We start from the raw sequence: 108,838 nt of genomic DNA, 5'->3' as shown, positions 1-108,838 counted from the left end.
AATATATATAATAGTATATATATATATTAAATAATATATATAATATTATATATATATATAATATATTATATATATATTATATATTATATATATAATATTATATAAATATAATATATATATTATATATATTATATTATATATATAATATATATATTATATACGAGAATCACTGTTCATGCTGTAGTAAATTACTGTAGCATTATATAAACTAGTATTCATCCCGTGCTAAGCACGGCATCTTTATAGATTATTTTTGTGCGTAATTTTTCCCCACGTACATCATTTTTACAGTTTGTCATGTAAAATTTATCTTAAAATTATCTTATACTTTATAAACATGGTTTCAATGCTAATAATTAATAATTAACGGTCAATGATTTGCTCTATGAAATATTCATTTGCTTGTCGAAGTGGTTCACTAAACCACATTAGCATGATAATAATCCTTCAACTTTGGTTGTTAAAAGAAATTTAAATCACCAATCTAATTTGTATTAAATCATATAAAATTTGTATTATAACCTACAAAGGGCTTCATATTTTCAGTAAACCACATAAAATTTATATTGCTCAATTCAGGTACCTAAATGCAATTCCACAATCTAATCAAAAAACAATGAACCCAAAAGCTATATTTAATAAAATTAAACTATAAATATGTAGTCATTTAAGAATTAGTTAAGGGAGAAGTAATCATAATATACTGGTAAGTTTATAAACCAAGAAATAGCTAGAAAAAAGTATAAAGATAAAAAGGCCTAATACAAAAAGATTTTTCCTAAATGACAACACATGTTGCAGCCAACAACCTGAAGAAATAGTCAAGATGCCCTTCATCAAGATCATGAGATATCCACCCCTCCTCCCCCCCCCCCGCCGCTCGTCTCAAACGAAGCAATCATAACCACGACGGAGCTCAAATAACCACCGAGGGCGAGCGTGAGCAATGACATCGACGTCGAAAAGCTCTTCATCAAACCAGGACCTTGGTCATAGAAGAACTCTAGCTGCCCAACATAATACAATCCCTCAGAAGCAGCAACCATGAAATACTGAGGAGTTTGCCATAATCCGCACATATTGTGACTTTTCAGTCTCTTTGATTCTATAATTGCAGCTATCACCATTGTTGATATCATGAAGAGATAACTGATGCCCATTCTTAAAAGAGAGCTTTTTTAGTGCAAGGGGGATAACTGCATCATAGAGGCAAGCCCAAAACACGAAGCTTACGATTTCAAATGTTGCGAAAGACGCAGGAGGGATGGGAAAGATTTGATTCTTGTGTGCATTGACTCCCCTTGCTCGTTGAAGGTTGTTTCGACCTGTGCATACGAAACTGAGTAGAAAATGCTTGTTACCCAAATTAGAACTATAATCTTATAAAGTCCTTGATGTACGTATCTATGGTGCCCGTTCGTTCAGTTGTAGGACTTTTAAGACCCTTGTGTCTGAGATGAATGCATCTGCATCTTTGTCAATCAATCTGCTGGACACAAAACACAGGGGATAAATAACACTAAATATTAATGAAATGATCAAGTGACAACTCTGTCCAGTGTGAAGGGCTCCTTTTGAAATCCTCTGCAGTCTGGCTCTTCAAGATTAATTACAGCAACGTATGGCATGTTTTCGACATGTGATGCCATGATAATAAGCATAGCAAAGGCATGTATATCCAATAGAAGAACCTAGCGTGGTGTTGGTTGTGATACCAAGTTCTTGAATCCTCGAATTTGAGGCATTTTAAATCACATATTCAAATACATATCAATCTTTGTATCATGGCCAACACAAAAATAGATTTTTCGCCTACCTGGAATTATTAGTATCCTGAAGAGATAAAGGGCTACCCCTCGGTTCCTGCATTTGGAAATTTTGGTGTTCCATACAAAAAAGCTCGCTATGGCCAGAGCCAAACGAAGCGTCGCAACACTATATCCAATCGACCAGCTGATATTCTCTTGTAACCACACGATGAGAGTCCCCAAAAAAATCCCCACAACATTAGTATAAAAATTAAACCAATTGATGAAAGTACCTCTTTTCTCTAATTGTACCGGGTACCTATCATCAAACTTAAAATTAGAATTGCAATTAAAAACGTGAGCAAAATTATAATTATAAGAGGTGATAAGATTAAGGGCTTCACAGAGGAGATAGTCATGAATCAGAATATCATGCAATTAAAAACGTACCTTTCATGATAAATTAAAAATCATCACAAAAAATCATGAAGCTTATTCCAAGGAAAATAGAAATTTTGAATCAAAATTCACACAATCAATCACAAATTTTGAATTTTACCTCTTTCACTGAATGAAGAGAAGCGGCGCAAGCAAGAATTTCTAGCATCACTTCTTCCAATCAACAGGGACTTTGAGGATTGGGAAAGAGAATTTATTAGCAAAGAGGAAAATTTTGTAAGGGGGAGCCTCTACATCCTTTCGACAAGGGACAATAAAGTTGCTGCTCGTCTTCTCGCTCTTCATTCTTCAAACTCTGCGCCTGGAATCTTGGCATGCGTCTAGAATCGAGACGGTGAGTATGTTCCTCATCCACTCCGAGTTGTCGACGCAGATCATCGTAGCCTGGGGGAGTTTCACTCTTCGATCGTTTGTAAAAAACCCTAAAGAGTTAAAAAGATAAGATGATGAATTGATTGCAGACCTCGAGAACCATGGCGATTAGAGGAGAGAGGAGCGAGTAGCATCGGGAGGAGCGAGTGATCGTGAACTCGTCGGCATCGCCACCGTCGGCGCTCCCGGGATCGATGGGTTTGGGATCGATGAATGGATGTTAGCGATTTTAGAGGGATTTTAGGGTTAGGGTTGTGGGGGAAGTTGAAGAAACCACAAAACGTGGCTGAAGATGGGGAAGTTGGGAGAAGAAAAGAAACTGTTAAAGAGAAATTGATATAATACGTGGATATTGAGAAATGTTACTGTTCACATTTGGGTTTTCCTTTAGTTATAAAGGAAAGTAGATAAATATATATATATATATATATATATATATACTACATATAGCTTTTGAGATTTTTAGGGGGCTATTTATAATATTCAAAACTTTGAGGATATTATTTGTAATTTATAAAATTTATAGGGGTTTATGTGGCAAAAAGGAGGGAGAAAAGACAGTTCACCCAGCTGCCACAACAGCAATACACAACGCAAACCCTCAAAAAAGACCTAATTTGATGATGGAGAAAACTTTACAGTGTGCTTGAGAGATGACTTAGGCCTTAGAGAAGGGTAGGAAGGGGAAGGAAGGAGAATTTTTCCCTTCATTTTCTTTCCCTTCATTACACCCCAATTTTTTGTTTAAGATTTTGGTTCAAATTTTCCCTAATTCTCTCCCCCCCCTCCCCCCCTCTAAATGGAACTCCCAAACAACGTTAAAATTAAATTTCTCTTCCCTCCCCTCTCTATCCTCCATCCAAACAGGATCTCTATTGAAGACTTTCAAACATTAAGAACTCAAATGAAATTTGGCTAATAATATATAAGAAATCTATAATCAAGTTTTGTCTTCTGAAAATGTGTGCAAATGATAAGAGAAAATAGGCTAAGGGGGTGTTTGTTTTGCATCCCAAAATTTATGGATATGGATTTCACCATAGAATTTGAAATCCATAAATTTTTTTACATGTTTTGGGATCTCTAAAATTTTGTTTGTTTCATCAATATTTTGGGATTTGGAATACCAAAATTTATAATATTTTGTTTGTTTCATCAATATTTTGGGATTTGGAATACCAAAATTTGTAATATTTTGTTTGTTTCATCAATATTTTAGAATTTAGAATACTATAAATTATATATTATAATATTATATAATATTTTAATAACATATATTATTATAATATTATATAATATTTTGGGATTTGGAATACTACAGCATGAACAGTGATTATTGGGTCCTCCTATATATATTATATATTATATATATAATATTATATATATATATATTATATATTATAGATATAATTTATATAATATATAATATAATATATATAATATATTATATATATTATATTATATATTATATAAATTATATCTATAATATAATATATATATATATAATATTATATATATAATATATAATATATATAGGAGGACCCAATAATCACTGTTCATGCTGTAGTATTCCAAATCCCAAAATATTATATAATATTATAATAATATATGTTATTAAAATATTATATAATATTATAATATATATTTTGTACTATTATATAATATAGTATGTGATATTGCATAATAATATATAATAAATATTATAAAATAAATTATACTTATAAATTACAAATTACAGTATTCCAAATCCCAAAATATTGATGAAACAAACAAAATATTACAAGTTATAGTATTCTAAATCCCAAAATATTGATGAAACAAACAAAATATTACAAATTATAGTATTCAAAATCCTAAAATATTTATGAAACAAACAAAATTTTAGAGATCTCAAAACCCACAAAAAAATTTATGGATTTTAAATTCTATGGTGAAATTTATAAATCCATAAATTTTGGAATTTGAAACAAACATCCCCAAGATGTAAATACTGAATTTACCAGTCACCGAGGTGTTGCACAGAGTAGGAGACAGGTCATGCACCGAGACACGTCACTGTCGGGCCCACCTAACAAGCCTAACTAGAGGAAATATTTTTGAATTCTTGCACCAACTAACAATGATCCTTTTCACTGATACATGGGACCCACCCGAGGGACAAACCGAGTTCAAATTTCAAAAAGCAAGGCGGGGTTGGTTGGTGGCAGCTCACGGAATTAGTAATAACAGCCTGGCCTTTTGACCCCTTCGGCGTTGGGATTAGTTGGGGTCAAGAAGGGATGTGAAACGAAAAGCATGTACTAATAATTTAAAAAAGAAAAATTCTTTAAGGACCCAAAATATGGGACCAAAAAAAAGCTAAATATCATAAAAACCCGATTAACTTTGGACGATTATCAGAAATCAGCCCTTAACTTTCAAAATATCAGAAAACCTCCTTGACTTTAGGGACTTTCTGATAAAATTTAAAAGTTAAAGGGGAGTTTTGCTATAACCCCTTTAGTTAAAGGGTTTTTTTCTAATATTTTAAAAGTTAAGCGTGTTTTCCGATAATCCCTCTCTATCTCTCTCCTAATAAAAACATGGGTTTTTCTATAGAGTGCCCATGGGCGCTCTATAGAAGAGGAGAGAAATAGATAGAGATGATTGAGGAGGGGGCCCACCTGATTTGCATTGGGATCCCCTCCCCAATCATCTCTCTCTATCTCTCTCCTCTCTTATAGAGTGCCCATGTACACTCTATAGAAAAACCCTAAAACCATAGGGCTTGTTTGGATTGAGGGGAATGAGGGTGAAGGAAAGTTAGGGGAACCATTCACTTCTATTCATCCTGTTTGGGAACACTTAGGAGGTGAAGTTAATTCACCCTAGTTCCCCTTGGTTCACCCCCTAATAGTATAAAATTTGTTACCCCCTAAATTGGGTGTAACCAAGGGGAAGAGAACTCCCTAGTCCCTTCCCTTCCCTTCCCTTCCCTTCTCTCAGTTTTCCTTAACTTCCCTTCACCCCCTACAAATCCAAACAGGCCCATAGGTAAGTGATCGATTAAAGAGGCTAAGCCGGCTACTTTGTTTTTAATAAGGACAATATTAGGGATGTGACCGGGGCGTGGGCATCGGAGATTGGAGCTAGTTTCTTCTTGGTCAATACGCTTTTTGGGAGGAATGCGTTTCAATGCGATGTCACGTGAGGTAAAGCTTCTTTGTTTAAGAAAAGGTTGCTTTAAGAACTATCAACTATATAAAGGGCGTTAGGGTTATGTAATTGGACCAACTTGACAAGAAAGTCTTCATAAGAGTTGATAGGAGGCTAGTAGATATCATAGAATCCATCTTAACTTTGAACGATTATTAAATAAGCTCCTAACTTTTAAAATATCAAAAATCTCATTTAAGTTAGGAAAAACCCCCTACAGCTTTAAGATTTTATAAAAAAAATGCTCTTAAAAGTGTGGTTCATAGTTTTTACTGGTAAAAAAAAAAAAAAAAATCCTCTTGCATAATTTTACCCATCAATGTAAATGTTGCGGTTAATGTTTTTAAAGAGATACCCTAATAAAATCTTAAAGCTTAAGTTTTTTCCTTTTTGGGATAATTCCTAACTTAAAGGGTGTTTTTTGATATTTTGAAAGTTACGAGAGTTTTTCAAATAATGGCCCATAGTTCAAAATTATTTTTTTTTGTTACTATAAAAGTTCTATCAGAACACCGCCTACTTACACCCCCATCATTTTGATCCTTTTATCCTATAAGATAAGATTAAAAATCGATTCAAGCTTAAAAAGGAAGAACAAGAAAGGGGGAAAACACGATTCCAACTTTGAATAGACGCGGATACAGAGGTTATCCTCTTAAATAGACTATCCAATGCCATGGGCTGAATTCGGCGGGCCAGTGACAATATTAGATTAAATAGTGGGCTTATTTGGTGGGCCTTGACATTGTCGAACTCACTTTCTTGGAGCCCTGATAGGATTGGGAGACGCGTACTAGGATTTAGCATCCTATATAAGCCTCACCACTTTCCCTCTCCGCGCTCCAAAATCCTCCTCTTCGCTGATGCTCTTCGAGGATTCATCTCGGTCAAATTTTTGGGGAGGTAATACTTTAATCGTTTATACGTTTTTGATGTCTTTGGCTACTACTATGCTTCTTAATCAGACTATGCTAGTATGATCGAATTTGAGGATTTTGTTTCTATGAACCTATAATTTTTCTAAGAAAGTTTTAGGGTGTGTTTGGATTTCAAGGGGGTTAAGGGAAGTTAAGGAAAACTAGATGAGAGAATGGAAGGGAGGGGAAAGGAGTTCCCTTCCCCTTGGTTACACCCAAATTTGAGGGGTAACAAATTTTATACTATTATTGGGTGAACCAAGGAGAACTAGAGTGAATAATTTCATCTCCTAAATGTTCCCAAACAAGGTGAATGGTTCCCCTAACTTCCCTTCACCCTTATTCCCCTCAATCCAAACAAGCCCTTAAGATTTTAAGGGGATACATATATATATATTTTTTTTTGAGAAAAAGGATGGATTACCAACATAGTAATCCAGCCAGCTAAATTAAACAAAATTGGTTGTTACAAAAAAAGTATTCATCCCCAACCAAGAATGAATACCCTGAAATATCAGAGTTCTACAATAAACTTCACCTAATCTCTTCTCCCCCTAGCAATTGATAACAAAATATCAAAAACTGTATCAAAAGACCAACCCATATACAATTTTTCATATTTAGACCACAAAAACAGACTTCTTTCTTGAGCTTAGTCTTCATTCCAGCAGATCAATCACCCTCCCAGTTGTGCAAACAGAAGAGTTTCCAGCAACTGAAGCAGCTTTTTTCCTCCTCCTCTCTTGTAGTCTAGCTGCACAATCAGATATCTGAGAACCTATCCAAAATTTTGCAAAAGTCAAAATTTTGTTCAAAAGTTCTAATGATCTCCTATTCTTATTTGAAAAAATTCTATCATTTCTTTCCTGCCAAATACACCATATAAGAGAACAAAGAATCACATCTCTCTCTATGTTCCCACTATCATACCTCTCATCACTCCATTTCTTCCAAATATCTTTTAAAGAAGATAAATTGAAATCTTTCTTGATATTCAATTTAAATTGGACATATCTCCAAATTGAGTATACAAACTCACATTTAACAAAAAGATGAAGATGATTTTCCTCCTCCTTGGAACAAAAACAACACAACACATCCATATGAACTCCTTTCTTTGCTAAATTCTTTTTCGTGTTTAAACCACTTCTTAAAGCCAACCAAACCAGAAATTTCACTTTTAGAGGAACAGAAAGCTTCCAAAGATTTAAGCAGTCATACCTTAAGCCTCCATCAATAAGAAAATGATAATATGATTTAACAGTAAACTTGTCTTTTGTTTCCCAAATCCACTTTCTCTTATCCTCCCTGTGAACAAAATTAATAAGCATAATATTGTTCAACATATCAAAATATTGAAATACCAGATTTCCTGTCAACTGTTTTTGAAATTTAATATCCCAAATCCATTCATTATTTAATTTTTTCCTCAAACTGGTAATAGTAGCAAAAGGGGATGATGCAATGTTATAAAGAGAAGGAAACATAGAAGCCAGTGTATTTACACCTGTCCATTTATCAAGCCAATAAATAGTTTTATTTCCATTCCCCACTTCTACACAAGTACTGCATAAAAAGCTATCAACATTAATAAAAATATTCCTCCAGAAATGAGATAGGGATCTTTTGTCAGAACAAAAATAATCTGACCAGTTTTTATTCTCAAAATACTTGTAGAAACTTATTTGTTCCCATAGATCCATCTTATCATCAAACCATTTCCAAATCCATTTTCCCAACAAAGGTTTATTCATAGTTCTCAAATTTATAATACCCAAGCCACCTAACTTTTTGGGTCTGCATATCTCTTCCCATTTAACCAAGTTAGAAGAATTCTTGTGTTCCAAAGAGCCAGTCCATAAAAATCTTCTCCTTATCATATCAATTTTATCAATAAGCCACCCTGGGAATAAGAAAAAAGACATCCAAAAAATTGGCATAGAGGAAAGAACTGTATTAACAAGCACTAATCTTTCTCCCATTGATAAAGATTTTCCTTTCCATAAAGTTAATCTTCTTTCAAACTTATCAATTACAGGAGACCAATCATCTTTTTTTAATTTTCCAGGCCTCAAAGGAACTCCAAGATAAGTGATAGGAAAACTTCCACTTTTACAATTTAACATGCCAGCCCCAGGCCTCAAAGGAACTCCAAGATAAGTGATAGGAAAACTTCCACTTTTACAATTTAACATGCCAGCCAGATTATGCTGCAAGATCTCATTATCTTCAAGAGCAATAAGCAAACTCTTGTTGAAATTTATTTTTAATCCAGATGCTAATTCAAAACAGTATAAGATCAATTTCAGGACTGTAAGCTGCTCTCTTTTGTTTTTACAGAAAACTAGAGTATCATAAGCATATTGAAGGCAACAAACCTTCTGGGTCTTATTAATAGGACCCAATCCTTCTATAAGAGATGCTTCAGCTGCTAAATTCAACATACTGGTAAAAGCATCAGCTGCCAAAACAAACAAAAGAGGAGATAGAGGATCACATTGTCGAACTCCTCTTTTAGATATAATCCAACTACCAATTTTTCCATTTGTGTTAATGGTAGACATACCTCCTTTTAGGCATACATTCACCCAATTTAACCATTTACTTCCAAATTCTTTTGCCTTCAAAACTTCCAAAAGAAAATTCCAATCTAGCATATCATAAGCTTTCACAAAATCTAACTTTAAAAGCATTCCTCCTTTTCTATTATTTTGAAAACAATCATTAATAATTTCCTGAGCAGCAGCTATCCCATCAATCAGAAATCTGTTTTTTATAAAACCTGACTGAACAAGATCAATAAGAAGTTCCAGCTTGGGATTCAATCTGTTAGTCAACACTTTTGTAATTATTTTGTAGACCACATTAAGTAAACTGATGGGTCTGTAATCATTAACTGTTGTAGCTTCATTCTTTTTTGAAATAAGAACAATATGAGCATAGTTGAGTCTATTTATTTCCAATCTTCCTTCATAAAGTTCTTCAAACAATCTCATAATATCAACCTTCACAGTCTCCCAAAATTCCTGAAAGAAAATAGCCGAAAAACCAGCAGGACCAGGAGATTTATCATCTTTCATATCAAAGATAGCTTTATGCACCTCATCCTCAGTAAAAGGATTTTCTAAATCTCTAGAGTCCCAATCCACTGAAGGAAAGATTTTATTCCAATCAAGTTGACATCTATAAGGCTCCTTTTGACCAAAAATCCAATCCACTGAAGGAAAGATTTTATTCCAATCAAGTTGACATCTATAAGGCTCCTTTTGACCAAAAATTTGTCTATAATGAGTATAAAAAGCTTGAGCTATACCTTCTTCAGAGCTAACTGTTTTCAACAAAAGTTGAATTTGTTGTCGAATTCATTATATCTTCGGTTGATTACAATAAATTCAAAGAAAACAGCCTTTTTATAAGACTCTTTTACACAACAAAAAGAAAACTACAACTCTTGAGAAAATAAACACAGGATCGTTATTTGGATCACTGCTTTCGTGGGTTCTTTGCTTGTGCCGGGAGTGCGTTAGCTCGTGGACCACCGAATCACAAATCGTGAAGAGGGGTTTACTGATTCTTCCTTCGTTATCGAAGTTAGAAATTGAAACGATATCTTATCGAAGTAAGATAGTCGTTCTTCTTGAAATCAAGTCAAAGCCTGAATGTCAAGGGATTGCTCCAAGAACTTAGATCTCTGCTCTCTCTGCTCTGGAATGCTCTAACAAATGCCCGATCCTCGTCAGAAACGACCCTAGGGGGGTATTTATAGCCTCAGGGGTCTGTAACTGCAAAAACTCAACAACTGCAGAAATTAGTACGGCGAGACAGTGTTTACTGTCTCGCTGGGCGAGACAGTGTTTGCTGTCTCGACCCACGTTTCAAACTCCGTTATTTTGGCAGTTATCCACGTGATTTTCGCCACGATGTTTCCCACGTCCCTTGGTAGTTAATGGACACGTGTAGGGCAGTTAAAAAGTTGGTTTTGACCATTTCAACACTGTCTCGCTGGCGAGACAGCAAACACTGTCTAGCTGGCGAGACAGCAAACACTATCTCGCTGGCGAGACAGCAAAGCCTGTCTCGCTGGCGAGACAGTTCATACCTGCTTTGATTTTCTTAAAGCAGTATGAGGTCCCTTTGAGTGATTTTCTCTATGTCTGGGATATCTATTAGCATTTTTTGACGCCTACAGATACCCCCTCCAAAGTATTCCAGACTCATTCTTTTATAGAGGAGTTCTGGGATACTTTGGATAAGATAGGTCTTACTTACGATCCCTTTAATGCTTGGCTGAGTAGATCGTGTGGAAGGACTTGTACATGGCTTCAATGCTTGATCTCTTCTGCTTTTAGTCTATTCAGTTCTTCGTAGAATAGCTAAAATTCTCCCGGCGTCGCGTTTATCGCTTGACCGTTGTCAAGATCTTGAATTGAAGTTGGTATTTGCTCTTGTAGATTCAACTTTTACCACTGAGTTAGTATATCCATTGAGAGTTCCTCAGGTTATCCTTAAGAATATTCAGATTAATATTCTCTAGGAACTTCCTATTGAGGGTGGGAATACAGTTTAGACTCTTGTACCCGTTGGAGTATTCATTTGCATCATATTTGGCTTTTGACTAAGAGAATATCTGCCGTCTCATCTGCGAGACAGTGTTCATTGTCTCATTGTGGGAAACAGTGCTTGCTGTCTCGCGACGCGAGACGGCTCTCCAGTATTTGCTGTCTCGCACGGCGAGACAGTATGTGCTGTCTCGCTGGGCGAGACAGTGTTTGCTGTCTCGCTCAGCGAGACAGTATTTGCTGTCTCGCTGGGCGAGACAGTATTTACTGTCTCGCTCATCGAGACAGGGGGTATAAAACTGCGGACTTAGGGTTTTTAGGGCTTTTTCACGTTACTTTCTGGGCGATTTTCCGGCGATTTCTTGGGCAATTTTCGACCAGTTTTTCTCTATTTCTTCTCCTCTTTGTGGCCGATTTGGGTGGTGCTTCGGTTTGAGGAGATTGCATTCGGATTTCCAAGGTCTGTTTCCCCTCTTTTCTTCAAAAAACCTGATTTTTTCCAACTGTGACAGTGCATGCATTGTTCTGACCATGTTTTGTGATGTTTTGGTCGATTTCTTGCTCAAAACCATGACCATTTTCGTTGGATTTCCTTGTAGATCATCTACTCATCATGTCGCCGCGTAGAGCTCGAGGAACCCGAAGCCGTCCGACTGTTCAGAGCTCTGAGGAGGCTGCCCCTACTGTGATCTCGTGTGGAGGTATATCTCTTTCACTCTTTTTCGAATTTAAATACTGTACTCCATCAATTTCATATATATGCACCTATATTTGTATGCAGATCCTCGTTTGTATCCTTTGAGATACCCTCGAGAAGAGCCGGCATCCTCCTTTGAGGGGATCGACGCTTAAAAGTGTTTGTTTTGCTTGGACAAAATGCACTTCAGAACACACAGGGGCGATTTTATATCATCCCACATGTGTTGAAAGGTTTTGGTATGCCGTTATAATGCCCGTGCATAGTAACGCATATTTCCTTTTACACATGTGGTATATATAAAAAAAAATCATCACACCTGTTACGAGATAGTGATTATATCTTATAGAGTAAGGTATATCGCTTTCTCTAAAATTTTGGAACCATCCTTACACGATTTATGTGTATTTCTTTTATCAGTTCAATTTCCTTCCACTGCCTTTCCTGCTGGTACGGTTACGGGTCAGAGTAACATTACCCATTCTTATTATGAGGGGCTTCCGTTAATTGAATCCTCTCCCCAGTTCCAATCTGACTATGGTGAAGAGGCTAAAGAGTTGATCCGGCGGGGTAGTTGTCGTGTTCTACGACGGTTAATCACGGATGCAACCTTGATTTCAGAACAAGACTCAAATCAATGTATAAGGAAGCCGGATTTCTTATTTGGCGACTCCGTAAAGGATCCGAAGATTGTATTCTGCAAGTCTGCACAGTGGTTGCATGAGAGCGGCTCGTCATTTCTATATTTGCCTTGGATTCCTCGAGAACACTCGCTCTTACAGTTCATGAATTTATCCGTTAACTGCGAAATGTTCTGGAGATTAACTGAGAATCACGAGCGCATCCACTGTGGTTTCATTAGGAAGGAGGCCACTCCAGGTTCCAGTGAAAGAGCTTCGATACGAGGGCTTCATCCAGGTGTCTTAGGTCAAGACAATATTCCTCAAAATGAGACAACAGCGCAGGCCAACACCGTGAAGAACCGGTTAGCGGCAGCGGGAAAAGTATTACCCAGAGAGACTTTTAGATATTATGGATGAGTACATTATTTTGGAGACAAGTGGTGGTGGACCAGAATGACCCAATATGTGCTGAACCATTTTGGGCGAGAATTAGCAGAATTAGGGTTAAACGTCCCGATTCGTGCCAGCATGCATGGCCTGCAGATTAGTGTAGGTCATTTCCTCTGTTTGTTCGAGATCTACAATCCGGACACTAATACATTCTTTACCAAGAACGGGGAGCTCGGACTACCACTGCATGAAATGATGCAGGTGTCTGCTTTACCTATGGGCGATGTTCCATATCAAGAGTTCTTTCCGACCACCAACCAGCTGAACAAGATGAAGAATCGATCAACGGCGACTCATGACATTTTATGGGAATTGACCTGCCACTATCACATAGCCATGGCTGAGATGGAGATCAAATCTAAAAAGAAATCTCCCCAAATTAGCTTAAAACAGTTCGCCGATTATCTGTTTAAAAACTTGGACAATCGCTCAGCAGATGTATGCGGATTATCTCCTTTGAACTCGGGTGAAATCAACCGGCTGTTGGAGAAAACAAATGCACAGACTTACACTTCCCATTCAGAAGACGGATTTCCGTATGGTACTAAATTCCATTCTTATCTGTGGCAAGCCGGTGTTCCGATTAGCCCTACTGCTCTGTTGGCTGGTTTCCTGGCTATATGGCTAAAAAGGTGCGTAGTTCCCTACCAGTCCTCTGATGCGATGCCAATGGAAGTATTATATCCAGCCGTTCAGATAGCTACAGGTCGCAAATTATCCTTGCTTCCCGCTATGGTGGCTGCTATTCACAGTGGATTACGGCAATTAATCTCTGTGTTTACCCAGGAGAAAAAGAAACCCTCCGCCAGCTTATCAGTTCCGAAACTGGAGCTGCCATATACTTATCTAATGGCTTGGTTAGTACTTCACCGGCCAGATTTAATGGAAGCTCCTAGGGTGATAGATCCCAACCTTCCTCTGTTGCAGAATTTTGAAGCTTGCAAATGGATCAAACATCGAGAGCCGGACCTATCGAGGCAATTCAAGATTCACAAGTGTTGGGAATTCTTCCCCTGCTTCCCTCGGTTCTCCGGTACCTATAACACTACTTTATTTGATGCCGAAGATCCAAGGCAGAATCGCACCATCTTGGATGTCGGGTGCTTCAGATGGTTGATAAACATTCGACCTGGCTATTTGTTATTTAGGGTAAAAGACGTTTGTCATATTGAACCCTATCTTCCATGTCGATTTGCTCGTCAATAGATCCCAACCTTCCTCTGTTGCAGAATTTTGAAGCTTGCAAATGGATCAAACATCGAGAGCCGGACCTAACGAGGCAATTCAAGATTCACAAGTGTTGGGAATTCTTCCCCTGCTTCCCTCGGTTCTCCGGTACCTATAACACTACTTTATTTGATGCCGAAGATCCAAGGCAGAATCGCACCATCTTGGATGTCGGGTGCTTCAGATGGTTGATAAACATTCGACCTGGCTATTTGTTATTTAGGGTAAAAGACGTTTGTCATATTGAACCCTATCTTCCATGTCGATTTGCTCGTCAATTCGGCTATGATCAAATTTATGTCGGCAACCCGAATCGTCATCTTAGCTTTCGCGGGGGACTTATCGACGGAGCGAGAGCTTGGTTCTGGAGTATTGCTGGCTGCACAGGTGCTGAGTTCGATCTCCCTCTGGAAACACCACCTCTGCGGACGACTTTTCTATTTTGCAAGTGGTTGCTCGCTGCCAACATCGTCACCCAGTACGGGGGAAGATCAGAACCAGAAGAAGAGATAGCCCCGCGGCGCTCAAGTAGAGCGGCACGTGAAGTTATGACTTCACCCCAAAAGAAAGATGCTGCTGAATCATCGAGGAAGGGAAAAGAACCGGCTCGCTCATGGAGAGGAAGAATTTTATATTCTATCTCCTGTTCTCTTGTTTGTTGGTAGAGATAAACCCAAAATTGGAGAGGAAGAATTTTATATTCTATCTCCTAGTTCAAAAGAAACTCGAAGTGGAATCTTCTCTTAGAGAATCTGGATTGGTTTGAATAACCCTAACTGTCATAAGGTTTGATTACTCAATTCAAAGGTGAACCTTTCGTTCGCAAAAAATGAATCGAAAGGAGATTTTGTGATCACATTACAGGGTTTTGTGAGGAAAGATTAATTGTCATTAAATCTAATCTCAACAAAGGTAGTAAGAGGTTCTTAATTATTTTTATAACAATTAAGAACAGACTATTCACATAATCAGTTTTCATTGAGAATAATCAACTGATATCGGGTTATTCTGAAATATCCGATATAGGATTTTCTAGGAATTTCCCGTTTTACATAGGTTATCCTGAACGTATTACGGATAATACTTTTTCAGGAACTTCCCATTTATTGGCATCATCAATTTGTTGCCATCCTGAGTAATCAGGCGATATGCACCGTTTGAGTAGACTGTTTCTATCACGAACGGTCCTTCCCATTTAGGTTCAAATTTGCCTTTCTTCTTGGAAGTGAGAATCATAGGTCTTCGAACAGCAAGGACTAGATCTCCTTCTTTAAAGCTTCGTCGTCGGACCTTTTTATCGAAAGCCCGAGAAATTCTAGCTTGATAAACTCGATTTGTTGTTGAGCTTCCAAGCGTTTCTCATCCAACATCTCTAATTCCTCGAGACGTTTCTGATGATGTTCTTCCGTCGTCATTCCCGTTACGAGAGCGATACGGAGAGAAGGAATCTGTATTTCCGATGGAAGGACGGCTTCACACCCATATGTTAAAGTATACGGGGTAGTTCCGGTAGGCGTGCGGACGGTCGTACGATAAGCCCAGAGAGCTTCGCCGAGTTTGTCGTCCCAATCTCGTTTATTGGTTTTCACCAATTTTGCCAGAATTTTGATGATAGTCTTGTTAAAAGCTTCGGCCAATCCGTTGGCTGTAGGATTATAAGCAGTCGACGAAACGTCCTTAATCCCGAATTTATCGCAGAATTTGATAAATGCGTTGCTCACGAACTGAGGACCGTTGTCATGCACTATTCGCTTTGACACACCATACCGATATATGATGTGGTGTTTAATAAATTTGATAACATCAGCCGTCTTTACTTCTCTAAGTGGAACTGCTTCTGCTCATTTCGAGAAATAATCGGTGATTGCCAAAATAAAACGGTCCCCTTTAACCGAAGGCGGGAAAATCAAACGGCCACGATGTCGCCGAAGGATGCAGATATTCAGGGGGTATGTGCATATAATTTGCATGCAATTGACACACTACACATTGTCGTGCGTAATCGACTGCGTCTTTCACCATAGTTGGCCAATAATATCCGATTCTCCTAAGTCGATCACAGAGTTTAGGACCGGGCTGATGTGCACCGCATATCCCATCATGCGCCTCTTTGAGCGCTTGTTCTGCTTCTTTGCCGGATAGACAGCGGAGTAAAAGACCATCATACGATCGTCGATACAACGTTTGCGCTGTGGCATTGTAGTAAAATCTCGGCGCTCTTCGCCGAATCGATTCCCTTTCTCTTACATCTTCAGGTAATATACCATGTAAGACATAGTCGATAATGGGAAAGCGCCAATCTCGAACTTCGAGTTCAACTCCAGTTGAGTATACTTCTTTAGCATTCGAATCGTAGATTGGAACAATAAGCTGATGAGTCCTCACTGTAATTAATTGCTCTGTTTCGGGAGGTTGAGCCAAGGATACTGACAATGCTGCCAATGCGTCTGCGTATGCGTTTTGGAGACGCGGAACGTACTCGATGAAAAATTCTTCAAACGAGCTTGCTATTTCGATGGCCACCTGGTGGTATGGAATCAGGTCTCGATTTCTGACTTCATACTCTCCTCGTATTTGATTAACCACCAGTTGAGAATCTCCAAAAGCTTCAAGGTATTCGACCCCCAGCTCTTTGGCGAAATTAAGTCCGATTATTAATGCATTGTATTCAGCTACGTTATTAGAGCATGGTTCAGTCAGTGAATATGCTCTAGGCAAGACGTGCTTTTCCGGGGAAACTAAAACGACCCCCACTCCTGAGGAGATTTTAGAACATCCGGGTGCACTTGCCACGTTGGTTGATCGGGAAGCCCCATCGAAGTACAATTGCCACACTTGTTGATGTGAGGTGGTATTAACTTCGTGAGTTTCATCTGGCAGGTCGTCGTACAATTCGACTACATCCTTCGTAGGGTTTTCTGCCAGAAGGTCGCAAATAGCTCGTCCTTTAACAGATTTCTGCTGTTTGAAGTACAAGTCATATTGCGATAAGAGTAAAGCCCATCTGGCCAAACGCCAATTCATGGAAGCCGGTTGGGTCATGAACACTCGGACGGGATTTATGTTGGAAATGACATAAATCGTCTGTCCGACTAAATAATGTCGCATTTTCTGAATCGCGAATACCAAAGCGAGGCATTCCTTCTCAATCATCGGATAACGAGACTCAGCTCCTACCAATGTACGACTCAGATAATACACAGCTTGCTCGTGACCGTTATCGTCGTCTTGTGCAAGTAAGGCACTTAACGAATGGCTCGTCGCTTTGACATAAATCAAAAACGGCTTGCCCGATTTCGGTGCAACGAGAATAGGTGGATTCGCTAGATATTTCTTGATATCTTCGAATGCCTTCTGACATGCTTCATCCCAAATGAACGACACGCCTTTCTTTGCGAGTTTGGAAAACGGTTGACATTTTCCGGACAAGTTCGATATAAACCGACGGATATATGCTAATCGACCTTGCAATCCTCTGAGTTCTTTAAGATTTCTTGGAGGCTGCAGTTCGTTTATCGCCTTCACCTTATCAGGATCAATATGAATACCTTTTGTGGTGACGACGAACCCAAGAAATTTACCGCTCGACATTCCAAGGAAGGATTTAGTCGGGTTCATCTTTAACTGATGAGTTCTCATAAGTTCGAACATTGTCTTCAGATCGTTAATGTGGTCGTTTTTATCACGACTCTTAACGACTAGGTCATCAACGTAGCATTCGACTGTCTTCCTAAGGTGTTCTTGAAAGATCTTCGTCATCGCCCGTTGATACGTAGCACCGGCGTTCTTCAAACCGAAAGGCATAACGGTATAACAAAAGACGCCAAGAGGTGTTCTGAAAGCTGTATGCTTTTCATCATCCGGATGCATCTTGATTTGATTATACCCAGAAAATCCATCCATGAACGACATTCTTTCAAACCCGCATGTGTTGTCGATAATGACGTCCGTAATCGGTAGGGGAAAATCATCCTTGGGGCATGCTGTATTCAGATCTCTGAAGTCAATACAGATTCTGATTTTTCCGTTCTTTTTGAGGACTGGAACGATATTGGCCAACCATTCAGGATGTTGTTCCTCTCTGACAAAACCCGAGTCAATTAGCTTCTTAACTTCAGCTTCTATTGCCTCCATAATTTGCGGACGAAACCGTCTTTGTTGTTGCTTGACAGGTTTAGCATCCGATTTTATGTTAAGGGTATGCATTGCTACATTTGGGTCGAGTCCTGGCATATCTTCGTAGTTCCATGCGAAAACGTCGATATACTCTTTAACGAGGGCAATTAATTCCTCTTTTTCGTCTGGCGGGAGATCACCGCTGATAAATATAGGCTTCGGATTATTTTCGTCACCCATATTAACTTGAACCACTTTATCCTCGGTAGGAGGTTCTCTTTGCTCAAATCGATCACCGTATTGGATATTCATGTAATGCATCCATGGATCTTCCCAAACAGGTAACTGATCGTCTTCTTCTGTTGTGGAAGGGTCAACCGTCGCCATGTTCGACATTAGGGATTTGAATCTTTCACCAATGCTCACGTCAGAATCCCAATTTGAAGTATCGGATGAATGTCCACTCCTGTCTATTAATTGGTTAATAATCTGTTGGCCATAATCGTCTTCGGATGAATCATAACCCAGACCTCTATTACGACTGTAGTAATTATCTGGTTTTCCTTTTGGTACATAGGTAGAACGGGGTGGAACCCTAATACCTTGACCAAAATAAAGGCCTTCACCAAGTGAAAGGTCATAGCCTCGACTCATCATATAATCATTCGCTTGAGAACTATACCGAGAGAAGTGTCGCCCGGGTTTTTCTTCATCCGAATTACTATCTAAGAAATGATCTGGAGTGGGGGATGATTCCCCTTTTCCAAAGATTATCTCTTTTTCACCCCCTGCCTTTGCGGGTAGGATCATAGTTGTTCCAGATGAGCTTTGGAGGTGTTTCGTCGCCGTACAAGACGAACGAAGTGGCATATGTAGACTAGAGTCGTCATACAATTTCTGCATTACGTCATCTAGACAATGCGAGTACTCTAAATCATGGTTTATTATTTCATCGGCAAGCTGCCAGTTACAACTTTCGTCCGACGATTCATCACCGTCAAGATCGATTACAAGAGGTTCAATGTCATTTAGTACAAGACCTTCACTATAATCGAGCCCGGCTTCGGTATCAGCTTCTTCTCCGCTGTCCGTGCCATGGGCCGATGGTTCAGTTTCGGACTCAGCACCATAAAGAAGGGAGTCAGTAAAGTAATTTTCTAACCCCTTGAATGGTTGCTTATCCGCGACCACCGTCTTGACCTCCTCATTAGTGTCGACATATTTCAAACACTGATGGAGGGTGGAGGGAACTATAAGATTACCGTGGATCCATGGGCGACCCAACAGTAAGTTATAGGAAGTCTCCGCATCGATCACATAGCAGGTGACTTCAGACTTCAGATCTCCGAGTTGACACTTCACCCGGATTTTTCCCAACGGTCGTGACCCGCTTGTGTTGAAACCATAGATAACCGTTCCAGTGGAGGCTAACTTGCTGGCGGGAATTCCGAGGTGGTACATCAAACGAAGTGGCATGATACTAACAGCGGAACCCGGATCGACTTGGATCCGGTTAACCATGCTCGAACCGATATATCCAGTAAAATATAACGGTCTATCATGCTTTGAATTCCTGACTTGCATGTCTTCTTTTGTGAAAGCAATGCAAGGAAATTTGGTGGCTGCCAGATTGCAATGCTGCACTGACGATTCTGGCTCTTCAGGAGCTGGCTTGACCTGAGTTAAGAATACTTCAGAATCAGCCAAAGCTTCTTGTAAAGCTTCTCTGGTTTCTTTTGAGAGGCGCAGCAACTCGTACAATGTGATTCTTGCTGGGATATTAGCCAGCTGAGCCATAACGTCGAAACGATATGGTGCGTTCGAGCTTTCCGGTTTGTCTCGTCCAATCGGTCGACTAAAACGAGACTGCTTCGGAATTTGAACCTCTCTGTGTTGAGGTTCTTTTTCTTTTTGCTTAACAACTTTCTGAGGTTTTTCAGCTGCTACTGGTGGAGTTATGGCTACCCCCAGCTCCGTAAGAGTTTTGGCATTTGGATCTGAGGTTTCCGGATACCTATAATGGTACTCGTTTCCACTTCTTGTAGCAAAAACTTCCTGTTCTCCATCAGAAAGTGATAAAGCTGCTATATCCTCATCGTTCTTCTCGGGAATCGCCGAGGCTCCATAGCAGGACTTCTCCTTTCCCTTGCCTTTTGACTTCTTCTTTGATGTGGGTGTCGTCCACTGTTCATCTTCAAGCAAATCCGGATGAACCCAAAGGATTTCGCCGTTGGGGGCTGTGTGAGATACGAGCCCCTTCTGGCGCTGTCCATGAGGGTCATCGTTGATGGTTTGCATCTTGACCTTTGATACTGGCTCGGCTTGAAACCAGGACAAAGGAACCGATCCGAAGCTAATAGAGACCGCGTTTGCGCCTACCTTCTTCTCCTTTGGCTTCGGTGTCACAATACCAACATCAATCAATGTTTGAATTTTATCCTTTAAAACATAACATGTCTTAGTAGGATGGTGGACCCTTCTGTGATATGCACAATACTTTGGGTCATTGATCTTCGTTGCTTCTTCTTGGTTTGTGACCGGTGGAAGCTTGATCTTGTTGTTCTCTAACAAGTATTTGAAGATGACCGGAACTTCATCATCTTTGAAAGAGTATTCCTTTGGGAATCTGGGCTCAGAATTCTTAAACTGCTTCGAAGGCTGTTGATTCTGGTTTGGCGCCAACTGGAAGGATGATTGTTGCGGTTGTTGCGGTGGCTGTTGTGACGTCTGATGTGCGTCCACAGCGGCTACAGACCCTCTTCCTCTGCCTCGAGGGTTAAAGTTCTGCTTTTGATTTTGATTCTGATTATTAGCTGGTGGCAAACCTCGCTCCAAATTCTTTCTCTTGAGGAAGCGTTCAGCTTGTTCACCTCTTACTTTCATCTCTTTCCAAGTTTTAGAGGGAACAACCCCCACCACTTCTAATACATCCAAGGACAGATTATTATGACATGTTTGCAGAATAAATTCCTCAGTGAGTGGATCTCTGCAGTTCACCGCTTTGTCCCGGAATCGTTTGACAAAGACATCAACCGATTCCCCATCCTTCTGCTTCTCATCCAACAACGTGCCGATCGAGACTTCCGTGTCGTCGTCGAAGAAATTGGTGAGGAATAACTCTTCCATGTCTGCCCAGCTAGTGATACTCCCAGGCTTAAGGCGTCGGTACCAATCGAAGGCAGGCCCGCGAAGGGTTCCTACGAATGACCGGACCATCAGGGCTTCGTTCCCAGATATTGCGCCGAGATGCGACTTGAAATAGATCAAGTGCTGAGTTGGTGAACCCCTGCCATCAAAAGGAGTAAAGTTAATCAAATTAAATTTCTGGGGATAAGGAATCAGGTCCCACTCCCTCGGGTACGGGTATGGAATGCCCGTTTTCTTCACTTCTTGGGCTGTCATCAGAGCGTTGACTTTGCTCTCGAGATCATGCATCTTCTTGTCTTCTTCCTCGCTCTTCTTCAAGTAGATCTGCGGAGGTTGAGTGGATGACTTGGTCGGACCGCTTCCGGAGTTGTCTTTATCTGGAGGAGGATCTTCAAATATCGTCTCATCCTCTTCATTACGCCGACTGGATTCTGCTCTTTGGCTTGATTCCGGTTGGTGTTGCTGAACCTGCAAATCCCGCATCTGCTGCATGGTCAACTCTATTTCGGTTTTGAATTCAGCTCTAATTTCTTCGCGTTGTTTAGCCAACGCTTCCTGCAGCATGTGAGCCAATTGATCTGGCGTAATTGCAAATGATTCTCTGGCTTGTCCAACACTGGATGTGGGGTCGTCAGAAGTGCATTCTCTTGTAATCTCGACGTAGGTTGGCTCTTCGTTGCAACCGTGACATTCTTTGAGAGAGACCCCGCTCAACTCTCCCTCCCGGAGAGAAATCAGGGTCATGGTTGACTGACGGTTGTTTTCCTTTGTTGGTCATGTTGATAGTGACCTCAGGGAATTCACCTTGTCGGATTACAGGTTTCCTCTTATTGAAACGTCTCATTTTGGGTTTTGACGCTTCATTGGACAATCTTTGAAATACGGAAACTCTTGTTGAATTATTCTTAGAGCATCCGTATTCTGTCAGCACTGCTTTAATGAGTCTCTCGCAAGCGCAATGAGACTCATTTTCTCGGACAGTCCTCTTTCTTGAATTGTTTTTCTGATAGTACAGCTCGTCGTTATTATGACTTGAGCAACCTATCTTTTGTTTCTGAACTTTGTTAACATGCACAGGACGACTGGTCGTCGCCTCTGAACGATCCAAAGTTGAATTTTTGAATCCACCCCCTTGCGGGAGTGGAGTTTTCATAGATCCTAAACGAGAGTGAACTGGTATTCTCTCGTTCTGAACTTGTGAGGTTCTGACAGGTGGGTGTTTACGACCCCCTGCATATGAAACCACAAAGGGTTTGTTTACAGGACTCGGATTTTCTTCAACTGGGGCTTTGCCTCGATCGTTAGCCGAAGGACCGAGGCGATCCGCCATGGTGATCTTGAACTTGGACAAATCTGGGCTAACCCAGGGTTTTACCGGTGACGCAGTAGATGGACCCAGAACGGATTTTTGTGGCGCCTTCGGAATCCAAACCTTGCGGTTCTTCGGTGGATTTTCAGACACCGTCTCCTTCTTGGTTCCTTGTGCTTGTTGACGGAGAGCATGAGCACGGGCGGCCTTCGCTTTACACCTTTGTATCCGTTCCTTGAGGGTTGAACGGGCCCTTTTGACGAGAGTTCACTCCTCCGTCGTAAGTTTTGCAGAAATACAATTATTTTGCCGTTGATACAATTGAACTGCTTTCTGTTTCCTCGACTCTAGGCCCGCATAGTAACGGACCCCGTCGGTTTGTTGCATGACCTTAGCCAATTGTCGAGCACGGCGCTGACGCTGTCTTTGACGAGCCCTCTTTGTCAGCACCGGTGATCTATTCATCATCGACTCCTTAAGGGGTGTGGAGTCGTTTGAAGCAGGGATGTCGCAGGCGGATTCCTTAGCAGCAATCGGGTGGGAACCTTCACCTGCGGCCTTCATAGGCATTGCAGACTTAAACATTTTCTTGGAGGACGAAATCTTCCTATATTTGCGAGACGAGGAAGATTTCGCGGATGAGGACGACAAGTACTCCTCAAACTTCGCCTGATCGAACTCATATTCGATCTCTTCATTAACGATGATCTTGATCGGTTGCGACACCGCGGCCTCGGCAGCGAGGCCGCTGGCTCCCACTGTGGTCGCCAGTTTGTTTTCAGCAAAAGTTGAATTTGTTGTCGAATTCATTATATCTTCGGTTGATTAAAATAAATTCAAAGAAAACAGCCTTTTTATAAGACTCTTTTACACAACAAAAAGAAAACTACAACTCTTGAGAAAATAAACACAGGATCGTTGTTTGGATCACTGCTTTCGTGGGTTCTTTGCCTGTGCCAGGAGCGCGTTAGCTCGTGGACCACCGAATCACAAATCGTGAAGAGGGGTTTACTGATTCTTCCTTCGTTATCGAAGTTAGAAATTGAAACGATATCTTATCGAAGTAAAATAGTCGTTCTTCTTGAAATCAAGTCAAAGCCTGAATGTCAAGGGATTGCTCCAAGAACTTAGATCTCTGCTCTCTCTGCTCTGGAATGCTCTAACAAATGCTCGATCCTCGTCAGAAACGACCCTAGGGGGTATTTATAGCCTCAGGGATATGTAACTGCAAAAACTCAACAACTGCAGAAATTAGTACGGCGAGACAGTGTTTACTGTCTCGAGACAGCGTTTGCTGTCTCGACCCGCGAGACAGTAAATTTGCTGTCTCGCCCAGCGAGACAGTAAATACTGTCTCGGAAAACGACAGTTTCTCGCTGTAACTGTTCTCCCACGTTTCAAACTCCGTTATTTTGGCAGTTATCTACGTGATTTTCGCCCACGATGTTTCCCACGTCCTTTGGCAGTTAATGGACACGTGTAGGGCAGTTAAAAAGTTGGTTTTGACCATTTCAACACTGTCTTGCTGGCGAGACAGCAAACACTGTCTCGCTGGCGAGACAGCAAAGCCTGTCTCGCTGGCGAGACAGTTCATACCTGCTTTGATTTTCTTAAAGCAGTATGAGGTCCCTTTGAGTGATTTTCTCTATGTCTGGGATATCTATTAGCATTTTTTGATGCCTACACTAACCTCCATCTTATTAATGAAAATAGAGGCAATCAAGTTGTTTCTTTTTCTACCATTAGCAATCTTATGGAAATATGCAGTGTTGTTATCACCTTCTTTTAGCCAATGTGCTTTAGATCTTTGTTTCCACATTTGTTCTTCCTGAAATAAAATTTCATTCAGCTGAGAAGAAACATCATTTTTCTTGATCAACTCATCATCTTCTAAATCTCTATTTTCCTCAATGACTTCTCATTCCAGCAAATTATCCAATAATTCTTTTTTCTTCTGTCTGATACTATAAAAATTAGAATGTGTCAATTGATTAATGCACTTTTTCATGAATCTCAATTTCCCAACAATATTCTGAGGAGCACAATTCCACCACAGAGGTATTCCTCTTTTAAAATCTTCAGATTGAAGCCAGATTTTCTCAAATCTGAACTTTTTGACAAACTGTTGATTATCACCACAATCAAAGCTAATGGGAGCACGATCTAATAATTGACTACTAAGCCCTTGTTGCTTTGAAAAATAAAACAAGTCTTCCCACTCAGAGTTAAAAAAAAACTCTATCCGGCCTAGCTAAAGTAGGTGAACTTCTTTTATTTGACCAAGTAAATTTTCTCCCATGTAAAGGACTGTCAATTATTTGACCAAGTAAATTTTCTCCCATGTAAAGGACTGTCAATTAACTCAAGATCATTAATCACTTCACGGAATTCTTCCATCTCCTTTCTATGATTATGTCAATTAACTCAAGATCATTAATCACTTCACGGAATTCTTCCATCTCCTTTCTATGATTATGTTTACTTCTTCTTTCATCAGCATTAAAAGTCACATTAAAATCACCCACAACAACCCAAGGACCTGGAAATCTGTTTTTAACATCTTTAAGTTCCAGCCAAAACAACCTTCTCTCACCATTGCAATGGGGATAAGGGGATACATATTGAAATTTGTTTTCCGGTTCCAAATCTCAAAGATAAAGAAAAATAAATTGCTGTGATTAACTCTTAATCCATTGCCAATTGCAACTATATCTTTTTGTGGATACTCATGATAAAGAGAAACATTAGCAAGATCTGATGTGCGATGATGTGTTGCTCCTGAATCTGGATATCAATTTGGATCGATAGACGGAGTTGTGGCTTATAAAGGCTCCCCCTTTTTGTTGATTGAAAGCATTGTTGCCTAATTTTTGGTCAAAACGACGATGACAAATCAATGCTGCATGACTAAAGAAACCACATATCTGACATTGGTTTGTACGTCGATTGTAAGGGGCTGAGCTTGACAATGAGGTGACGACGGATCGTTGCGATTGGTGAGACCCTTGAGAACAATCATAGCCCCTGCCATCACTTCGACCTGCGTAAGATCCACCACGTCGGCTACTAGAATTTTGGCGAGGTTGTTGTTGATTGGGGACGAGATTTGCTATGTTGGGGGTACTCCATAGATGGACGATTTTTACATTCAAGTCAACGTTCAAAATTAGGAAGCATGATATGAAGATGAGCAAGGATAAGATCATCAAGTTTTGTATGGATCGAAACAACAAATGGGTCATATGTCGATCCAAATCCACTAAGTATGTAATCAATAAGATCAGAATCTGAGATCACATGCCCAACTATTGGGAGAGCATCACCAAGACTGCACACTCACTCCTCGAAAGTGCACCCCCCTGAATGTTGGATAATTCAAATTTGATGTCATGTATACGAGATCGAGATCGAGGCAAGGAAGCAAACAAAGTCTGCAACGTTGACCAAACCTAGTGGGAAGATGTGCAAGAAATCACTTGAGTAAGCATGGATTCATTTAGGGACGAAAAACAATCCATCCCAAAACTTGTTGATCTTGTTCATGCCATGCTAAAAATTCTGGATTAGAGTCGGAGTCGATTAGAAAGAGGTCACAGTGGATGCGGTTATCGGTGGAAAGAAACCCTGGAGGGCAAACCGATGAACTGTCGACGTAGCCAACAGTCTAAGGCCATGAAGAACTGGGATGAATTGAGCACACCATATTAAGTAATTTGATCCGTCGAGCTTGATGGAAATCATGCCAAACAAGTGTTTGGGCTGAAAAGTGCAAGAAGGGGAAACAAGCGATGGAGCCATGAAGGTCGAAGAAGAGGCAGAAGATGAAGCCATTAGAGAAGACGTAAGTCAAAAAAAAAAAAGCTCTGATACCAACTGCAACATTTGATAAGTCGGTATGCAATATCAGAATATGTCGGCTGAGAGATCTTGAAATGATATTTCTATCGTGGGAGTTGTTACAAGGAATGATGTACAAGTTTTCTTTACTAGATTTTTTTCCCAGTGAATTGTTTTCCTGGTAAGGTTTTAACGATGCATATTTTTTGTTGAATGGACATTCAACAGGAACTGTTATGAAATGAATGTCCAGAAACTCATATTGCAACATAGCAATTCGATAGTTGTCACAATATATTGATTGACCCCTTAAATTATTCATGGCATTTTGCACATGCTTTTATCATGAATTGATTCTCTAATTAATGCCTTGATTATTGTCATGTATGGATACTTTATTTAGAGGTTAAAGTTGTGTATAAACAGAGATGCAATTGTACAACAACTTACACACACACACAAAAAGTTCTCTCTCTAATTTTGTCCCTCAATTTTCTTTTCTCTCTTTTATAATTTTATTCTCTTCTTTAGTTACTTTACAAAGTATTCCATTATTTAATTATTCTCCCAAACATGTAACTTATTTAACGAAACCCGTTAAGAAGTAGGACCCAAACCCATTTAAAGAAAGGGTATCCAGGCGCATCTAACTGGAGCATCTTCCCTGATAATGGCTTCTTTTCTCACCCATAGTTCTTATTCAACGGCTCTTTTGTTGGAGTCTAGAAAATATCATTGAAGCACCATTATTCCCCATTTCTCCAACCTAACACCAACTCTATATTTTCCTGAGATCTACACGATGAGAGGGGGGAAACACTTTCTCTCATCTTATTAAGCGGGAAATGATGGAGATAGAGAGAGACGAAGGATTTTAGTGAGAATTAACTTCCATGGGCAAAAAAGTAAATGCACAATCCAAATTCCCCATCACCCAACCCAGTTAAAGCATCTGGACGCTTATGCTACCAAAAAGACTTATTTTACTCGCTATTGCAGGACCTAGTAGCTATTATTGTGATTTGAGGGGGCCTATATCAAAATAGTGAGGAATTGGAAGAATAATATCGAACCCTCATTTGTTCTTCATACTAAAATTCATGTCAACATCGATTCTGTCGAGTTATAGTTTCTATCACGTTTGGCCATCGACTTTAAAACCTTACTCACATGTCATGGATCCTATAAATTAGGATTATCATTGAATAGAATAGTTTCTTCGGTTTACATAATTAATAACAACAAGCCGGGTTCAAGCGGCAACAAACGTAAGAAAAAAGAAAAATGATTTAGTTAGACGCGGGTTTGAGTACTCACATACCCCCAATTATTAGCACCCAATTATAAGCACCTTAAACTAAAATATTTCAGAAAACATGAACAAAATATTTCTGAAGAACATGAACAAAAATCTAAATACACGAACAAAAATATTTCTACGAGACAGCGCTATGAAGCACATGAACACAATATTTCTAAAACTCCCGTGTTTTATGTTTTAAAACTGTAGGTAGCCTACACGAACAAAAATATTTCTACGAGACAGCGCTATGAAGCACATGAACACAATATTTCTAAACTCCCGAATTTTATGTTTTAAAACTGTAGGTAGCCAAGGATGAATAAAAGTCTGATACACGTCATAAAAGTTGCATATGCATTGAAACAAGGAAAAGGAAACAGAGAAAGCTTAACATCATCACTCAAAATGTTAACATCTGCGAAAGAAGGTAGAAGCAATCAGCATCCTATCTTTCATCTTCAATCATCAACCTTCGATTCCTACAAGGAAAATAGAAAAATGAGGATGCAACTTTACCATAGAATCAGGTATAATATGGTTCTGGTTTACAAGAAAATGCAATCCAAACAGGGAGAATGAAGTCCAATTAACCTACAGTGTACTAGAGAATCTAACTTTTATATAGTTTGATCTGGATTTCTGGATTCAGCTTGAGGTATTCAAACCCAAGGAATCCTGTTTAGACTTCGGATAATAAGATACAGACTTTTATCCTGTTTACAACTGAGAGAGGTTATTGTCTATCACATAATTTTCATTTCACTCTGTACACGAGGTGAATGAACTAAAGACATATCACAACAAGTTATTGCATGATGAAATAACAGGCTCATGCTTTTACTTATACTATAAATTAGAAATATGGTAAGGTAGAGAAGCATGTGAATGTTTTCCGTATGTAAGCTTTTAGGATGAAATTTTTAAGTACCAAAGTTTATGTATTTTTCTGAACTCTTTAACTCAGAGAAGCAGTAGCACAAATTTTTTTGAATGATACAAAATGACACACAACATAGTTATAAATACAATGTGAGATCTTCATAGTACCTTACTTTCATTCTCCCTTTTGAAGACTTGCCTTCTCATACCGGCATTTGAACGATACTCTGATGTGATAGCAACTGTTCTTCAGTATTCAGCAGCTGTAAAAGGTCACTAAAGTATTAGAAAAATCTTACAATTACCAAAATTTTGGGTCTCCAGAAAATGCAGAGAAAGACGGAGCACATTTTGCAGAAGCTCAAGTTGCTTTCCTCAGTCTCAAAGGACAAATTGAAATAGTTTTTTGGAGGAAGGTCCTCTGCCTGCTGGACAATGAAATACAATTTTCAGCCACAAATTTGGAAGGGGTTAAGACATAGAGTTCCAATTAATAGAAAGAAAAATTAAAATAATTACAGAATAGACATCAAAGTAATCTATTTACAAATAGGCTAGACAAGTTTCACCTCAAACGCATAGCCTTGGTGCACATAAAATTCCTTCAACTTGTCAAACCAATCGATTTCCTGTGTCCAAAAACAATTGACAATGAGGACTAACTACTAAAAAATGACAATTAAAATAAAGTATGCAGTGAATGCTAGATAATAACAGAAACCTGTTTAACATCATCAGACACTAAAAAATAGAAATATAATGGATTCAACCCTCCATCTCCAGACGTGGCCTGAAAACAAACAGAAAAAATGGTTAGACATCATAACTTTGGATTTTAATAGCTTATATGCTTTGCTTTTCTATGACTGACTGTGTATACCTCTATGATAGGGGGAAAAATTACACCAGTGCATACCTTTCCCCCGAGAAGGAGACCCAGCGGTTGAGCATTAACAGCTATCAGCTCCTCATAACAAAGCTGTATTACCACATCAGCTTCTACATCCGCATTGAAATAATCAATCTGTCAAAAAATAAAAGAATTACAAGTTAATTTATAACTTCTGTATGAGAATGATTAAATAAGTATATGGTTAGAAGATGAACCGCATACCTCAGAGACAAAAATTGTATCTACTTTCTCACCATGTCTGAACTATATGGTTAGAAGATGAACCGCATACCTCAGAGACAAAAATTGTATCTACTTTCTCACCATGTCTGAACTCTCTAAGAATATAAGTCCTCTCCCACCTCAGAGACAAAAATTGTATCTACTTTCTCACCATGTCTGAACTCTCTAAGAATATAAGTCCTCTCCCATTTGCTGGATTACATTTGTTAAAGAAAATATCATGAAACAAAAACTTTTTTTAAAAAAGTTTTTAGTTCTTGATAGTACCTTGTATCCACTATTATCGATGGTTTCTTTAATTTCTTTGAGTATAATGCAAGGACATAAAGTTGATCCGAGCATACCACTATCTTTCTACCTTGTTTCTCGTTATGGTCAACCAAGTACTCACATGCCCTAAGTTTGTTCGGGTTTATTCCAAGCAAAGCCTGATGGCAGAAATTATAACAGGAGTCGGTATAATAACCAAGAGAGCTAGCTTCTACTTACTGAAGAATATGTTTGAAGTTAAATAGAAAACTACAAATTCTTCCAATGATTTTTCTTTAAGTCGGCGAAGCACACTGTAAAACTGAACAAGAAGTGAACATCGGACTTTCTTAAATCTGGCTTCATCAAAAGTCCTCTTTTTCTTAGATTTGAGGCATTTGCCTCATATACATTTGGTCCTATCGATAGGAGATATCTCATTTGTCCGTTTTCACGTGTGTCTCTACCACCAACTGTTCAAATGATTGTCATAAGAAACACGAAAAATGTAAAACAGAAAACATTAGCATATTTTATTTGCAAACGCACCCGCAAGCCCAAGTTTAGAGTAGTGGTTTATATTAGTAATAGCCCGATTGAGCAGGACATCAGAGGTTGCCTCAACCTGCATAGCCAAACACAAAAAACTAATTCTCTATCACTAGCATTGTTACATATGAAAAACATGCCTCAACCTGCATAGCCAAACACAAAAAACTAATTCTCTATCACTAGCATTGTTACATATGAAAAACAATAAGGAAAAAAGATTGTTCTACACAAAAAACTAATTCTCTATCACTAGCATTGTTACATATGAAAAACAATAAGGAAAAAAGATTGTTCTAAGTATAGAAGTTCACCTCATCTAAGATAAGCAGACCTTATTTTCTCTTCAGAATCTCTGCAATAATTTTCTGTGATATCTCTGATCTTGACCCAGATCCTAAAAGCATATTATATGTGGTAATAATCACGCATGCTTTCCCACATGGACTTTCCTTTTTATCCGATGTAAATTGACAAAGGAGTGCCTCATTTATGTTTTATATTTGAGAATCAACATTTTGCTATACATACTTCTTAAGGAAATAATTAGTTACTCATACTATGGAAAAAGAAAAAAGAAGTTAGTTACTCGTACTATATATTATTCACGCATGTTTGCTCTTTGCCAAGTAAGGCATGTCTTTAACGATATATGTAAACCGTATATTTCTTTTGTTTTTGCAGAATATGACAATGTTGAACATTGAAATGAAAAAATACATGGACATCAAAGCATTCGAACGAAAAGCTCTTCGGAAAATCATTACAAATGGTATTTATTAACAACCTACCAGTTCATCAAAGCATTTCTTATTTATTTATTAATCCTCTTTGCAGGAAAAATAATATCTAACATTGCATTCTTACCATTTGGTATCAGAAGGTATTCCTTGGGGATATCTGTTGTTTGTGAGTTGAAAAAAAGTTGCATTATCTTGGCTTTGAATGCTAATGCAACAGAGAAGTGGTCCTCCTACTTCAAGGAGTGCACTCACATAAATGAGGCACTCCTTTGTCAATTTACATCGGATAAAAAAGAAAGTCCACGTGGGAAAGCATGCGTGATTATTACCACATATAATATGCTTTTGGGATCTGGGTCAAGATCAGAGATATCACAGAAAATTATTGCAGGGATTCTGAAGAGAAAATGAGGTCTGCTTATCTTAGATGAGGTGAACTTCTATACTTTGAACAATCTTTTTTCCTTATTGTTTTTCATATGTAACAATGCTAGTGATAGAGAATTAGTTTTTTGTGTTGAACAATCTTTTTTCCTTATTGTTTTTCATATGTAACAATGCTAGTGATAGAGAATTAGTTTTTTGTGTTTGGCTATGCAGGTTGAGGCAGGTTTTTCATATGTAACAATGCTAGTGATAGAGAATTAGTTTTTTGTGTTTGGCTATGCAGGTTGAGGCAGCCCCTGATGTCCTGCTCAATCGGGCTATTACCAATATAAACCAGTAAACCACTACTCTAAACTTGGGCTTGCGGGTGCGTTTGCAAATGAAATATGCTAATGTTTTCTGTTTTACATTTTTTGTGTTTCTTATGACAATCATTTGAACAGTTGGTGGTAGAGACACACGTGAAAACGGACAAATGAAATATCTCCTATTGATAGGACCAAATGTATATGAGGCAAATGCCTCAAATCTAAGAAAAGGAGGACTTTTTGATGAAACCAGATTTAAGAAGTCCGGTGTTCACTTCCTGTTCAGTTTTACAGTGTGCTTCGTCGACTTAAAGAAAAATCGTTGGAAGAATTTGTAGTTTTCTACTTAACTTCAAACATATTCTTCAGTAAGTAGAAGCTAGCTCTCTTGGTTATTATACTGACTCCTGTTATAATTTCTGCCATCAGGCTTTGCTTGGAATAAACCCGAACAAACTTAGGGCATGTGAGTACTTGGTTGACCATCACGAGAAACAAGGTAGAAAGATAGTGGTATTCTCGGATCAACTTTATGTCCTTGCATTATACTCAAAGAAATTAAAGAAACCAGCGATAACAGTGGATACAAGGTACTATCAAGAACTAAAAACTTTTTTTAAAAAAGTTTTTGTTTCATGTTTCATGTGTTGTTCATTTTCGGGTTCGCTGATATTTTCTTTAACAAATATAATCCAGTAAAGGGGAGAGGACTTATATTCTTAGAGAGTTCAGACATGGTGAGAAAGTAGATACAATTTTTGTCTCTGAGGTATGCGGTTCATCTTCTAACCATATATTTATTTAATCATTCTCATACAGAAGTTATAAATTAACTTGCAATTCTTTTATCTTTTGACAGATTGATTATTCCAATGTGGATGTAGAAGCTGATGTGGTAATACAGCTTTGTTATGAGGAGCTGATAGCTGTTAATGCTCAACCGCTGGGTCTCCTTCTCGGGGGAAAGATATGCACTGGTGTAATTTTTTCCCCTATCATAGAGGTATACACAGTCAGTCATAGAGAAGCAAAGCATATAAGCTATTAAAATCCAAAGTTATGATGTCTAACCATTTTTTGTTTGTTTTCAGGCCACGTCTGGAGATGGAGGGTTGAATCCATTATATTTCTATTTTTTAGTGTCTGATGATGTTAAGCATGTTTCTGTTATTATCTAGCATTCATTGCATACTTTATTTTAATTGTCATTTTTTAGTAGTTAGTCCTCATTGTCAATTGTTTTTGGACACAGGAAATCGATTGGTTTGACAAGTGGAAGGAATTTTATGTGCACCAAGGCTATGCGTTAGAGGTGAAACTTGTCTAGCCTATTTGTAAATAGATTACTCTGATGTCTATTCTGTAATTATTTTAATTTTTCTTTCTATTAATTGGAACTCTATGTCTTAACCCCTTCCAAATAGTGAGTAAAATATGTCAGGCCCCTTGTCTTTACAATAATAATAATAATAATTAAGAGAAGCGCAATCAGTTATGCACGCATGCTTCTCCTAAGAGAGGGACTAGAAGCTATTTGTTCCATAGAATATTAAAATAAAATAGAGTATTTCTTTGATGATTTTAGGTCAGCTGCTACATTGATCAGCTATGTCAAGGTCTAGCAGTAGCCCAAGCCCTAACTAAACAGAATCGAACTTAAACAAGCATAATTTCTAACGTTAGCACAAATTTTAACCCAGGAGAAGGATCTGAGGAATTATTAGCAGAGTTTTGCCGTTTTTATACAAATCGTTTTAAATAAAACCCTAGAGAGCAAAGAAGTACCACTAAAACCCTAGGGGCTGGAACCAACGGCAAGGGATTGGGATGATCATCTGTTGAACCGGCGGCTGTGGATGAGAGAACCCCGCCCCCAGAGATCGCCGGATCTCAGTTGGCCGCCATCAGAGGCTGGCGATGTGTAGATCCAGAGGACAGTGGATAGGCCTCGCCATCGGACATCGTCGGATCTCCGTTGCGCCCCCCGTCAGATACGGAGCCCGCTGGCCGACCTTCAGATCGCGAGAACCAGTGGATCTTACGGCGCATGAGAGTGAATGTCGCCACCGGAGATCGACGCGATCATCGTTTGGCCGCCATCCAGAGCGCTGGCGATGCTTACAGCAGTCCAGAAGAGCAGCCGAATTGCGGCGGTGGAACGAGCGGTACCAAAGAATATCGCCAGCGGAGAATATCAGGATTTCGGCCCCCTCCCCGCGGCTACCCGATCCGGATGGGAGGTGGTTCGGCGATGAAGAAGGCTGAGCATTGAATGCGAGAAGACGCCGGATCTAGGCCGCCGTTGACTAGATCCAGCAGCCTCTCGGCAGATAAAAGGCGGAGGAGACTTGGCGGCGAGATGGGGGCGGGCTTGATGGCTTTTATAAGAGTGTGCTCAAGCGTCAACCGGATGAGTATCCCTACCAAGAGTCCAAGAGTGAGTATCCCTATCAAGAGTCCAAGAGTGAATCGAACTTTTTGACAGATTTGCGAGTAGAAAGAGGAGGAAAAAGCAGAAAGAGGAGGAAGAAGAAGAGCAGGAAGAAAGCATGTTTTGGGGATTTATTTAGGGGGTGTTTGTTTTGCTTTTTTTTTGGGATATGATAGTTTTGGGATGTAAAAAGTGTTTTTTTGTGGTTTTAAAAATCCATAACTTTGTTTGTTTCACTTTTTTTTTTGGATATTGAATCCCTAAATTATAAAACAATAATATTTTATTAGGATTTGTGAAATCCTCTCTCTTGTTTCCATCTTTTTTTTGGGATATAAGGTTTTAGAAATCGATAACTTTGTTTGTTTCAAAACCAATTTTGGGATATCAAATCCCAAAATATTAAAAACTATTATATTTAGGCATTTGTGAAATTCTACACTTGAGAGAGGATGTGGGTTGGATATTGATGTATTAATGCTTATAATATAAGATTAATATAAGATTAATATATTATATATAATATTATAATAATATAATATTTAATATAATACATCTATATATATATATAATTTAATATATATATATATAATATAATATATATATATATATATATATATTGTATTATATATATATATATATATAATATAATATATACTGTGTGCAAGAAGAAGACAGGTTGAAGCAAGATAAGACAGAAAGTGCTCATTTGGCCTATGCCTCTAAGGATAAGGGCAAGAAAAGGAAGAATGATAAGGAAGCTGCTAAGGGTCCAGTTGAGAAGAAACAACATAAGGATAATCAGGGTTGTTTCTTCTGTAAGAAGCCTGGACATGTAAAGAAGGACTGTACAAAATATCACGCCTGGCGTGATAATAAGGGTACGTTCCTTGCTTTGGTCTGTTCTGAGGTTAATTTAGCTTCAGTACCTAGAAACACTTGGTGGTTAGACTCTGGTGCTACTACTCACATAAGTGTTTCTATGCAGGGTTGCCTGAGCTACCGAAAGCCAAGTGATGTTGAAAGACACATCTTTGTGGGCGACGGACAATCGGTAGATGTGGAAGCAATTGGGCACTTTAGGTTGTTGTTAGGAACTGGTTATTATTTGGATTTAAAAGATACTTTTGTAGTACCGTCTTTTAGACGGAATTTGGTTTCTGTTTCTGTATTGGACAAATCAGGTTATTCTTGTTCATTTGGAAACAGTCAATTCAGTTTATCTTTTAATTCAAATGTTGTGGGAACCGGTTACTTGAGTATTTATGACAACCTATATTTGCTTGATACAATTGCTTCTTACAATGAATCCTTGCATGTGGAATCACGTGGTACTAAGCGTAAATTAAATAAGGAAAATTCGGCGACATTATGGCATAAGCGCTTAGGTCATATCTCAAAAGGTAGAGTTGAGCGTCTTGTGTCTGATGGCATTTTGGATTCCCTTGATTTTTCGGACTTCGACGTATGTGTTGAATGTATCAAGGGAAAACAGACCAAAGTGAAGAGATTAGGTGCCAACAGATCTTCGGATGTCTTAGAATTGATACATACGGATATTTGTGGGCCATTCCCTACGGAATCCTGGAATGGTCAACAATATTTTATATCATTCATAGACGATTACTCACGTTATGGGCACCTATATCTTATTCATGAAAAATCTGAGTCTCTGGACATGTTCAAAGCCTATAAAGCTGAAGTTGAGAATCAACTCAACAGAAGAATTAAAACCGTCAGATCTGATCGTGGTGGTGAGTACTACGGTAGATATGATGGTTCAGGTGAACAACGTCCAGGACCATTTGCTAGATACCTAGAGGAATGCGGTATCGTCCCACAGTACACTATGCCGGGTTCACCTAGCATGAATGGTGTAGCTGAAAGACGAAACAGGACTCTTAAGGATATGGTAAGAAGTATGATTGCTCATTCTTCTTTACCAGAGTCACTCTGGGGAGAAGCACTTAAGACAGCAGCTTACATTCTGAATAGAGTACCAAGTAAAGCAGTTGCTAAAACACCTTATGAGCTTTGGACTGGTCGAAAGCCCAGTTTAAAGCATTTACATATTTGGGGATGTCCAGCTGAGGCAAGGCCTTATAGGCCAAATGAAAAGAAATTGGACTCCAAAACAGTTAGCAGCTACTTTATTGGGTACCCTGATCGCTCTAGGGGCTATAAGTTTTATGATCCCACTATAAGGAATATTTTTGAGACGGGAACAGCAACATTCTTTGAGGATGTTGAGTTTGGGGGGAGAAATAAGGTTAGAGACATTAGTTTTGAGGAGGAATTGGCTTCAGATCCAATCCATACAGTTACTTTTGACAATATTCAGGTTCCTATACCTGTTGTTGCTCAAGAAGTAAATCCGGAACCTCAAGATGATAATGTTGAACAACTCCCTGTTCCAGAAGAACAAACTCAACAACCTCAAGAACCAGTGCCATTAAGGAGATCCACGAGAGAAAGGAGAAATGCTATTCCGGATGATTATATTGTATTTCTCCAAGAACATGAGGAAAGTAGTGGAATGTTAGAAGATGATCCAATCAACTTCTCTCAGGCCATGAAAAGTTCTAACTCTCAACAGTGGATTGATGCCATGAATGAAGAGTATAAGTCTATGCAAGACAATAAGGTTTGGGAACTTGTCCCATTGCCAGAAGGTGCAAAACCAATTGGTTGTAAATGGATTTTTAAAACCAAGCGGGATGCAAACGGTAATGTGGAGAGGTATAAGGCGCGTCTTGTGGCTAAAGGCTATACTCAAAAGGAAGGCATTGATTATACAGAGACTTTCTCTCCGGTTTCATCGAAAGACTCTTTCAGAATAATCATGGCACTTGTTGCTCATTATGATCTTGAGTTACATCAGATGGATGTTAAGACTGCATTTCTCAATGGAGACATTGATGAGATGATTTATATGGTGCAACCAGAAAACTTTGTGTCAGGAGACCCAAAGAATATGGTTTGCAAATTAAGGAAATCCATCTATGGACTCAAGCAAGCTCCTCGTCAATGGTATCATAAGTTTCAACAAATAGTTATCTCGTTCGGTTTTGAGATGAACATTGTTGATGACTGTGTATATCACAAGTTCAGTGGGAGTAAGTATATTTTTCTGGTTCTGTATGTGGATGACATCTTGCTTGCCACTAATGATATAGGCATGTTGCACGAAACCAAGAGATTTCTATCAAAGAATTTTGAGATGAAAGATCTTGGGGACGCCTCTTTTATATTAGGGATCCAGATACATCGAGATCGCTCTCGGGGTATTCTTGGATTATCACAAAAGAGCTATATCGATAAGGTACTTAAAAGGTTTGGCATGCAAGATTGCAGACCAGGTGACACCCCTGTTGCTAAAGGAGACAAGTTTAGTCTCAATCAGTGCCCTAAAGGTAACCTTGAAATTCAGGAAATGCAGAAGATTCCTTATGCTTCGGCTGTAGGAAGTCTAATGTATGCTCAGGTATGTACGCGTCCGGATATTGCGTACATTGTTGGGATGTTAGGCAGATACTTAAGCAACCCTGGTATGGATCATTGGATAGCAGTCAAAAGGGTTATGAGGTATCTTCAGAAAACAAAAGATTACATGCTCACATACAGAAAATCAGAGAAATTAGAGGTCATTGGGTATTCGGACTCTGATTTTGCTGGATGCCAAGATAGCAGGAAGTCTACATCAGGCTACATTTATATGTTAGCAGGAGGAGCTATATCATGGAAAAGTGTCAAACAAACACTAGTAGCTTCCTCCACTATGGCAGCAGAATTTGTAGCTTGCTATGAGGCATCCAATCAGGGAATATGGCTGCGAAATTTTGTCACGGGACTGCGCATTTTGGAAAATGTTGAAAGACCACTAAGGTTATATTGTGACAATAAATCTGCAGTAATGTATTCCAATAACAACAGGAGCTCAACTAAGTCAAAACATATTGACATTAAGTTCCTGGTTGTGAAAGAAAGGGTACAGAGTGGACAGATATCCATAGAGCACATTGGGACAAACTCCATGATAGCTGATCCTCTTACTAAGGGATTGCCACCTAAGGTCTTTCATGAGCATACTGCTCATATGGGTGTGGTATTATTTGAGGATATTATGTTTTAGTGGGAGTTTGTATTTGTGGTGCTTTATGTTTGTTTGTATTGTCTGATCAGAATAAAGTTTTCAGTTAAGACACTCTGTTACATTATGTTTGGTTTTGACCTCACTAAGGAGGACCAGTTGAAAATAGACATGTACTGATCACATTGCATGTAATTTTCATGCTGCACATCCATGATTGATCTATGTCGTTTGATTGTATTGGTATATGTGACCATTGATGGGTCGAGTCACGATAAATGTGACGAAGGCCGCTTTGATCCTATATTGATATAGTCAATGGACGAGATTGTTCGGAAATACCTTTTCAGTGATAGCAATTTTTGAGCTCATAAGGTTATACACAATTTAAGGAATCATATGGTGCCCAAGTGGGAGATTGTTGGATTTAATCTAATAAATCTATTTGTGGGCACATATGATTAATCAATGTGTATTGCTATCTTTCAGGATAACCCACTAAAGTGATCAATTAAGTTGGGTTAATTTGGTATTTAAATGATCATGGGGTCATATGTGCAGATACCAGGTTGTAATTGTAATTTATTGAGGGGCTAAATTACAAAAGTACAACATCTATAAATAAGGGGTTATGGTCCCTAACCTAGGGTTACATTCTCTAATTCTCTACACCCCCATCTAGCTAGAGAAATTCGGATTTAGAGAAACCCTAAGGTTAGAAGATCCAAAACCCATCTCAAGGTTCATCCATGGATTCAGGTATAAGCTTCCGCTCTTTTGATTTTGTTAATCTCTTTGAATTAATCATGGCTATATGGTTTTAGATCTCAAGTTTTATGATGTAGATCTAACAAGTGGTATCAGAGCCACCTTGATTAATTCTTAGGGATTTAAGTTTTATTGGGTTTTTGATCTTAAATCTCTGGTTAAAGATTCAATTTTTGGGTTCGGATGAACAGTAATGTTCTCGGATGAACAGTAACGAATTTTTTTTTCGGATGAACAGTAAAGTATTTTTTTCGGGTGAACAGTAACTTTTGGGAATTTTTTGGATTTTTCTTTGATTTTTCCTTCAATTTTTTCCAATTCTGGATCTGTTTTGAAAATAAAAATCAAAGGTTTTTTGGGTTTGTCGGCGGCGGTTTCAATTTGAAACCCTAAGGGTTCATGGCGAAAATTAAGGAGGTGGTTACCTCAAACGAACCTCGCGTTCGTTCAATTTTAACCGAGCTTCGCGCTCAACGAACCTCGCGTTCGTTCTAAGGTGAACCTCGCGTTCAACTCAGGTGAGCGTCAAGCTCAATTTTAACGAACCTCGCGTTCGTTCTAAGGTGAACCTCGCGTTCAACTCAGGTGAGCGTCAAGCTCAATTTTTTTAACGAACCTCGCGTTCGTTCTTCAGACGAACCTCGCGTTCGTACTTCAGACGAACCTCGCGTTCGTACTTCAGACGAACCTCGCGTTCGTACTTCAGACGAACCTCGCGTTCGTACTTCAGACGAACCTCGCGTTCGTACTTCAGACGAACCTCGCGTTCGTACTTCAGACGAACCTCGCGTTCGTACTTCAGACGAACCTCGCGTTCGTGCTTCAGTCGAGCCTCGCGTTCGAACTTCAGACGAACCTCGCGTTCGTACTTCAGACGAACCTCGCGTTCGTACTTCAGTCGAACCTCGCGTTCATTTTTTAAACGAACCTCGCGTTCGTTCCCAAGTTGAACCTCGCGTTCTTTTATCAAACGAACCTCGCGTTCGTTCATTTTCAGACGAACCTCGCGTTCGTGCTTAAGTGAGTCTCGTACTCAATACAGTCGAACCTCGCGTTCGAAGTTAAGGGAACTTCGTGTTCATTATGGTTAAGCCTCGGCTTTTCATGGGTCCACTTTGGTATACTTAATTTATTCAATTAAGTTATGGGCCCTAATTAAGCTGTGAGACCCCAATTAAGTTTTTGGAAATTCAGTTGATTTAAATTAAAACTTTTTAATTTAAATCTAATTTGGTTTTTAATCAATTATTTAATTCAAATATTATGACACTAAGGTATTAAGGTTGTCTCTCACTCCAATTGATTAATTGAAACAAGAAGTTGCCAAAGTAACCTCTCTTGTGTAGATTGTTCATGAGGAATGTGAGATGTTTGTGTGTATGCTTTCGTGTAAATATTTAATCGGCCCAAAGGAAGGTTAATATTTATTTAGACTGTATACACATCTGCGATGATAAGCGTGTGACAATTATAAGGTTTACATGTGAATAATGAATCGATCCAAAGATAGTTTCATTATTTGACATGAGTTATTGTCAATGTTTGATCATTGCAACAAGGTATCACTTACAAGTTAATATTACTGTCCAAAGACTTGATATTAATGTTGTGCCGGTATCTTGGATGGGGATTGTCATTATTTGAATTTTATTGATTATGGTTATTGATGTGAGCATTTTTGTTTTATTTCAGCTAATGCATCTGCTGCAACAATTTCTGCTAACATCAACTCAATTCCCATGCTAAATGGGACAAACTTCAAGGTTTGGAAAGAGAACATATTAATTGTTCTTGGCTGCATGGATCTTGACTATGCATTAAGAACTGAACAACCCCAACCTCTCAATGCGGATAGCACTCCTGATGCAAAGAAGGAGCATGAGAAGTGGGAGCGTTCAAATCGCATGAGTCTTATGATCATTAAGCGCGGCGTTCCGGAAGCCTTCAGGGGCATAGAATCCGAAGGGATTACTAAGGCTAAAGATTTCCTTGCCGAAATTGAGAAGCGTTTTGCGAAAAACGATAAGGTAGAAACAAGCACGCTTTTAGCTCGCTTGATTTCAATGAAGTATAAGGGCAAAGGAAATATCAGGGAGTACATTATGGAAATGTCTCATATTGCTTCAAAGCTTAAGGCACTTAAACTCGATCTTTGTGACGAGTTATTAGTGCATCTGGTTTTGTTGTCTCTTCCTGCACAGTTTAACCAATTTAAGGTCAGTTATAACTGTCAAAAGGAGAAATGGACTCTAAATGAGCTCATTTCATACTGTGTGCAAGAAGAAGACAGGTTGAAGCAAGATAAGACAGAAAGTGCTCATTTGGCCTATGCCTCTAAGGATAAGGGCAAGAAAAGGAAGAATGATAAGGAAGCTGCTAAGGGTCCAGTTGAGAAGAAACAACATAAGGATAATCAGGGTTGTTTCTTCTGTAAGAAGCCTGGACATGTAAAGAAGGACTGTACAAAATATCACGCCTGGCGTGATAATAAGGGTACGTTCCTTGCTTTGGTCTGTTCTGAGGTTAATTTAGCTTCAGTACCTAGAAACACTTGGTGGTTAGACTCTGGTGCTACTACTCACATAAGTGTTTCTATGCAGGGTTGCCTGAGCTACCGAAAGCCAAGTGATGTTGAAAGACACATCTTTGTGGGCGACGGACAATCGGTAGATGTGGAAGCAATTGGGCACTTTAGGTTGTTGTTAGGAACTGGTTATTATTTGGATTTAAAAGATACTTTTGTAGTACCGTCTTTTAGACGGAATTTGGTTTCTGTTTCTGTATTGGACAAATCAGGTTATTCTTGTTCATTTGGAAACAGTCAATTCAGTTTATCTTTTAATTCAAATGTTGTGGGAACCGGTTACTTGAGTATTTATGACAACCTATATTTGCTTGATACAATTGCTTCTTACAATGAATCCTTGCATGTGGAATCACGTGGTACTAAGCGTAAATTAAATAAGGAAAATTCGGCGACATTATGGCATAAGCGCTTAGGTCATATCTCAAAAGGTAGAGTTGAGCGTCTTGTGTCTGATGGCATTTTGGATTCCCTTGATTTTTCGGACTTCGACGTATGTGTTGAATGTATCAAGGGAAAACAGACCAAAGTGAAGAGATTAGGTGCCAACAGATCTTCGGATGTCTTAGAATTGATACATACGGATATTTGTGGGCCATTCCCTACGGAATCCTGGAATGGTCAACAATATTTTATATCATTCATAGACGATTACTCACGTTATGGGCACCTATATCTTATTCATGAAAAATCTGAGTCTCTGGACATGTTCAAAGCCTATAAAGCTGAAGTTGAGAATCAACTCAACAGAAGAATTAAAACCGTCAGATCTGATCGTGGTGGTGAGTACTACGGTAGATATGATGGTTCAGGTGAACAACGTCCAGGACCATTTGCTAGATACCTAGAGGAATGCGGTATCGTCCCACAGTACACTATGCCGGGTTCACCTAGCATGAATGGTGTAGCTGAAAGACGAAACAGGACTCTTAAGGATATGGTAAGAAGTATGATTGCTCATTCTTCTTTACCAGAGTCACTCTGGGGAGAAGCACTTAAGACAGCAGCTTACATTCTGAATAGAGTACCAAGTAAAGCAGTTGCTAAAACACCTTATGAGCTTTGGACTGGTCGAAAGCCCAGTTTAAAGCATTTACATATTTGGGGATGTCCAGCTGAGGCAAGGCCTTATAGGCCAAATGAAAAGAAATTGGACTCCAAAACAGTTAGCAGCTACTTTATTGGGTACCCTGATCGCTCTAGGGGCTATAAGTTTTATGATCCCACTATAAGGAATATTTTTGAGACGGGAACAGCAACATTCTTTGAGGATGTTGAGTTTGGGGGGAGAAATAAGGTTAGAGACATTAGTTTTGAGGAGGAATTGGCTTCAGATCCAATCCATACAGTTACTTTTGACAATATTCAGGTTCCTATACCTGTTGTTGCTCAAGAAGTAAATCCGGAACCTCAAGATGATAATGTTGAACAACTCCCTGTTCCAGAAGAACAAACTCAACAACCTCAAGAACCAGTGCCATTAAGGAGATCCACGAGAGAAAGGAGAAATGCTATTCCGGATGATTATATTGTATTTCTCCAAGAACATGAGGAAAGTAGTGGAATGTTAGAAGATGATCCAATCAACTTCTCTCAGGCCATGAAAAGTTCTAACTCTCAACAGTGGATTGATGCCATGAATGAAGAGTATAAGTCTATGCAAGACAATAAGGTTTGGGAACTTGTCCCATTGCCAGAAGGTGCAAAACCAATTGGTTGTAAATGGATTTTTAAAACCAAGCGGGATGCAAACGGTAATGTGGAGAGGTATAAGGCGCGTCTTGTGGCTAAAGGCTATACTCAAAAGGAAGGCATTGATTATACAGAGACTTTCTCTCCGGTTTCATCGAAAGACTCTTTCAGAATAATCATGGCACTTGTTGCTCATTATGATCTTGAGTTACATCAGATGGATGTTAAGACTGCATTTCTCAATGGAGACATTGATGAGATGATTTATATGGTGCAACCAGAAAACTTTGTGTCAGGAGACCCAAAGAATATGGTTTGCAAATTAAGGAAATCCATCTATGGACTCAAGCAAGCTCCTCGTCAATGGTATCATAAGTTTCAACAAATAGTTATCTCGTTCGGTTTTGAGATGAACATTGTTGATGACTGTGTATATCACAAGTTCAGTGGGAGTAAGTATATTTTTCTGGTTCTGTATGTGGATGACATCTTGCTTGCCACTAATGATATAGGCATGTTGCACGAAACCAAGAGATTTCTATCAAAGAATTTTGAGATGAAAGATCTTGGGGACGCCTCTTTTATATTAGGGATCCAGATACATCGAGATCGCTCTCGGGGTATTCTTGGATTATCACAAAAGAGCTATATCGATAAGGTACTTAAAAGGTTTGGCATGCAAGATTGCAGACCAGGTGACACCCCTGTTGCTAAAGGAGACAAGTTTAGTCTCAATCAGTGCCCTAAAGGTAACCTTGAAATTCAGGAAATGCAGAAGATTCCTTATGCTTCGGCTGTAGGAAGTCTAATGTATGCTCAGGTATGTACGCGTCCGGATATTGCGTACATTGTTGGGATGTTAGGCAGATACTTAAGCAACCCTGGTATGGATCATTGGATAGCAGTCAAAAGGGTTATGAGGTATCTTCAGAAAACAAAAGATTACATGCTCACATACAGAAAATCAGAGAAATTAGAGGTCATTGGGTATTCGGACTCTGATTTTGCTGGATGCCAAGATAGCAGGAAGTCTACATCAGGCTACATTTATATGTTAGCAGGAGGAGCTATATCATGGAAAAGTGTCAAACAAACACTAGTAGCTTCCTCCACTATGGCAGCAGAATTTGTAGCTTGCTATGAGGCATCCAATCAGGGAATATGGCTGCGAAATTTTGTCACGGGACTGCGCATTTTGGAAAATGTTGAAAGACCACTAAGGTTATATTGTGACAATAAATCTGCAGTAATGTATTCCAATAACAACAGGAGCTCAACTAAGTCAAAACATATTGACATTAAGTTCCTGGTTGTGAAAGAAAGGGTACAGAGTGGACAGATATCCATAGAGCACATTGGGACAAACTCCATGTTAGCTGATCCTCTTACTAAGGGATTGCCACCTAAGGTCTTTCATGAGCATACTGCTCATATGGGTGTGGTATTATTTGAGGATATTATGTTTTAGTGGGAGTTTGTATTTGTGGTGCTTTATGTTTGGTTGTATTGTCTGATCAGAATAAAGTATTCAGTTAAGACACTCTGTTACATTATGTTTGGTTTTGACCTCACTAAGGAGGACCAGTTGAAAATAGACATGTACTGATCACATTGCATGTAATTTTCATGCTGCACATCCATGATTGATCTATGTCGTTTGATTGTATTGGTATATGTGACCATTGATGGGTCGAGTCACGATAAATGTGACGAAGGCCGCTTTGATCCTATATTGATATAGTCAATGGACGAGATTGTTCGGAAATACCTTTTCAGTGATAGCAATTTTGAGCTCATAAGGTTATACACAATTTAAGGAATCATATGGTGCCCAAGTGGGAGATTGTTGGATTTAATCTAATAAATCTATTTGTGGGCACATATGATTAATCAATGTGTATTGCTATCTTTCAGGATAACCCACTAAAGTGATCAATTAAGTTGGGTTAATTTGGTATTTAAATAAGTCATGGGGTTATATGTGCAGATACCAGGTTGTAATTGTGATTTATTGAGGGGCTAAATTACAAAAGTACAACATCTATAAATAAGGGGTTATGGTCCCTAACCTAGGGTTACATTCTCTAATTCTCTACACCCCCATCTAGCTAGAGAAATTCGGATTTAGAGAAACCCTAAGGTTAGAAGATCATCAAAAACCCAAATCAAGATTTCATCCATGGATTCAGGTATAAGCTTCCGCTCTTTTGATTATTTGTTAATCTCTTTGAATTAATCATGGCTATATGGTTTTAGATCTCAAGTTTTGATTTAGATCTAACACGATCCACACAGACGAACTCATTGTAAGTTACCCCATATTTAACCTAAATGCTGCTCCATATACACATTCTCATATCTTCGACGCTCACTCTGATTTAGCAGAAAAGAACAACAAGAAACTTAGAATTTAAACATGCATATCATGTTAGGATGTAAGTGGCAAGGTTTTAAAAACATGGTTAATCAGATTATGCGACAACTGATCGGATTACGCGAAATTGCACATGTGTGAATTTTTAATATATATATAAATATTCATGAATAATAGTTGACAAAATTCAGACCTCTAGAGGTTTCAATATAAACTCAAACTTGAGTTCCTCTAGGGGGTCTACCCAAACAAACACAATCTGATCGTATACCAACAAAGAATGAATTCAAACCCTAAAAGCGTCTAGGGCGAATCTACAGCTACAAATTGAACCAGGACAGAAGTTAACAAAGAGGGAAGCAGAGTACCTTTTGAGAGAAGCAACGACGGAGATTGGAACAGAGCTCGACGGCGGCGGGGGACTTGGAATCTAGTCGGCAGAGGCGCTGACGGTGGCGTCGGCGGCGGTGCCAAAAGAGGCGGCGGTGCCAAAAGAGGCGGCGGGGGGGGGTTTCTAGGGTTTATGCAAAGTATTTGCTAGTATTGTTGCGATGGTAGTCCCTGTTGACTCCCTCACACCTTTAATATTATTAAATTAGACCCTTGAATCATTGAATTTACAAATTAGGATACTTCGGAGGATGTAGTAGCAATTTAAATGATTTGAGTGACTAATTTCGAATGGCTTAATTGCACTTAAATATCGTCTAGTTTTCTCTATTTTGCACTTATATACCCTCACTTGTTTGTGTCAGCACTTATATACTCTTAATGGAGTTTTCAAAACTTGCACTTATAAACACTCACTCGTTTTAGCGTTGCTTATATATCCTAATTTTTGCTTGTTAGGGTAGATCTAGGTTTGTTGAGAGTTTAGTGTAAGTTATTAGGGTTGAGTATAATTTGTTGTTTTTTAATGCTGAGGATTTTCTGTAAATTTAGACTTAACATAAATCAAATTGGACTTAACTAGAAATTAGACTTAAAATAATGATGGATAATCTAATAATGCATATAGATTTTTGGCAAAACTTTGTTGTAGGCCCCTTATGTGCTAGCCAAAGTATCGTTTCGGATCATTAATATTTAGAAATCATCAACCACACAGTCATTAATATTATCATTGTCATCAATCTATGTTCTTTTTTGCAAACTTCTGTAAAATATTGTTGACGAGATCACGTGGCTGACACGTTAGCAAAAATTAGTTGTAAGTTTCATACAAACGTGTATGTTGAACTTGTGATTTCACTAATTTTTTTGCTAAACATGACAGTGCCAGATCATTGTCACGTCAACAAAATCTGATGACGAATGTAATATTAAGAACAAAAATGCCTCAGGGACCCCAAATAAGGGAAACAGGGGGCAGGTGAGGTGTCCCCCTCTAAATGCATGAACAGTGCATCATGCATTCCGAGGGGGACACCTCACATGTCCCCCCTTGGGTTCCCTATTTGGGGTCCATATAGCAGCACCCTATTAAGAATCACCACAGTTAACTTTTATCAAATATTAAAAACGCTAAGGTACCGTTTGGCAAAGGGTTAAGTGAGGGGTTAAGGAGACTTAACCCCTTCTTAACCCGCCGAACATAAAAAATCTATACAATGGTTAAAGTGAGTTAACCCTCCATAATTTGCCAAACATAAAAAATATAGAAGGGTTAAGCTAACCCCTTTAGATGGATTATAATGAGTTAACCCCTCAAAATGAGGAGTTTACTAATATCCTATTTAGAAGGATTAAGAGTTAACCCTTCTAATTATAAAGAAAATAGTCAAAATCATTGTTATTCCCAAACACTAAAACTGATCACAATGACTAAAATAAAACTTATATAACGGGTTAATAATTTAGTCCTTCGGATTATCGAATTGGCTAACTATGTTAATCCTTTTCCTTAATCCCTTTTCATTAACCATTTGCCAAACGGAGCCTAATAGTATTTGGGTGGTACGTTCGGTTATAAGTGAAAGAAACTTTACTTGTAGTAATAATCAGGTTGTTTTTGGTACGTCAGCTTGCTTACTGCAAAACAAATAGCTCATTTTTCTTTTCTTTTTTTTCTTTTTTTTTCTCTTTTTTTCATTTCTCAAAACTCTTGATACTTATCATAATAATATTTGCATGAGATCCCAAGCTATAGGCACTGTTTCTGAGAAAAGAACAGAATATTAAGCTGATGAAACTTAAGTTAATTCAGGTACTAATGAGCAAAACTTGATATAACAGCTATCACGAAATTCAACAGAACAATAAACTTTTTACTGTCAACAGGTTTTCCCAAATATTTTACCCTTCGAGTTCGAAGCAAACTATACTCTTTTGAGGCACATTAGAGAAAGAACTAGAGTGATTTTTGTTTCTGCATATTTAGATGTTGCTTTTGCATATTTTGATGTAATTAGAGAAGCAACTGTATTTTTCGGATCTGGATTCTCTCTACTTATGTGATAATTAAAGAGGGTCTAATTCTCTCAATTCTTATAGATGAGATCACGGCAGGGAAAATTTACACCGGATATTGATAGTTGTACTAGTAGTTTCAAGACCATACGGATGTTAAAGATTGAGAGAGTAGAACAGGACAACAACTAGCTGCATCTAAATATGTGAAAAACAAGAAATCTATGTTGTGAACAAAAAGAGAACATAACTAAGGCAGAATCGTGCCACCAATACCAGTATATATACCACACACAGGTTTGTTGATATTTACAGATTCAAGTACCCAGATACTTTATTTCAAAAGGAAAGAACACATGAATATTGTTCAAATCGCATAAACAGGAATTACTATTGCAGCCTGCGGAAGGGGTAGCAACCAAAAATCAATATAAATATTAGTGTCGAGGTAAACAAACTTCAAGTATTTCAGATGAAAACAAACTATCAAGGAGACGATTGACAGTAGGGGGGATAAATCCAATAATTAAATCCCCCGACTTACAATATAACAGCCGAAGCATTTTTTGGATTTTCCTTTGATTTTTTCTTCAATTTTTCTTGGATCTGGATCAAGAAATTTTTTCCGATTCTGGATCTGGTTTTGAAAATAAAAATCGAAGAATTTTTTGGGTTTGGCGGCGGCGGTTTCAGTTTGAAACCCTAAGGGTTCATGGCGAAAATTAAGGAGGTGGTTACCTCAAACGAACCTCGCGTTCGTTCAATTTTAACCGAGCTTCGCGCTCAACGAACCTCGCGTTCGTTCTAAGGTGAACCTCGCGTTCAACTCAGGTGAGCGTCAAGCTCAATTTTAACGAACCTCACGTTCGTTCTAAGGTGAACCTCGCGTTCAACTCAGGTGAGCGTCAAGCTCAATTTTTAACGAACCTCGTGTTCATACTTCAGACGAACCTCGCGTTCGTACTTCAGACGAACCTCGCGTTCGAACTTCAGACAAACCTCGCGTTCGTACTTCAGACGGACCTCGCGTTCGAACTTCAGTCGAACCTCGCGTTCGTACTTCAGACGAACCTCGCGGTCGTGCTTCAGTCGAGCCTCGCGTTCGAACTTCAGACGAACCTCGCGTTCGTACTTCAGACGAACCTCGCGGTCGTGCTTCAGTCGAGCCTCGCGTTCGAACTTCAGACGAACCTCGCGTTCGAACTTCAGACGAACCTCGCGTTCGAACTTCAGACGAACCTCGCGTTCGTACTTCAGCCGAACCTCGCGTTCGTACTTCAGACGAACCTCGCGTTCGTACTTCAGACGAACTTCGCGTTCGAACTTCAGACGAACCTCGTGTTCATTTTTAAACAAACCTCGTGTTCATTTTTAAACAAACCTCGCGTTCGTTCCCAAGTTGAACCTCGCGTTCTTTTATCAAACGAACCTCGCGTTCGTTCATTTTCAGACGAACCTCGCGTTCGTGCTTAAGTGAGTCTAGTACTCAATACAGTCGAACCTCGCGTTCGAAGTTTTAGGAACTTCGTGTTCATTATGGTTAAGCCTCGGCTTTTCATGGGTCCACTTTGGTATACTTAATTTATTCAATTAAGTTATGGGCCCTAATTAAGCTGTGAGACCCCAATTAAGTTTTTGAAAATTCAGTTGATTTAAATTAAAAATTTTTAATTTAAATCTAATTTGGTTTTTTAATCAATTATTTAATTCAAATATTATGAACTAAGGAATTAAGGTTGTCTCTCACTCCAATTGATTAATTGAAACAAGAAGTTGCCAAAGTAACCTCTCTTGTGTAGATTGTTCATGAGGAATGTGAGATGTTTGTGTGTATGCTTTCGTGTAAATATTTAATCGGCCCAAAGGAAGGTTAATATTTATTTAGACTGTATACACATCTGCGATGATAAGCGTGTGACAATTATAAGGTTTACATGTGAATAATGAATCGATCCAAAGATAGTTTCATTATTTGACATGAGTTATTGTCAATGTTTGATCATTGCAACAAGGTATCACTTACAAGTTAATATTACTGTCCAAAGACTTGATATTAATGTTGTGCCGGTATCTTGGATGGGGATTGTCATTATTTGAATTTTATTGATTATGGTTATTGATGTGAGCATTCTTTTGTTTTATTTCAGCTAATGCATCTGCTGCAACAATTTCTGCTAACATCAACTCAATTCCCATGCTAAATGGGACAAACTTCAAGGTTTGGAAAGAGAACATATTAATTGTTCTTGGCTGCATGGATCTTGACTATGCATTAAGAACTGAACAACCCCAACCTCTCAATGCGGATAGCACTCCTGATGCAAAGAAGGAGCATGAGAAGTGGGAGCGTTCAAATCGCATGAGTCTTATGATCATTAAGCGCGGCGTTCCGGAAGCCTTCAGGGGCATAGAATCCGAAGGGATTACTAAGGCTAAAGATTTCCTTGCCGAAATTGAGAAGCGTTTTGCGAAAAACGATAAGGTAGAAACAAGCACGCTTTTAGCTCGCTTGATTTCAATGAAGTATAAGGGCAAAGGAAATATCAGGGAGTACATTATGGAAATGTCTCATATTGCTTCAAAGCTTAAGGCACTTAAACTCGATCTTTGTGACGAGTTATTAGTGCATCTGGTTTTGTTGTCTCTTCCTGCACAGTTTAACCAATTTAAGGTCAGTTATAACTGTCAAAAGGAGAAATGGACTCTAAATGAGCTCATTTCATACTGTGTGCAAGAAGAAGACAGGTTGAAGCAAGATAAGACAGAAAGTGCTCATTTGGCCTATGCCTCTAAGGATAAGGGCAAGAAAAGGAAGAATGATAAGGAAGCTGCTAAGGGTCCAGTTGAGAAGAAACAACATAAGGATAATCAGGGTTGTTTCTTCTGTAAGAAGCCTGGACATGTAAAGAAGGACTGTACAAAATATCACGCCTGGCGTGATAATAAGGGTACGTTCCTTGCTTTGGTCTGTTCTGAGGTTAATTTAGCTTCAGTACCTAGAAACACTTGGTGGTTAGACTCTGGTGCTACTACTCACATAAGTGTTTCTATGCAGGGTTGCCTGAGCTACCGAAAGCCAAGTGATGTTGAAAGACACATCTTTGTGGGCGACGGACAATCGGTAGATGTGGAAGCAATTGGGCACTTTAGGTTGTTGTTAGGAACTGGTTATTATTTGGATTTAAAAGATACTTTTGTAGTACCGTCTTTTAGACGGAATTTGGTTTCTGTTTCTGTATTGGACAAATCAGGTTATTCTTGTTCATTTGGAAACAGTCAATTCAGTTTATCTTTTAATTCAAATGTTGTGGGAACCGGTTACTTGAGTATTTATGACAACCTATATTTGCTTGATACAATTGCTTCTTACAATGAATCCTTGCATGTGGAATCACGTGGTACTAAGCGTAAATTAAATAAGGAAAATTCGGCGACATTATGGCATAAGCGCTTAGGTCATATCTCAAAAGGTAGAATTGAGCGTCTTGTGTCTGATGGCATTTTGGATTCCCTTGATTTTTCGGACTTCGACGTATGTGTTGAATGTATCAAGGGAAAACAGACCAAAGTGAAAAGATTAGGTGCCAACAGATCTTCGGATGTCTTAGAATTGATACATACGGATATTTGTGGGCCATTCCCTACGGAATCCTGGAATGGTCAACAATATTTTATATCATTCATAGACGATTACTCACGTTATGGGCACCTATATCTTATTCATGAAAAATCTGAGTCTCTGGACATGTTCAAAGCAAATTAAACGACAATGGATCCACCAACATTTCCATCTGCCCGTCGTTGGCATTTCTCAGACTCAACATTGTAGGCGTCAAAAAATGCTGAAAGATATCCAAATACAGCTCAACCGACGCCACTCCTCTTGGATTCGACCCCGTCTCTCACCACACACTCCTCTCGGTTGTAGGCGTCAAAAAATGCTGAAAGATATCCAAATACAGCTCAAGAGGAAATCATCCAAAAAGACAGAAGAACACAAGTTTGGGATGTCTCGCATGCGAGACAGTCTGTCTCGCCAGGCGAGACAGCATTCTCTGTCTCGTCCGCGAGACAGCATTCTCTGTCTCGCCCGCGAGACAGCATTCTCTGTCTCGCCCATGAGACAGTTTTCAAAGAAGTTAGAAACCACTTTATAACCGCCGACACGTGGCCACCAACTGTTCAAGAACGTGGGGAACGTCGTGGACGAGAATCACGTTGATAACTACCAGAATAACGGAGTTTAAAACGTGGGAAGGCAGTTACAGCGAGAAACTGTCAGACAGTATTTACTGTCTCGCTGGGCGAGACAGCAAATTTACTGTCTCGCTGGGCGAGACAGCAAACACTGTCTCGGCCAGCGAGACAGCAAATGCTGTCTCGCCCGCCGAGACAGCAAACGCTGTCTCGCGAGCACTGTTCATACAGAGGTTATAAATACCCCCGAGGTGATTTCTTTGGGGGGGGTTTTCCAACAGAGATCCAAGGCTGATCAGAGAGATCCGAGGCTGATCCCAGAGCAGACAGAGCAGAGTACTCGAGCGTCAGCAACTCCTTGATATTCAGGCTTTGACTTGATTTCAAGAAGAACGACTATCTTACCTTGATAAGATATCGTTTCAAGTTCTCACTTCGATAAACGAAGTCAGAATCATAAACCCCTCACGATTCAATCAGAATCTGTGATTTGGTGGTCCACGGGCTAACACACCCCCGGCACAGACAAAGATCCCACGCAAGCAGTGATCCAAACAACGATCATGCGTTTGTTTCTCAAAAGTTGTAATTTTTTATTTTGTTGTGTAAAGGAAGTCTTATAAAAAGGCTATCTCTTTTTGAATTTATTGTAATCGACCGAAGATATAATGAATTCCATGACAAAACCAACTTTTGACGCAAACAAGTACAACCAAAGCTCTTTTTTTGTACGGTATATTATTTTGTTCTTCAACGAGTTTGTGAGAGGATAAAATCATAGCCCTGAACCCTCACCGAGAGGAGCGGGTCTTTAATATGATATCAAAGGAATTCAAGTTTAAATTTCATCCCAGTACACGTATAAAGGAGAAGAGCACTGGAAACTAGAGTACAACTAATTTTATACTACCTGCATACAAAAAGTGTGGGTCCTTGACGATTTGTGGAATTTGATAGCATCTCAAAGCGCACCACACACGTTATGATTCTCATAGTTTGGACTTAGTATGAGACTTGTAGTCCAATTAGCATCATTCTTAAGATAAATATCGCTGCTATACCCTGCAGAATCAAGGTAGGGGCCGAACGTTACACAACTTATCTGCAATCTTGTTTCTGAGGACGATCCCTTAAATTTGTAAATGATAAACAAGCAGTTGGGCACTCCTATTTCCTAAGGGCACCATTTACATATCATTATTTACAAACTGAAAGACAAAGAAGCGCAGCAAACTGGAAAGTAATAAAACTTCCATTTCTAGCATCAAGCAGTAGATATAGTACTCTTCGAGCTAAATGAACACTTCCTTCTGAATCTGCATATCTTAAGACACAACCGTCCATTCTTTCGCCCTTCTTGCTGATGGGTGGCGGTGAGCGCTCTCTTTCTCGATATAATTTTCTATGACAATCTGAAGCAAAGAAGAACACGGTGTTAGATGAGAGGGTAGGAATAGATGACATGTAGAATACGTTAATGGTTGCGGTTTGGGATATAAATCAGCAGCAAAGTAGTAGAAATGTAATTCAAAATGATAGAAACAACATGGTTTTAGTTTGAAGCTCTCAGCCCTTGTTTCTCTTGGAGGAAGCCTCTTGTGATCAGTCTGAATGTTGTAGGCGTCTAAAAATGCCTATAGGTGTCCGCACACAGCTCGAGACAGAGAGAAGGCGATGAACATTATTATCCGAAGCAAAGAGGATCATCCGACGTCGACAAGCGCATGAAGCGAATCGGCAAACTGTTGATGACACGACAACGAACCACCACAAGGGCAAACGCTAAGTGGACCGCACGCGTTAATCAACTCAAAGCGTACAAACGCGCCCAACAGTCAGTTAACACGCACGCATCATTCAACTCGTGCATGTTAACCAATTCGTGCGCATCAATCAGTTCGCATGTGTCAATCAACATGCGTGCGTCAATCAACACGCGTTTGACGGTCAATTCTGCAACGAAGCGTACAAGTCAACAAGACGGTCAAACACGCAAAACGGTGAAAAACACAAGCCCTGAAAAGCCGGAAAACACCGAAGAACTCAACAAAGCAAAAAACCCCGCGTCCGCGCGGGTCGGCCTCGTCCGACCCGCGGCCGCGCGGCCTCCATTTTTCAGGGGCGATTGATTATCAAGACGAGGAGGTGCTGCCGGATTGTGGAGTCAAAGGAGCACGAATTTCAGCGAGGGTTGACAGATCTTGGCGAGTTCTTCGGCATAAAGAAGGAGAGTTCGAGAGATCCGACGCCCGTTCCCGTCCGTCCCTTGAGATTAGGCTTGGTCTTAATCTCGAGAAGAGCCCTGATTTCGCTTGGTCGATCTCAGCGCTTCAAATCAAATACTTCCTCGACGAAGGAGAAGTTCTGCCGAATTTTCCATCAACCGGATCCAGATCTAAGGCGGTCCACGGATAAACCCCGGCACAGGCAAAGATCTCACGCAAAGCAGCGGGTGATAAACGTCCTCTGCGTTTGTTTTGACGAGAGTTGTAAACTTTTATTTTCATTGTGTAAAAGTCTAATAAAAAGACATTTTTTTTTTGTTTTCATTGTAACGATCGAAGTTGTAATGAATACCGCAATGAATACAACAATTTTCGACGCAAACACACTGGCGACCATAGTGGGAGCCAACAGCTTCACTTCCGGAGCTGTCGTGTCGCAACCTCGGATCTGCATCCCGGTTGAAGAAGTGGTCGAATACGAGTTCGACCAACTGAAGTTCGAGGAATATCTGTCGTCTTCCTCCTCTAGATCCTCCGCCTCTCGCAAGCGAAGGAAGATCAACGCCCCCGTTATTGCGGTAGCTGAACCTTGCAACGCCCTTCCGGCCTCCAATGAGTCCGAATCTGTAAATCAGAACTCCTCCTCAATCAAGGAGTTGAGTACAGAAGGCGCGCCTATTTTATCAAAGAGAACTCGTCAAAAGCAGCGCCAACGTTGTGCGCGCCAACTCTCTAGAGCCTTGGAGTCAATTGACGGGATCCGTTATGAGGCGGATCTGAAAATTAGGCAACGTCAAGCGCCCCAACAGCGGAAAAATGCCCTCTCCTCCAAATCACCAACAAGTGAATGGGTACAAGTCAAAAGGACCCGTTCAACTCTTGAAGAGCGGATCAAAAAGCGTCGCGTACTGCTTGCGCGCGCGCGAATTCTTGCGCAAGAGGTCAAAAGATTGCAGAGGGAAGAAGTGGAAAAGAAGCCACCAAAACTACACAAAGTTTGGAGGCCAAAGTACAAGACGGCGGCCGAAAAGATCAGGTCGCCCAAATCCGACCCTCTAAATCGTGGGTCACTTGAATCCGACCCGCCAATCTGCAGGTCACCAAAATCCGACCCGCCAATCTGCAGGTCACCCAAATCTGACCCGCCAATCTGCAGGTCGCCCAAATCCGACCCTCTAAATCGTGGGTCACTTGGGTCCGACCCTCCAATCTGCAGGTCACCAAAATCCGACCCGCCAATCTGCAGGTCACCCAAATCTGACCCGCCAATCTGCAGGTCGCCCAAATCCGACCCTCTAAATCGCGGGTCACTTGGGTCCGACCCTCCAATCTGCAGGTCACCAAAATCCGACCCGCCAATCTGCAGGTCGTCCAAATCCGACCCTCCAAATCGTGGGTCACTTGGGTCCGACCCTCCACTTTGCGGGTCACCCAAATCCGACCCTCCACTTTGCGGGTCACTTGAATCCGACCCTCCAACCTGTCGGTCACTTAAATCTGACCCGCGCCAGAGTCAAGGCAGAAGATGTTCTACACCTGTTTCGTCGATCCCTGTGAGTTCCGTACCTCCGGCGGGGCACCGTGACAACGTGGATTTGTCCCGATTCAAAGTGAGGATAGTCGATCGCCTGGGTCCTTTGCACGAGGATCGAGGCAAAGTTCTGATCGAAGAATGCTTGGGTCCGGTGACTGAACCCCGAGCGACTCGTCGAGCTGGAGGTTGCACACGCCCTCGCAACAATTTCAAGCCTTCTCATAAAGGGAAAACTCCAATTTCCGCCCGCCTGGGGGTGTGTATCCAAAACCAAGAGCCTGTTGAGATCATGCGCTCCCAAAAGCGTAGTTCTAAACACGTGACTCTTAAGAATGCTAATAAAGCGGCAAATCCCCTGAAAGAAACGTATTCATCTGACGATGACAACGTTATACCAGGGGAGTCATGTCAACACACGATAGGTTGCTCCGGTCATCTGATCGATGAGTTGTACTATCGGGCTGGGGGTATGAACGAGTCTCGGAAAAGATATGCCCGAGAAACCAAATCTCACTACCCGTGCGCCGAACTAATCAGGGCAGTATTATCAGCGTGCAGTTGTCCCAAGACCGCTCCGCAGAGGGTCTCCGTATCCGAGAGGATCTCCAACGGAATGACTAAGTCCAAACCAAAACGTCTCCGTAAAAAGAGATCGGTTGTTCAAGGTGACGAACTCCCGGAAGTCACAATAAATATGGCTGATAAGGGAAAGTCGATTCGACCTTCTAGCTCTGACCCGCTTATATCTCATCGTCTAACCCGGTTGCGATCAGGGACCACTAGACGCAGGGACTACCAGAGAATGCAGAGAGGGTTATCCTCGGACGATGAAGCATCGGATGCTAACTCTGCAGTCGCTTCTGACAATACGGTATCTAGCCCAGGGCAATCCCGCGAAGTGTTTATGATTAACACCGAAGAAGCAACTAAAATGGTTGAGGATGCTCTAGCGAAGCAGAAGCAAGCATTTAAATTCGAAATAGAAACGGCTATGCAACAGATGAAGGAAGAGCACGACCGACAGATTCAGGCTCTTTCCAATCAAATGGGCGAATCCAGCCGTCGCAACGCTGCTAACCAAGTAGGTAGCGATTCAGATGTGGATGAACGCCTTAATGCTGATAACCCTCTCGTTGACCAAAACGCTGGGGGTGGCCCCACTAAAGACGACAACGCTGGGGGTGGCCCCGTTATTCCTCTTAAGAATCGTCCAAAGCCCGATACGAGCGAGGATGAGAAAATGAAAGATCTCGAGAGTAAAATCAACGCTCTAATGTCTGATCGAGAGGTAAAGAGGACTGGCATTCCATGTCCATACCCAAGAGAGTGGGACACAATAGCATACCCGGCGAAGTTCAACTTGATTAACTTCACGCCGTTTGACGGGAAGAGTTCGCCCACACAACATCTGATCTACTTCAAGTCCCACTTGGGCATGATCTCCGGCAATCTTGGGTATGATCTCCGGCAATGAAGCCTTGATGGTTCGGTCATTCGTTGGCACCCTTCGCGGGCCGGCCTTCGATTGGTACCGCCGTCTCAAGCCCGGAAGTATTAACAACTGGGACGATATGGAGAACTCATTCCTTGGTAACTTCTTTGATGACGACGACGAGGTATCCATCAGGATACTTTTCGATGAGAAACAAGAAGATGACGAGACAGTCGACGACTTCGTCAAGCGCTTCCGGAATAAAGCAATGAACTGCCGAGATCCGATCACGGAGGACTTCATCCTCCAGACATGTCATAACAACCTATCTATTGAGATATTGGAAGTTATGGGAGTCGCACCGTCTAACACTTGGAAAAACTTGAAGGTGCGCGGTGAACAAGCCGAACGCTTCCTCCGAAGGAAGAAGGCCGAGAGGAGCCAACCGACGGCCAATCCTCCGAACTCGAACTTTGCCTCCCGTGGTAAGGGCAAGGCACCTGCAGCTGCTGTTGGTACTAATCAAATGTCACAACAGCAATCCCGAAGGCAGCAAAAGACTTCGGATCCGAGACTCCAAAAAGAGTACTCCTTCAAGGACGAAGATGTTCCAGCTATTTTCGAGTCCCTCTTTGAAAATAACAAGATCAAGCTACCACCTATCCCAGATCAGGAGGAAGCTGATAATACTGCGGATCCGAAGTACTGCGCGTATCACAGGAGGATCCTTCATCCTACCAAGGCTTGTTTCGCTCTTAAGAATAGCATCCAAACCTTGGTTGAAGCCGGCGTTATATCGCTCAATTAAACCGAATGAACACTCCGATAAGTATAAGAGTATAAACTGCTTCTTACTCCTCCAATCGGCTTAATCCTCCGACCAGTGTAAGAGGTTAAACTGCTCCCTGATACTCCAATAGGTATATGAGTCTAAACTGTTTCCTACCGTTGATAGGAAGTTCCTGGAGAATGTTACGCTAATATTCTTAAGGATAACCCGGTCATGTAACGGAGTACAAAGTCAGACCCAGTTCCAAGAAGGAAGCTGGGGGTGGATGATTCATGTAATGGGAAGTTCCCAGAAGAACGCTATATGTAATTTTCTTAGGGATAACCCGATAATTACGAACAAGGTGATAAACACTAAACCCCCACTATGAGTTAGGGCCACCACCAAAGTCCCCTCTCGATTCCTTCCATGAATGAGAGGTCCACTTTCAAATTGAACGATCAAGCCTATAAAAGGTAAGATCGTCTCAAACCCCCCACTTCCACTGCTTCCTTGGTCAAACCTATAAAAGTTAAGACCACAACCAGATTCTCCTCTCGATTTCTTCCATGAACGCGATGTCCTTTTTCAATTCGAGCAATCAAACCTATAAAAGTTAGGATTGTCTCCAACCTCACTTAGTCAAACCTGCAGATAGTTAGGACAAAGATCGAGTCATCCATTTCGATAAACGAAAGACTTTCATCTTTTCTTTTTCAACCAAACCTATAAAAGTTAGGGTCGAAATTGGAATTTCCCCTCAATAAATGAGGAACTCTTTTCTTGGATCAAGCAACCAATCCTATAAGATCCCACCTTCAGTTTCCTTTCCAACTGTAAATAGAATATAAAATTCTTCCTTTTCAGTGCCGGGAGATAGAATATAAAATTCTTCCTCTTCCATTTTCCAGTTCGTCTTTACCCTGAGAAAAGACACAATTCTTAACTTCAAATCTGTACATTCTATGTACGGGGAACTTTATCTCGACTCCTAAATAGAGATAAGCCTACGTCTAATACACGTTGTCGGTTTAGTCTTTCACCGATTGAAAAAGAAACCAGAATCCAGTCTGGGGTATTTTATCCCGAAGCCTAAATAGGGATAAGTCAACGCTTAACCCGCGTTGCTGGGTAGTTCGTTCCCGTAAAAACGACCGAGTCTACGTATTCAGCATCGTAGCAACAAAAATCCATGCCTTTTATGCATGGGGAATTTTATCCCGAATCCTGAGTAGGGATAAGTCAATGCCTAACACACGTTGCCGGTTAGTCTTTTGCCGTGAAAAGGACAAAAAACCCACATATTCGACATTGTGGCAGGCCGTTACTAATAACGCCAAAATCCGCGCCTCACACGCGCAGGGAATTTTATCCCGAATCCTGAGTAAGGATAAGTCAACACCTAACACGCGTTGCCGGTTTAGTCTTTCACCGATTGAAGAAGACACCAGAATTCCAATCTGGGGACTTTTATCCCGAAGCCTAAGTAGGGATAGGCCAGCATCTAACACACGTTGCCGGGTAGCCTATTCCCGTAACAATGGCGAAGTCTACGTATTCAATATCGTAGCATCAAGTCTAAGGGAGTTCATTCCTTTAGCACAACGTCACATGCGAAACGGACTTAAACAATCCGCATGCAAGCCCGATTCAAACGGTAATCGGTAAAGGCACGCCAAATCCGTTGAAGGCTGAGGGTTTGCCAAAAACCTTAAAGTCTACGTCTGATACACGTCGCTGTTTAGTCTTTTCACAGGAGAAAGACGAAGTCTACGTATTCAATATCGTAGCACTAAAAGAGTTAACTCTTTTAGCATAACGTTACATGCGGAACGGACTTAAACAATCCGCATGCTAGCCCGACTCAAACGGTAGTCGGTAAAGGCTTATCAAACCCGTTGATGGCTGAGAATTTACCAAAAATTCTATAAATGCGAGTCATTGACGTATCAGCTTCATTAGTTGGTCTCATGACTTGAACATCCAACAAACTTCAGGATAAGATCCACATGTGCAGATGGATCAGCTTTAATAGTTGATCCTACAGCCCAACATTCGGGACCTTCACGCTCCAATGCCTTAAGAGCTTAAACTGTGTAGACTCCAGCAAACGTACGAATATAAACTATGTTAACGCCGGTCAACGCGTTACAGTAAAGATCGATGTCGGTCAACGCATCAGCAATTTCGCCAAAATAAGGCAAAAGATGACTCCAAGGATTTTAGTTACAATCAGATATGAATTCCCGATGGAGAGGATTAGTTCAAAGTCAACTCAATGGCACGAGCTAAGTTCAGAAACTTACACACCAATCTCAGTTCAAGATTTCGACAACGGTCAGACGATAAACGCAGCGCCGGAAGAACTTCACCTATTCGACAAAACAATGAATAGATTGAAGACTGAAGAAGTTAAGAATTGAGATAGTTCAAGGTCACTCTACGAAATTGAGGAGATGGCCTATCTTATCCAAAGCATTCCAGACTCCTCAATAAAAGAATGAGTCTGGAATACTTTGGAGGGGGTATCTGTAGGCGTCTAAAAATGCCTATAGGTATCCACACACAGCTCGAGACAGAGAGAAGACGACGAACATTGTTATCCGAGTCTAAGAGGATTATCTGACGCCGACAAGCGCCTGAAGCAAAACGGCGAATCAAGTGACCTGCGCGCTTGACAGTCAGCTCGCGCGCGCCAATCAGCTCGCATGCGTCAATCAACACGCACGCGTCAATCAACTCAAAGCATATAAATCAACGAAGCGAACCAAACACGCGAAAGGACAAGTCTCGAAGAAAGAGAACGGAAAAGAAGAAAAAAATCAACAAACCTGCGCGAGCGCAGGACAGAACAAACTGACCTGCGCGAGCGGGTGGCGCGGGTCGGCCACGTCCGACCCGCGGCCGCGCGGGTCGGACCGCGCCGACCCGCGCAAGCGCGGGTCAGACTTGTCCTGCGCGCACTGTTTTGACCCGGTTCGGTTTTTGATGGTTTTTCTTGAGATTTGTTGGTTCCAGGGGTTTCTAACTGACCTGATATCATCCCCAAACGTGATTAGGCTGTTGTTAACTGAAGATAGAGCCAAATCACTTGTTCTCATCTAAATAACCGCTTCCGAAGCCCTATAAATACAAACCTAGGGCCTCCTTTCAGAGGGGGCGATTGATTATCAAGACGAGGAGGTGCTGCCGGATTGTGACGTCAAAGGAGCACGAATTTCAGCGAGGGTTGACAGATCTTGACGAGTTCTTCGGCATAAAGAAGGAGAGTTCGAAAGATCCGACGCCCGTTCCCGTCCGTCCCTTGAGATTAGGCTTGGTCTTAATCTCGAGAAGAGCCCTGATTTCGCTTGGTCGATCTCAGCGCTTCAAATCAAATACTTCCTCGGTGAAGACGAAACTCTGCCGAATTTTCCATCAACCGGATCCAGATCTAAGGCGGTCCACGGATAAACCCCGGCACAGGCAAAGATCTCACGCAAAGAAGCGGGTGATAAACGTCCTCTGCGTTTGTTTTGACGAGAGTTGTAAACTTTTGTTTTCATTGTGTAAAAGTCTAATAAAAAGACAATTTTTTTTTGTTTTCATTGTAACGATCGAAGTTGTAATGAATACCGCAATGAATACAACAATTTTCGACGCAAACAAATGTAACCCTAGACTCTTTAGCAAATGTATCACAGAGGTAACAAGAAGACATCAAACTTTGAACTGAAAAAGTAATTTCCTTTCTTTTACTTGATGACGATGCCATCATCATGAAGAAGATCCTAGACTCCTCCCAAGTCATGAAAAGTATAAGAATAATTGGTAAAGAGTCCAGGGTTGTTGCAAACAGAAATGGTATTGTTGCATATAAAAAATGAAGATAAAAGGGACTTAAAGATCAGACCGGTAAGGTCTTTCGTTCAAATAGACAGTAGGTGGCATGGTTAAGTTGATCTCACATAATCTAAGAATTTCCTAATGATGCAGTAACATATATGAACTGGCTTAGTATTTCAATTCAAGTCATGAAAAGTATATGAATAATTGGACACAGCTAAAAATAACTAAGTGATGGTAACCAAGTCAATATTGATATAGGGAGCAGCACCAAACATGAGGGAGGCACAATAGGCTGAAATTCAAAAAGACTACCTAAGACTTATGGATAATCACCTTAGATAAAGTTACACCGAAGCAAACTTCACCTTCATCCTGAGGTCTGTGTGCGTTGAGCATTCCTCTGAGCCTCTTGTTGTCCAGCAGGGTCCTCATTCTCAGTCTCAGGGCTTTCTCTTGACTGTTCATTCTGCCTATTTGTAATTTGTTGACGAGCAGATTGAAGAAATTGCCTTGCACCCCATGTCAAATACTCCATAACTAAAGAATTCACACTCATACTGATTCCAAAGCCAATAAATGATGAGAGGAGGACAGCAAGCACAGGAGTTACTCTGAGCTGTAACATGATTATTTCAATTAATTCCTTGGAAGAAGCAAAGTAATTAACTTCGCCTTACTAGAAATATATTGAAGAAACAAAATACATACCATATTATACATGATATGTGCAAACAATATGACAATCAGAAATTGTATTGATGCATAAGCCCAGATGTGACTCCTGCTAACTGAGAAGGGTTCATCATGACACAGAACATTAATTATGAGCAAAAGAAATCCAAAATACAACGGTCAAGAGGGAAACAGAAGGATATATACTTCCATGCTTGGCTCCACATCTATAAAGTAAAATGTTGAGAAAATGTATCAGGTCATACGCATATTGTTTTTTGTTTGGCTTTTTACTGATTATATCCTGAAATAAATATTTTGAATTACACTTCCAACTCTTCGAATTTCTAATTTAGAACCCCAAATCAGTTAAGTCGCTTGAAATCACACCATTATTGTACGAAATTAGGCCCCCAAATCATTTATGCATTTGAAATTAGACCCCTAAGTCATTTATGCCTTTGAAATTAGGCCCCTATTCAAACATCGTAAAGGATTTGGCAGACTAAATTTAATTACAATCGGGAATCTCAATAAAATGCATTTAATTTAGGGAATATAAGAAAGTTGGCAAAAACAAAGTCACTGATATTGTAGTAAGTTAAAATCCGTTAAAATGTAGTTCTCGGGATTGCGGATGTCAACTTCATTTTTCCTATGGAAGCCTCATGTTTGCCCTGGATTTCTTGGCTTTCTTCAAACAAGAATCAACTGTAGTCATGCTACTCTTTTGATGATGACTTGACAGTGCATCTTGTAGAAAAAATATCACTTCGAAGTAATGAGTGAAATTTTTCTAAATAGACAGATAATGAGAAGGAAGTTTGGAAGCTGAAGGCTCCATGAACCAGCTTCAGGATTTGGAAAGGACAATTTTATATTCTTTCTGGAGAAATAGGGGAAACAACTGCCTTTTGCCCACAAAGGATAAAAGGAGACGGGAGTAGGAGGGGTATGTGTTATGCAAACTAGATTGTGTAAGAAAATATTGTACTTTCTTAACCATGAATGTAGAAACTAGTAACTGGATTAGAGCAAGATTAGACCTTTGTAATAAAGCTTTACTGGAAACTAGATTAGTGTCAAAATTAACACTTTTTGAAAGAAGCTAGTAATTACGTTAGAGCAAGACTACATCTGGGTAGCAAAGCAGTAAAGCATTTTGAAGCATGAAAGAAGAAGCTAGTAATTACATTACAGACATGATCTCTATCTCGACACAAATTCTTTATTATGATATATAGGTGTATGTTCTTGGACGCTATGTCTATGTGAACACGCACACACATTATGTACACATGTAGTGCATGTAAAATTCATGCTTGTCTAATAGTGTGCTGTTGCCTCTTATATTGTTTTATTTACTTGAACACCTATAAGTAAAGGCAAAGAGAAAATAAATCATATGATAAGACGAATCAACAGTAGCAGCTTACCCACTATAGAAGCTATCATGGATGAAAGAAAACCCAGAATGCAAGATATAGGTAGAGCTAAAGCAAGAGCATGTGTGCCCATTTCTGTAACCTGTTAGATTGCAATTGGAAAGTTACAAATATTGCAGAAGACCGAAATATGACATCCATGGACAGTTAAAGAATATTGGCTATGGACCACTAAAAGAACAAGCAGATTACTTACCAATAGTTGCTCCAGGAGACAGAAATAGGCAAGCATGCTAACCAAAACTAGAACCGGTACGTCCTGCCAGACTCTGTGAGAAATATAAACTATTTTACTGTCGTGATCGGATTTGTACATGACAATATTAAGAGGACATAAAAATGGCTACGAAGTCTGTTAGAATAAGGCCAATAGACTAAACTTGTCGAATCGATTGAGTCATTAGTCATTCCTACTTATTTCACCAATTTTAGTGATCAGAACATACCATAAATCAAAATGCATGAAGCAGACCACAACTTGAAGCGGGCTGGAGCAATTTAGGTAACAATTGTACATGATCATACAAGAAAAGAGTGACTAGCAACACTCAAGAATAGGTAGTAAAATGGATGAAAGAACATCTGAAGACTGAAGTCCCAGAAAAAGTAACTAAAAGGAAATAAATCTGGAAAGAGATAGACTGCTGAGTGCTAACGCCTGGCTGTCTGGGGGGAAAAAAGGTTAAAACAGATGAATCAAATATAATAAGCTGAGGGGATTCTTCACCAAGCATCAGTCAGAGCTATAGAAGCTCCTATGTAAAGACCTAACCATGTGAACAAGGAGTTTAGCAATGATTTTGAGACATCTACGAGCAGAGGGAAGGAGCGGACATTCTCATCGATCTTCATTATCCAAGATGTGTAGTAATCAAATATGGGTCGAAAGCTCACTTCCTCAAAATCGTCAAGCCTTAAAACATGCAACCGATCAGAATGAAACAAAAGGAGAGCAAACAGGCCAACTTATTGTTAGACATTTGCCCTCAAAAACCAATTTATCATATTTATTTGATGAATAATTATGATTGTTGATTTTGTTACACATGCAACATTTCAGTGGGTGAATTTCAATATTTATTTACTTCTTGTTAAATATTTGTTGTTGATAAATAAAGCCCTGTGATAACATTGTCGGAGAACTGTTCTATAATTAATGAATCATAAGCAAGACTTAATAGTTTTGCCAGCACCTTGTAGACCCAAAATTTGTTCTAAGCTGTGAATTTAATTGAGCGACATATTCTCAAAGCCTACACTTGGGATGAATTATTCATAATAGCTTGACTATGCTATTGAGGTGTTGACTGTAAGCATACACATGGGTGTAATGTAAGTGATACATACACGAAACTGTATCCATATATTGATACCTTACAGTCAGTGCATGAGTATTTGTACAATTTGCTAATTGTCCTCAGACCTGAGAGATCAATATATTTTATTTGGTGCTTATGTAACTTTAATGTGCAAATTGTTGATGCTCAATAATAAAAGCTAAGTGCAGGCACATTAGGTTGTATACATAGTAAATAGATCATATATTGGATGCTCAACAAAGGAACTGCCACTCTCTTTTTGAGAGGAGATCTTCCAACGATTTTCAAATAAACTATGGGCTCAATTTAAATCCGACCAGTGTATTTCCAAAATGTTTTTCTTATATTATAAATTATGTCTATATATGATCTTTTCTGAAAAAGGTTTCATGAGTCCAATTGAATGAAAATCATAATGTTGGAAAACATGAACTGGGATTTGACAATGACGCTATTTTGTCCCAAAATGGTTCATGAGGGATATGCATGGTAGAAGGACAAGTTAGCAAAGTATTATATTAACAGGGGCCTCAGTTGTATTTTCTCATCTTTACAGAGGTTGGTTACCATATATTGATGGATATTATTGTAACTAGTGGCAGTTCTAAGATTCTTATAACATAAGACTTGAAAGAAATTAAAGCAAAAAAGGTTTCCTAGAAATCAAATGGGCTGCTGATGCCTAAGGGACGTGGGCCCACTACTGTAGAGTTAAAGATCCCTTAGGATCCCACGCAAAAGTTACCTAGGGTTTTTACCAGTCTATATATATATGACTAAGAGTCACAATAGGTTGGCCATCAGAACTCTGTGTGACTATTAAAAGAGAAACCCTAGCAAAAGGTAAACTTGTGAATACCTTTGAAGGCGAGACGTTTGAATCGCTTGTTGAGGTAACTCTGATCTTGTCAATAGATTCACCTCTTTCTTATGGTTGATCATGGTTTTTGTAATTTTTTCTCTTCTTTTATGAAGTAATGATATTATTTATTTTTTTAAAGAAGAAACTGACACTTGTATAAAGCAACCAATGCCACCATTATACATTAGAATATAGCTAACGTATCATGTCTGAAGCACCCTTAGTACATCTACACCTGGGATAAATGCCTCTAATACCATAGAAATTTCTAAAGTTCAAGTAAATACATGACATATATAAGTCAACAATCAACTTTAAAGTTTAAATAAATACAGATATGAAATTTCCCTGTGGCTACACAAGAGAAGAATGTTGCCAACTGCCAGTGTTAAAGAATTAAAGTAGACTTATGAGAAACAAACATCTACTGATGTATATTGACTGACTAGGTAAATGTGCTGACATAATCGGAGCGCAGTGCATTTAGAAGTTTCTAATTTTTTTACAAAAAAAATTGCGCAACATGTATGATGTAGGACAAATAAAGATTGGGTTGATTCTGCTTAGTAATATAGTTAGGATTTTGTCTAGTCTTAATTTAGGAGACTTTATTTTAGTTGAAAGGGATTAATAGTTTGGGAACTTATCTTTTCAGATATATTTGTTAGATATTTACTTACGTTTGATTTTCAGTTTTATTAGATAAGATTTTAGGATATGATGCTATCCTTAGTACTAGTTTTTTTCGATAAACAAGATGTAATCCTCTATGAGGAATAGACATTGATTGATGAAAAAAATTATGGTTACGTGAGAATTTTGGAGTGATTCCTCTAGATGTGAAGCCATTTATCCATAAGTTTGATGCTGTGAGTAGGGGTGTCCATTTGGGCCCAAGGCCTGGGCCCGGCCCGGTGTCTGGCCCGGACCCCGTCGGACCCGAACCTGACCCGAGCCCGGGTTATCTTGGTGAAGTCCGAGCCCGGCCTGGCTTGGTTATTATATTTATATATTTTTATATATTATATATATTTTTATATATATATATATATATATATACTCTTAGCACGGTATAGATACTAAGATATAAGTATATAAATATATATAATGTAGTTATAAGTATACTTATATATGTATATTATAAAATTACAGTTATATAAGTATATATAAGCGCGCGCGCACACACACACATATATACTCTTAGAATGGTATGGATACTAAGATTTAAGTATATAAATATATATAATGTAGTTATAAGTATACTTATATATGTATACTAAAGAATTACAGTTATATAAGTATATATAAGTACATAAGTATAAGTACATATAAGTATATCACAGCTAGTATATATAAAAGCATATCATATAAGTAAAGCGTATAACTGTACTTAACTAAGCATAATGTAAATATGTAACAAATACATATATAACTATATAATACGCATTTATAAATAAGTAATATATACTTCTGTGATTCTCTCTCTCTCAAGTTATAACTTATAAGTATATAATATACCAATACATACTTATATAAATATAATAAGATTAATATAATTTTTTAGCAATTTTTTACCAAAAAATAAAAAAAACAAAAACATAAAAATCCAGGTTGGGCCGGTTTGGCCCGAACCCGGGCCACGCCAAGGCACCCCCGGTCCGTGTCCAGTCCACCAGTTTCGCCGGGCCCAGACCCGGATTTCAAAGCCGAGCCGGACCAGCCCGAATGGACAGGCCTAGCTGTGAGTGAATCCAGTCTATCCTAATTTATCTTTTGGTTTCTTAGATTTCTCTCCCCAAAAAAGAGAAAGTTACTGTTCACCCAAATACGCTCGTTTACTGCTTATGGTGGAATTTTTTTCCGGTCTATTTTCCGTTCCCCGTCAATGTGGGTCCATAGTCAACCTAAATGAAATTTAAAAGGTTATGCTAGATAAAGTTTCTAATGTCTAGATGGAAGAAGCATCTTCCAAAATGTCAGTGTGAAAGTAGATGCCTCAGAAATGTATTTTCACTGACGGGCATGGACTGGTGAGATACCCATGCAGGTAGATCAGAAGACACAAACTTGCAGAAGAAAACAGCATGAACATGACAAGTAGAGGATCAATGTAAATAGCACGAGGGAAAACTTCCATAGCCTTCTGTACCTGTATTGAGCAACTTCATCTTGCTGTGAAGCATCTAGTCGCAATCTCCTGGCAGTCTGATTATTATGCCTTTTCAGTAAAGATGTAGGAAGATTTTTAACATCCTGCTTACAGACATCACATGTCTTATTTCCTTTAATGCTAAACCATTCTATGGCACACTCTTTGTGTGCAAGTGCAAGTTCACCTTTGCAGCTACACTCCATTTTAAGTGTCTCCCCACCCTCCTCAAGATCGGCTAAACAAATTCGACAGACTGCCTTTTCCTCGAAAGTGCTTGTACCTTCAGATTCTGCATAGTAATAGAACAAGATAAATATTAGTAAATTTATTCCAGATTAAGAATTAACCACAACTTAAAAGGAACAACACCAAAGAGAATTGACAGTGTGCATTATATTCAATGTGCAGCTTTCAAAACGTAATTCTAGCAACATGCACTGTCAACAAGTACTGACGTAGGGATAAGTTCTTGATATCAAAATCAGCCAAAAAAAGCCTCTCAGGAAGTAAAATATGCAATTATTTAAGACTTAAGTAATGAACAAATGAATAAATATATGAGAGACAGACGATCAAAGAAAATAAGTACCGTCACTTGTTTGTATAACACTATTCAGTGTAATACTGTCAGCAGTAGTAGGACCAGAATGGGGGCTTGTCAGAATCACCCGGACAAGTCTTGATGAATCTGCATGCTCTGTACTACAACTCAAACTTATTGGTGCAGAAAATGAGCGCCTAATATGCTTCTGTCCTTGTCCCTGTTAAATGAACAACAATCAACTGCAGATTCATAGATGTAAATTAAATTGTTTCTAGTGAAAACGCTAAAAGTATCATCTACATAATCAGCTTCAGACTACCACAGACAAAATATTGGACATGTGCAAAATTATAGAGATTATGCCTTGAACTTAAATCCCATTGGACAAAACGAGATAACAGTTGCATGACTGACAGATAAGACACATGGGCAAGAATGAGAAATATAGTTAATTTTTGTGTATAAAAATTAACTTAGACCTTATTTTAAGTTTTAAGTTTCAACACAAGTCAAATATGACACCCTAATATGATCGTAGGAACTTGTACACCTGGGTAGCCTTTCTTCATTACGGCAAACATGATACAAACAGTTTTTTTTTTTTTTTTGGTAAATAGGATTTCACAGTTATAAGCTTATTTTCAGGTAGATAGAGCAATGTTCCTTTTGAGACATGTCTGAACTAAATAGTTAAGTTACGGGCAGTTAGGTTCTGGTTTTAAACGATGACCTATTTGAGGGTATTGTGTTGAGAATTTTACTTGGTTTTGCATCCATTACAGAGAAAATCCAGGTCGAAGAAAGATCTCGAGTTATACAGGTGATTGAATCTTATTAGCGAATATTTTTCCATGGTCTTATTTTAAGTATTCGACCTTACTGTGATGTACTCTGGGTCTATCATTTGGTTGATTTATTATGGTCATGCAGCCAGGTTTCAAGCTGTATCAATCTTCACACGAGCAAGCATTGCAATTATTTTCTGCATCTATTAGAAAATATGCTGAGTACAGGACATGCATCTGTTGATTGCACTGCTATCATTACTATATCAAACAACTCCTTTACAATTTGAAATTAATGTGTTTTGTACACTGTCATATAAAAAAACTGGCGAAAATAATGTTATTATCTACAATATAACTTGTAATTTTACACCCTGCTCAACAAACTAAGTAATGTGTTGGTCAGAAGCAGCAATTATGACAAACTTACATCAGTGGTTGGCATGTCAATCACATGCTCATCTGAATATGAAGTAGCTGAATCAGAAACTGATAACACCGGTAACGAGTATGTTCTTCCTGACGATACAGCAGAAAGCCCCATGGTTAGAGAAGTAAGCCTTGATACAAAAGATTTCTCATGTTGTTTCTCTGAAATAAGTGTTTCAGAAATGAGAGCCATCTGGTCCAAACTTTTTGGCCTCAAGCTGATTTTTGGTTGTATAACTTATACTAGACTACTTTCTCTTTACTAGAAAAGACCCTGGGAACAATCCTGCTGTTCTTGAACGGGAACTGATAGCTGAATAATATTTGATTCTGTAGAAGTAACAAAAAACTTTAGCCATGTTTCCAAGTATTTGCGAAGAGAGAGCTACAAATATCCAAATGACAAGCATACATATTGCCTACTCAGTCATTCATTGTCACAAGATACCTGCAAGCCAAGTCAAGAGTTCACATCAAACAACCCTCAGAACCAAATAAATAAACAAGTCAATGGGCAGTTGAGCTTTTTGACACTGTTTGATGAGGATCAAGAGTACATGAAGGTTGACGGAGCAAACAAACATGGTAAGAGCCGTTAATACCATGGAAAATGCACGCTTGGAGGTCATAAGTAGCTATCTATTTACTCAAAGCATTGATGATAATTGATAAACCATCCTTCTCCTATATGATGCGTAATTGTCTAGGAACTGAAACTTTTTTTTTCTCCATCTAGCTATCGCATGAATAAGAAAATGTAGGAACCCACCCCAAACACAATGGCCAGTAGGGAACATAATTCTATTCGCCTGTCCAAATAGCAACCCGCAATTTTTGTTGAGTTTAAAGTTCTTTTTGGAATATGCAAAAAGTTCTTTTGTGCTTTTTGTTGTAGACATGCATTTAATAGTTTCTGGTCTCTATGTAACAGCAGCTAGAGGTCTCTAGAATCCGTGTGTGTCTAGAATTTTCTTTGGTCCTTATCTCAAGTGTTTTAGTCTGTTAGAAAATGAATAGCCCCAAGTTGTAGCCTCTGTGCTCATTTTTTTGTAAAGACTCCATTTTTAGCCTTCATAAGAGTGGTTTCTGGTTTGTTCTTCTTCTGTTGGTTGATCTTGGGTAAGAGAAGGTTTATCTGCTGTGTGTTCTTTATGGTATCAGAGCCCCAAGGCCCCAGGGTGAGCAGGTGCAGTGTTAATTGCTTGGTGAAGAAGATCAACCAGTGTTGCTGAAGAGATGGAGTCGTCGAGTCGGAGCGTCGGTCTTGGCATAGAGCTGCTCAACCAATCAAATTACAAGATGTGGAAATCTTGTATGGAGTCTTATTTGGTTGGTGAAGAGTTGTGGGCTGTTGTTGGTGGAGCGAATGCAGTCAGGCCAGAGGAGAATGCAGAAAATGCTGAAGCATTGAAGAAGTGGACGACAGTGAATGCAAAGGCAGAGTTTGTGCTAAAGAAGTCTATATCTCCTGCTTTGTTCGATCATATTATGAGGTGTACCTCAGCAAAAGATATTTGGGAGACTCTCAACAGGCTATTCAACAAGAAAGATATTGGTCGTCTGCAAATGTTGGAGAATGAGCTAGCAAATTCAAGCCAAGGTGATCTTTCAATCTCCCAATTCTTTTTAAAGATTAAAAACTTGTGTTCGGAGATTTCAATCTTGGATCCAGATGAACCTATTTCTGAAGCTCGTGTGAGAAGGCATATTATTCGTGGGCTGAGGAAAGAGTACACTCCTTTTGTTACCTCGATTCAAGGATGGGATCGGCAGCCCTCTCTGGAAGAGTTCGAGAACCTTTTGTCTTCTCAAGAGTCTTTAGCACGACAGATGGCTGGGATGTCAATATCAGACAACCCCAACAACACAGAAGCACTCTCTGCTCATAAAAAAAGGAATTTCAGATTTGAGAAGAAGGAGGTTAAGAAGCATGACAATGATGGACCAGGTGAATCTTTCTCGTATTATAAGAAGAAGTTCAAGTGTCATCGATGTGGTAAACCTGGTCACATCAAAAGGTTCTGCACCGTGAAGCTTAATTCTGGAAACTACGCCAGGAAGAATGGTGGCTCTCGTGACTCAAGTTGTGGTGACAATGAAGACAGCTGGGGAAAGTGTTTTCTGGTGGAATCGGCAACTCACAATGCCATGGCTTCCATTAATTTTCAGAATGATTGGATTGTGGATTCCGGTTGTGGCCATCATTTGACAGGTGATGAATCAAAGTTCTCCATATTACAGCCACATACTGGCAATGAAGCTATGGTGACAGCAGACAATACAGTTCACAAGGTTGAGAATGAAGGCACGGTGGTCATCAATGATGGAGGTAACGACTCTATCACCTTAAATAATGTTTTCCACGTTCTTGGAATGAAGAAAAATTTATTTTCAGTTCCAAATGCTGTGGATGCTGGTTATAATGTCTTGTTTGGGCCACATGATGTTAAATTTCTTAAAAATGTTAAGTATATAAAGGCAGATGTCATGCATACTGGTAGAAGGGTGAAGGATACTTTTGTGTTGTCTGCCTCTTCATCTTATATTGATAAAGTAAGTTGCAATGAGAATGCATCATTGTGGCATGCTAGATTGGGGCATGTGAACTTTGATAAGTTGAAAGCTATGGTTCGAAAGAATTTGGTGAATGGCCTGCCAAGTTTGACATCTTTTCCCAGCAAAGAAGCATGTGAAGGGTGCCAATTCGGAAAGTCTCATCGCCTTCCATTTGGAATCTCTCAATCTAGAACCAAGGCTCCTTTGGAATGTATTCATGGTGATCTGTTTGGTCCCACTAGAACTCCCTCTTTCTCTGGTTTCCGTTATTTGATGATTCTTGTTGATGACTATTCAAGGTTCACATGGGTCTATTGTATTAAACACAAGTCAGATGCCTTCTTCAAGTTTCAAGAGTTCAAAGAGAATGTTGAAGGAGTTCTTGGCTTAAAAATTAAGCGGTTGCGAACCGACAATGGTGGAGAATTTATTTCTAATGAGTTCTTGCACTTTTGTCGACGGTTTGGGATAAGAAGAGAATTGTCATGTGCAGAGACTCCACAACAAAATGGCATCGCTGAAAGGAAGATCCGGCATCTCACAGAGACATGTAGAAGCTGGTTACATGCTAAAAACTTGCCTAAAGGTTTTTGGGCAGAGGGTATGATGTGTGCAGCCTATGTGATTAACCGGTTGCCTTTGAGTCCAAACAATATGAAGACACCTTATGAGCTGATGTTCGGAGAGAAGCCTAGTGTAAAGCACTTCAAAGTGTTTGGCTCAATATGCTATGTTCATGTGCCGGACTCCAGAAGAGGGAAGTTTGATGCAAAGGCGAAAAAATGCATTTTTATTGGCTATGATGAAAGAAAAAAGGGATGGAAATGCATGGATCCAGAAACTCACAACTTTGTTGTCTCAAGAGATGTTGTATTTGATGAAGTTTCATCATACTATGGTGTTGCTAACAGTGGAGAGTCAGGTCTGCAAAAATCTGAAATTGTCGTGCTGCCAACTTCCTCAAATGGTTCTAGTTTGCCTTCATTTGATAATTTGCAGCAAGGTGAAAGGGGGAGCATTAATTCTGAAAATGAAGTTGAAGATTGTATTGTTCCAGAAGATGGTAATGTTGATGATGAAGCAAATCAAAGGCCAAGAAGAAATATCACCAAGCCAGCACGGTACCGAGATGAAAATTTCACAAGCACTTATTCTTGTTTCTTTACAGGCCCAGTTGATGATCAAGAACCATCTTGTTTTGAAGATGCTGCTGGTGTTGAAGAGTGGAGGCTTGCTATGGAGGAGGAAATGAAGGCTCTCGTTAAAAATGAGACATGGGATCTTGTCCCAAAACCTGATCATGTGACTCCAATTACATGTAAATGGGTTTACAAGTTGAAAAGAAAGGCTGATGGAAGTGTGGACAGATTTAAAGCGAGATTGGTGGCTCGTGGTTTCTCTCAAAGCTACGGAGAAGATTATGAAGAAACTTTCAGTCCCGTGGCGAAGATGACATCTGTTCGTGTTGTGGTTTCTTTGGCAGCCTCTCAAAATTGGAAGTTGTGGCAGCTCGATGTTAAAAACGCATTTCTATATGGAGACCTTGACAAGGATATCTACATGGAACAACCATTGGGGTACTTATCAGATTCTCATCCAGTGTATGTGTGTAAACTCAAGAAAGCCTTATATGGGCTAAAACAAGCTCCTCGAGCATGGTATGGGAAGATTGCAGAGTTTTTGCAATTTTGTGGCTATCATTCGTCTGATGCAGATCCAAGTCTTTTTGTTAAAAAGGATGGAGACTTGCATATGGTGGTTCTTTTGTATGTGGATGATATGATAGTGACTGGAAGCAATGAAGATGAGATTGCAAAGCTAAGGGCTGAACTATCTACTCGGTTTGATATGAAGAACTTGGGTGAACTGAGCCATTTTCTTGGTTTGGAAGTGAAAAATGTTAAGGAGGGTGTTCTGCTATCACAAGAAGGATATGCTAAGAAGTTGATTGAAAAATATGGGCTGAAACTTAGCAAGAAACGATCTACTCCTCTTGATACAAATGAGAAATTAAGGAAGGATGAAGGGTCACTCTTGCCAAATTTCAAGTCTTATCGTTCTCTTGTTGGTGGTCTTCTGTATTTGACAATTACTAGGCCAGACATTGCTTTCTCAGTTGGACTCATAAGCCGCTATTTGCAAGAGCCTCGGAAGTCACATCTTGAAGCAGCAAAGAAGATTCTCAAGTATGTTAACTCTACCATTGATCTTAGTCTGTTTTACAAAAGAGGTGGTGTTTTTGAGCTAAATGGTTATACAGATGCTGACTTTGCTGGAGATTTAGACAATAGAAGGTCTACATCTGGTTATGTGTTTATGTGCAACAGTACAAGTGTTTCTTGGTGTAGCAAGAAACAAGATGCAGTGGCTTTATCCACAACTGAAGCAGAGTATAAGGCTGCTACACTTGCTGCACAGGAGTGTGTTTGGCTTCGAAGACTCATCAAGGATGTTTATCATCCAATTATCAAGGCCACAGATTTGTTTGGTGATAATCAAAGTGCAATCAAGCTTGCCTATAATCCAGTGTGTCATGCTAGAACTAAACATATTGAGATTGAGCATCATTTTATCAGAGAGAAGGTTCTTGATGGAACAATTAACAACAGGGAAGTAAGAAGTGAGCTCAATATTGCAGACATCTTCACAAAGACTCTCTCTAAAGGACCATTTGAGTTTCTTCGTGCAAAGCTGGGACTGATTTCCAAAAATAACTTTAAGGGGGAGTGTTGAGTTTAAAGTTCTTTTTGGAATATGCAAAAAGTTCTTTTGTGCTTTTTGTTGTAGACATGCATTTAATAGTTTCTGGTCTCTATGTAACAGCAGCTAGAGGTCTCTAGAATCCTTGTGTGTCTAGAATTTTCTTTGGTCCTTATCTCAAGTGTTTTAGTCTGTTAGAAAATGAATAGCCCCAAGTTGTAGCCTCCGTGCTCATTTTTTTGTAAAGACTCCATTTTTAGCCTTCATAAGAGTGGTTTCTGGTTTGTTCTTCTTCTGTTGGTTGATCTTGGGTAAGAGAAGGTTTATCTGCTGTGTGTTCTTTAATTTTTTCCCCAAAACTAGGGAATCTGAGTGATAAGGAGGTAATATGATAGACTTTATTCTAACCCATTTAGTTCAGTGGGATAACTTGAAATCATTTACACCCCTCAAATCATGCTTTCAGCCCTGCTCTACACAAGGGTAGGGGGGGAAATGACATCTTCTCCTGAGATTTTCAATTGGAAAACAAACGAAGCGTGATCAAAGCTAAAGGTTTGCTCACACAAACTGATAATCTTCATGGCTGATGCCCGTGATATTTTTGAATCCGTAATTCAACAAAAAACCTAAAAAGTTTCGCCTGTGATTCCCGAAACCCCTTTTTCTCCTGTGGCGCAAATAACAAATAAACAACTAAAATTTATGGCATTACGCGGACAATGTGAGGTCAGATATCGTTCCCGAAACATTGTTAACAAAAGAAAACGACAGAAAAATACCTGTTAACCGGAAAACAATTCAACAAAAACCCTAATTTTTCCTTGTGATGCAAAAAAAAAAGCCCTTTTGACCCCCCGCCGCATTTACAAAATAAATAATTTGAACGCGTGGCATTATATGGACAATGTGAGATCATACATAATTTAGAAAAGCAGTGTAAAAACGAAATTAAAAGTAAAATTGATTAAAAAAATACCTATTTTAATCGGAAAACTCCAGCGACGACGCTGGGACTGATAGCAGAAAAGGTTGGCGATTTTTTCCGTTAAATAACGAACGGAAGAAGATATTACGAGATAAATATCGGATTTTTTTTTTTTTTTTTGCGGTTTCGAGCCGGAAAAAAACCCTAGATTTTCGCGGGGTTTTCCTTCCCTCGCTCTGCGTGAGGACGCCGTCGCTCCCTCCGGTGAGCAAAAAGCTTTTAAAGCGCGGCTGCCATTTATAGCCGAGGGACAGAGTCTGTGAAGCGGTTGAGCGCTGATGGGAGTGTATTTATCACTTTCTTTTTTCCATTTTAGGCCTCGTTTTGCCCCTTTTTCTCTTTTTTTTTCACCCTTTCTTTCCGCTTTTTCTTTTCTTTCCTTTTTTCTTTTCTTTTTTCATTCTTCGTTTTCTTAATCTTGTTCTTTTTCTTAAGGCTATGTTCATTTTCCTTATAGTCCGGGTATTATGTTGAAATAGTTCAGACCCACCGCTCTATCGGATATTTGTTTTATTTATCGGATCCGGAATATTTTTAATGAGGGGCTACGTAATCCCCCAAGAAGGGGGCTGTATAAACACGTTTCCCTCTTAACTTTTATAGTTCAAGTATTACAGTCCACCCCCGGTCCCCGGATTTGGATTTCTTGACGTAACTGTGTTTAATTTTTAAATTAATTCTATGTTAAATCTCATAAAAACCTTTTTATCTGAACTCTGCAAGTGATTTGTTTTGTTTTTTAGTTTTTTATCAAATCGCACTTTACTCAACTCAAACCTCTTTTTTTTTTTTTTTTTTCCCCCCTTCCCGAAGCCTCTTTTTTTTTTTTTTTGTACAATAGCTTCACAGATACTAGGCATCAAGACTACAATTGTGCAACATACCAAAAGTAGATAGTGCTAAAGATGCTAGGGATCAAGACTATAATTGTGCAATATACCGAAAGTAGATAGTGCTAGACCAATTAGGCCCACGTCACAATGAAGTCTTTTGATACATAGATATGAATCACAAAAAAAACTAAACTTTGAGTGGTTTTACACATAACACTCTTAAACTTTGTTTATCTCACATAACCCCCTCTGAACTATGGGATGCCTCACAAAACCCCCGTGAACATTACTTATCTCATCTAACAATCTATATGTAATTTGCTAATAATTATAATGTCTTTTGAATGAAAGTTTTCCAAATTTATTACCTGACATTTTAAAGGCAATATATTCCTTCCCCTAAAGTTTGAGTTTTTTCCTCTTAAGAAAATTTTAGTTTTTTTATAAATTACAAACAAGGGGTTAGATGAGATAAACTAAAGTTTGGTGACGTGGTTCTGTGGGACATTCTATAGTTCATAGGGGTTATGTGAGCTAAACAAAGTTCAAAGGGGTTATGTGAGCCAAACAAAGTTTAGAGGGTTTTGTGAAATTAACCCATATGAATATTATTATATCTTGGCTTAATTGCGCTTAAATGCCCTATAATTTCAAATGAATAAAAAATCCCCTAAAATATTTAAGTGTTGCAGATGAACATTCCGTGGTTAAAAAAATATTGACAGTATTTTTCTCTACATCACATAACGGAGAGTACTAAAGTGAAACTGTTAGAAATTTCAGGTTATTTAAGTGAGATCATTTATAAACTTTGGGACATTTATATGTAATAATGGGTAAACAAGAGGACAACAATATGTAACATTGAGCATTTATCTGCAGCACTAAGGGCTGTTTGGTTAGTTTTTCTATAAGTTTAAGGGGAAAAAATGGAAACACGAAAATTGCATGGACATTATAGGATCCACTTTTCCTATTCAAAAGCCCATTTTTGTGATTTTTTTCATTGGAATTGGTTTTCCCATGTTTTCGTGGTCCACTTACTATTCACATCTTTGTATAATTAATTACGACAATTACATTGCTTTCCTTTTTTTTTTTAACCAAACATGAGAAGTGGAAACAATTTCAACAAATAGTTTCCTAAAATTGTTTTCCACAAAATTTATACGATTCAAACAGGCCCTATATTTTGCGGCATTTTATTGTTCGGTTTGAAAAAGAAAAAGTCACTTAAGTGCAAGATCATGAAAACTATAGGGGCATTTAGGTGCAACTAAACCTTAAATCTTATAGGATTTTAGTGAGGATGTAATTCTCAGTATGAGTTCATCCACAACACTCGTTTTTCTAATACCGAAATTAAGAAACCTGTTCTCAAATCGCACAAACGTTAACGCTTAGAATTATATATATAGAGAAACTTATGTCAACTTAAGTGGACGTCCACTAAGTTTCTTAGTCATTGATGATCACTTGATTGAGCTACATTGTGGATAATCCGTTCCGTTGAACTTGATCTACATATTCTAAAACTCTAACATACCAAATTTGGGGTGAACCCGTCGTGGTTTGACCCTCCGTCAAGCCATGTAAAAAGTTCTATTCATTCGAAACCGTTAAAATTAATGCGAGTGGATGAATGGTCAAACCACGACGGGTTCACCCCAAATTTGGTGTGTTGGGGTTTTAGAATATGTAGATCAAGTTCAACGGAGCGGATCATCCATAATGTAGCTCAATCAAGTGATCATCAATGGCTAAGAAACTTAGTGGACGTCCACTTATTAGTTTATAGTCATGATAAAGTTTTTGCTATATAGCTCATATATATATATATATGATATATATATATATATATCTATATATATATATATATAATATACTATAAATATTGAAGATTAAATGGGTATCCTTGTCATAGGAGGGGCATTTTCATCCTCAAAATGACGTCCTCTAAGACAATGCTTACAATCTATAGGTGGTTGAGCCATCATTCGTGGATGATAAGTCCGCTCCGATTATGATTTTTTATTCACCTTGCATTATCATCATTCTAATAACTCTACAAACACATTCCGCAAGTTTGGGGTGAAACCCGTCGTCGTTTGACCCTTCAGCCACTCGTATCAAAATTTTTAACGGTTTGTGAAAATGAATAGAGGAGGTATCATGGCTGGACGATGGAGGGTCAAACGACGACGCGATCAACCCCAAACTTGGTGTGTGGGTTTTTAGAATATGTAGATCAAGTTCAACGGAGGCGGATCATCCACAATGTCGCTGCCAAGGTCATGTGATTTTAGAAGGACGTCATAGGAGGAAATCTCCTCCACTAAGACAAGGAATACACCATTAACTCATATAATATCAAATTATATAGTATATATATTCTCTATCACAAGTTATCATAGAAAAGAGGATTAATGGGTATCGCTTGTCACTATGGTAGGGGATCCTGCCTGTTAGACGCCCTCTAAGATTATCTATTTATGTATGTTACTGTATTCATTGGGGATGATCCGCTCGTTGACTGATCTAATCTCATGATTATCTAATCAACAGCCCAACAACAAAACGTTCTCCCATTTGGGTGAATCCGTCCATAGTTTGACGAGGCTCCATCGAGCCATGTGCAAAAGTTCTCAATTATATTTAACTCAAACGCGTTAAAATTGATACGCGTGATGAAGGTCAAACGATGGACGGTTCACCCCAAACTTTGGTGTGTTGGGATTTTGAAATGGTAGATCAAGTTCAACGGAGCGGATCATTCCATATATGTCGCTCAATCATGCGATTTTAGAGGCGTCAAGGAGGAAATCCCGCCTCCTAATGACAAGGATACCCAGTTAATTCTCATATATATACTACTACTCATATGAGTAATTAGAGATAGTAGATTATATTTGTTATTTTATTATACTAATATATATATAATATATATATATATATATAAATTATATATATATGAGTTTTCATTAACTGCTATATTATATAAATATAAATAATATATAGTTGATAACCATAATATATATATATATATATATATATAGGGAGAGGTTCAAATAAAAACCTCACTATCCTAAAAACTAAAAACCAATCCTCTCCATTGGATCTAGATTCATCCAATGGCTGGGATTATAATACTATTACAGCTGCATAAGGGTAATCATGTAAAATTAACAGCCACCTGTAATGAATGCATGCTGCCACTGTAATGAATGCATGTGTCTGTTGAGTTCTCCAAAAGTCATAACATATCTCTCTCTCTCTCTCCAAAATCACAGCAACTCTCTTTTTCTCTGTCTCTCTTCAACATCTCCCTATCCAAAAAGTCACGGCAACTCTCTCTCTCCAAAACTCATCCCAACCTATCTAATGCTACGTTTGCCTTCGACTGCATCTCTATCAATGGTCTTCTTCAACCTTCGTCTTCAACCTTCGTCTTCAACCTTCATCTTCAACCTTCATCTTCAACCACCGTCTTCAACCTTTGTCATCGTTAAATTATTTTGACGTTTTAATGGTAAGTTTATGAAATTTGTTTGATTTTTCGTCTAAAAGTTTTAGTTTTAACCTTAAAGAAATTTGTTTGATTTTTCGTCTAAAAGTTTTAGTTTTAACCTTAAAGATCGTAGCTTTTTGTTGTAAAAGATGAAAAATTTCCTATTTTTTGAAAAGATTCATATTTCTTGAAGAAACCAGTTAAAAAACCAGTTGAAAAACGAAGGCACGCATGTGTGAATCTAGATTCACTGTAGTGAATCCAGATTCAGTTATGTAAGGTGTTTATTTTTTACCATAAAAATCGTAACTTTTTACTGTAAAAGGTGAAATCTTTTCATGGTTTAAAAATTTATAGCTTGATGATAGGCCATAATTTTGTGTACGAGCATAGCTTTTTGTTGTAAAAAGTGAAAAATTTCACTTTTTAGTCTGAAAAGTTTCCTGTTTTTGAAGAAACCAGTTGAAAAACGAAGACACGCATGTGTGAATCTAGATTCACTGCAGTGAATCCAGATTCACTGCAGTGAATCCAGATTCAGTTATGTGAGGTGTTTGTTTTTTACCATAAAAATCGTAACTTTTTGCTGTAAAAGGTGAAATCTTTTCATGGTTTAAAATTTTATAGCTTGATGATAGGAAGTTTGTTGAATCAAAAACTTTTGCTGAAGGGCATCTAATTTAAAATTTTGCTGTAAAATGTAAAATTGAAGTGAAGTGAATCGATGTTCACTGAACTAAATACAAACTTATATTTTAGCTTCAATATAAGTTATCGATGTTCACTGAACTAAATACAAATTTAGTTTAAGTAAAAGTCATGTTTTACGTACTCTTGAATTAAATTGGAAATCACAGATTTAGTTTTTTTTTGCAGGGAGTTGATAAACCTATGTGACTAGACACTGGAACAATGAATACGACGGGATGAATCTGATTTCACTTCAGTGAATCTCGATTCACTGAAATGAATCTACTTCAGTGAATCTCGATTCACATCATTGAATCGAGATTCACTGTAGTGAATCTCCGTTCATCCATGCCATCCACGTGCAAACGCAAGTCTTCTGAAGTCTATGAAGAGAACCTATCCCATTAGATCCATTGTTTCACTTAAGATTCATTGTACATTAATTTTATTGAATATTAATTTATATTGTTTATCTGTAACTCTAAAATAGTTGATTTATGTTTGCCCACTATCTGAATTTACCTGTACAGATGTAACATTATAATATTCAATATAGATTAAATCTCAATTCAGTTTTTGATTCATCAATGGTGATTCTATGTTCATTGATATAATGATTCTTGTTTATTTTTAGATTTAGGCAGCTAAGATGTAAACTCAAGTCATTTCAGTATCGGATTTGGTAAAAATTTTAAAAATTGTATTGGATAGTTGTGAAACCTTGAAAGGCCATAACTTTGTGTACGAGCGTCGTATTGAGGCGATAATTCAAAAAATGCCTCTATCATATAAAACGGAAGATAATTTGGTTTATTTGGTTTTAGACAAACCGAATCACAAATTTGACTTCACCGTAAAGATACAAACAAGATAGCGTCATATTGAGGTTATGGTTATTCAAAATAACTCATAAATTGTCGATAGAATCGAGATTCATCGTTATGAATTTAGATTAGTTATATTAGAATAAGAGTTGAACATGATAATCCATAAATATACAAACTAATCGTTATGAATTTAGATTAGTTATATTAGAATAAGAGTTGAACATGATAATCCATAAATATACAAACTAAAATAACTTTTGTATTAATCAACAGTTAACGACAAACTTAGATTTGGTAACACTGTTTAAAGATATAGTAACTAATCATTAATTTTTTCTCAGTTTTGAACCCTTTCTTGATCCTTGTTTGACACTAACAAATTCATCATGGTACTGCTGGGCTTTCATTGTCTTCTCTTTAGCCAATTGGTTAATTTGATCAGTCAGATATTGGTAACAGTAGATAGAACTCAATCTCTTGAGCTGATTGAATTGTCGATCATGTCCATTTTAACAATAAATTAGCAGGATATTCAATGATTAGATAATAAATTTTATTATTATACTGTCAAACAAAGTCTCTCATGGATGAATCTCGATTCACTATAATGAATCGAGATTCACTGAAGTAGTGAATCGAGATTCACTTCAGTGAATCGAGATTCACTGAAGAGATTGAGTGAATCGAGATTCACTGAAGATTCACTGAAGTGAATCTCGATTCACTTCACTTCAAATAGTCACTGATGCGGAAGAAACTTCATCCCTTCGTATTCATTGTTTCATAGGCATGTCTCTTCATAAAATAGAAGCAACAAACAACCAATGAATCCAGATTCACTAGAGTAAATCCGGATTCACTCCAGTGTATTCAGTTTCACTTCAGTAGCAGCACAACAACACAACAATAGCAACACAGCACAACAAGACCACCAACTTGTGAACAACAATTAAATAAATATTAACTCCAACTTGTGAACAATAACAAAATAAATATTAGCTATATATATGGCTTTCGATTCACTCCAGCGAATCTAATTTCACTTCATTAGCAGCATAACAGCACAGCAGCAGTAACTCAGCACGACAAGACCACCAAAAGATCAACCTTTCGTCAACAAAAAAAAAAAAAAACAAAAAGAAGAAAATATTTGAACATGGAATGGTTTTACCCCTTCTTGAAGAAGCGGGTTTCTTTCCTCTGTTTGTCTTTATCTTGTAAAGAATGTTGTGACTTTTGGAGAGAGAGAGAGAGAGAGAGAGAGAGAGAGAGCTATTGTGAGAAGATGAGAGCTAGGTGAGAACACATGAAGAGAGAGTTACAGTGAGAAGATGAAGAGAGAGAGAGCTAGTGGGAAGTGAAAGGACGTTAGACTTTTGATAGGAGAGAGAAAAATTCGTCTGGGTTAATTATTCCGTGTGATTTCAATGTTTACACTAATAAATGGTTCCTATTTTATGTTTACACTAATAAATGGTTCCTATTTTACCCCTATTACATAATAAAAAGCAGCTGATGTGTAGTAAAGTTGTATTTATTTTCAAATCTGCCATTGAAATCAAAGACTTTTATCAACTTAAGTTGATATCCATCAAACTTCCTAGCCACTCATTTATTAATATAATTTTTTTTTCATATTATGCAAGGATCCCTAGGTAATATAAGTAGCGAAAAAGTTTGATGGACAACTTTTTGCTATCCACTTAAGTTGACACAAGTTTTTGCTCTATATTTTTTTTTGTTGACAAGGGAAACCTGGTCACCTCAGCTTCAACATAACTCCTTTGGAGTCCGCCAACGACCCTGGTTCGATTCCCTTTGGTCCCCACTTTTTTCTTGCAAGGAGCTACCTTTAATACCAATGGCTCATCCCCACCGACAGGAGTGGCGAGCAGCGTGGGGACCATTAGGACGCAAACTGGTGAGCATATAACGGGCTGAGCCAGAGAGACCAGAAAAACCCCGGGTTCCCCCCTCCCACCCTAAACTTGAGAGGACCAGGTGAATGCAAGACTTTGCTCTATATATATACAATAAAAATGGATAATTTTAACACCCTAAAACCGGACGGTTACAAATACAAGACTTTGCTTACGTGGAGCCCAAATCCATTCACGGGCTAAAAACATCTAGGTGGGTTCGAATCCTGCAGTTGGATTTTGTAGCGTCCGAATAGGGTCCGACCCGTTTCTCCCTCCTCCGCTGATCTCAATACTCCTCGAGCCTCTCTCTGTACTCTCTCCCCCTCCCCCCTCGGCGATTCTAGAGGTAATTTAAATTTTATTAAATTTTCTCTCTTTTTACCCGCCGAAAATCATAGAATGCTATTTTTTTTTTGGCAAAAGCCCTGCTTATTTTTTTGGGGATTAAGCAATGATTTGCCTTTTCTTGTTGTAAAGATTAAGAAAATTAGAGGGCATTTAAAACTCTGTTCGTTTCCTACTGGTTCCGGTCGGGGTATAATTTGCCTTTTTTGATTTCATTAAATTTGAGTGATGAGGTTGTTGGGTAATTTTTATAAATGTTGTAATTACTATTTCCTTTTATACAATTAGCTTTGTTACCAATGTAGGAGAACAAAGTTTGGTATAGAGAGATATTCAGATCATCATATATGTGAGGATAGTGAACATAGACAAACTTTGGAGAGGATAATCAAAGATAGCGCAGGGACGAAAATCGTCGTATCTCAAACCTTGTATGCTTTTATGTTTGGGGGGTTTTAAAAAGGGTATCCAGTTTGTATATTAATTTGCGTAACCAAATCAAGGATGTGTATGTTGGAGAAACCTGGGCGAGAGAGCGGAGTCGATCGTTTCTGAGTCGCCACTGACTTTCATCAAGAAGCAGCATGTAATAGAGCAGCCAGTATATATATTTTTATTTCTTTACATTTCTGATGTATGGACTTATTGGGCATGGTATGTGTTTGACGGCTATGTAGTATTAGTTGATGTGGATAGAGAATCAATAATGTCGAAGCAGAAAGGTGGGGGGAAGCTCTTGCATTTGGATAAGTTATCAATGAAAAATGCAACATGTAATGTTATTTCAGCACAGTTGCGAAAAAGGAACATCTGTATCGTAGCAATTGATTGTGAGCGGATATCCTAGATTGGTCACTTTTTTGCTAGTTAGAAACTTAGAACAAACCCTCAATCGGATTGGTTAAATTGAGGAGAACGTTGTTCATAGATTCAAAGTAGGAAAGCTGAACTGGAGATCTATGTGATTTGAATGCCCATGAAGAGTGAAAGTTCCATGAGACCACTGTAAGCCTGCAAATATTGGGCAATTAATAAACATGGTTGAAAACTTAGTGTGGCAAAAAAGAGAGCTATATTTTATAAGAGCTCAAATATGAGTACATTCCCGAGAAGTTAACTCAAGAGGTGATCCGTATGAGAATTGATTGAGATGGTTTGCAGTTATGCACAAAGGCCAGTGCGTGCGCTAGTCAGAAGAAATGGTAGGGCTATAGCTAATAGAGTAAGGAGGCATAGATCTAGGCCTAAGTGAATTTGATGGGACGATAAGAGAGTGTTATAGTGCTTAACTTTGTCGAGGAAATGACCCTTAGTATAACTAAGTGGAGGAAAAAGATTCAAGTGGCCGATCCCAAAATATTTGGGATAAAAGCTTTGTTGATGTTGTTGTTATAAGAACTATAAATGTGAATATGGTGTTGAAATGTATACCATTCTAGGTGGTTTTTTTAGTAAACTCATTTTTGCCAACAATCAATAAGAAGATAATACATATCTTTCACTACTGTTTTCCAAATGTCTCGGTTGGCAGGTTCAAAGTAGGTTTCACCTTGACCTGCAAACTGTTGCCTTTCTCACTTGCCAATCCCTAAAACCTCACTCTGGCCCTACCTGCTCACACATAATATTTTCATCCACCTTCTGGAAATACTCCCTGCTCACCAAAAGCCATCTATCCTGGCACTCTCGAGTTGCCCAGTCCCTTTTGCTTCTGCAAAGATCCAATTCCCAAGAAATCCTGGCCAATGAATCAACTGTATGAAATATGGAACATTGTCTGAATTTCTCATAAATTATTTTCAGTAATTCTTGATTATGCTGTTGTACATGGTATCATTTCAGGAAATCAAGATACAAGGCAGTGGATGGACACTGCAATTCTGTCTTTGTCTGGGATTAATCAAGTTATTTGCAACAATAAACTTCAAAATTTCCGAATATCTTGTGGCCCTAGAGCTGGAAGTTATAAGCTATGCTGCTTGATTGCAGGTGTTAGAGTTATCCAAGTGATTTATTTTAATTATGTTATTAAATAAAAAAATAAGATTGTTTTTTATTCTTTTTTACTTCTTTTTGCAGGTTTCAGGGCTCAAACTGTTAGGTGCGCAATGAAATCTTACAAGTTGTCAGAGCTTACTTATGCTGAGGTCAATAGCCTCAAGGCTCGGCCTCGAATTGATTTCACCTCAATTTTTAGTGTTGTGAGTAGCTTGTCCAATTGTTTATTGGTTGAAACTAAAAGAATCGAGACCAAGTAATGTTACTTGATGTTGAATAAATTTAGGTGCAACCCATTGTGGATGATGTGCAAAGTAGAGGAGATGCTGCTGTTGTAGAGTTGGTGCTTCTTCAATTTTATCTTTTAACTGACGTGGAAGCTCGTGTTGACTTATTAATTATAAATTTTGATCTTGCAGATACACCTCGAGGTTTGACAAAGTTACATTGAACAAAGTGGTAGAGCTTGTCTGTGATCTTCCGGATCCAGAGGTAGGTTGATCGAACCAAATTTATATTTTAGTTCTTTCATAGTATATATAGAGGTACTGATAGATCGGAGGGAAAGTAATTACTTTTCATTTAGTTTTCATTTTTGTTCTTGCAAGCTTTTGCTCTGCTACCATTAAGTTTATAACTTTATATATGTTACTTTGGTATCACTCATGTAAACTTAATTTCTGTAACAGTTTAATTGATCTTATTTGTTATAAATTTAGATAGGAAATAGTCTATTAGCTTTTCAAAACACCTATTGAAGGAAATCGCACCTGTGAAGAACAGAGGACCTCGTCGGCGACCTCGACGACGACGGTGGACGGCAACGGCGTCGATTGCTGGTGGAGGCGGAGCTCAGGCGACGAGGAGTTCAGGCGTGGGCGCACCTGTGGAGCTCGCCTGACGCGGTCGAAGAACCTGCATGTGGAGAACTCGCCTGCGGGAGTGGTGCTCACCTGTAGCGGAGGCCTTGATTTCGCCTGATCAAGTGCGAGTGGATCTCGCCATAAGAAATGTTGCATGCGGGTTCTTGGGATTTCGCCTGTCGATGGGATATAGCTGGAGCCAGCTCGAGCTTGAGCTAGGGTTTCCCTATAAAAGGGAAACCCTGTTCACTCGATTCTTTGGAGCAAAGCTGAGCGGAACTTTTCAACAGAAGAAAACTTCTTCTGTTGTGGCGTCGCCTTAACTCCATACTTCTCAGAATAATTTGAGAATCAATTTTCGGTCAAGAAAATTGCTCAGTTCCTGTAGCATTTACTACAGTGAAGATAGTTGGTGTTGTGAGAGCTCTAGTTTGAGATTCTCACTTTTATAAGCTTTGTAATTTCTTGTGGTTAAATAAGAAATTATTTGTGTGGCTCCCGTGGACGTAGGCAAGTTTGCCGAACCACGTATATCTGTTGTCCCGCCTTATTTACTTACTGTTTATCTGTGTATTCGTTATTGCTTGTATTGGTTAGCTTGAGTTTGGCTTAAACTCGAGCTAGGGTTAATTCTCTTGAGGATATACTAGCTTCCGCTGCGGTAAGAGCGCCTCGCGCTCTCAACAATTGGTATCAGAACCCTTGTTCAGATTGGAGGTGGTAAAATTTTTGATTTGAGGTGGTGCTTGTTTATTGTTGAAATTTCTGAGAGAATTAGATTTATTAATACAAGCGGAGAATGACGTCCACAAGTAAAACAGTTAAAGTGGGAAAGTATGAGATCGAGAAATTCAATGGGAAGAATGATTTCTCTTATTGGAGGATGCAGATGAAAAATTCGCTGATTTCGCAGAAATTACACAAGACTTTGGCGGGAAAAGAGAAGAAGCACAAGGATATGTCTGATGAGGATTGGGAGGAGCTGGATCTGGAAGCACGAGCGTCGATTATCCTTTGCCTTGAAAGGGATGTAGCTTTCTTGGTGGATGGAGAGAAAACGGCTGCGGGCGTGTGGTTAAAGTTAGAGAGCACCTTCATGACGAAGAGTCTAACGAACCGGATCTATTTAAATCTAAACTGTACACTTGCAAGATGGAGGAAGGCTTGTCAATCCGGGAGTATATCAACAAGTTCGATAGGATCTTATCGGATTTGAAAGACATTAAAGTGACAGTGGAAGATGAGGATCAGGTTCTTCTACTACTTCTATCTCTGCCAAAATCTTATGAGAATCTGGTTCAAACACTAATGCTTGTGGGTGATAGTTTGTCGATGGATGAGACTAGAACGGCGCTTCTAGCGGATGATCTTCGGAAAATTGCATCTAGTGATATGGCCACTAGTGGTAACAAAGAACAAGCGCAGGGGTTTTTTACCAGAGGAAGAGGCAATGAGCGAGGAAAAGGCAAGGGAGGAAAGTCTAGATCAAAATCAAGACCTCTTACGGAAAGACCGTGTTTCAAATGCGATGAGCTAGGACATTTCAAAGTCAATTGTCCTAACAAGAGAATAGGTAGGAAGAAGAATAACAACAAGACTGAAAGACGAGAAGACAAGGAAGAGGCGAGCTACGCTTCAGAGGAAGGAAGCGATAAAGAATGCTATGTCGTCACGGGTGGCGAGGAAACCTCCGGGAAGTGGATACTTGATTCTGGTTGCTCTTACCATATGTGTCCAAATAGGAAGTTGTTTGCTATCTACAGGAGCATTGATGGTGGAACCGTACTGATAGGGAATAACCATGCTTGTAAAACGGTGGGGCTAGGCGATATCAAGATCAAGATGCATGATGGAGTGATTCGAACCTTGACGGATGTAAGGCACGTTCCCGACTTGCGGAAGAATCTAATCTCAGTTGGTGCTTTGGATTCGAACCTTGACGGATGTAAGGCACGTTCCCGACTTGCGGAAGAATCTAATCTCAGTTGGTGCTTTGGACTCCGGGGGTTGCAAGATCGTAAAGAATCTAATCTCAGTTGGTGCTTTGGACTCCGGGGGTTGCAAGATCGTAACAGAGAACGGAGTGAAGAAGGTTGTTCGAGGTTCCCTAACAGTGATGAAGGGTGTTCGTCACGGTAACCTATATACTCTCTCGGGTACGACGGTGACAGGAGATGCAGCAGTTGGAGCTGAAGGAAGTGGTGGAGACGCATATGAGCACACACAGTTATGACATAGGCGGCTTGAGCACATGTCAGAGAAGGGTCAGGATCTGCATAGTAAAGAGGGTTTGCTTAAGAATCTGAAGAAGCCTTGCATGGATTTTTACGAGGACTGTGTGTATGAAAAGGCGCACAGGGTCCAGTTCTTGAAAAGCAATCACAAAATCAGAGGTATACTAGACTATGTGCACACGGATGTTTGGGGTCCGGCTTCGACAACTTCCAAGGGCGGTTCCAGATATTTTATCTCATTCATAGATGATCATTCGAGATATACTTGGATTTATTTTCTGAAGCATAAGAATGAGGTATTTGAGATATTCAAGAAGTGGAAGGTGATGGTTGAGAACAGGACATGAAAGAAATTGAAGACATTGAGATCTAACAACGGTACAGAGTATACAGATGGTGCCTTCAAGGAGTTCTGCGATTAGGAGGGGATTGTCAGACACTGGACAGTTAGATCTACACCACAACAAAATAGGGTCGCGGAGAGACTGAACCGAACATTACGGGAGAAAGCAATGAGTATGCGATCTTATGCTGGTTTGGGCAAAGAATGGTGGGCAGAGTCGATTGCTACAGCTTGTTATATTATGAATCGATCTCCACATTCGATATTGGACGGTGATACACTCTATCGGGGGTGGTCAGGGGAGCATGCAGATTATGAGAGGCTCCGGATTTTTGAATGTACCGCCTACTATCACGTCAACGAGGGAAAGCTTGATGTGAGGGCTAAGAAGGTAATTTTCTTGGGGTATGCAAAGGGCGTAAAAGGCGCCTTTGATGTACAGAAGATTCGAAGTTCGTGATCAGCAGAGACGTTACCTTTGATGAGAAGTCCATGATTGCTAGGGTGCCCAAAGATGGTGGTGTTGAGACTGTTGGGACTCCCGAGTCACAGGTTATTGAGATAGAATCTAAAGACCAGCCAGGAGCTTGAACAGGAGAGGCATCATAGGAGAATAACAAGCACTACAATAACAGCAGCGCGAGGATAGCATTGGCTTCTACTAGGCCAAGACGAGTATACAAGCAGGTACAGAAGCTGGGGGCTGATCAACCCCTGAAGCACTATGGGCATGTTAATTTGGTTGAGTACGCACTCTCGGTGGAGGAAGATGAGCCGGTCTCCTTTAAGAAAGCTATTCGGGATAGAGATAGCGAGAGTTGGTTGGCTACGATGGAGGAGGAGATGGAATCTCTCCGGAAGCGAGAGTTGGTTGGCTACGATGGAGGAGGAGATGGAATCTCTCCGGAAGAACCAAACATGGGAGGTGATCCCATTGCCCACAGGAAAGAAAGCTATAGGCTGTAAGTGGTTGTATAAAAGAAAGGAAGATCATTCAGAGCTCGGTGGTACGATGTACAAGGCGAGGTTAGTGGCTAAGGGATTTGCACAAAGAGATGATGTGGATTACAATGAGATCTTTTCTCCGGTGGTGAAACACACTTTTATTCGGGTGCTATTGAGTATTGTTGCTCATGGTGATCTTGAGCTGGAACAACTCGATGTTAAAACGACCTTCTTACACGGAGACTTGGATGAAGAGATCTATGTGCATCAACCTGAGGGTTACAAGGTTGAGGACAAGAAGAATCATGTATGTCGCTTGAGGAAGTCATTGTACGGATTGAAGCAATCTCCGCGATAGTGGTACAAGCGATTTGACTCCTTCATGCTAAAGCATGAGTTCTCTAGAAACGAGTATGACTGTTGTGTCTATATTCGGAAGCTTCGTGAAGGTGACTATATCTATCTTTTTTTGTATGTGGATGACATGCTTATTGCTTCTAAGAGTAAGGTGGAGATAGATAGGTTAAAATCTTAATTTGGTAAAGAGTTCGAGATGAAGGACATGGGCGCTGCAAAGAAAATACTGGGTATGGAGATAAGGAGAGAGCGGGAGAATCGGCGATTGTTCTTAAGTCAGAAGGGCTACATAGAGCCGGTGATCGCGAGGTTCGGAATGCAAAGTGCTAAGTCGGTTACTCTATTGGCTCCACACTTCAGGCTCTCAGGTAAACAATCTCCCACTACAGCGGAAGATAAGACACACATGGAACGTGTTCCTTATGCTAGTGCAGTTGGCAGTTTGATGTACGCTATGGTGTGTACACGCCCAGATATTTCACAAGCGGTTAGTATGGTCAGCAGATTCATGGCGAATCCGGGAAAGGCGCATTGGGAAGCTGTGAAGTGGGTCCTGAGGTACTTGAAAGGTACCGCAGATACGGGTCTGTGTTTTGGTGGAGATACATGTCAGATTGATGGGTTTGTGGACTCAGATTATGTGGGCGATCTAGACAGACGGCGATCTACTACTGGTAATGTATTCAGTATACATGGTGCTCCAGTTAGTTGGCGATCGATGTTACAGGCTACAGTGGCACTTTCTACTACAGAGGCTGAGTACATGGCCATGACAGAGAGAGTGAAGAAAGCATTGTGGTTGTGGGGTCTGTTAGATAATCTGGGGATTGAGCAGGATAGTGTGAACTTGTAGTGCGATAGTCAGAGTGCAATTCATTTGGCTAAGAATCAAGTTCATCATGCTCGTACCAAGCATATCGACGTCCGGTATCATTTTGTGCGGGATGTCATAGAGGAAGGTGATATTTCTCTCATGAAGGTGCACACGAATGAGAATCCGGCAGACATGTTAACCAAGGTGGTGACAAGTAACAAGTTTCAGCATTGCTTGGACTTGCTTCATATCAGCCCGTGTTAATCTGCCCAAGAGGGCAATAGCAGAACTACAATTAGCTTGATCCCTGTGGAGGGTACGTAGGCAGCCGCGGTATAGTGGCGCAGCTGGTTTGACCGAGTTTGGTCATGTTTGGTGTTCGCGGTGTTCTTCTGGTGTTCGTCCAAAATTTGAGGTTTATCAAATGATGGACGAGGTGGAGAATTGAAGGAAATCGCACCTGTGAACAAGGTTTTAAATAGCGGTTATCGGGGATTTATCGGACGGCCAAAATCCTTATCGGATAGCGGAAATCGGGGATATATCGGGGATAAGTAGTATTTATCGGAGTGATATACTGGATGATGTATATATATAATATGATAACTAAAAAATATAATCTAACCATACTTAATGAAATATAAACATACCAAAATGTAAATCATCATGTTTAGAATCACTAACCAATTATAGAAAGCAAAACTTGCATCTTGACTGCACGATGAAACTATTCGATTGCATAGCCTTACTTATCGGCCGATAATCCCGATAAAAAAACCTTACTTATCGGCCGATAAGTACCGATAACGCCGATAACTCCCCGATAACTTGCCAAAAACGATAACCGATTAAAAATCCAAGTTATCCTATCGGAGAGCTCCCAAATAAGAACCCGCCTGTGGAGAACTCGCCTGCGGGAGTGGTGCTCGCCTGTAGCGAAGGCCTTGATTTCGCCTGATCAAGTGCGAGTGGATCTCGCCAGAAGAAATGTCGTCTGCTGGTTCTTGGGATTTCGCCTGTCGATGGGATACAGCTGGAGCCAGCTGGAGCTTGAGCTAGGGTTTCCCTATAAAAGGGAAACCCTGTTCACTCGATTCTTTGGATCAAAGCTGAGCGGAACTTTTCAACAGAAGAAAACTTCTTCTGTTGTGGCGGCGCCTTAACTCCAGCGGTACTTCTCAGAATAATTTGAGAATCAATTTTCGGTCAAGAAAATTGCTCAGTTCCTGTAGCATTTACTACAGTGAAGATAGTTGGTGTTGTGAGAGCTCTAGTTTGAGATTCTCACTTTTATAAGCTTTGTAATTTCTTGTGGTTAGATAAGAAATTATTTGTGTGGCTCCCGTGGACGTAGGCAAGTTTGCCGAACCACGTATATATGTTGTCCCGCCTCATTTACTTACTGTTTATCTATGTATTCGTTATTGCTTGTATTAGTTAGTTTGAGTTTGGCTTAAACTCGAGCTAGGGTTAATTCTCTTGAGGATATACTAGCTTCCGCTGCTGTAAGAGCGCCTCGCGCTCCCAACACCTATCAATGAGTTACTAAGCTCATATTGTATTTTTGTCCCATCTCATATATATTTCTCTGTAATAATCTCTAGAAGAAGCCAGTATGGTATGCTGTTTTAAAAGTGATGCACATGTTATTTTCACTTGGGAAACAATGAGTTGGCTGGCTCTTTTTAGTGATCAACTAAATGTTTCTGTTCATTATACATAAATGATTCAAGAGGCAGAATCGTAGGTGGCCAAAGGAAAAAAAATGGAAGACACACTGAAATGCATATCATAATTTACCAACATCAGGTTATTTATATTTGATTTAAGTTATTGATCCACAAATCTAGTGTCGGCATGGACTGGTTAAGGCTATTGATTAATATCTCAGAACTGACAAACAGTTTATTACTTAATGTGTGTTCAGAGCGGTAACACTATTTTGTGATTGGAGAGCTTTCTGGAAATTATTTTCAGCTGGATACATGCATGATGATAAAAAACCTGATCGGTTGATTTTGAAAGGTTCTAGCTGTGAATCAGTGTATTAGCAACATTTTCAGTCAACAAGAAGCTCAAAGAAAACCACCTATCCTATGCAGTTGTGAGGAGAGTCCACCAAAGGCAATTTGAATGGGACAACATCTGAAAGAACAGTAAACGGACACAATATATCAAATTACATCCTTCCAAGGCTGTGGAAATATTATCTGACCCTTGGATTTGATTTCGAAGTGTAAGCGAGCTAGGAAGTTCATTGTCTTTTGGGATCGTTCCTCCTTTTTTTCATCCAGCCTTGTTTCCACTTAGGATTTAGGACGCAAGAGGGGAAAAAGTTTCTGAGAGTTTCCTGAACTTTCCAATTCTTGATCCTACTTTCTTGTTTTACGTTGTTTCTCTTTCCACTCTCTTCATGGAAAGGGGTCATTGCTTACCCTTTACTATACTGGAAAGGGGTTATCGCTCATGGTTTACTATAATTTTGAATTTTCAGAGGAAATGTAATTTAATTTAGATTTGTATGTGCATGCAGCATAGAAATATTAAAACGGAAAGGGAAAAACTCAAGACATAAAATTTGATAACAAAAGTACCTATTATAACTTATGTGATTGATTTTTCTGATATTGTTTAATATCAAGTGTTTCTTGCGTATAAACCCCTCAAATATTCCATATTTGCAAATTTACCCTTCAAATATTTGTATTTGCAAAATTACCCCCTTATTCTGTCATATTTGGGTTTTCTACACCTCGAATGTAATAATATTGGTTTCTAAATAGAACAATGTCAAAATTTTCAATAATTTCCAATATATCACAATATTTTCTGTTTAAAAACTAAAATCCTCAAGAGGGGGCGGGGGTAGAGAAACTCAATATGAGAGAATTGACGGGTAACTTTGGAAATACCAAGATTTGGGGGTAAGTTTGTAAATATGAAAGCTTTGAGGGGTATATACGCAAAAACACCTAAAATCAAAGGCGATACCTTTTACAAGGTATGTGATGATGATGTATATATCTGCAGATTATGAGCTATGACATTGATCTGTAGGTTATGAGTTATGATGTATATATTGTAGAGTGTAACCACATAAAGAATTTGTTTAAATTGTAAATGGTTGGAAGGAAGAAAAGAAGAATTATGACACAGAAAGCCTGATAAGATACCACAAGAACATCAAATAAGAAAACGCTAGGAAGAATAATCAGATATCCTTTCCAAACTTTGAGCTAATGCACTTAATCAGTTTTTCTAATGGGTTTATGACCAGATATTAGTGTCCTTAGCTAGCATTCATTACCGATTTTGTATAAAAGTTTTCTGTCAGCTGAATGAATAATGACTAACACTAGCTAAACTGCAGCTAGATCCAGCTGTGAAGGAAGCATTTGATGTGGCATATAACAATATATATGCATTTCATCTTTCTCAAAGGACTCCCGAGAAGAATATTGAGAACATGAAGGTAAACATTTACTTTCATGTTTAATTTGGTTTGAATTGTTTGATAGCTTTTATTATTATTACATATAATATATTTTTATAGGGTGTCAGGTGCAAAAGAATATCAAGGGGAATTGCTGCTGTGGGCTTATATGTCCCTGGGGGAACTGCTGTCTTACCATCAACTGCTTTGATGCTATCAGTGGTATGCACCTGTCTCAAACATCTTCTTTTTATTTCCTCAAGTAAATTTAAGAAAGCTGACCTTCTATTTTTTTTCCTTTAATCAGCCTGCTCAGATAGCTGGATGCAAGACTATTGTCCTTGCAACTCCTCCAAGTAGTGATGGAAGTATCTGCAAGGTAGAATCTTTTGAGAGATCTTAGTACTATTATTATTATATAAAACATTACTAAACATTTCCTGCAGGAGGTACTTTATTGTGCCAAGAAAGCTGGTGTGACTCACATATTAAAAGCTGGAGGAGCTCAGGTGCAAATTCTTTTCATAAGCTCAGTTTTCTTCGCTTTATTAGACAGCCCTAATTTGCTTTGTTAGCAGGCGATTGCAGCCATGGCTTGGGGGACTGCATCTTGCCCGAAGGTAGTGACACCAATACCATAGCTATTCATCATGAACTCGTTACAATGAGCCAGAGACATGTAGATTCTTGTTGCCTTACTTTGAAAAGTTATTTCCTTTTATGCAGAAGTTTTGTATCCTGATTTAGCAACTTGCATTCTATGGCTTCTACTTGGTGATTGATAATAATCATTGAATGATGTAATTAAAGATAAAAAATGTTTTGGGAGAGATTGTCTCTTCATTAATACATCAAGGGATGGCCCCTTTGGTTTCCACCTTCTGATAGGTTTTCTTCAGTCTCAGGGGGATAGGAAGAGGAAACGTTGTGCATTAACGCTAATTTTGCGTTAACTTTCTGCACCCTGACTATTTTTTGATCAATTCCATGCATATCCTTGTTAAATTATCAATCAAAAGAAGAAGAAGAAGAAGAACCCCAATATACTGAAAAATATTGGTTTATGAAAAGAGGATATATTACATAGTATCTGTGTAATCTTGTAGGAGCTGAAAGTGCATGAGAACTAGATTCCTAGTTATAATTTCTTGATATCGGGTATTTGGTTTAATTTGGCCTTTAATTATTATTTTTTCCATACAACTTCTATGGTGTTATTACAGTTATTGTTGGATGATTTATCAAAATAAAAAAAAATTGCTTTCATGATATTTTGCAGGTTGAGAAGATTTTTGGGCCTGGTAATCAGTATGTTACAGCTGCAAAAATGATTCTTCAGGTATGTTTAGTTCAAAACACCTCTCTCTCTCTCTCTCTCTCTCTCTCTCTCTCTCTCAACATGTTGTTCGCTACTCTTCCTGCAGAACAGTGAAGCCATGGTTTCCATAGACATGCCTGCAGGCCCATCAGAGGTTTTAGTCATTGCAGATAAGCATGCAAACCCTACCCACATAGCTGCAGATTTACTCTCTCAGGTATCAACTTTTCATCCCCATTAGTTTTTTTTGCCGTCTCCCAAGAAGGAAGAGATGAATATGCCTTTCATTCTTCTTTCTGGTTTTGATGATTCACGGCATAGCTAGACTTCTAACGTTGTCCTTTTGAGATCTATTAATGAATCAATTTGCAATGCCTACATTTTGAGCTAATGAAGTCCCAGTGCCTTCGTGCTTATTAAAGAACCTGACTTTGGGTTCAATTTCCTTATCAAGTTGGGGTTCATATTTTAAATGCAATCAATCTGAATCGGGCTCATTTTACTCTTCTAGCTTGATCCTACAACTCTGATCATTTTCCCCGTAAGTTTATGGTGCAAGCGCTAAATGGCTGTTTTGCTATACGCAGGCAGAACATGGTCCAGATAGTCAGGTTGTTCTTGTGATTGTTGGAGATGGTGTTGACATCGTTGCCATTGAGAGTGAAATTAGCAAACAATGTGATAGCCTTCCAAGAGGAGAGTATGCTTCAAAAGCACTTGGCCACAGCTTCACTGTATTTGCTCGAGATATGGTTGAGGTTGGCTAATGAAATATACATTGCCCGCTCAATACTCTAAGATGCTTACTGTTTGGGATAAGTTGAACTATATCTATTTGTTCTTTTCAGGCTGTCTCATTCTCAAACTTGTATGCTCCTGAGCATTTAATTATTAATGTCAAAGAGCCAGAGAAGTGGGAGGGTCTCATTGAGAATGCAGGTACCACTTCACTCTCATGTTACATTGTTATCATCATCCACAGTTGGATTTCATTTTAAGTCCCAATAGGAGCTCTTAAAAAAATGATACTGAATAGTTACAACATCCGGCTAGTGGATGACTACATAGAGAGAACATCAGGCTAATTTTCAAGCAAAGTCTCCTGTATGGTTGTCTATGGATCCAAATCTAGCAATCGGCATCATTATTGTTGCTACATCAGAGTTAAAAAAAATTAAATTTCATGATATTTCTTGCCTATATAAATATTACTTGTGATGTGAACAATTACCTAATACTCGAGGAGATATTTGGTAGTGAAGCAGCATAGTTGGATTAGACCCGTATACGGCGATTATTGCATAAATCATGAATATTGAAGTGACTTTCCTACCTCAATCTCCGTTGCACATTTATTCTACACTTAAGTTGTTATTATGAGCAAGATTAAGACTGAAAGTATTAAGTGGTTCTGGTCCATATATTACTGACTTGAGAGGTGCGCTATGTGCCATGGCTTGATATCGCTGTTATTTTTACTTTGAATCAAAACCCACCAAACACCACTATTCCACCAACCCAAATTACTGTGTCACCAACCCAAAACACTATTCCACCAACCCTTTTGAAGGCTATAAATAGCGGAGAGTGGTGAATGGTTAGAGCATCGAACAGAGATCTAGAACAGAGAGAAAAAGAAAGAGAGATTTGAAGAGAAAAGAAAAAAAAGAGTTTTCTTTGTGTGTTCTCTTCTTTGTGTGAGTTTGGTGAGACATTAGAGTGATCTTCCTTTGTAATCTTCTCTTTTGTGATTAGTGAAGTTCTCTGCTATTCTCGCCCGTGAACGTAGGTCATATTGACCGAACTACGTTAAATCCTTGTGTGCTGTTCTCTTTATTTTCACTGTGTTTATTCAGTGTTGTTATTCTTCACTTTTGTATTGACATCTTCCATGTCTGTGAAGCCCCCGTTGCAACAAATTGGTATCAGAGCATGACTTAGAGTACGTGTATCTGCTTATCGTATGCTCTGTGGCTGTCACTAAAAGTGGGTCCTCCACATCAGAAAATAAGTCAGATTATCACTTACTCTTTAAAGGCACTAGATACTATTCACGAGTATGATACTATTCATACGTAAGGTTACTGATCATAAGTACGATTTCTGTTCACAATTACAGTTACTGTTCTAGTGGGCTTCAAGATCTTCTGCAAAATACAAAGTGAAGATATTTGATGGGAGAAATAACTTCAGTTTGTGGAGAGTAAAAATGAGGGTTCTCTTAGTACAACAAGGACTGTTTAAAATTTTGTCTGGAAAAGATAAGTTGACGGAATCTATGCCCGATTATGAGAAAGAAGAGCTGGAGATGAAGGCGCATAGTATCATACAGCTCTGTTTGGCCGATGAGGTCCTACGGGAGGTTGTCAATGATGATACCGCCTCCGGCTTGTGGTTCAAGTTAGAGAGCTTGTATATGACGAAATCTCTAACGAACAAGCTCTACTTGAAGCAACGCCTCTTCACCATTCGCATGAAGGAATGTATGCAGATTAAAGACCACTTAGATGAACTTAATACTATTCTTATGGATTTAAAGAATATTGATGTTAAAATCGACGAGGAAGATCAAACCCTTATCTTGTTATGTTCATTACCTCATTCCTATGAAAATTTTATCAATGACATGTTTTATGGTAGAGATACACTTTCTTTGAAAGATGTTAAATCAGCCTTACATTCAAAAGAGGTAAGACAGAAAGTGTCTGTAGTAGGAGGAGAGGATCAAGTTGAAGGCTTATTCGTTCGTGGTCATCCTGAAAAGAGTGTTGGTGGTAGAGGCAAATCTAGAAATATGTCTAGATCAAAGTCCAAACCAAAAAAAAAATATTGAATGTAATTACTATCACAAGTATGAGCATATAAAACCTAATTGTCCAGCGCTCAAAGCAAAAGATAATTCACGATCGAAGTCTGGGGAGGTAAACCCTTCAGTTGTCACTGTAACTGAAGAGTCTTCTAGTTCATATGAAGTTCTTTCAGTTAGTGTTAATACTCATTCACAAGATGAGTGGGTTCTTGATTCGGTTTGTGCCTACTATATGTGTTCGTATATGGATTAGTTTGTCACATATCAGTCTATCGATGGTGAGAATGTCTTATTAGAAAATAACATGCCTCGTAAGACTATTGGTATCAGATCAATTAAGATTAAAACCCATGATGATATTGTTAGAACATTTAGCAATGTCCGACATATACTAGAGTTAAAGAAGAATCTCATTTCTTTAGGCATTATTGACTCAAATGGTTTTAAGTTTTCGGCTAAAGGTAGAGTTTTAAGAGTTAGTAAATGCTTTCTTATTGTAATGAAAGGAAAAAAAGTAAATATCCTTTATATCCTTAAAGGCAGTACAGTGACAAGTGCTGCAGCAGTGTCATCCTCAGAAGATTCAGATTCTAAAACTACACGTTTGTGGCATATGTGGTTAGGACATATGAGTGAGAGAGGACAAGATGTATTGAGCAAAAAAGATCTGCTTTGTGTTCAGAAAACCAGTAAGCTAGACTTTTGTGGGCATTGTATATTGACAAACACCATAGAGTCTCCTTTAGTACCAATGTTCACAGAACCAATGGTACTTTAGATTATATCCATTCAGATATTTGGGGTTCCATCGAAAGGTGGAGCTCGATTTCTGCTAACGTTGATTGACGATTATTCCAGAAAAGTTTGAGTGTATCCTTTGAAGCATAAGAGTGATGTGTTTGTAACCTTCAAGCAATGGAAGGTAATGATTGAGAAGCAAACATGAAAGAAAGTGAAGCGCCTCAGAACCGACAATGAGATGAAGTTTTGTTTCGCAGAGTTTGACCAATTCTGCAAGAATGAAGGTATTGTGCGTCATCGTACAGTTCGACATACACCACAACAAAATGGAGTTGTAGAAAGGATGAACATAACACTTTAAGAGAGAGCTCAGTGCATGCTCTCTAATGTCAGTTTGTCAAAAGATTTTTGGGCCGATGCAGTCAATACAGCTTGCTATTTGATAAACGGATCTTCTTCTACAACAATTGATTTTAAGACTCCAAAAGAGGTATGGTCTGATGCCCCTGCTAATTACTTTTATTTAAGAGTATTTGGTTGTTCTGCTTATTTTCATGTTAATGATGGTAGGTTTGAACCCAGAGCAAAGAAATCTATCTTTCTAGGATATGTTACTGGGGTGAAGGGATATAGATTGTAGTGTTCTGATTTCAAATCACCTAAGTTTATTATTAGTGGGGATGTTACTTTTGATGAGAAATCCATACTTCACCCGAGAAAGGATTTTGTTATTAATACCCCACGTACTAAAAATGAGTCTAGCAAGCAAGTGGAGGTAGAGAGCTCAGCTTCAAAGAGAGTGCTTGAGGGCGCTCATGTTGAACCAGTTGATACTACAGAAGGTTCAACCTTAGATGCTGACACACCACAAGAGCAACAATATAATATTGTCATCGGGAGAACAAAAAGGCAGATTCGACCTCAACGCTATGTAGACATGCTTGCTTACGCTTTGAGTATTACAGAATCGATTGAGATTCCAAAGTCTTCTACTTATAAGGAGGCTATTAGTGGCAATGAAGGTGCAAATTGGACTGTTACGATGACTGAAGAGATGAAGTCTTTTCACAAGAATCAGACATAGGAGTTAGTGAAGTCACCAATGTGACAGAAAATCGTTGACTGTAAATGGGTGTTCAAGAAGAAAGAAGCTTCGGATACATATTCTGTAAGGTACAAGGTATGCTTGGTAGCTAAGATTACAATCAGACAGAAGGTGTAGACTTTAATGAAGTATTCTTTCCAGTTGTAAAAAACACACCTCAATCCGCGTGTTGCTTGCTATGTTGCTCATTTTAATTTGGAGCTTGAACAACTTGATGTGAAGACGACTTTTCTACATGGCGAGCTTGAGGAGCAGATTTTTATGCATCAGTCAGAGGGGTTCACTGTTGAAGGAAAAGAAGATCATGTGTGTAGGTTAAAGAAATCTCTTTATGGGTTGAAATAATCTCCGAGACAATGATATTTGAGATTTGATACTTTCATGTTTGAGCATGATTACTTTAGGAGTAAATATGATAGTTGTGTTTATCATAAAAAGCCCAATGATGGTTCTTTTGTGTATTTACTTTTGTATGTTGATGACATGTTGATTGCAGCTAAAGATATGTCAGAAATCAACGAGTTAAAATCTCAACTCAAGCATGAGTTTGAGATAAAGAACTTGGGAGCAGTAAAGATGATTTTGGGGATTGAGATCCACAGGAATAGGAGAGAATGAAGTTTATTCCTATCTCAGGAGAAATACATCAAAAAGGTGTTGGAAAGATTTGACATGCTTGATGCCAAGCTTGTGAAGACTCCGCTTGCTGCTCATTTTTATCTTTCAGCAGATTTGTCATCTTAGACTGAAGAGGAGGAGCAGTACATGTCTTGTGTTCCTTATGTGATTGCAGTTGGAAGCATTATGTATGCTATGGTTTGCACCCGTCCAGATATTTCACATACAGTCAGTGTTGTGAGTCGGTATATGGATAAGCCTGAAAAGATCCATTGGTAGGCTGTGAAATGAGTACTTAGATATTTGAGAGGATCGGTTAATATTGGTTTATATTTTGGCAGGAACACAAACTCAGATTGCAGAATAAGTATTCTGATTCAGATTATGCGGGCAATTTGGATAAGAGATGATCCCTGACAGGTTATATATTCATTTTTTCAGTAAGTGCCATTAGTTGTAAGGCGACTCTACAGTCGTTAGTTGTTTTGTCTACCATAGATGTAGAGAATATGATGGTGACAGAAATAGTGAAAGAAGCCATTTGATTAAGAGTTTTGGTTGAAGATCTCGGCTTATATCAATGTATTACTATGATATTTTGTGACAGCCAGAGTGCTATACATTTGACGAAGCATCAGATGTCTCATGAAAGAACCAAATATATAGATGTCAAGTACCATTTTATTAGAGAAATTAAAGTCATCAAAATTGAAAATTTGGTACTGCAGATAATTCAGCAGATATGATGATGGAGCCCGTACATTCGCGCAAGTTCGAGCATTGTCTCGAATTGCTTGGAGTTCAATAAAACGGATGTTAAGCCCGTAAAGGGCTTCTGGCGAGACAGTAAGAGTAAAGAGAAGATCTTCATATTCAAAGTTAAGGTGGACATTTGTTATTTTGACTTTGAATCAAAACCCACCAAACACTAACCCAAATCACCATGCCACCAACCCAAAACACTATTCCACCAACCCTTTAGAAGACTATAAATAGAGGAGAGTGGTGAAGGGTTAGTATCGAATAGAGATCCAGAATAAAGAGAAAAAGAAAGAGATTTGAAGAGAGAAGGAAAAAAAGAGTTTTCTTTGTGTGTTCTTTTCTTTGTGTGAGTTTGGTGAGATATTAGAGTGATTTTCCTTTGTAATCTTCTCTTTTGTGATTAGTGAAGTTCTCAGCCGTTCTCGCCCATAGACGTAGGTCATACTGACCGAACCACGTTAAATCCTTATGTGTTGTTCTCTTTGCATTCACTATGTTTATTCAGTGTTGTTATTCTCCACTCTTGTATAAACATATTCTGTGTCTGTGAAGCCCCCCGCTGTAACAATCGCTTTGGTGCAACATTAATGCTACAAACGGAAACATTACTTTTTTACAACCGACATGACATCTAATTTTTCAAGAAAGATATGATTAATAATTAAAAAAATCTAAACAATTTATCGACTAACAGAAGTTCACTTCCATGAAAACAATTGCAGGCTCCGTGTTTTTAGGGCAATGGACGCCGGAAAGCGTGGGTGACTATGCAAGTGGGACTAATCATGTCCTCCCTACTTATGGGTATGCAAGGATGTATAGTGGAGTGTCATTAGATTCCTTTCTCAAATACATCACTGTGCAATCTCTAACAGAAGAAGGATTAAAGAATCTCGGTCCTTATGTGGCGAAAATGGCCGAAGTTGAAGGGTTAGAAGCCCACAAAAGGGCGGTTACCCTCAGACTTCAGTCCATGGAAGCTGCTCTCCCTATTTGAAGCCGATTCTCGCGATAAATTCTTAAACTGTAATGTTTAATTATTTGGAATTTTTGTTGTGTTATGATGTATAGGATGTATTTATGTGCTATTTCCAGTAAGCTTGATGAAGAACTTTAAAGCAGGGATGTGACTGGCAAAAGCCGTCTAGAGCATATGCCTGAACTTTGTTTTGGCGAAATAATGTAAAGATTGTTTGTTTGATAATGAATTGTCCCCGGCACTAAATTTAATTGAATAAGGGATGATTTTGATTTGTAATGCTTGTGTTCTATTCTTTTCTGTAATACCAACTTCTTTATCGGTTCCCTGTAGCTCTCTTCTTGAAGAGAAACTGACAGTATTAACAACTGAGGGTATCACTTAGATGTCCTATGAAATTATAGGGATGGAAGGAGAAGAACAAAATATTTGCAATTATCGATACCGTTGTTCTCATTATCGCGTAGTAACTAACTGCTGTTTCATCAGTAGGTTCTGTTTCTTCACATCTAAAGGCAACTGGTTACATTAACACATCAACATTGTCACTTTGCATTCATGTCAATATCATTATTGACTGTGACCCTGCACCATAGGATGAGTTGCATCCCCCGGGTACCTTTGTTCTTCTGTTGCAGGACATAAGACTTTGTACGATGAAATTATCGGTTTGGCGCAGGAATTTAAACCCAACTTTCTTCAAGCGTATGAAAAGTGTACATTTACATGAAAGCATTCAAACTTCAAGAACTTTTGCCTGCAGGAGATTTTAAGTCCTTGTTTAAATTGCTTCAGAGTAACGAAAACAGACAGACAATTGACTTAAAACAGGTGGCTCCTGGAAACAACTAATCAGGAGGATGAGGGGAGGGCCTGAAAGGAGGAGGCCTCCACACAAATTTTGATCAGATTTCAAATATTTTTCTTAGGAATTTTCACTTTTGTAATTACATTTCACATCTCTGCTGACCAAAATTTAATTCCACCTAAGGCCCATCATCTCTTAAGAACAATACCGACATGTAAAATGTTGCCTACGACCATTTATCGCTTCACACATTATTGTTGCGAAAATTTCATCAGGAATCAGTTTATTGAAGAATATCCAGATAAACATGCTAAGCTGAAAAAAAAAGCTAAAAAAGAAAATAAGGTAACCATTGAAGCATTACCTGAAAGTACTCGGGAGTAATCGAAAAACAATGTTCTTATGAACTCAACAAAAAAAAATTAACACGGTAAACATCCATGTTTCTTTTCTTCTTTATTACAGATCACTCCGATGAGATGAATAACAAGCAATTAGGATAGCACGCTCCAGAAAATCGAGCCCCGTTATACCTTCCCCCGAAAATTCTCATCGTGTGAATCTGTTGAAGGATATAAAAGAAGGCAAATAATTTTTTGTATGTTAGTTCATCAAATATAATGAATAAAAGTATGATGCATCCTATAATATCTTCTCTCCCTGCACATAAAACTGTTATCTAACCATGGATTCTGAATGTAAGGCTCAAGCATTCGAGTTAAAAAGAAAGACTACTCCTAATAATATACATTCGTCCAATATGTAGTTTCAAATATGTAGTTTCAAATAGAGGCCATTCGTCGAATCCTCTTAAGAGATGAACACCTGGAAAATTTCATAAAAATGCAATGTCAATATGTAGGGGTTCTGTTTAATCAGTTTTAGGGGCTCACTTCATGCAATGTTCAGTATGTGATACAACCAACCTCGAATAATCTGCATTAATTACTTGCTTTTGATTTTCAGTAAAGTCCTACGATTGAAACTGATATCGATGAAATCAAGAGCCAAGCCGAAGAAGAAAAGGAAGGATGAACTCCTCCTCACCTTCATCAATTTCTCACGGTGGTAATGTGCTTCATGAGCATGCCTACGACATCGGAACGAATGCTCTCAGTCGCATTCTTCAAGTTATTGATCTTCACCTCAGTCTCCTCGTCGAGCCTCTTCGCATTGCTCCCTGAGCTCCCAGTGCTCTACAATATCACAAATAAACCACATATTCATCACAACAGATCTCACAAAACAACTACCCCAAAATAAAAAAAAAGATTTACATGGGAAATGTTCTTCTGATATTCACTCTCCAATGAAGCCCGATACGCGATGACCTCCCTCTCTGCCTCTTCCTTTGCTTTCTTCAACCTCGACATTTTCTCTAAAAACACAAACGAGAATGATAGATTTAAAAGTTTGAAAACTTCACATTTTAGAGAGATTTCTCTGATGAAAATATAACTGAAATCTGCGTTAACATAATTTGGATTACTGTTTCTCGCGGTGGACACGATCTGCTGAGCCTCCTGCTCGGCGGTGAGCAGCATTTGAATGCCACCTTGGCCTCTCATTGCTTCCATCTATTTTTCTCCATCAAAAAATCATCCAAAAAAACTTGATTAAATTCGCCAAAACAAGAAACAAATTAATCGAGATATTTGAGAGAAACTTACCGATCGATCCTGGGTGGATGATGAGATGGGTCTGTGGATATGTTGAAGGAGAAGGAGAGGGAGGGGTTAGTTTCCTAATTTGTATGCGAGATTAATGGTAATAGTGAAGACTGGTTTTTTTTTTCTGATTAAGCGCCTGAAAATATGAAATTTTATAGTTTTAAATCGCTCCACTTTTTAAGATCATTTTAAATCAAAACTACCCACGATTATTTTTAAATGCCTAGATTATCAGCTTATGTGATAAAATGACTTATCACATAAGCTTCTTGTGAAACGTCTTATTTATGCCCAACTTAAACTAAAGAATCTTGAGAACACACAAATTTCACACAAATCTTACGAATTTCAGAATCATAAGTAACACTTATCCTTGTCAAATCATTACATCACAACCACATATGTATTCAAAGAGGGCCACGAAAGGTTACGTGTTGATCACGTGACGCTTCCGAGTCAGATTGGTGTTTGTTTGCATGCAAGTGAAAGATGAAAGTGAGGAAGTTACTTTCATTTAACAATTAATATGTTTGTTTTTCATGTAAGTGGTTATGAAAGTGAGATGCAAGAAAATTACCACATATGATTTAATGCAATTTTGACTTCCCCTAAAAAAGTGGTGAAGTCGCATAAAAGTGACAAAAGGTAACTAATTTAATTAAATAATTTTAATTATACTTTCTAATTAATCTTATTTTGTCACGTCATCTTCACATTGCACTTTCGATAATAATTTAATTTTCAAACAAACATTGTATTTCACTTGCGTGGTGACATGGATGTAAAAGTCATTTGTAAAAAAAGTAACTTATATATTTTAAATTCACTTTCAAATTGCCAAACACCCCCTAAGGGCGTGTTTGGTTCAATTTCTATAAAAAAGAGGAAAAATAAATGTACTCAAAATTTAATTTTCTTGTATTTCTACAAAATTTGTAGGAAAAGTTTATAGAACTCAAAAGAGTACCATATTTCTTGTTTTTTGCTATTTCTTTGTTTGGTTCAAAGTATGAAAAAGTTTCTAACTTTATAGAAAATATATTGTTTTAATTTTCTTTTGTTTGGTTGGATGTCACTTTATAGAGAATAGCTTACTAACAATGCCCATGAGAAATCACATGGGAAATGTAGTGATGTACTTAATTATTTTTTAATATATACGTCAGATTTCTGAGTGATTTCCGCTTATATTAAGCGGAAATTGATTTCTATAATATGTGATACTTTTCTGTACTTTATAGAAAACTTTTTTGTAAATTTTATTTGAACCAAACACAGTTTATAGAAAATCTCCAGAAAATTTTTATTTACAAAACTGTCACTATCAGCCATTTTCTATAAAGTTTTCTATAAAACCACTCAACCAAACAGCTCCCTAAGTATTCGTGGCCTGTTTGGTTCCTTTTTTTGGATGGTAAAAATGGGGAAAGCTGTCAAAAATGTCAGCTTTTTGACAGCTTTCCCCCAAAATCACCCCTTAAAAAGATGATTTTGGGGGAAAGCTGCCAAAAAGCTGACATTTTTAGCAGCTTTCTCCTCTTTTACCACTCAAAAAAACCTATCCAAACAGCCCCTTGCTGCAAGCAAGTTCTGTATTACCAGGATAATATTGTCAGATAAAGTAAATAAAATACAATACCAAAAAGCATGTATCACTAAAATAGCATCTGACAACTTTTCCACTTTTGAAAAAGAACGAAACACAAATATAGTTACCGATACGTGAGTTTAAAAAAAATAGTTCATTGTGACTATTTTGGGTGTTTGGATTGACTTTGGAAAATGTGCGGGTTCAAAAACAATGATCGCAAAACTTAGGGTTTCTAATAAAAATGACAAATCCAACTATCTGTTTCCCCCGTAAGATTCGAAGGACCTTGATCTCTCTGTCTATCTCTCTCTCTCTCATCAGACCGGACGGC

General features: G+C 38.9%; 3 protein-coding genes and 1 long non-coding RNA gene across 17 annotated transcripts; 1 reads left to right on the top strand and 3 right to left on the bottom strand.

Annotated features, from left to right (window-relative positions):
• On the bottom strand, nt 28,208-34,203 carry LOC109830738. 9 transcript variants are annotated; one of them, XR_002244412.1, is made up of 8 exons: nt 33,995-34,203; nt 30,093-30,847; nt 29,755-29,952; nt 29,560-29,628; nt 29,408-29,467; nt 29,187-29,263; nt 29,007-29,101; nt 28,208-28,438 (listed from the first exon to the last, which is right to left on the bottom strand). It is a non-coding gene; the product is annotated as an uncharacterized LOC109830738 (long non-coding RNA). The 9 variants fall into 9 exon arrangements; XR_002244414.1 differs by lacking the exon at nt 33,995-34,203 and adding an exon at nt 31,086-32,027 and having other exon boundaries at nt 29,719-29,952; XR_002244413.1 differs by lacking the exon at nt 33,995-34,203 and adding an exon at nt 31,086-32,027 and having other exon boundaries at nt 29,187-29,266.
• Nucleotides 53,844-77,262, bottom strand: LOC109830445. Of its 6 annotated transcripts, XM_020397797.1 has the most exons (10): nt 76,986-77,261; nt 71,163-71,198; nt 70,752-71,080; nt 69,582-69,753; nt 68,990-69,281; nt 64,856-64,928; nt 64,651-64,741; nt 63,251-63,330; nt 62,876-63,158; nt 53,844-54,166 (listed from the first exon to the last, which is right to left on the bottom strand). In XM_020397797.1, the coding sequence occupies exons 3-9, from the start codon at nt 70,941-70,943 to the stop codon at nt 62,910-62,912; spliced, it is 1,149 nt and encodes a 382-aa protein (XP_020253386.1). In that variant the 5' UTR covers nt 70,944-71,080; nt 71,163-71,198; nt 76,986-77,261; the 3' UTR covers nt 53,844-54,166; nt 62,876-62,909. The 6 variants fall into 6 exon arrangements, 5 of the variants coding, with proteins under 5 accessions (XP_020253386.1, XP_020253523.1, XP_020253322.1 ...); XM_020397934.1 differs by lacking the exon at nt 71,163-71,198 and having other exon boundaries at nt 62,908-63,158; nt 76,986-77,262; XM_020397733.1 differs by lacking the exon at nt 71,163-71,198.
• LOC109830203 (histidinol dehydrogenase, chloroplastic-like) lies at nt 85,004-104,717 on the top strand. Its single transcript, XM_020397426.1, has 15 exons — nt 85,004-85,120; nt 86,962-87,108; nt 87,199-87,320; nt 87,404-87,456; nt 87,537-87,609; nt 96,044-96,145; nt 96,227-96,328; nt 96,414-96,485; nt 96,553-96,615; nt 96,685-96,726; nt 97,386-97,445; nt 97,531-97,641; nt 98,012-98,182; nt 98,273-98,363; nt 104,182-104,717. Exons 2-15 carry the CDS (start codon nt 86,985-86,987, stop codon nt 104,454-104,456), a joined length of 1,461 nt encoding a protein of 486 aa, XP_020253015.1. The 5' UTR covers nt 85,004-85,120; nt 86,962-86,984; the 3' UTR covers nt 104,457-104,717.
• On the bottom strand, nt 105,513-107,136 carry LOC109830274 (V-type proton ATPase subunit G-like). The gene is made up of 5 exons (XM_020397527.1): nt 106,917-107,136; nt 106,736-106,823; nt 106,524-106,624; nt 106,294-106,442; nt 105,513-105,808 (listed from the first exon to the last, which is right to left on the bottom strand). The coding sequence occupies exons 2-4, from the start codon at nt 106,821-106,823 to the stop codon at nt 106,299-106,301; spliced, it is 333 nt and encodes a 110-aa protein (XP_020253116.1). The 5' UTR covers nt 106,917-107,136; the 3' UTR covers nt 105,513-105,808; nt 106,294-106,298.

This window comes from Asparagus officinalis, chromosome 1 (assembly GCF_001876935.1).
Source record: "Asparagus officinalis chromosome 1, Aspof.V1, whole genome shotgun sequence".
Lineage (NCBI taxonomy): Eukaryota > Viridiplantae > Streptophyta > Magnoliopsida > Asparagales > Asparagaceae > Asparagus > Asparagus officinalis.
This window is presented reverse-complemented; position numbering and strand designations above follow the sequence as displayed.

Excerpts from the sequence above, each read along its gene's own strand:
- LOC109830203 (XM_020397426.1), top strand. The coding sequence starts at position 86,985 with ATGGACACTGCAATTCTGTCTTTGTCTGGGATTAATCAAGTTATTTGC. Across the intron at positions 87,109-87,198 it reads GCTATGCTGCTTGATTGCAG|GTTTCAGGGCTCAAACTGTT; the intron begins GTGTTAGAGTTA and ends TTCTTTTTGCAG. Across the intron at positions 87,457-87,536 it reads GGAGATGCTGCTGTTGTAGA|ATACACCTCGAGGTTTGACA; the intron begins GTTGGTGCTTCT and ends TTGATCTTGCAG.
- LOC109830445 (XM_020397934.1), bottom strand. The coding sequence starts at position 70,943 with ATGGCTCTCATTTCTGAAACACTTATTTCAGAGAAACAACATGAGAAA. Across the intron at positions 64,929-68,989 it reads GATGAAGTTGCTCAATACAG|AGTCTGGCAGGACGTACCGG; the intron begins GTACAGAAGGCT and ends TATTTCTCACAG. Across the intron at positions 63,331-64,650 it reads CATGATAGCTTCTATAGTGG|TTAGCAGGAGTCACATCTGG; the intron begins GTAAGCTGCTAC and ends AACCCTTCTCAG.
- LOC109830274 (XM_020397527.1), bottom strand. The coding sequence starts at position 106,823 with ATGGAAGCAATGAGAGGCCAAGGTGGCATTCAAATGCTGCTCACCGCC. Across the intron at positions 106,625-106,735 it reads CGTGTCCACCGCGAGAAACA|AGAAAATGTCGAGGTTGAAG; the intron begins GTAATCCAAATT and ends TTGTGTTTTTAG. Across the intron at positions 106,443-106,523 it reads ATCAGAAGAACATTTCCCAT|AGCACTGGGAGCTCAGGGAG; the intron begins GTAAATCTTTTT and ends GTGATATTGTAG.